Source organism: Prionailurus bengalensis, chromosome B2, assembly GCF_016509475.1.
Source record: "Prionailurus bengalensis isolate Pbe53 chromosome B2, Fcat_Pben_1.1_paternal_pri, whole genome shotgun sequence".
NCBI classification, from domain to species: Eukaryota; Metazoa; Chordata; class Mammalia; order Carnivora; family Felidae; genus Prionailurus; species Prionailurus bengalensis.
In genome coordinates, this window is record NC_057349.1 from 105,137,824 (window position 1) to 105,282,002 (window position 144,179).

At 38.1% G+C, this 144,179-nt stretch overlaps 1 protein-coding gene, 1 long non-coding RNA gene and 1 pseudogene across 4 annotated transcripts in view; all 3 read left to right on the top strand.

The window, feature by feature from the left end:
- The window catches only part of LOC122489911, a 2,912-nt gene extending 1,889 nt beyond the window's left edge, over nt 1–1,023 (top strand). Inside the window, exon 3 of the long non-coding RNA XR_006299041.1 lies at nt 433–1,023. This is a non-coding gene — a long non-coding RNA (uncharacterized LOC122489911). The remainder of the gene's footprint in view (nt 1–432) is intronic.
- A 9,241-nt stretch (nt 1,024–10,264) lies between these two features.
- LOC122489910 lies at nt 10,265–20,849 on the top strand (annotated as a pseudogene).
- Nucleotides 20,850–38,929: 18,080 nt separating this feature from the next.
- Nucleotides 38,930–105,817, top strand: LOC122489909 (amine sulfotransferase-like). Of its 3 annotated transcripts, none has more exons than XM_043592183.1 (8): nt 38,930–39,040; nt 40,730–40,799; nt 82,196–82,351; nt 92,636–92,844; nt 93,486–93,609; nt 94,854–94,948; nt 96,949–97,132; nt 105,557–105,817. In XM_043592183.1, the coding sequence occupies exons 3-8, from the start codon at nt 82,210–82,212 to the stop codon at nt 105,676–105,678; spliced, it is 876 nt and encodes a 291-aa protein (XP_043448118.1). In that variant the 5' UTR covers nt 38,930–39,040; nt 40,730–40,799; nt 82,196–82,209; the 3' UTR covers nt 105,679–105,817. The 3 variants fall into 3 exon arrangements, with proteins under 3 accessions (XP_043448118.1, XP_043448119.1, XP_043448120.1); XM_043592184.1 differs by having other exon boundaries at nt 82,199–82,351; XM_043592185.1 differs by lacking the exon at nt 38,930–39,040 and adding an exon at nt 40,556–40,637.
- The last annotated feature ends 38,362 nt before the right edge of the window (nt 105,818–144,179 follow it).

A 144,179-nucleotide genomic window follows, 5' to 3' on the forward strand; every position in this document is an offset into this window, starting at 1 on the left:
AAATCTCCCCATGTTTCCCACTCCACCTTTTCCCCCTGCCTCACACAATGAAATTATAGGGAAGAAGTGTACTGCCTTGCTTGGACTGAATGTTTGTGTCCCCCAGAAATTCATATTGTGAAATTGTAGGGGATGATACTAGGAGATGGGATTTGGGGAGGTGATGATTGGGATTAGCGCCCTTATAAAAGAGGTCTTGAGCTCCATTGCTGCTTCTGCCATGTGAGGTCACAGGGAAGAGGCCACAAAGAAAGGGGATTCTGTCTAGACACGAATCTGCTGGTGTCATCATCTGGACTTCCCAGCCTCAGAACTGTGAGGAACAAGTGTCTGTCCTCACAAGCCACCCAGTGTATACTGTACTGTGATAACAGCCTGACTGGACTAAGACAAACACTCCTCCATCTTTTTTTTTTTTTTGACATTATTCAGCAAAAAATCGAATCCATGAGAAAACCAGCCATTTAGCAGTGCATGCGGCACTTCTGTCAGCAGCAGTTACACAAATGTTACCTGCATTGACATCTGTAGCAGCCAAACTGCCTCAAGTTAAAACAATTTGAAGCACAGCTCCCTGTGATCACGCGTGGGTTTTGTTGCTGGTGCATCGCAGTCCAACTTCTCCCTCTGCCCAGAGCACCTGCCTTCACTCCCTCACAGGTGTTGCTCCTCAGGGCACTTCCCAGTCCTCATGCAAATCTCAGTGTGTGTCCTGGGAGGACCCAAAGTAAAACACCTTATGAAATGATTTCAATTAAAGCAGCCTGGTGTCCAGTGGCAGAACAGCACTAGACCAGAACCGGCTGAGGGCAGAGTTTGGTGGGATGGGTGTTGACTAGGGCCCTTGGTGGCCCACACACCCCAAGGAGTGTGAGGGAATTGGGTCCGAGTGGGCCCTGGAAATATGTGGGAGTGTTTTCCCTTGTCACAATATGTCAGATGGGAAGAACCAGTTTTTTTCTCACAAGAAAAAAAACTGTTGCAGAAACAAAAGGTGTAAAAAGAAATAAACTGTAAATCTTATTTCCTGTACTAGCCTCTTGTTCAGGTTTCGTCTCCCATGCACTCTTTGGTATCTTCAGCTACTCGTGGGTTCTTTTTGTATTTGTCTCAAATTTATAGTTGTGTGAAAGATGGGCTGAAGGGGGTTTATGCCATCATCCGGAACAAGAACTAGAGTGATAGAGTTTTGATCTCTGGGTATTAAACGGGGCTTGGGCAAACTATGATGTGTATTAAGCTCCTCTGGAAACAATGGATCTCAGATGAAGTCACGACTTCCCTGGTAGGGTTCTCACTGTTCCAGTATTTGTAATACAGTTGTAGAGAAAAACAACCACCTGTTCCTTGGAACCTGGCCAATCTTAGGTTCATTGCTTACCATTTCCTTTATGCCTGCTCTTTCCAGATAACAATTGTACTGCATTTAAACCTCATCTCAGTCCCCCTTTGGGTAAAATTCCAGATAGAAAAGAGTCCTCATTTAACATCTGTCATTCAACTCTATGGAAATGAGAGTAATAGGGGTAAAATCAGCATCTTGGCAGTGTAAGTTGTTCATTTTTGTCTCCCCTTCAGTTTGCGTTTAACTGGACATCCATGACTGAATAAAAGTGCCTCTACAGAGCATACGGGGACATTAGAGATCATCCATGTGCATCCAAAGTGGGTGGATTGAGAACCAGAGAGGCTATGGGGCCAAAGGGCCAAGGGAGGTGCAGCAGCCAGAGCGGCAGTGCTGGAACCAGCAGAGGAGGCAGAGGAGGCGGAAAGCACAGGTGGTAAGTGAAGTCCTCCCGACTGCTCAGGTGCAGCTGGAGGGGCCTGTTGCTCTTCAGCAGCACCTGGGTTTCCCGGAAGAGAACTCTGCGACTGGGACAAAGGATGGAAAGGGAAGAAGGCAGAGAAAGAGAATTGAAGGAAGAAGTGTTTTGCTGTCTGCCTTGGTATTTCAGGAAGAGGTCTGGGACTTCTGAGACTCCTCCCACCCACCCTAGAGTCCTTGGGCACACCCAAAGACCCAAGGGCTAAGCCCACAATTCCCTTGCCGCTGTGCTACCAGATTTTTTTGTTTTTGTTTTTAATGTCAGCTCTATTTGGTGTGCTCCTAAATTTCGTGGAGAATCAGCTCCTTTAGGAGAAAGAAAATATTGTGCTATGTCATGAGATCTTCTGTGAAACAAAAATAAAGTTTCTGATTGCCAATCTGTTTAACTGTTACAGTCAATGTAAACAAAGCCTTTTCTACATGAGAAAGGTATTCAAGCCTTCAAGTGAGGTGAGAAAGGCACATTTCATCCACTGTGAAAAATCATAGTTATATGGTATCACACAGAAAAATGACAATTCTCCAGCATCCAAATTCAAAAAGACAAAGAATATTGTAATCTTACTGATATACATAGCAAAACAGCTTTTATGAATTAATTCAATGAGCACAAGAAAATTTAGAAGGCAATTTTGTCAACTCAGGCATAAAAAAAAATGAACAGAAGGAGTACTTTACTAAAGGGAATGAACGTATAAAAAAGAACCAAAAAATTTATGGAGCTTACATACTCAGTGAATGAGATGAAAAAAAAATGCATTAAGAAGCATTGGAAATATAGCAGGTCAGATGGAAGCAGGAATAAGCTATCTTGTGGACTGGAATTCAGAAATGATTCAAGTGATAGGAGGGGAACTAAGATTTCAAACAAGTGAAGAAACACTGTGTAAGTAATCAGCTATTAGAAAAGGCAATATAAGAATAATGATTATACCAGAAGGAGAAGAAAGAATGGGAGCAGACTCTGTGTAAAGAAATAATTGCTGAGATCTTCCCAAATGGGGAAGGAACTTAACACACAAGTCCACAGAGCTAATAGAACGCTTTATTATGTCAGTGCAAAAAGACTTTCTCAGTGGCAAATTATAATGAATGTCAATGAGTATCAATCAATGCTAAAGAATTCTTAAGGTAGGGGAAAAAAAGAATTAGCCCACAAAGGACCCTCCCCCAACTTAAGATATCAGCAGATTTCTCAGCAGGAACTCTATAGGCCAGTAGACAATAGAGTGACATACTCAAAGTATTGAAAGACAGAAATGTCAGACATGAATACTGTATCTGCCAAAGGTGTTCATTTGAACACCTGAAGGAAAATAAGGACTTCCCCAGACACACAGAAGATGTGGGAGTTTATTACCCCTACACTTGCCTTGAAAGAAATACAGAAAGAGCTTATCAAGATGAAATGAAAAGACACTAGTGGCATACAAAAAATAAAATCACACAAAACATGATAAAGGTGATATTAAGAGTCAAAATTAGAAAATTAACTCCAAGAATAGTCTGTTAATTAATTATAGAATAAATATTAAAGGAGTAGAGCATTAAAAATAACGATAGGGGTGCTGGGGTGACTCAATCAGTTAAGTGTCCAACTGCGCCTCAGGTCGTCATCCATGGTTCTTGAGTTCCAACCTCATATTGGGCTCCATGCTGACAGCTCAGACTGAACCTGGATTCTGTCTCTCTCTCTCAGATTCTGTCTCTCTCTTTCTCTCTCTCTGCCCTCCCAGCCCTGCTCACACTGTCTCTCTCTCTCAAAATAAATAAACATTAAAAAAAAATAACGATAGGTGCTACAATTGGGTAACAAATTCATGGCATAATAAAAGGCAATTTGTTAAATCAAAAACATAAAAGGGGAGAAGTAAAAGTGTGGAACCATTGTAGGTAAATGGATATGGTTTGGTAGCAGCAGAAAAAGACTAGCATTTTTATGCTAGCCTCAAAATAATCATAAAGCAAAATTCTAGATCTGACACAAATGAATATGAGCTGCTAGCAACAGAAAAAGGCCTAGCATGTTTTAGTAAGTCTCAAGGTAACCATTATAAAAGATCTAGAGCAGACACAAAACATTAAAAAAAGGAAGATTGAGCAAATCATGATAAAAACCACCAATTTAGAAAGGTATACAGTATGAAAAATAAACGATATAGATAGTAAATAACCCGAAAGTGAAAGATAAAGAGCACTACTAATCCTTACTTATTAATAATCACCCTAGTTATAAATGGATGAACTTACCAATCATAAGGCATACAGTGCCTGGATGGATCAAAAAACAAGACCATCTCCTACAGGAGACTTATATCAGCTCTAAAGACACACATAAGCTCAAAGTGAAGGGATAGGAAGATGACTTTCTAAGGAACTGAAAACCAAAAAAGGGTAGACACAGCCTGCCATTTTATAGCAAATGAAATAGATTTGAAGTAAAAAATGGTAACAAAAGATAAGAAGGTCATTATATAAAGATAAAAGGGTCAGTACAATGAGAATATATAAAAACCCAAAGTATTTTACTCCCAACATTCAAGCACTGAAATCTAATAAGCAAATACTAAGAGATATTAAGGGAGAAATGTATAGCAATCCAGCAACAGTAAAGAATTTACCCCACCATCAGCAATAGATACATTACCCAGACAAAAATCAACAAGGAAACATTGCAATGGAAAATACCTTAGGAGAAATGGACCTAAGAGACATCTATAGAACATTCCATCTGATATCTGTGAGGTGCACATTCATCTCATTATTCTGCATGGTAGATTATATAATGTGACACAAAACAAATCTTAGCAAATTTCAGATTATCTTCTCTATGTACGAAACTGATAATAGAAAGTGACAAGACCCACAAATATGTGCAAACTGAATAATGCATCTCTGAATAACCAATAGGTCAGAAATAAATCAAAAGGAAAGTAAAACATTATCTCAAAATAAGTGCAATGAAAATGCAACATATCAATTTTTTTAAAAAAAAACAACAACATATCAAATCTTGTGGGGTGCAGGAAAAAACATTCTGAATGGAAATTTAATAACAATAATCACATATCAAAGGTTAGAAAGGCATCAAATAAACTACTGAATTTTACAGCTTGAGGAACTAGAGAAGAACAAGTTAAGAGCAAAGTTAGCAGAAGGAAGGAAATAATAGAAATCAAAGATCAGAACAGAAATAAATGAAATGGAGTTCAGGAAAGCAATAAAAAGAAATAACAAAACTAAGATCTGGTTCCTTGAAAAGATCAACCAAATCGACAAAACTTGACTAGCTAAGACAAAAGAGAGATGACTCAAATAAAATTAGAAATAAAAGAGGAGGCATTACAGTTTACACTACATCAATATATAGGAGCATAGGAGACTACTGTGAACAATTGCATGCCAACAAGTAGTTATTTATAGTATCTTGAGGAACCTCCATACTGTTTTCCAGAGTGAATGCACAAGTAAGCATTTCCATCAACAGTATAAGACGGTTCCCTCTATCTGCATCCTTGCCAACATCTGTTGTTTCCTGTGGTGTTAATTTTAGTTATTATGACAGGTGTGAGGTGATATCTCATTGTAGTTATGATTTGTATTTCCCTGATTATGTGTGATGTTGAGCATACTTTTTATGCTACCCATCTGGATGTCTTCTTTGGAAAAATGTCTACTCATGTCTTCTGCCCATTTCTCAACTGGGTTATTTGTTCTTTGGGTGTTGAGTTTGATAAATTCTTTATAGATTTTGGATACTAACCCCTTATCAGATATGCCATTTGCAAATATCTTCTCCCATTCCGTAGACTGCCTTTAGTTTTGTTGATTCTTTCCTGCCAAAAACTCTGCCAAAGCTTTTATCTTGGTGAAGTCCAAATTGTTCATTTTTTCTTGTTTCTCTTGCCTCCAGGTATGTATTTAGTAAGAAGTTGCTAAAGTTGAGATTAAAAAGTTTGCTACGTGTGTTCTCCTCTAGAATTTTGATGATTTCCTGTCTCACATTTAGATCTTTCATTCATTTTAAATGTATTCTTGCGTATAGTGTGAGAAAATAGTTCATGAGATAAGATGGCAGAAAAGTAAGGGAGCCCAGGGCTTTTCTCATCCTTCGAACACAGCTAGATCAAACAACATCAAAGAATTTTGGATACCTAGGAAATCTGTATGAAGATTAACAAAACAATATGCAAAATTTCAGTGAGAGACTGCAGCAGGTACGTGGTATGGAGAAGTGAGTTTGGCAAGAGAAGAGGCCTGGTAGTGCAGAGGGTAGAGAACCATTTTTGTGATAGGAGAAAGAGAAAGGGGGAAAAGAGTAGTGCATCCAGCCTGTGTAAGAAAGCACTTCCCTTGGGGCGCCTGGGTGGCGCAGTCAGTTAAGCGTCCGACTTCAGCCAGGTCACGATCTCCCGGTCCGGGAGTTCGAGCCCCGCGTCAGGCTCTGGGCTGATGGCTCAGAGCCTGGAGCCTGTTTCCGATTCTGTGTCTCCCTCTCTCTCTGCCCCTCCCCCGTTCATGCTCTGTCTCTCTCTGTCCCAAAAATAAATTTAAAATGTTGAAAAAAAAAATTTTTTTTAAATAAAAAAAAAAAAAAAAGAAAGCACTTCCCTTAAAAACAGCTAGAGAGAGAGTGCAGGCAAACACAGAGGACTGAACAAAAACACTGTTCCCCAAAACCACTGATGGCGGAAAAAGGAGAGGATTTCCATAGTGCCTGTTTTCATAACCAGCAGAGCACAGAGTCTGAAGTTTCAGAGGTCAGTGCCTGGCAGTGCTGTGGCAAGGAAGCAGGCTAGAGCCCAGGGAGCTGGCAGCGTCGTCTGAAGATCTCCTGCGTCACATGGGGAGAAGCGGTTCTCCTGGTTGGAGTGCATTTAGTGGAGGTGCTACAGTTTTTCCTGGGGGAAAAGACTGAGTAGGCTCCATCCAGCCGCCACGTTCACCTGTATAGGAATAAAGACACTGGCTGAGGGTAGCAAACCCTGGTGCCAGCTGTGTGTTGAGATTTACCATAAATTCTGAGCTGCTGCTGCATCTGGCCTGGGACAGGTCTGCCCTGGCCACAGGAAGGTGAGTCCCTCCCCCAGAAAACCACTGCTGGTCAGAACCATGGGGGTCTTTGAAGCATGGGATTTTGAAACACAGCTGCGCCTGAGATGAAACTCTGGAGAGAGGTGCTACCTGGTAGGCAGACAGCTCAGACATAGACCTGGGGAAGGTGGGGAGCTGGCGAAAGGGAGGACACAGGACAGGTAATTGATCCCTCTTCTGTGAGGGCAGGAACTTCCCTCTCTGGAGAGTAGAGAATTTTACCTATAGCCCACCTGCACTGATTGACCCCACTGAGCTAAACACCACCCCCGAGTGGAGAACAAAGCCATTACCCCAAACTCCACCCCCCTGTGCCTACCAGGCACATCTCCACTAGAGAAAGTCAGCATGAGAATCAGAGCAGCAGGCCACACCCCAAGAAGACCAGCACAAATCACTTCCAAGAGCTACTCTTCGGACGATAGACTGCTGCAGTTTCAGCACTAGGGGAAACTAGATCTAGCTTCATTTGGGTTTTTGGTTTGTTCATTTGTTTCTGTTGTTGTTGCTTCTGTTTTCATTCTTGTTGCTTCTCTTTTGTTTCTTGCATACAGAAGGAGCAAAATATTTATTCTTTTTATTCCTGTTTTGTTGTATTTTATTATTTTTGAATTTGAATTTGAATTATTTAATTATTTATTTTTAAGTTTATTCATTTCATCTTGAAACAGAGAGGGTGAGAAGGGGAGAGGCAGAGAGAGGTAGAGAGAGAATCCCAAGCAAGCTCCATACTCTCAGCACAGAGCCAGATGAGGGCTCGATCCCACGAACTGTGAGATCATGACCTGAGCCCAAATCAAGAGCCAGACACTTAACTGAGCCACTCAAGTGCCCTTAACTTTTATATTTTTAATTTTTAATTTTTAATTTTTAATTTTTAATTTTTGTGTTTCTTTTCTCTTTTTTCTATCAAGCCTCTTTTAACAAGGAGACCAAAACACATCCAGGACCTAACTTCCAATTTTTTTCTTATGGATGATTTCAAATTACATAGCATTGTGGTCTGAAAATATGCATGGTATGATATCGATGTTTTGTACCTGTTGAGGGCTGATTTGTGACCCAGTATGCGATCTATTCTGCAGTCAAATGCTCTCCCCCTGAGCTATACCCCCTGTGATCTATTCTGAAGTATGTTCCATGTGTTCTCAAAAAAGAATGTATAGTCTGCTGCCTTAGGATAAAATGTTCTGAATATATCTATTAAGTCCATCTGGCCCAGTGTGTAATTCCAAGTCATTGCTTCCTTGTTGATTTTCTGTTTAGATGGTCTGTAAAGTTCCCTACTATTATTGGGTTGTTGTCGATGAGTTTCTTCATAATTGTTATTAATTGATTTATATATTTAGGTGCTCCCAAGGTCATGGCATAAATATTTACAATTGTTAGATCTTTTTGTTGGGTAGACCCCCTTTATTATCATATATTCATGTCTTGTTACAGTCTTCTGTTTAAAATCTAGTTTGTCTGATATAAGTATGGCTACTCGGCTTTCTTTTGATGTACATTAGCATGATAGATGGTTCTCCATTGCCTCACTTTCAATATGGAGGTGTATTTAGCTTTAAAATGAGTCTCTTGTAGGCAGCATATAGGTGGGTCTTGTTTATTTATCCATTCTAATACCTTATGCCTCTTGATGGAAGCATTTAGTCCGTTACATTCAGAGTGAATATTGAAAGTTATGAATTTAGTGCCATTGTGGTACTTGTAGAGTTGGTGGTTCCGGTGATGTTCTCTGTTACTTTTTAGTCCTTGTTGCTTTTGATCTTTCTTTCTCCACTCAAAGTGTCCACTTTAATATTTCTTGCAGGGCTGGTTTAGTGATCATTATCTCCTTTACTTTTTGTTTGTCTGGTAACTTTTCATCTATCTCTCTTTTTATTCTGAATCACAGTCTTGCTGGATATTCTTGACTCCATATTTTTCTAATTCAGCATGTTGAACATATCATGCCATTCCCTTCTGGCCTGCCAAGCTTCTGCGGACAGATCTGCTGTGAACCTGATTTGTCTTCCCTTTTAAGTTAAGGACTTTTTCCCTTGCCTTTACAGCATTCTTTCCTTGTCTGTGTATTTTGTGAATTTTACTATGATATATCTTGATTTTGGCCTGCTTTTGTTCATTTTGATGGGAATTCTCTGTGCCTCTTGGATTTGGATATCTCTTTCCTCCACCAGATTAGAGAAGTTTTCTGCTGTAATTTGTTTAAATAAACCTTCTGATCCTTTTCCTTTCTCTTATTCTTCTGCAACTACTATGATACAAATGTTATTATTATTTAAGGAGCTACTGAGTTCTCAGTCTACATTTGTGATCCAGTACCTTTCTTTTATTCTTTTTCTCAGCTTCATTATTTTCTATAGTTTGTTCTTCTGTGTCACTGATTTGTTCTTCTTCCTCATCCAACCTTGGTGTCATTGCAACATTCAGTTTTGCATCTCAATTATAGGATTTTTTTTTAATTTCAGTCTTACTAGTTTTTATTCTTTTATCTCTGCAGTAGGGATTCTCTAATGTCTTCTACGATTTTCTCAAGCCTAGCTGGTATCCTTATGATTCATGAATCTCCTTTGAAAACAGAGGTCATAATAGTGTGACCATCAAAATATGTTTAAAAATTGCTTGTTGCCCATTTTCTTATAATGATGCTCTGTCTGCACTTCCTGGAGTTGCTTTCCAATTGTGATTCTGAAGCTTTTATTTGTGAGATACTCCTGTGACTATCTATTTTGGGAAACAGAAAAAAAGGACACTTCAAAGTCATCTGGAACAACCTCCAAGTCAACTAAACCTCAGAGTTCAGAGTGTCAAAATAGATATTTCCATATGGCCAGTGACAGGTAATAATGACAGACAAAATATGTACATAAATGATGACTCACCGGGCTTGGTTTGCACTTTCTATGTATGACACATTATTTGAATGTTTTATTTCATACTTTACTTACTTGACTTTTCTTCATGCTTACCAGTATCCATTTTGTCATTATGGACAATTTAATTCCTCACAGCTATATCAAGAAAGCTTCTATAAACCTGCTAAAAGCTAAGACACTGTACTTGAGTTACAGGGGGAAAAAAAAGCCAAACTGATGGAGTGGTTGGAGACAAGTGTTTCTGAAGCCTATTCACTTTCAATTTGTACATTTATTTTTACTTTATTTATATATATACACACATTTATATGTATGATTTCTTACTAAAGGTGTCTTTTTTTTGTAATTACAAAAATCGTTTTTAACTAGTTTTCTTGTAGCTACATAAGTGGAACACACGCACATAAAACTAAGTCCCTGAACAACTGGTGCTTGGGAATTGGGCCAAACTCCACAGGTCTGGAGTCCAAGACGGTAGCTTTTAGAGACAGCGGGTTTTTAGTGTTTGTGAAGAAAACAAGAAATAAATTTCCTTTCTCAGTATATGGCCAACAACTGAAGATACATAAGGGAACACTCCACACATTTTACTAAATTTCTTTAAAATGATTTTGTCTGTCTTTTGCAGGTGACTTGTATATGGAAGACACAGACACATTTTTATTCAAATTGAAAGGGTATTATTTTGGTTGTGACACCCTTGATATTGGTTTTATAGAAAATTTAAGTGATTTTGAAATTAAGGAAGATGGTGTCTTCATAATCACATACTCCAAATCTGGTGAGTTCTGTATTATAATAGCTAATGTGATACTTTTATAATATGGTAACTCTGTATTTTTACTAGTATTATACATGGACATATGCAGTTAATCTATTGGATATTATAGAGTTAACTGAATTTAATATCCTATAATATAAGGTATCTTACAATGTAGCTGTAAGTTTTTGGTTTTGTTTTTGTTTTTGAAAGAGAGAGGATACAAGCAAGGGAAAGGTAGAGGAAAGGGAGAGATAATCTTAAGTGGGTTCCATGCTCAGCTGGGACGTCAATGTGGGGCCCAATATCACACTTGTGAGATCATCACCTGAGTCGAAATCAAGAGTTGGATGCTTGAACAACTGATACACCCAGACACTCTGCTGTGTTATTTTTGATTTGGACAAGGAAATGGAGAAAGTACTAAAGTAGAAATTGAAGACACCCTATTAAACACTGAGTTGCCGAAGTGGGCTGGGAAAGGATGCAGAAATATTTACCATTTAGGCAGATACTTTGGACATACAGTTGAAGCTGTATTTAATAACTAAGTACATGAGAAGGAAGAAAATTAGGTTACACTAATTTTCATGTTTAATAAACCTTAAATTATCTGGGTAATATTTTGTTGTAGCACTCAGATCAGACTAAAACATATATGTGTGTGTATATATACATGAATGTCTATTCAAGACCTTTGTCCATGTTTCAATTACACTTTAGTTAATTTTTCTATTTGTTGTCGGAGTTCTTGATATATTTTGAATATTAACCCCTTGTTTAATAAATGATTTACAAATACTTTCCCCATTTAGTATGTTGCCTTTTCATTTTGTTGATAGTTTTCTTTCCTGTACAAAAGCTTTTTAGTTTGATACTCCCCCACTTGCTCATTTTTGCTGTGTTGTATTCGTTTTCAGTGTCATATACCCATTCCCACAAAAACAAACAAAAAAACAAACAAAAAAACCACATTGCTAAGATAAATGTCTTTTACCTAAATTTTCTTCCAGGAGTTTTATCCTTCTGGGCCTTACACTCATGTGTTAATGTGTTTTGAGGTAGCTTTTATGTCTGTTGTAAGAGTGGTTCAGTTTCATTCTTTTGCATGTGCCTGTCCTATGTTGGGAAAATAGGACAAAGGAGCCATAAGTTCATTAACCATACATGGGTTGGTTACTTTTGGACTCTCTATTTTGTTCCATTGATCAATGTGTCTTTTTTTGTGCCAATACAATACTGTTTTGATTAGTGTAACTTGGTAGTATTATTTGAAGCCAAGAAGTCTGATGCATCAGGCTTTGTTTTATTTTCTCAAAACCACTTTGGATATTTGGGCTCTTTTATGCTTACAAATTTTAGGATTGTTTGTTTTATTTCTATGTCAGATGCCATTGTAACATTGATAGGGATTGTATTGAATATGTAGATTGCTTTATGTACTATGGGCATTTTAACAATGTTGTTTCTTCTAATCCATGAGCAGGGAATGTCTTATCATTTGTTTTTGGTTTCTTCAATGTTTTCTAGCAGTGTCTTCTACTTTTCAGTATACAAGTCTTTTACCTCCTTAAATAAATTTATTCTTGCATATTTTATACATTTGATGCTGTCATAAATTAGATGTTTCTTAATTTCTCTTTCTGATAGTTTACTTTTATTGTACAGAAATGCAACTTATATTTGTATACTGATTTCATATCCTGCAACTTAACAACTTAACTGAATTTATTTGTTAGTTCTAAAGTATTTTTGGTAGAGTCTTTAATGCTTTCTAAATATAATATCATTATCATCTACAAATAGACAGATTTATTTTTCCTTTCCAATTTGAAAACCTTTTATTTCTTTTTCTTGCCTAATTTCTCTGGCTAGGATTTCAAATAAAACTAGTGAGAATGGCCATCTTTATCTTGGTTGTGATTTTAGATGTAAACCTTTCAGTTGTTTGCCATTGGGTATGTTGGTAGCTCTGAGCTTGCCATAAATGGCATTTTTTAAGCTAATATATTTTTCTTCCATACCCATTTTGTTGAGACTTGTTATCATGAATGGATGTTCAGTTTTGTCAAATGCTTTTTCTGCATCTATAGAGATATAAATGTAGTGTTTATGCTTCATTTTGTTAATGTGTTATATAACATTGAAATGTGGGTGTTGAATAATTCCTGTATCCCAGTAATAATTAGTACTTGATAATGGTATATTATCCTATCAATGTATTATTGAATTCAATAGTTTGCTGATACTTTGAGGGTTTTTTTTTTTTACATCTATGTGCATCAAGAATAATGGCCTGTAATATTCCTTTCTTATAGTGTCTTTGTCTGATTTTTATCAGGGGAAAGGAGGCCTTGTAAAATGAGTTTGGAAATTTTCTCTCCTTTTCTATTTTTTTTTTTGGAAGAGGTTGTGAAGGATTGATATTAATTCTTTCTTTTTTATTAGAAAAAGTATTTTTAAATTTTTATCAGAGTAACACTTGTTTTCTTTTATTTTTCTATATAACAGACATGGTCTGCCTCAGGCCATTTGTACTCACAGATTCTTTTTCCTGTAAAATTCTTCCACCAGATATATGCATGGATTACTCCCTTCCTTCCTTTAGGTTCTTATTTACAAATTATATTCTAATGATAATATTTTAGGTGATTATATTTTAAAGTTCAGCTTCACTGGGAACTCCAAAGTTTTTTTTTTGTTTTTTGTTTGTTTGTTTGTTTGTTCTTTGTTTTTTACTGCTTTAATTTCTCTCCACAATATGGTACTTATCACCTTAAAACATACCACATATTTTCATATTTAATTTCTTTATTTATTACAAGGTGATAGTTAGAAAAATAGTATTGTATTTGCACAGGAAAAAATTGGCCTGGGTAGGAGAAAAGACCCAAAATACAACTCTATGTGTATAAGAGGACTCAATATATATAAATTTAAGCATAGTCTACTTATTAATGGGGAAAGGATAGTATATTTAATGTTGGGAAATCTGGATCACTATATAGGTATCCAGAATACACAACTGGATACCTAAGACCACATACAAGAGTCAAATCCAAGTGTATTTGAGATACTAACATTAAGGACAAAAGTATACAACTATTTTTATCAGAAGGAAAAGGAGAAGAAAAGAAAATCATTGTGACTTAGGAATGGTGAAGAGCTTCTTAAACAAATGTCCCAAAAAGAAAATGGAGGCAAAACATTTGATAAATTCAATTACCTGAAACTTAAGGATTTTGGATTTTGCTTCACTAAGAATTGCCTGGGCAAAGTGAATAGGTGAGAGAAAGAAAGAAAATATTTGCAATATCTACAATTGAAATATAATTAATATATACACTATATTAGGGCTACAAATCAAAAAGTAGGGGACAGGAATCTGAGTATAAAAAGAGGCAAATAAATGAGCTATTAATTTAAGGAAGAAAACTGCCCTCCACCAATACCATCAAAAAACACAAAGTTGGTAAACTATGATATGTTACTTTGCATCTATTAGACCAACAAAAATGAGAAAGGTGAGTAGCTCTGAATGCTGATAAGGAATGCACAGAAATTTTCATTCATTAGCATATTACCCCTGGGAGAGTAGATTGAAGCAATCATTCTCTGGAGAGTAGTGTGGCACTATCTGGACAACTGAAATACAGACATACCAGGAAATTCCTACCCTAAATATCAGTCCCCAACAAAATCTCATACAGGTGCACAGGGAACATGAATAGGGTGTTCACTGAAATGCTGTTTGGGGCAGGGTGTCCTTTGGAGAAAGTAGACAGGTCAGTGCATGAATGCATACCCTGAAACATACACAGCATCTGTAAGGTGCAATGGATCAGAGGTAGCAATAAATGAATGTTAAACCACAGTGCACAGCGACAAACAGAATAGAATGATGCACATGGATTGAAAATACAAACAGGCACAATATGTATTACATATGAACACATTACAGCAAAGAATGCACTTTAAACCTCAAAGCCTGCCTGTGTATGGTGGGGGAAGGGGTAGGAATGGAAGCAGGAAATAAGAATAAAAGGAATAAACAGATCAGGGAAGGCCTACAGTGAATCAGGGATGTTAATGTAGCATGAACTGAAGACAAAGTTTAGTATCTCATTATGCTAACACCTGACCACCAAGCAGGCCAAGAAAGAAAAAAAAGGAAAAAGGAAGGAAGGAAGGAAGGAAAAAAAAGAAAGAAAAAGAAAGAAAGAAAGAAGGAAAGAAAGAAGAAAGAAAGAGAGAGAGAGAAAGAAGGGGCAAAATGTGAAGGGTGGAATGGAGGACAAACTGAAAACAGATACTTGAATTTTTGAATCTCTGTAGAGGTTTTTGCATCATATTGTTGAATCTCTCAAGAACTGTGTTATGACTGATAATCCCTTGAATTATCACAGCTGCCCCCTGAAGCAGCTGTGATACCTTTGATACCTGTGATACCTGTGATACTTCAAGTGATACCTCTTGCAGAAGCAATATTTGGGAAAAGTGGAAGGATGTAAGAAACCCGTTTGGAGCTTTCTAACAATGAGTTTTCATTGAATTTGAGCTCCAGCTGTCATAACATGTAGGCACATGTGGTCTTGGTCTTCCCTGGTCAACACTGGAGGACTATAATCACCAACATTAAAGCATTTGGAGGACCAGATAAGGTGCATGCCACACAGCTGCCAGCAAGGAAAGTGTGCCCAACAATGATCTTGATGACCAGGTGCTGCTTAGCATGGGTGATTAAATGGTATTGGGATGGAAGGTTAAGATGGAAGGTTAGGATGGGAATTGATGAGGTGCCAGTGGGTTTTCTCATTTCAGAAGTTGTTTGACTCTTTCTGGGACATGTGACTTCTTGTTGGGCTACGTTTAAAGTATTGCCTGGATAGATCAGAAGCATGACCTTTATAGAAGTTGTGTTTTATCTTAATAATTCCATATACGAAGCATGGAAATGAAGTGTAAGGAATCTGGAGTAGGCAATCACACCCATGTATTCTGTGGCAAATGTCCACTCTAATAGGAATTAAGAGAAATAGTCATCATAAGAATTTGTCACATCCCATTCACGGTGAAAGGTCCAAGTTTATGCATCATCTTTCTCTTCCTATCTCCATGTAGGTGTCACAGGGCCTCCTTTAGGGATTTATAATAAACACAGTTTCCTTACGTGGACATCATGGGCACTGTAGGAAACATGGGGAAGAAGGGAAAGATGGAAAGTGACTCCTTCAGTGGAATATCTTTTTGTTTTTTTTCTTAGTCCAAGGAGTGGAGTTGCAGAAGGAAATCTGGAGGCAGGCATAGGAGTTAATTTAGAAGTCCCATGTATGAAGCAGAAGAAAGCATAGAAGAGTCAAAGAAAAATTTGTGGGACAAATGCTCATGGAGTTTCAAATGGAGAATCTCCTGAAAAGAAAAATAATGGCAATGTTATTTTGTCTTTTATTCATGTTGTATTTTTTTATACATTAAAAATCCATTCAGATGAAATTACCAGTATACTTATTTAATAACAAACTTTGATTTAAAAACTGATGGCACATCTATCTACATTTTGGAGAGATTTGTGCATCATTAAAACAACATTTTTGCTTTACAGGGACCATCTGGTTTCAGTAGATATTAAGCTTAATTTATTTTGAAGAACATCACAAAAGCACTGGGAATCTGGAAACAGTTGATCAAATCCCCTTCTTTGAGTACAATTTTCAAAAAATGGATTTGTTGAAAGGGCATCTCCTTGTCTCTTCTTTACCCACCTCCTACATTACTTGGTTCCTAGTGGAGAGGAAGAACAAAAAAAGCCAACGTAGGAAATAGACCATGGCTGCTGAAAGATAACTGCTCTTTTTCATTATTTCATTTTGTTTCATTAAATTGACACTGCATTCTTCCAGGTGTTAGCAAATGTGACATTTGACATACTTTAATTTTCAATAGCCATTTGTGTTCTTATCTTACAGTATCTGATTTTTACCTTGTTCCCTTTGTTTTCTGATTATATAGGTAATACAGCCATTAAAAAATGAAAGAGTATATAGGTGTGTATTTTATTTACTTTATAGAGTATAATGTAATATATACATGACATATTACATATCCTTTCAGTTTTTATTTGGCTACATTATTATGCATACATATCACACTAGCAATTCTTTCTTTGCTTTGTGTGTCATTTCAACTTCCTTTTCATATTTCCAGCTATTTTGATTGGGTACCATGGAGGTGTGCCTTGAAAGGTAATTGACAGCCACTAGGCCAATCATGAAGGGAGAGCCATTGCAGAAAAGGGGTAACCCAAAACACAAAGAAGCCTGAATGTATACATGACATGGTTAGGAAACTATAAAGATTAAATAACAGGCTTCATGCAATTGGAAGTTATTAGGATAAAAATATGACAAAATGAGAGCATGAAAAATAGTGAATACTTCTTTCTTTGCAAATTACTCATGTATACAGAAATCCTAAGGTCATTATGTGCTCATATTTTCACTTTTCAAAGAATATGACATTGGCAGTTACAAGTACCTTTGAGGGATTCATCAAATGTTTTCTAGAAATAAAATGTAAGTAAACTTACATAAAGCAAGTAATGCTTGCTGTCCTGAGGTGAGGGTTTTGCTTTTGTTTTTTTCTAAAGAGTGAGAATGGGAGAGAGGGATCAGGTAGTGGTAGAGGGAGAGGGAAACAGAGAATTTTAAGGGAGCTTCACACCCAGCCTGGAGCTAGATCTAAGTACCCTGAGATCATGACCTGAGCAGAAATCAAGAGTAGGATGCTTAACCAACTGAGCCACCCAGGTGCCCCTACCTTGGTGAGTTTTTAAGCTTATTGAATTTGGCTGAGGATACAAGAAGCTGAAGTAGAGTTGAATGGGGATGAGTAACCAACTTATCAAGCCAGGTGGTAGTGTTGTCTTGGAGGACCTTGTTATCCCATTGCTACAAATTATGCTTCCCTCTCAGGAGACTCTCAAGAATACAAAGTCATATCACCAGGAAATATTTACATTTAATCACGAAAGAGTGTTTCACAAGCTCAGTGAGAAGCATCACAGTTCAGATCACAGGTTTGGAGTTTTGCACTGCACATTGCAGGGGGCACCTCCCAGGAGCTTCAATTTGATAAAGTTTATTATTTTTCTTCTTTTTTATGGAATTTGTACTTATTTTTTGAAGTAATCTGTATACCCAACATGTGTGTCAAACTCACAACCCTGAGATCAAGGGTTGAATACTCTATCCACTGACACAACCCTGAGATCAAGGGTTGAATACTCTATCTACCCACCACATTCTTTTCTGAGAAGCCACTATAGCTGGTTGATCAGAAGCCAGTTCTGCTCAAGTAGACATGATGATCTGGAAGAGGAGAATTAATATTAGTCTCTAATGCACTGTGTAGAGCTGAAGTGACTCATCTGGGAGGCTGTATGTTCCATGCAGCTATGTGCTTGGGGAGACCATGAGGAGAAGGATGGAGAGGATTCCTTCCTCTGTTTTCCCTCTTGGTTTTTCTAACCCTATGGTAAAGTGATTTTCTGTCTATATGAAATGCATTTTTAAGAGACTAATTTCTCTTTGAGTTCATGTAATTATTTTCTGGTAGACGCTGGATGGTTCTCCCATAACCAGATGCTAGGAGAAATCTGGAATCCAGCAGGACACTTCCTTTTACTTCTTTGTTATTAAAAGTTCCTATATCTTCTAAGACTGTAGTAATTTTCAACATATTCAACATATTTACCTAATGGTGTGTCTGTTTTGGGTTTTTTTGTTGTTAATTTTCATATTTATTTATTTTTGAGAGAGAGAGAGAGAGAGAGAGACAGCGTGAGTGGGGGAGGGGCAGAGAGAGAGGGAGACACAGAATCCAAAGCAGGCTCTAAGCTCTAAGCTGTCAGCACAGAGCCCATGCTGGGCTCGAACCCACAAACTGCGAGACCGTGATCTGAACCAAACTCAGAGGCTCAACAGACTGAGCCACCCAGGTGCCCTATAATGTATCTGTTCTTCCCAAAGTGTTAGGAAGCCTTTGGTTTGACCACATCAAAGGTTGGTATGAGCACAAAAGCCTCTTCAACATTGAGTTTGTGATATAGTAGGTGAGGAAGGTGAAAAACATGACGTTAGTGACTTCACCAAAGCTGTAAGCCAGGTTAGCCAGATAAATTGATTGTTTAAGCCCAGAACAGCCAAAGGATGACATCAAATTTGAGTTCCCAGATTAAGTTTACCAGGAGATGTTTTCCAATATCATTTCTGTAGTTTTGTGTGGTTTTTTTTTTTTTACCAGCTTTTCATTTACAACTAATACTGGAACTTTCTTTTCAAAATTGTCTGTGTGTGAAAAATTGCCTGTGTATGTGTGCAGGCGTGCATATGTTTGATTGTTTTGAGTCAGATAATTAGTCTCCTTTATGGATCACTAAACCTCTTTTCTGTATTATTCATTCTCGTACCATTCTATGTTATGTTTACCACTTGGGGATGCCTCTCTTGGGACACTTAAATGTTGTTTGCATTGTGTATGGTTAAGCCTTGCAAGAAAAATTAAATGAAAATGACTGTGTATGATTAGGAAGAATTCAGTTCCCAGTAACAGGAAACTAAAACTTTTGTTTTTGTCTAAAATAAAAGAACTTCTACTGTCTATTGACTGAGTCCCAGAGGCAGCTATCCTGATGCTAGCTGTAGCAGTCAAGCATATATCCAGAACGTCCTAGAATTTTGTCTTCCCTACATATCACATTTGATGTGACAAAGGTGTCTCCATTGATAGTAGCAGGATGGTTGTTGTAGCTCCAAAGTCATGTCTTCAGATGAAAACCTATATATCAGAAAGAGCAGGAACAGAAACAAAAGTTTTTTTTTTTTACTACCTTTGTTCCCACCTTTTCTCGAAGAAAAATCACTCTTAGAAGTGTCTGTTTGAATTCCTCTTTCTGTTTCAATGCCAAAATTGGGTCACATGACCACCCTAGACTAATCACTTATAGAGGACAATGGGATTCCCATGAAGGTCTTGAATCGATCAGAATCATTACCATAAAGGGGCTGGGCACCGTTGCCAGAACACCCCCAGGGATCTCTTAGTGGAAAAGAAGAGAGAGCTGTAAGAAAGGCAAGACTAAGGGCTGCCACCTACTGAGTTTTTGTCAGTAGTTTCTGTTACATCTGCTTAAGGTCATAATACCAAGCCTAGACTCTCTTGTTGAGTCCACATCACTTACCTATGAGATATTCAAGTATCTAGCCAGGCTTGCACCTTCTTCACAATGTGGCCCCTCCATTGCCTCCAGCCTCATTTTCCATATTTCTCATCTGAGACCTGTTCCCATATAGCTCTGGGGAAACTCAGCTTCTGATACTCCTGTGACCTGACATCTCACACCTTTCATGGAACCACAATACTCGTTCTGTCCACACCACATACATTCAGGTTGTCTATCTAGAAAATTCTTGATTTTGCGCTAATTCCCAAAACAAATTTATCATCTTTGTTGAAATTTTCTCTGAATTCTGTTACACAATCACTCTCTGCCCATAATGGATCTTTGTCCTGAATTCCCAGCACTGATCCTTTATTGTGCCTCAGTTCACTTGTACCATCACACAGGGCAATACCTGACATAGAGTAGCTACTCCCCAAATACTTGCTGTTAGGACAGATAAAATGAAATATGAATGTTCCTAAAATAAACCCAAACGTTCTCTAAAACAGTGGACAAGTGAAGGGTTAATTTACCAAGAGGGAATAAATAAGTCACTTCTCATGGTCTAACTCCATTTTCTAAGCAGCCTAAGCACTTACAATTTTCACTCCCATAATGATATTTAGCTGCACCTTCTGTGTAAGTCTTCTTATAACGTGCATAATTTATCATACTCTGATTTTTTGCAGGATCTCAGAGGTTTATGTTAAAAGTCTGTAAATTTCTGGTGTAAGAACTGAGAGAAGAGACATGGATGCTGTACTGAGACAGGTCACATTTGAGAACATGAAGTATGACCCCTGGAAAATTATGACATTATACTGAGCACTGAAATTTAGGATACAAGTAAAGGTCATTCCCTTCACAAAGGTGAGGTTGAACAGTGAATGGCTGTCCTGCAGTATGTTACAAATGAACCAAACTATGGCTTCTAAGTTTCTTGGCTGATGTTCCTAACATGGAGCCCTCATGGCCCAGTGCCCTTCTTTAGACAAATGATTTTCCATGATTTCATCTTGGTGCAGTTCAAAAGACTATAATATTTGGTCCCTGAATGAATCTGATGAATAACCTAAAATCACAAGGCTTTCTCCATGGCCCCTGGAATTCTAACAACGCCTAATACAATGTCTGCCACAAAATGGATGTTCATTTAGTGTTAGACTGTTTCCCCCTGTTAGCATTGGCTCAGCACATGACGATGAAGTAATGGTGGGCTGTTGGCCATCACTGGCAGCTCTTTGTGATTTATCCTAAACATGCCCCAGGGCTGAATTAACAACACATAGTCACTGTTCTTTTGTTACTGGGCAGAACTATCATGGGTCCACAAGTAAACCAGAATCTTACATCACAAAATGTATAAGGATATCACATTTATCTCAGTATGTCCTACCTCTGGTGAGTGAGTTTTTGAATGAATGAATCCTCTATCTTAGTGACAAATTTGAGCATGTTAGAATATTTTTGTTATTTTATGCAATCTTTCTAAATTGTATTTTATGATATTCTAACTTAGTAGCTGGAAAATCTATAATACAGAATTATAGTCATAAATTTTGCTTTTTTTTTAATTAAAAAAAATTTTTTTAATGTTTATTTATTTTTGAGACAGAGAGAGACAGAGCATGAACGGGGGAGGGTCAGAGAGAGGGAGACACAGAATCTGAAATAGGCTCCAGGCTCTGAGCCATCAGCACAGAGCCCGACGCGGGGCTTGAACTCACGGACCGCGAGATCATGACCTGAGCCGAAGTCGGCCGCTCAACCGACTGAGCCACCCAGGCCCCCCATAAATTTTGCTTTTAATCATAGGGTTCTGTGCACCTCTATGTCAAGTAGCAATAATATTGACTTAGAGTTCTCTACATTAGTATCTCCTTCACTTGATCTCTTTGTATATCTTTACCAATTCAATTTAACAATATGAATCAGTGAATCACTGGTAACTTGGAGCCGACCTGAAGCGGGGATATACCCTTCCCTTACGCTCAGCACACCCTATCATGTTGTAGACGTTATGACCCTTGTCAAGTGCCACTTTTATTGCACAAGCAATTTGTTTTCTTCAAAAAAAGAAAATTTTCTGTGCGTATACATCTTTCACCCACCTGAAAATGAGAGACTCAAATGGCTAAGAAGACAAATAGGAGAAGCTCAATTTCCTTGTGGAAGTGATGCACATCCCCACCTGTTTCTTCTGCACAGACATGTATTTTTCTCTTACATGTAACAGAACGTTACTTGCACCGGCTTACCACTCCAGCACTGTTTGGGTTTGTGTCTTCAGTTTTGTTCTTATTTCAGTTTGTTTCATTTATTTGTTTACAGTTCAGTTATTTTACAATCGGTGTTCCTTTTTTTTTTTTTTTTTGGCCTCTCCTATCAGCCTCTATTTGTCATCACAACTCTGTGTCCCTAAGTTAAAGTAAGACCAATGTAACCTACAGTGGGTCAGATAGAATAATTACAGGTGAGCCATTCCTAACTTTATGAGCTTGGGCTATATTTAAAAAAACCTCTCTGACCATCCATGTCTTCATCAGTAAATACTTGCACAAAGACATCTGGTTTTTGGAATTTTTAAAGGACTTCTATAAACTATAATAGCCCATGTTAGCCTTGAAAAAAATGGTAAACAAGTTGCAGGAGTTTTCTTCTTTTCCAGGTGGCTGACAGCTGATGAATGGGACTAGTTATCTTAAATTACATCATAATTGCCATAATGAGTTTGTGTGCCCCTTGCCATAAGGTGGGACAGTGAAGGGCCATAGCCATGTGCAGGAGCAACTGGGGCCTAATGGGGCGAGGGGAGTGAAAGTCCAAAAAAAAAGTGTTGGTGTTTCTCCCAACACTGATGCATCACACCCCTCTTCCCAGAACCTTTGTTGAAGTAATTTCTTTGCTTTTCCTTCCAGGTGCTTTTGGAGACTAGAAAAATCAGATAACTGTTGAGCAGAATGAAAGGTTTGATAAGATTCTCCAAAGGGAGATGAAAGATTTTTCCCTTGAAGTTCATCTGAGATATGAATGTAGAACAGAATTCTCAGCAATGCAAGACTATTTTAAGAAAGCACTTTCAGAAGGAAATATATTGAGTTGTATACCTTCATCCTGGACAGTCATTGGCTCATTATTGAAAAACTTTAGTGATTAATAAACATTAATATGCCACCTTTACATCATTTGCTGTCTGTGGCCTGTTTTCCATTTTCTGAGATTCCTCAATTTCAGATAAGGAGAGGATTCCTCCTTTGTTTTGCAGTATTTTTATGTAATAGTTTTTAATTTATGTTTAGAAATTCCAAAGCTCTTGAGCAACAAAAATCTTAACATGTTATTGATTTGACTTCTTAAAATAAAAAACATTTTCATTTATAAAAAACTACATATGGTCTTTCTACATACTTTACATTTTAATTTTTAGGTATCTAATGAGTCAATCTTTCATTTTATGGCTTCTAGGATTTATGTCTAACTTAGAGCGAGAGTGTTGCTATCACAAGTATTTTCATGTATTCATTAACCATATCTGTATTTAGTATAAATATTTATCTTATGCTGTAAGACAACCACCGATTTTTTTTTTTTTTTTTTTTTTTAAATTTTTTTTTTTCAACGTTTATTTATTTTTGGGACAGAGAGAGACAGAGCATGAACGGGGGAGGGGCAGAGAGAGAGGGAGACACAGAATAGGAAACAGGCTCCAGGCTCTGAGCCATCAGCCCAGAGCCTGACGCGGGGCTCGAACTCACGGGCCGCGAGATCGTGACCTGGCTGAAGTCGGACGCTTAACCGACTGCGCCACCCAGGCGCCCCAACCACCGATTTTTCTTAATAGGTAACAAATAAGTAGGCCCAAGATTTCTTGGCCTGTGTCTTAAATAGCCATCATTTTCCTTCTGATTAAAATTATCTTGTTCCAAACAATTGTATACACATGAGTGGGCTTCTGTAAATGGCATATTTTCTGTTGGTATACTTTTCTTTTTCATTACCATGTCATAATTTCTAACATAAATTAATAAACTGTCAGGAAGACTTGTGTTGGAATTTTGGTATTATTTACTCTTAAAACGTCATTTAAAAACTGACATCACCACTAACCAAGTCTTCCCATTCAGATGTATTGTACATTCACCATTTATTTATGTTTTCTTTCGGGTCTTTGGTAAAGATACATGGTCCTTTTATAAGCTTTGCTCATTTCCTGTGAAGATTATCCTAAGCAGACCTAGATGGTATCTGTAGCTATTGAGAAGAGGATATTTTTGAGTTACATTTTCTAACTGCTGACTGCTGCTCATGGTTTTTTGCTGACTTCAGCATCATCTGGATTTTTTTGGTTGTAAGCCTGACTGAGTGAAAACAATGCAGTCAGTTTGAGCCTGTAGTATTTGGATGCTGCCATGATCAGATTCTGTAGACTCAGGGGTGTATCTCTGTGTGTTTGTGCCCAACTTGGGGGTGCTGGCTACCTCAATGTCTTTATTGCACTTTGCTCATTGCTCTCTTCATCTTTCTTAAGAAATGTCCACAGTTGCTTCCCTAAACAGTACTTTAAACAAGGATATAAAAAGCCCTGATTCTTGCATTGGGAGAGGATTTCTCACTCCCATGACCTGCCTTGTTCTACCACCTCTTGCCTTTCTGAATGCCTATCTCATAATTCCATAGCTGTGGGGTTAGTGAGTAATGTAGATCTTCAGAGAAAATTTCCTTTTGTCCTCCTTGCTCCTTATTTATTCTCAAGCAAGAGTTTGTGTGTGGTAGAGTGAAGGAAACCTTGTGCTTAAAAATATATTTGTATGACACCTTCTTTATACAAGATATTGACTTTAGAATTACATATGCATTATCTCCTTTATTATTAACAAAATCCTTATAAGGTTGGTGGCGTTTCATAACTGAAAAAATGAGATGTTGAGAATAAGTGAAATTTCCCTTGGGCAAATAGGTAGTGTTAGCACTCTTATTCAAACCTACTCTGTCTGACTCTGGAAATGAAAGATCCTTAATTCCTTTCTCTTAGCTCTTAGTTTCCAATTAGGGATTGAGCTTGATTGAAACGGAGTTTTCAGTTTAACATGACTCAAGTCTGTCTGGTTCATCCCATTCCAGTGAGAGACTGGGAGGTGTGTTTCTCCTTAGTCCTTAGAAATGGAAGTATTTAGCCCTTCTCTTCAGTGGTATGAATTTTAGTTCCTTATTCTCCTGCCCAAAGTTACAAAATGTGGCCTAAGCCCATAATTATCAAATGTGCCCAGAAAAGGAAACCTGCATACTTACCAAGAAAGGGCTCTTCCCTGTCGGGAATTTTAGTTTACCTAGTTCTTCCTGGTTCCAGAGATCTAAGGTGCTTAAACTATAATTGTACTTTAGTTGTTTTTTAAACTAATTTTAGCCAGGGGAGCATAGGCCTTTATGACCTACTCCATCCTACTTAGGAGAAGTCTCATCCAGTGTCTTCACAACGATTTGACCAGTTTGGGTGGTTTCCTGTCACTATTGACAAGTTGTTGTGGTTTACTGTTTCAGTTGTAGCTGAAATATCAACTTACACTTTGTGTTAGGAATTTCGCTCTTGGTACTTTCACCCTCAGATATATCTGCGGGGCAACATGGGTCTGACGTATATTAAGTAGTCTTGGTGCAAGACATTGTTGATGGCACAGGTGTGGTATCAATGATTCCCGATTCCTGGAAATACTGTGGTATTATAAACCATTCTGCTGAACCACTTAATCCTGCTGTGCTCCATTTCTCTTATTACCATAAAAGCTCTTTTACACATTATATTTTTGAACTATCATTGGGTCTAGGAAAAGAGATAAAATTACCAACTTCAATTCAGCAGTGGGCAAACTGAGGTTTCTCTAGGTAATCAGTGAACAATTTTCATTTTAGCTCAGCCGATCAACAGGCTGTTATTTCACAATATACAGTGATGTTTCTGTCTACATGAAGAACATATTTCTACTGCCTTTTTCAAGGATCCATCTCCAAATTTTCTTTTCTTTAATGATCATCCCTGAGTTCAGGCAAAAGTTTTATTTCAAATAAGATACACAACACTATAGTGCCAATTTTTTGGACATTCAGCATATGGAAAAAGCCTGGTTTGTGTGTGAAAATATAGATTTCAAGGCCTTACTGCATAGAACTTCAGATTTTGCAAGGTTTCAGGAAGGCCCAAAAGTCTTAGCTTTGTGGGCACCCTAGAACCACACTTCAAGTGATACTTATTTATGGTTTCCATGTATGTATCTGCATGGAAATGTGTGTGTGTGTGTGTGTGTGTGTGTGTGTGTTTCTGTCACTATGTCTCTATCTTTCTATGATATTATTACATGAGTTAATTTCTAAAAATTTAATCAGTGATCTGGTGACTTCTTCTCAAATTAATTTCCTTAGAATTTTCTCATCTTTTTATTTTGGATACTCTGAAATATGTTTTGATGCCCCCAGACTACAGAGGACAGTTATTAAGTTTAATTTAAGAACAGGTTGTTTTTATGGAATATGTGTTCTCTATACTGATACTGATTTCCTGAATAAGATTACATTTCTAACCCTAAAAAATATTTATGATGAAATATAATGTGCATTATAGTATCTGAACAGCAGCTAGATGCATGCAGTTTGAAAAGATAAATCAGTGTCACTGTCTGAGTGAAATAAAATCAACATTGTGGACCCAGAATGCCAAGAATTATTGTTATTTATTTTCCTTGATTGATGATTGCATTGGTGTTCACTTTATAGATTCATTGTGATGTACCTATATGGTTTGTGAACACTGACAATTTATTTTAGTTGATAATAAACAAATTAATTTTATTTTATTTATTTATTAAAAAAAATTTTTTTTTCAACGTTTATTTATTTTTGGGACAGAGAGAGACAGAGCACGAACGGGGGAGGGGCAGAGAGAGAGGGAGACACAGTATCGGAAACAGGCTCCAGGCTCTGAGCCATCAGCCCAGAGCCCGAAGCGGGGCTCGAACTCACGGACCGCGAGATCGTGACCTGGCTGAAGTCGGACGCTTAACCGACTGCGCCACCCAGGCGCCCCAACAAATTAATTTTAAAGAGGAGACAGAACATGAGAAGTGATAAAGGCCTCTTTATTCATATATATGAAATTCAGCTGTAAAATCCTAAAAATGTTCTATGCATCTATGGTGCCAGGGTCTGTGGCATATATGCACCAGGGTTTCCTGCCTACATTTCAGGAAACCTAGCAAGTCCATTCTCCACTGTCTCCACTAATGAGTCTAAGTGAGACAAGCATTACTTGGGTCCTGAGACAATCTGACGGGAACAAAGCATCACATCGGGTTATTTAAGATCCAGAGAATGTACCAGTACTCAGATTGTTCCTACCCATTGGGAATAATAAGTAAACAAAATATTCAATTGTCACCTTCCAACAAGATAAGATAACCTGAGGATATTGTGGTAACTGGTCAATTATTCATTTCTCCCATAATTGTGTTCTGCACAATTTTTCTTCAACATTTACCAAGAGTTGATGAACTCTTTTAGTATTTGAAGTGCTACATCTTCTCTGCCAACAGAGAACTCCACTCAAAAATCACAAAAATAGGTCAACACCACAACGTATCATAGTGAAACTTGCAAAACACAAAGATAAATAGAGAATTCTGAAAGCAGCTAGGTACAAAATGTCCTGAACCTACAAAGGTAAACACATAAGGTTAGCAGCAGACCTGTCACTGAATCTTGGCAGGACAGAAAGGACTGCCAGGAAACATTCAAAGTGCTAAGTAGGAAAAATATACAGACAAAAATTCTTTATTCAGCAAGGATGTCATTCAGGATAGAAGGAGGAATAAAGAGTTTCTCAGACAAATGAAAACTGAAGGAGTTCATAACTACTAAACTGGCCCTGCAAGAAATTTTAAGAGGGACTCTTTGAGTGGAGATAAAAGAAAAGACCAAAATAATAGAGGCTACAAAGGACCAGAGAACATTACCAGAAACCCCAGCTCTTCAGGTAACACAATAGCACTGAACTCATATCTTCAATAATCTCCCTGAAAGTAAATAAGTAAATGGAATAAATCCTTCTATCAAAGGACATAGGGTATCAGAATGGATTAAAAAAAAAAAACAAACAAGATCCATCTACATGCTCCCTATTAAAGACACCTGCAGATTGAAAGTGAGGGAATGGAGAACGATCCATTATGCTAATGGATATCATAAGAAAGTCAGAGTAGCATACCTATATCAGACATTCTAGACTTTAAAACAAAGATTGTAAGAAAAGATGAATAAGGGCATTTTATCATAATCAAGGGGTCTATCCATATTTATGCCCCAACCATGGCACCCAAATATATAAAACAATCACAAACATAAAGAAATTCATTGATAATAATACAATAATAGAAGAGGACTTTAACACCCCACTTACAGAAATGGACATATCATTTAAGCAGAAATTCAATAAGGAAACACAGGCTTTGAATAATACACTGGACTGGATGGACTTAACAGATATTCAGAACATTGCATCTTAAAGCACTGGAATACACACTGTTCTCAAGTGCACATGGAACATTCTCCAGAATAGATCACATACTGGGTCACAAATCAGCCCTCAACAAGTACAAAAAGATTGATATCATAATGCTATGACACTTATAATCACAAGAAAAAATTTGGAGCCCTGAAATACATGGAGATTAAAGAGCATCCTACTGAAGAATGATTATTTTAACCATGAAATTAAAGAAGAAATAAAAAACATATATGGAAGCCAATGAAAACAAAAACACGACAGTCTAAACCCTTTGGAATGTAGCAAAGGCAGTCCTAAGAAGGAAGTATATTGCAATTCAGGCCTATATCAAGAAGCACAAAACGTCCCAAATACACAACCTAACCTTACACCTAAAAATGTAAAGGAACAGTGAATAAAGTCCAAAGCCAGCAGAAGAAGGGGAATAATAAAGATTAGAATACAAATAAATGATATAGAAATGAACAACAACAGCAACAAACTGGAATAACAAATCAACAAAACTAAGAGCTGGTTATTTGAAATTAAGAACAAAATTGATAAAACTCGTAGCCAGAGTTATCAAAAAGAAAATCAAAAGGACCCAAATAAATAAAATCATGAATGAAAGGGGAGAGATCACAACCAACACCACTGAAATACAAATAATTATAAAAGAATGTTATGAAATATTATATACCAGTAAACTGGGCAACCTGGAAGAAATGGTCAAATTCCTAGAAACTCACAAACTACCAAAACTGCCATGACCTGACCTGAAATCGAGAGTCCCACAATTAACCAAATAAGCTACCCAGGAACCCTAATATTTACTTCTGTAAATATATTAATTGTATATGAGCTAGCTGTTTCCAGCTACATACTCAAGATGTGCCAGACTAAAGCACTACTTCTTACCACGTGGTCTATACTTCTTGTATCTAAATCCATCACTTCCCTGTGAGATGGACAATGGGGGTTCTATGTTTTACATTAAGCTTTGTCATGAATTGTAAAGTCCAAAATTTTCATAAAGCATTCTTCAGTAGATTATCATCAACTGAATCTGGTAGATTGTGTCATGAAAAAGTAAGTTGATTTAGAGGTATTTTCATGTTGAAAATTAAACTCTCCTAGTAAATATAACAGCTCTGATTGTACTTGTCTTTGTGTTTAAAAAAAAAGCACTGCTTTGATCTCTTTATTGATATTCGGTGATTTCTTTCAGATGGAAGTGCCCATTGCACTTGAGAATAGAGCCAACTGAAGTTTCTTCTTTTTATGAGATTGATAGTTATTCTTCAACACTGTATCCAATTAATTGATTTTAACTTCCTTTGAAGCGTATGGGAGGGAAATAGAAGAAAAGGAGCATCTCTTAAGAAGTCAAAGGTTTGTAAGAGAACTGCAGGCTATCATGCACATTTTTGTTAGTGAGAATCCAGAGCTGAAGTAGACTCTCTACCTGCATTTGGGGGTAAAAGTCAAGAGGGTAATTTACTTTCAAATCTTGACTTGATATAAGGACCATAGGAACAGTAACCAATGGTTTTATGTTCTGAGTTGCATATCAGATAAGCTCACTCTAAGTTCTTTTTTTGACAGCTTTGTGGAGGGACTATTTATATACCATAAAATTAACCCCTTTTAAGTGCATGACATACTAATGCTTAGTAATTTAGCATGCAACCATCACCACAATTCAGTTTTAGGACAAGTCTGTCAACTTCCCAAAGTCCCTTGTGTCCTTGAGCAGTTAATTTCTGTTTTTGTGCTCCAGACCCAGGCACACAATAAGCTACATTCTGCCTCCATTCATTTGTCTTCTCTGAACATTGAGGTTTATTCTTGTGGTAGCATTATATGTTTGCCATCTGCAGCTTGAAATAATGCCTCTACATTCTGTGTTACTTCATATTTTTGGTCCTGTAAGGATGTTTTAGGAAAAAAGTGGATAAATACTGATCAAAGGCAAATTCAATTAAAAGGTTACATGAACATTCCCTAGTTGAGGTAAAACCAGGAAGAATGATCAATAATATTTCTTATGAATGCAAAGGATGAGTTCATTGACTATACTGTCACAACTCCAAATATATGTGCCAAGAAGCAAAGAGATGCATTCTTGGAATCCAGGAAAAGGGAAAGTGTGCATTTTCAATATTTATGTGCTAGTCCATTGTTTGTTTTGCAACATAAAGTAGGTAAACCACCTCAAGTAGCTTGCATTGTTTGCCCTTTAGAGAACATACATATTGGGCGGCAAAGGTAGACATTGTACGAATATATATCAAAATGAGTCAGACACTTCCAGTGTAATTCCAGGGAGTAATTCCAGGGAGTAATTCCAGGGAGTAATTTTTAGAGACCATTGAGTTCTAGCACAGTAAGGAAAGTTTTCCACAATTGGTACAATGGAGTACTAGTCCATATAAATATGTAAAGGGGGTGATATTAGCTTGATGCTACTCTAGGATATGTCAGGGTAACAGGGTAACAGAGACATAGAATGTTGTCAAAAAGGTATATGTGAAGTTTACAGACTTTTGTTTCATATCACCTTGTCTGGGCAAAGCACGTGGGGGAAAAAAAGGCATGAGGTGCTTTGGGAATGCACAATTTAGGGCACCCTCCATTAACAAAAATGGAGAAATGCTGGAAAAGTTTCAAAGATATTGTAGAGGAAGTTGAAATTAAATTTTTTTTTAATTTTTTAACGTTTTTATTTATTTTTGAGACAGAGAGAGACAGAGCATGAACAGGGGAGGGACAGAGAGAGAGGGAGACACAGAATCAGAAGCAGGCTCCAGGCTCTGAGCCATCAGCCCAGAGCCTGACGCGGGGCTCAAACTCACGGACCGTGAGATCGTGACCTGAGCTGAAGTCGGACGCTCAACCGACTGAGCCACCCAGGCGCCCCGAAATTAAAAATTTAAATAACAGAAAGAAAGAAAAAGGAAAGATCAGTTGTATCTTAGAATTTGGATATTTCAGGTGGCTCAGTCCGGTAAGCGGTCAGCTTAAGCTTGGGTCATGATCTCACAGTTCGTGGGTTTCAGTCCCACGCTGGGCTCTGTGCTGACAACTCAGAGCCTGGAGCCTGCTTCCAATTCTGTGTCTCCCTCTCTCTGCTCCTCCCCTGCTAACCCTGTCTCTCTCTCTCAAAAATAAATAAATGTTAAAAACATCTTTTTTCATTTTGGATATTTCACTTATCATAGATTTTACCTTAATATAATTTTTCACTACTGGTTTTAAAATATTATTTATCTTTTTCTTATGGCATTTTAAAAAATGTTTATTTATTTTTGAGAGAGAGACAGAGAGAGTGAGGGAGGAGCAAAGAGAGAGGGAAACAGAATCCCAAGCAGGATGTCAGCACAGAGCCTGATGTGGGGCTGTAACTCAAGAACCGCAAGATCATGACCTGAGCTTAAACCAAGAATCAGAGGCTTAACTCAGTCATTCAGATGCCCCTAAAATATTATTTTTCTTAATAACTGAATTGGCTGCCTCCTTAAATTATGCACCCAAGCTTAATGCCTCACTCACTTACCATAGTCCCTGAGTTTCAAAAGGCTCTCATGGTTCACTGCCTCCATCCTAAGAATATTGGGGAGAAAGGCCTTGAAGTAGAACCATGTGGAGTTTTAGGTAAGGGCAGGCTTCTTTGTGTATATGAAGGTGCTCAGGGAACAAAGAGAAAGAAGTCATATTATGGCCCCAGCAGATAGTTACACTAAAGCAATTAAAGGCCTGGAAATTACTAGGATGTGACCTAGTGCCACATGTCCAAGATGTTAAATAATAGGTAACCAGTTGGGCCATACCAACCCAAACATATCTGAATGCTATATAATCACTAAAACAAAATGATTCATATCCAGATTTGGTGGTATCTTTAATAGATTGATTCTTGTGTTACTCTGACTCTTTAGAAAGTATGGATCTGGGATATTTTCCACCTATACACTTGGGATAATGTTTTTGAAAGAACTTTTTGATATGAATTTGGAAGTATCTTCTGACATTTAAATTTTGTTTTCAAAGGTCAGATAAATCCGTCTCTATTTGTGTAAAGGCCCTTAAAACATTAGGATCTATTACAAAAGGTGTTTGCTTTAAAAGGTAAATATTGATGCTAAGGCCCTGAACATAACATTCAAGGAAAGTGTTAGGCACATTCTCAAAGATATACATTACTTTCCAGCCTTTCCCTTGCTGTCATCAACTAATCTCATGAGATTCTTTTGAGATAGAAAGTATCCCTATTCCCATGTGGTTTTTATGAAAGGAGCTTGGGATTTCTCTCTGACATTGCTGCTCCTTTGATAATGAAACAGCACATGTGGAGGCAGCCCCAGAGCTTGAACACAAGTGGAAAAGTGAACATTTAATAATCGATACTTAATATTTTGGTTTACCACTGAATATTAATATCTTGTGTAATATGAAAATATATGAGAAGGTTCTGGCAGTAAGGGTGAGCCTATTTGGAATAATAGGCTCTCTTACTAAATGTTTCCAATCATTCAGTTAATCTCTGTGAATTTCCTCATCTATATGGTAGGGAATACAAAACTTTGTGAACGTGACAAATGTATTCAAAAAGGACAATAAACATGGTCAAATTGGTGCATTACCACTGAAGTTGTTCACAGGGCTTTGTCTACTAATCTCCCCATGTTTCCCACTCTACCTTTTCCCCTGCCGCACACTATGAAATTATAGGAGCAAGTGTATTCCATGGCCTGAATGTTTGTCTCCCCCCAGAAATTTATACACTGATTTCCTAACCCCCAAGGTGATGATGCTAGGAGGTGGGCTTTTGAGAGGTGATAATCGGGATTAGTGCCCTTACAAAAATGGCCTTGAGCTCCCTTGCCACTTCGGCCACATGAAGTCAAAGTGAGAAGACCATGAAGGAAAGGGATTCTTTCCAGACACGGATCTGCTGGTGTCATTATCTTGGACTTCTCAGCCTCAGAACTATGAGAAATAAATGTCTGCTGTTTATAGCCCACCCAGTCTGTGCAGCCTTGTGTTAACAGCCTGACTGGACTAAGACAAATACTCCTCCATCTTCCTTCTGCCATTATTTCATCAAAAATACTGACCCATGAAAAAAACAAAGCAGCTTTCAGTGCAGATTACACCTCCTTCATCTGCAGTTGCACAAATTTTATTTGCATTTGCATCTGTAGCGGCAAAACTGCTTCAAGTTAAAACAATTTGAAGGGCAGCCCAGCTCCTTAGTTCCCTGTGTGATCGCTTGTGGGTTTTGTTGCTATTGCATTGCAGTTCGACTTCTCCCTCTGCCCAGAGAACCTGTTTTCACTCTCTCACAGGCATTGTTTCTGAGGGCAGTTCTCAGCCCGCATGCAAATCTTAGTCTGTGTCCTGTCCTGGCAGAACCCAAAGTAAAATATTTATGAAATGATTTCAAGTAAAGCAGCTTGGGGACCCAATGAAAGAACAGCACTAGGGCAGAACTGGCTGAGGGCAGAGTTTGGTGGAATATGTGTGCAGCTGGGGCCCCTGGCTGCCCACCGACCCCAAGTGGTGCCAGGGAACTGGTTCTGGGTGGTGCCTGGAAATATGCAGGAACATTTTTCTTTGTCACAGTATATCAGGGTGGGAAGACACCAAGGATCCTAGACATTTTCTGTAATGATAGTTCCCCAACCCGAGAACATTTCTGAATCCTGCACAGATTTCTGATGTTACTGTAGATATTCATAGCTCTGAAAATTTGGGATAAGTATCTTGTTGTTTCCTTGATTCCATGTGGTGTAACAACTCAAAAACTTTTAGCCATTTTAATAACCACTTACATGCATTTACCATGTACTTGAAAAATGATTCTATCCTATTTTGTTGTGTTCAGAAATTTATCAAGACGCTTACAATTAAAAAAAATAACATTGCTGATAACAATGCTTTATATACATGAATTACAAAGGCAATGTGTCTCCTGTATGCATACATAGTAGTTGCATTTGTGGTGATTCTGCTCAGAGAGGCAAGACTTGGCTACTTATTATGCTTTGTAGTGGTATAATACCTGTTTGTTTCATATTTACATACACATTATTTTATTTTGTTACATATAATTCTTTATAATTAGGGAAATATTTTCGTTTTTTTAATCACGTGTAGTTTTTTTCATGTTGTCTCAGATTTTTATCTCAGGAATATAAAGGTATTACAATTATCTTAAGTAAAAAGGAAATCACAAGGCAGTACCTTAAATGCACTAGAATGTCTAAAATATTTTTAAAAATGCACCAAAATGTCTCAGTGTTGGTAAGCATGTGGAGCAAATGGAAATCTTTCACACTGCTCCTGGGAGTGTAAAATGGTCTGAGTACTTCGGAGCACTCAAATTTCTTGTAAAGTAAGACTCAAGAAATGTAAACAATGAAGTGAAAGATACACTTACTCTACGACCTAGTTCTTTTATTCCCAGGTATTATGCAAGAGATTAAAAACATGTATATCCAAAAATAATCCTGTACAAGAATACTCATAGCATCTTTATTTGTAATTGTCCCAAATAGGAAACCACTTAAGTGTCCATCAACTGGTAAAAGGACAAATTGTATTATGCTTATAGAAAAAAAAAATACTAGTCAGTATTAAAAAGGAATGAACCACTGGTACACAGAAAATATGAATGACTCTCAACCTACTATGTTTAACTGTAGATAATTTGAGTAAGAAAATCAAAGCAATACTTGCCTCTGACGGATGGGAGATTTACTTGACAGGTAACTTGCAAACTTTCTGGATTGAGGAAAATATATAAATTTCACAAAATCCATCATCTACACACTTAACATGCATGAATCTTTAGTATGCAAATTACTCCTCAATTTGAAGAAGGAGTGTTGTGAAAAAAGAGGGGAAATAAACAACCAAACAGGGGAGGGAAATTATGGAGCTGAGAACTGTTTTCCTAAGATACAGGAAGCTCCGCAAAGTCCTGTAAAGTATGAAGAAGCACTAAAGGAATCTACTGACAAGAAGAGACCTGGGGTGACAATAAGGAGGCTTCGGGGTCACAGAAACCTGAGACCTTAGGCAGAAGGAGATTCATGGTCACGAGCAGGAGTGGCCGATGTCGGGCAACAGACACCTGTACTGAACACTACACTGTTACGAGAGACGTGTTCGTGGAGGCCTGCAATGCCCAAGAAGGCCGATCAGGGGCTAGACTGGGAGAACCTTCCTCCACCGACATGTGGACACTTAGCTTCTGTGTCAGATGCCCTTTTGAGAAAGAGGAATAAGAGGGAAGATCTGCGGGAGGAAAGTAATAGCTCTAACAGTGATTTTAAATTATTTTTGCCTCAAGTTAGTGATTTCACACTGGAGGAGACAAGTGAATCTTAACCCATATGTTTATTTATTTATGTATTTTGATAGTGAAAAGGAGGATTGAAGGATAAGAAGAGACTGGTTATAGAAAACAGAAAATAATCCTTTTTTTCTTTTTGGCACATACGGCAGGGTCATGGAGTGGAAGCCTTTTACTGAGTGGTAGGAGAATAAAGTATGATAATGTAATTAATGACTTTTCCTACAATCATACTTTAGAAATATTAAGTGTTAGCGATATCCAACGGACATCAGGGTCTGTGCGGGAACAAGTGAGATTGATGCAGGCAGGGTCAGAGAACCCAGTGGAAGGTCCCACAGAACCAGCCCTTGACTTCATGCAGGATTGAATTCCAATGTGAACTAGAGAATGTGGAAGCAGAATTTCCTGAGTAGCATGAGTTACAGACGGAGAAAACAGTTGGAGTGCCTGGGGGACTCAGAAAGGAGAGGAGGATGAGTCTCCTCTTTCTTTGGGGTTAGGAGTTTATATTAGAAAAGGACATAGGGCTCACGTTCTTTCAGGAATTCAATCAATCGAAGGCGAGTGTCAGGTGAACCATAGGTATTGTTGCATAAAGTACCAAGGTCAGGAAGTTGTGGCCAGTGTCAGCTGAGGTTTGTTTGAAGTTGATGTACTAGAACGTGTTCAAGATCTGGCTCTTCCTGGGTGTTATTAGGTGTTTGGGGCCTAGTACAAAACTCAGAGAATGATAAACTTTTTCGCTTCCCCCTGGAAGTGGGAACATGGCTTGTTTGGCATATTCAGAGCAAAATACAGAAGATGAGTAAATGGGGTCTAACAGAAAAAAAACAGAGATGGAGGCTTTCTAAACTGAAGACCCTTCATTTCCCTACTTCATCTCCCTGCTATGAGATTTTTATCCTCCTCATTCTTATAGAGGGGGTTGGAGGTGAAGGCCTCATCTTCTGTAACTTCTTCAAGCTGAAAGGGGTTGTAGACTCTGTCTCTGTCTATTGGAGGTCATAAAAATCCCGACCCATCTGATTAAATGAAAGTCTCCGATTTATAAGTTGTCGGTCTTGGAAGAATATATGAAGCCTCCTCACAGGAATAGGATATTTAGATTTGGAAGCCGCGCAGCAACGATAGCATCCACAGCAAAGGAAGATTCCTGTTGTAATTATTATTTGTAAAAAACAAGCCAGTTGGAGTAGGAACAGAAACAAAGACAATATTTCCAGAAGGCTAATGGGCATGGAGTATTAAGAGGCCATATTTAGAATCAGTATATATATTGAACATTAACTCTTTACCTAATTATAGTGCTTAAATTAAAGCAGCCCAGCCTCTTGTGACAAAGTATGGGGAGGCAGTTTGACCTTGATCACATCCTACAGACTGACAAGAGCATATCAAGCTTTCCCTTTTTCTTCATGCATACAACTGCTTCTATCTGTAAATCATTCAGCCTCTGGATTATACAGAGGTTTATTCTTTCAAAGAGGCCTACTTGAGTAGACTTGTTTTATAATGTCCTTAAAGAGTGAACTAAAAGGCCTTTATTGTCTTTATCAAGCAGTAGAGTAGCTTGGTTCAAGTCTTGCCACACCCCAAGGGTTACATCAGGGGTGTCAAGGAGGATGGCCTGATATTTTCACAATCTCCCTCCAGTTAGCCAATGATGTCCTTTGGCCTCTAAAACTCATTGAACTTCATGTGGGGTCATTATATCCAGATGCTGTCCTAGAATAAATGTATTAGCTTCTTCAACTAGCAAGGCAGTTGTAGCTTTTACTTGCAAACATCCTGGCCACCCACCCTCTGCTACTGGGTCTAGCTGTTTGGAGAAGGAGACTACTTGACTGAGAACAGAGCCCAGCTTTTGGGCTAGGACACCCAAGTGATTCCTGTTCTATGCCCTATATATAGGGTAAAGTAACATTGACCAAGGCAACTTCTTACTAGATATGTTATTTTTTCCTGAGGCAAGGAAAAAAAGAGAGCAAAAATAAACTATTGGGACTTCATCAAGATAAAATTCTTCTGAACAGCCAAGGAAATAATCAACAAAATTCAAAGGTAACCTTCACAATGAGAGAAGATATTTGCAAATGACATACCTGATAAATGGTTAGTATCCAAAATATGTAAAGAATTTACACAACTCAACACTCAAAAACACAAATAATCCAGTTAGAAAAAGGGCAGAAGACAGGCATAGACTTTTTTCTAAACCTCACAGATGACCTACTGACACATGAAGAGTTGTTCAACATCACTCATCATCAGGGTAATGCAGATCAAAACTACAATGACATATCACCTCACATCAGTCAGAATGGCTAAAAATAACAACACAGGAATCAACACATGTTGTGAGGATGAAGAGAGAGGGAAACCCTTTTCCACTGTTGGTCGGAATGAAAAGTGGCAAAGCCACTGTGGAAATCAGTGCGGAGGTTCAGGAGAAAGTTAAAAATAGTACTACCCTATGATAGATCTATCACACTACTAGGTATTTATGCAAAGGAGACAAAAGTACTGATTGGAAGGGACAAATGCACCCTGCTATTTATAGCAGCATTATCAACAACAACCATCTATGAAAATAGTCCAATTGTCCATTGACTGATGAATGGATAAAGAATGTATGTATAGACATACAATAGAACACTACTCAGCCATAATAACGAATGAAATTTTGCCATTTGCAACCATGTAAATACAGCTAAAGAGCATAATGCTAAGCCACATAAGTCAATCAGAGAAAGACAAATACCAAATGATTTCACACATATATAGAGCTTATTTTTGTGTGTTTAGTTATTTTTCTGCACTCTCAGTGCAGAGCCAGACATGGAGCTTGAACTCACAAACAGTGAGATCATGCTCTGAGCTGAAAACAAGAGTTGGACACCTAACTGACTGAACCACCCAAGTGCCCTACATATGTAGAATTTAAGAAACAAAATAGATGAAAATAGAGGGATGAAAAGAGAGAGGCCAACTAGGACACAGACTCTTAAGTATAGAGAACAAACTGATGTTTACTGGAGGGGAGGTGTGCAAGGGAATGTGTTAACTGGGTGATGGGTATTAAAGCGTGCACTAACAGTGAGAGCACAGGGTGTTGTATGTAACCGATGAAACACTAAATTTTACATGTGAAACTCACATACACTGTATGTGAAACAACTGGAATTTATATAAAAACTTGGAAAAAACAAAGTTCTAGAACAAGAGCGGTACTTAAGGCTTGGTTGCAGCTGTCATCCCATTCTAATGGAGCCAAATTGTTCCCCTGCGTGTCTTTATAAAGGAGCCTAGCTGTGAGGCTAAACCCAGGGATCCAGATCCAGTGATGGCATACCATTCTAGAAGCATGTATAGATCCTTCTTCATGATGGCACCTTTCTTTATGGAATCCCTTCAGCTTCCTCACATCAAGAGGAATTTCTTTTCTTTAAATTGTTCCATATATTTTATGATGAAAAACAAGGGAAAAGAAGCACATTCCCTACTTATCTGAAAGGGTTGTGAAAGGGAGGAGTGATATTGATATGAATTTTATTCTGAATTATCATATGATACACATATATTATTACCATTTTTTAAAATGTAGTCCCTTTTGTCAAGCACAGTGTGTATTCCTCAGACAGTCTGTTCTAGTGAGTATGCATTATGTTAAATTTAAATATTTCTTTTGATCATGAAAGAACACTACAGCCCTCTTTCAACCTAATTGAGTAAATTAAGCTGCGCTTACTAGTGCCATCTGGAAATGAAAAATCTACTTCACTTTTAGCCACCATTACTGTTCTGCAATTGTGGCCGTCTCTGGGGACAGATGGGGCAAAAACAAAAACAAACAAAAAAACATAAAAATTTATCCCCTCTCTTCCTGACCACTTCCTCAACTTTTGTCTCCCCTACACAAAATGCCTGATTTGCTTACTCTTTGGTATCCTCAGTTAGTTTTGAGGCTTTTTTTTTTGTCCAGTGTTTTAAATGCTTTAAATATGGGCTTAAAGTGTTTAATGCCACCATACTGGAACCACAAATTGAATGAGAGTTGATTTATTTATCTTTTAAATTTTTAGTTATTTTTTTAAGTTTTTATTTTAATTCCAGTTAGATAACATATAGTGCTATATTAGTTTCAGGTGTACAATATGATAATTCAACACTTCCATACATCATCTGGTGATAAATGAGAGTTTAGACTCTAAGATGTTATGGAACTTTCAGCAATCATTTCTGTTATTGAGGAAGCATTAACAATAGAAGAGTAGCAGCATTTAAGATCAATAACACAAGTATATATAGAGGGAATTTGAATAGAACTTAGATATTTATCCTTTATGGCCATTCTATTTAACCACAAACTGACTGGATAGAGTGTGAACCCCTGAAAAAGAGAACACAAAACTGATTCTGAAGAGCCAACCCCAGGACCTCGCTCTCCCTCTGTGACATAGTGGTATGAAAAGTTTGCAAATGGTGGCCTATTTCAGGGGAATAATAACAGGAGGTGTTGAATGATATTTGGATATGTATCAGATTTGTGTCAAGCATACGATGGTAGAATTTGGGAAAGTGTCTAATGTTGCAAAATAAATCTATTTACTACTTACAGATGTGGGTTTCTTCCCTCCACTTCTCAACTGTTCACACTAAACCTATTCTCAATACCATTTCTTAAGAAACAACAGCAATATTTAAAGACCCCAAGAGTAGTACTAATGAAGTAGAAGCAACTGAGGCCATTGTGTTAGTGATTTATAGCCTTAAGAGTATCATGAGTGGGGCAGCAAGCAAATTCATCTTTGTTTTCTGATGTTACTGTAGACTTTGAACTCTACTCAGCAGCACTGAGTAGCACTGTAACTCTTTAGAATCTAACACCCATTTTTTTGTGGTAAAATCCTCAGGGCTTATCACCAGTTTGTTGTATGATATACTGGTCAGTTACCGACTCTGAGTGAGTTATTGATTATGGCAAGTCTGCTAATTGGTGAATCGTTGGATCTGTTCATGGAAACTTACCTTTGAACTGTTTCTCTCTCCATCCAGCAGCAACAATTATTCTTCTCACTGACATTGATACCAGAAGTTAACTCTTCTTTTTAACGAACTCCTTTTGGTGAGTAGTTTCAATCTTGATTGGGGGTGGACATTTTTTGGATTCTCTTTCTAGGTTCTTTGGCTGATATAGTAAAACAGATTAATAGGTGAAAAACAAGTTTAATTACCTGCGTATGGCAGCACCATAAGACAGGTAAAGTCAGAGACAGTCCTGCAAGGGGAATACAATTGAGCCTTGTATACCCCTAAAGAGAAGGGATAAAAGGGTTAGGAATTCAGAGGAGGAAGACAATTCACAGGAACATGTGAGGAGCACATACTGGCTGAACAGATGTGTGTCCTGCCATGCAGTTGAGTCTTACTGACATAAAAATATATCTCTGGTAATAACTTTCTTCTTGGTACAGACTCCCTATGAAAATTGTTTTAAGCTGTTAAGGAAAAGATGAAAAGCTTTCTGAGTTTCCTATGTCTGTGTTACTTCCTGCTCAAAACAACTACCTGCTAGAGCAATACATTTAGGGGTGATGTACTCTGCTCCCCTTCATGTCTCTGAACTGTATTCATTATGCAGTCTCAGGTTTTGATGATTTTTCTAAACGCTACGCTAGATATATAAAGATATCAGCTCATATACATGAAACAAAAATATTCTGTGTCTCTTTTTCTATGATTGTCAATCAACTTAGCCATAATATGGTTCCAAAATATTTATTTAGAGATTTAAGAACATAATGACACATAATGAATCATGACTCTAGTGTTTATACTAGGTTCTAATATAAGAGGAATGTAAAAGCTTAGAATTTATAGTATTATAATATCTGAATGACAGATTAGTTCAGTTTGGGTTCCCTTGTACCAGTTTTTCTGACCACACTAAATTTTTCCATAAGGTCTAAACACTTTACTTCCCTAGAAAGAGACCATTGATGGTATGTCCCTTTTTGTCTTCTTGTTTTGTTACTTTATTTCCTGGTAACACAGCAAAATTAGAGGAGAAAGCGTGTCCTGTTATTATTATGTTCACATCTCTACAGAAGATTCAGCAGCCGGAGACTCTTCTTCATCACATCTCCTTCCCTGGTCTCCCTTGTAAGCGAAATATTTTGGCCACAAAATTATTTTGATGTATTTTTCCCACTTTAAAGTATATTCACATCCTCCGTCCCATTTCCCAAGGGATTGTAATTGCAATGTCACTTCCTTTAGATATGAGAGCCCTTTCTCCTTGGCCACCTGGCCATAAAGGCAAATTCCCTTATTTTCAGTGTATTTCCTGGTACTCCTGCATATCAAGAATTAGGCACTGACAGATGTTTTAATCAACTTCGACTGAGTGTGTATCACCTTCATTCGAATTCCACACCTATTGTGTAATAGCTTCAACATTCTACACTGGGTAATGTTACATATGTCACATGCCACGGTTGCTTCCCATCCAATGTGCAGTCAGGTAGGGCTCAAATCAGGGCCTATGCATCCCCCTTGAAGCCTTCTCTACCCATTTGTCTACACCAAGGAACATGTATGCCATGTGATTCACGGAAGCCGCTGGACAGCATGACCATGATGAATCTCCAACCCAGATGCATTTTTTACAATATTTCTCCCCAGGAACACAAAATAGAAGATACTGTTTTTTTCTACCTTTGTGAAAAGATGATAAGGAACCAACATTCACTCCCCAACATTCCTGTATCTTTCACACAAGTCTTTCATAACTTTTTATCTCACCATTAGAAGTCCTGTATTTTCCACATTTTTATTAGCAATGATCATTCCCCCATCTAAACTTAAGAACCAAATACGTATTTTTATTACTTATTTTTTAAAGTTGACTTATTTATATTTAGACAGAGAGAGCATGAGCAGTGGATGGGGCAGATAGAGACAGGGAGAGAGAGGATCCCAACTCACACTGTCAGTTTACAGCCCAGCTTGACACTGGATCTCACGAACAGTGAGAACATGATCTGAGCTGAAATCTAGAGTCCCATGCTTAACCGGCCCAGCCACCCAGGCAACCCCGGGCATATGTATTTTTAAATGTATTCTAAACTGACCTCCCTATCTTTACTAACAGTTGATACTTAACTACCTGGTTGTTGATTAGATTTTCATGTGGGAATCACATAAATTCTGTTAGGCACTTAAAAATTTGTTGCACCTCACATCATATTTCTGGTTACATTTTAATAGCATCATGATGAAGTCATGCTTGTACAAAACATGTTTACTTGTTCTGATTGATTGTAATCAATGTTTGCTCTCTGATATTCCAAATGTCACCCTTTGGTCACTAGCAGTCCTCATTTTGATCTCTTTAAACCCTGAGTACCTCTTCTGATAGCAACATAATCTTGTTTACTTTATTAGAAGATCATAATGTTACAGGCTTGTTTTTACTTTTTTAAAACTTGGAACTGGTTGTACTAATGAGCCAGCTTCTTTATATGCAAGTTAATATTACAGCCCAATGTGGTATCAAGGTGTAAATTGGGTTTTTCCTCTTGAACACTGAGGATAGTTCCAAAGATACTCCTTAAATAACTCTTGTGACAGAAGAACTCATCTCCTGTCTCTTCCTCCACCCTTTGCTGTCTGTACCCCAACTTTCTTCTTTGTCTGTGAATTCATGTTGATGATTCCAACCAATTTTTACCTTTCAAAATTTCCTTTGTAAAGAGAGGCTAACAATTCTACGTATTCCAGTAAGAGTTGACTGTCAAAATATATTTTAAATATTATTTCCTTTTTTCTTCTTTTAAGCCATTTTTTTAAATGTTTATTTATTTATTTAAGATAGAGAAGATGAGCAGGGTAGGGACAGAGAGAGAGGGAGAGAGACTATTCCAGGCAGGAACCATGCTGTCACCTCAGACCCAACACTGAACTGTATTTTATGAACCTGAAGATCATCACCTGAGCTGAAATTATGAATGGGGTGCTTAAATGACTGAGCCACCCAGGCACCCCATCCCTTTTTCTATAATGATACTTGGCCCAGGCTTCCTGGAATTGTTTTCAAATTGTGCAATTCTGACGCTCTTATTTTGTCAGCTATTGCTATAACCAACTATTTGGGAAATATAAAAGGCTCACTTCAGAGTCATTTAGAAGAACTCCCAAGTCACTAAAACCCTGAGCTCTCAGTGTCAAAATGCATTTTTCCATATGTCTTGTGTCAGATAATAAAGAAAGACAAAATATATGCATAAATGAGACTCACAAGACTTGGTTTGCACGTTCTATATATGACACACTATTTATCTGTTTTCTTTCATACTTTTACTTTGTACCATTATCCATATTGTCATTACGGACAATTTAATTGCTCACATACAATTTCTCAGGCTTCCTGGAATACATTCGTGTCTGTTACCTCATGCTTGTACTACCCCAAAGATGTCACAAGTTGTACTCTAAAGATGCCACAAGTTAGAAAAAAAATTGAAATTAAACATTGCCAAAATTATTACAAACAGATGACTCCTACACAGAAATTATATAAAGGAAATATTCTATGAACCTACTAAGACCTAAGCCACTGTAGTTTCTTTACAAGGGTAAAAAAGCACACCTGAGGAAAGACTGGCTGGTCTGATAGTCAAGTGTTTTTGAAGCTTACATAAATGCGATTTATATATTTATTTTGTGGAGATATATATATATATATATATATATATATATATATGATTTCGGATTAAGAGCATTATTTTAAAAAATATTACAGTAATTACTCTTAAACTATTTTCCCCATGCACACATAAAACCAAGACCTAGTGCATAAATAGAGGTTCCTGGGCATTGGACCAAACTCAACATGACCAGAATCCAGGATAGTAGCTTTCAGAGCCATCAGGTTATCAGTGTTTGTATGTGCTAACAAGAAAAAATATATAAGGGCAGACCATATAAAATTCTACTAAATTTCCCTCAAACAATTTATCTGTATTTTGTGAGCAACTGAAATATGGAAAACATAGACACATTCCTATTCAAATTTAAAGGACATTATTTTGGACTTTGTGTGTGTGCGTGTGTGTGTGCGTGCACACACACACCAACAATCATTTATTTATTTATTTATTTAAATTTAAATCCAAGTTAGTTAACATATAGTGCAGTAATGGTTTAAGGAATGAATTTAGTGATTCATCACTTACATATAACACCCAGGGCTCATTCCAACAAGTGTCTTCCTTAATGCCCCTCACCCATTTAGCCCATCCCCTCACCCAACACCCTGCCAGCAACCTCAGTTTGTTCTCTGTTTAAGAGTCTCTAACAGTTTGTCTAACTCTCTGTTTTTATATTATTTTTCCTTCTGTTATGTTCATCTGTTTTGTACATTAAATTCCACATATAAGTCAAATCATACAATATTTCTCTTTCTCTGAATGACTTATTTTACTTCATGTAATACACTCTAATTCCATCCAAGTTGTTGCAAAAATGGCAAGATTTATTTCTTTTTCATAGGCAAGTAATATTCCATTGTGTGTGTGTGTGTGTTTGCACACATACATACCACTTCTTTTGGGTGTGTGTGTGTGTTATGACCATTTTTTTTAGTTTTTTAAAAAATAACATTTATTCCCATCACCCTCGGTTTTTAAGAGTCTCTTATGCTTTGGCTCTCTCCCACTCTAACCTCTTTTTTTTTTTTCCTTCCCCTTCTCCATGGATTTCTGTTACGTTACTCAGGATCCACATAAGAGTGAAAACATATGGTATCTGTCTTTCTCTGTATGGCTTATTTCACTTAGCATCACACTCTCCAGTTCCATCCACGTTGCTACAAAAGGCCATATTTCATTCTTTCTCATTGCCATGTAGTACTCCATTGTGTATATAAACCACAATTTCTTTATCCATTCATCAGTTGGTGGACATTTAGGCTCTTTCCATAATTTGGCTATTGTTGAGAGTGCTGCTATAAACATTGAGGTGCAAGTGCCCCTATGCATCAGAACTCCTGTATCCCTTGGGTAAATTCCTAGCAGTGCTAAGGCTGGGTCATAGGGTAGGTCTATTTTTAATTTTCTGAGGAACCTCCACACTGTTTTCCAGAGTGGCTGCACCAATTTGCATTCCCACCAACAGTGCAAGAGGGTTCCCGTTTCTCCACATCCTCTCCAGCATCTATAGTCTCCTGATTTGTTCATTTTGGCCACTCTGACTGGCGTGAGGTGATATCTGAGTGTGGTTTTGATTTGTATTTCCCTGATAAGCAGCGACGTTGAACATCTTTTCATGTGCCTGTTGGCCATCCGGATGTCTTCTTTAGAGAAGTGTCTATTCATGTTTTCTGCCCATTTCTTCACTGGGTTATTTGTTTTTCGGGTGTGGAGTTTGGTGAGCTCTTTATAGATTTTGGGTACTAGCCCTTTGTCCGATGTCATTTGCAAATATCTTTTCCCATTCCGTTGGTTGCCTTTTAGTTTTGTTGGTTGTGTCCTTTGCTGTGCAGAAGCTTTTTATCTTCATAAGGTCCCAGTAATTCATTTTTGCTTTTAATTCCCTTGCCTTTGGGGATGTGTCAAGTAAGAGATTGCTACGGCTGAGGTCAGAGAGGTCTTTTCCTGCTTTCTCCTCTAGGGTTGTGATGGTTTCCTGTCTCACATTCAGGTCCTTTATCCATTTTGAGCTTATTTTTGTGAATGGTGTGAGAAAGTGGTCTAGTTTCAACCTTCTGCATGTTGCTGTCCAGTTCTCCCAGCACCATTTGTTAAAGAGGCTGTCTTTTTTCCATTGGATGTTCTTTCCTGCTTTGTCAAAGATGAGTTGGCCATACGTTTGTGGGTCTAGTTCTGGGGTTTCTATTCTATTCCATTGGTCTATGTGTCTGTTTTTGTCCAATACCATGCTGTCTTGATGATGACAGCTTTGTAGTAGAGGTTAAAGTCTGGGATTGTGATGCCTCCTGCTTTGGTCTTCTTCAAAATTACTTTGGCTATTCGGGGCCTTTTGTGGTTCCATATGAATTTTAGGATTGCTTGTTCTAGTTTCAAGAAGAATGCTGGTGCAATTTTGATTGGGATTGCATTGAATGTGTAGATAGTTTTGGGTAGTATTGACATTTTGACAATATTTATTCTTCCAATCCATGAGCAGAGAATGTCTTTCCATTTCTTTAAATCTTCTTCAATTACCTTCATAAGCTTTCTATAGTTTTCAGCATACAGATCCTGTACATCTTTGGTTCGATGTATTCCTAGGTATTTTATGCTTCTTGGTGCAATTGTGAATGGAATCAGTTTCTTTATTTGTCTTTCTGTTGCTTCATTGTTAGTGTATAAGAATGCAACTGATTTCTGTACATTGATTTTGTATCCTGCAACTTTGCTGAATTCATGTATCAGTTCTAGCAGACTTTTGGTGGAGTCTATCGGATTTTCCATGTATAATATCATGTCATCTGCAAAAAGTGAAAGCTTGACTTCATCTTTGCCAATTTTGATGCCTTTGATTTCCTTTTGTTGTCTGATTGCTGATGCTAGAAATTCCAACACTATGTTAACAACAGTGGTGAGAGTGGGCATCCCTGTCGTGTTCCTGATCTCAGGGAAAAAGCTCTCAGTTTTTCCCCATTGAGGATGATGTTAGCTGTGGGCTTTTCATAAATGGCTTTTATGATGTTTAAGTATGTTCCTTCTATACCGACTTTCTCAAGGGTTTTTATTAAGAAAGCGTGCTGAATTTTGTCAAAGGCCTTTTCTGCATTGATTGACAGGATCATATGGTTCTTATCTTTTCTTTTATTAATGTGATGTATCACGTTGATTGATTTGCGAATGTTGAACCAGCCCTGCATCCCAGGAATGAATCCCACTTGATCATGGTGAATAATTCTTTTTATATGCTGTTGAATTCGATTTGCTAGTATCTTATTGAGAATTTTTGCATCCATATTCATCAGGGATATTGGCCTGTAGTTCTCTTTTTTTACTGGGTCTCTGTCTGGTTTAGGAATCAAAGTAATACTGGCTTCATAGAATGAGTCTGGAAGTTTTCCTTCCCTTTCTATTTCTTGGAATAGCTTGAGAAGAATAGGTATTATCTCTGCTTTAAACGTCTGGTAGAACTCCCCTGGGAAGCCATCTGGTCCTGGCCTCTTATTTGTTGGGAGATTTTTGATAACCGGTTCAATTTCTTCGCTGGTTATGGGTCTGTTCAAGCTTTCTATTTCCTCCTGATTGAGTTTTGGAAGAGTGTGGGTGTTCAGGAATTTGTCCATTTCTTCCAGGTTGCCCAATTTGTTAGCATATAATTTTTCATAGTATTCCCTGATAATTGTTTGTATCTCTGAGGGATTGGTTGTAATAATTCCATTTTCACTCATGATTTTATCTATTTGGGTCATCTCCCGTTTCTTTTTGAGAAGCCTGGCTAGAGGTTTGTCAATTTTGTTTGTTTTTTAAAAAAACCAACTCTTGGGGGTGCCTGGGTGGCGCAGTCGGTTAAGCGTCCGACTTCAGCCAGGTCACGATCTCGCAGTCCGTGAGTTCAAGCCCCGCGTCGGGCTCTGGGCTGATGGCTCAGAGCCTGGAGCCTGTTTCCGATTCTGTGTCTCCCTCTCTCTCTGCCCCTCCCCCGTTCAGGCTCTGTCTCTCTCTGTCCCAAAAATAAATAAACGTTGGAAAAAAAAATTAAAAAAAAAAACCCAACTCTTGGTTTTGTTGATCTGCTCTACAGTTTTTTAGATTCTATATTGTTTATTTCTGCTCTGATCTTTATTATTTCTCTTCTTCTGCTGGGTTTAGGCTGCCTTTGCTGTTCTGCTTCTATTTCCTTTAGGTGTGCTGTTAGATTTTGTATTTGGGATTTTTCTTGTTTCTTGAGATAGGCCTGGATTGCAATGTATTTTCCTCTCAGGACTGCCTTCGCTGCATCCCAAAGCGTTTGGATTGTTGTATTTTCATTTTCGTTTGTTTCCATATATTTTTTAATTTCTTCTCTAATTGCCTGGTTGACCCACTTATTCTTTAGTAGGGTGTTCTTTAACCTCCATGCTTTTGGAGGTTTTCCAGACTCTTTCCTGTGGTTGATTTCAAGCTTCATAGCATTGTGGTCTGAAAGTATGCATGGTATAATTTCAATTCTTGTAAACTTATGAAGGGCTGTTTTGTGACCCAGTATATGATCTATCTTGGAGAATGTTCCATGTGCACTCGAGAAGAAAGTATATTCTGTTGCTTTGGGATGCAGAGTTCTAAATATATCTGTCAAGTCCATCTGATCCAATGTCTCATTCAGGGCCCTTGTTTCTTTATTGACCGTGTGTCTAGATGATCTATCCATTTCTGTAAGTGGAGTGTTAAAGTCCCCTGCAATTACCACATTCTTATCAATAAGGTTGCTTATGTTTATGAGTAATTGTTTTATATATTTGGGGGCTCTGGTATTCGGTGCATGGACATTTATAACTGTTAGCTCTTCCTGATGGATAGACCCTGTAATGATTATATAATGCCCTTCTTCATCTCTTGTTACAGCCTTTAATTTAAAGTCTAGTTTGTCTGATATAAGTATGGCTACTCCAGCTTTCTTTTGGCTTCCAGTAGCATGATAAAGAGTTCTCCATCCCCCCACTCTCAATCTAAAGGTGTCCTCAGGTCTAAAGTGAGTCTCTTGTAGACAGCAAATAGATGGGTCTTGTTTTTTTTTATCCATTCTGATACCCTATGTCTTTTGGTTGGCACATTTAGTCCATTTACATTCAGTGTTATTATAGAAAGATATGGGTTTAGAGTCATTGTGATGTCTGTATGTTTTATGCTTGTAGCGATGTCTCTGGTACTTTGTCTCACAGGATTCCCCTTAGGATCTCTTGTAGGGCTGGTTTAGTGGTGACAAATTCCTTCAGTTTTTGTTTGTTTGGGAAGACCTTTATCTCTCCTTCTATTCTAAATGACAGACTTGCTGGATAAAGGATTCTCGGCTGCATATTTTTTCTGTTCATCACATTGAAGATCTCCTGCCATGGCTTTCTGGCCTGCCAAGTTTCAAAAGAGAGATCACTCACAAGTCTTATGGGTCTCCCTTTATATGTTAGGGCACGTTTATCCCTTGCTGCTTTCAGAATTTTCTCTTTATCCTTGTATTTTGCCAGTTTCACTATGATATGTCGTGCAGAAGATCGATTCAAGTTATGTCTGAAGGGAGTTCTCTGTGCCTCTTGGATTTCAGTGCCTTTTTCCTTCCCCAGTTCAGGGAAATTCTCAGCTATTATTTCTTCAAGTACACCTTCAGCACCTTTCCCTCTCTCTTCCTCCTCTGGGATACCAATTATGCATATATTATTATTTTTTTTTTAGTGTATCACTTAGTTCTCTAATTTTCCCCTCATACTCCTGGATTTTTTTATCTCTCTTTTTCTCAGCTTCCTCTTTTTCCATAATTTTATCTTCTAGTTCACCTATTCTCTCCTCTGCCTCTTCAATCCGAGCCGTGGTCGAATCTATTTTATTTTGCATGTCGTTTAAAGCGTTTTTTCAGCTTCTCCTGACTGTTCCTTAGTCCCTTGATCTCTGTAGCAAGAGATTCTCTGCTGTCCTTCTATACTGTTTTCAAGCCCAGTGATTAATTTTATGACTATTATTCTAAATTCACTTTCTGTTATATTATTTAAATCCTTTTTGATCAGTTCATTAGCTGTTGTTATTTCCTGGAGATACTTTTGAGGGGAATTCTTCCGTTTGGTCATTTTGGATAGTCCCTGGAGTGGTGTGGACCTGCAGGGCACTTCCCCTGTGCTGTGGTGTATAACTGGAGTTGGTGGGCGGGGCCGCAGTCCGACCTGATGTCTGCCCCCAGCCCACCGCTGGGGCCACAGTCAGACTGGTGTGTGCCTTCTCTTCCCCTCTCCTAGGGGCGGGATTCACTGTGGGGTGGCATGGCCCGTCTGGGCTACTTGCACACTGCCAGGCTTGTGGTGCTGGGGATCTGGCGTATTAGCTGGGGTGGGTAGGCAAGGTGCACGGGGGCAGGAGGGGCAGGCTTAGCTTGCTTCTCCTTAGGTGATCCACTTCAGGAGGTGTTATGCCCAGAATTCGTGATCCCCAAAGACCACTAGGGAGCCGAGTCTGATGCAAAAGCAAAAGAGCCTTTATTCGAGCTAGCTCGAGCTCAATCCCCTACCTGCACCGACGCAGCGGTGAGATAACAGGGAGAGAGAGCAAGTTTCAAAAGCACAAAGGTTTTATAGGGGTCTAGGGGCAGTTGGTGAGGTAACAGCTGTGGCCTCAGCCGATTGGCTGGGGAAGGGCTGGAGTCCTGTTACGCAGGTCGCTGGGAGTGTTTTGATCAGGAAGTTTGAATGGGTGAGCGGGAGGTTACTCAAGGGGAGGAGGCGCGGTCTGAGGTTTCTGCAATTTTCCCGGAAAAAGGGTCATGTCGGGGACATAGTCACTCAAGGTGGAGGACACAGAACAAGATGGAGTCGGCCGGCGTAGGCCCGCCCTTTAATTCCCCCCTTGTCATGTAGCTTTCGGACCCAATCATGGGACCGGCTGCATTTATGGTGACAAGGGGAACAGAGTTTGGAGGTTTACACAAAGTTCTGGGAAGCAAGTGTCCCTGGGGTGGTCTGGGAGGTCTGATTAAGTATTGTCCCCGAGCTGGTGTCTATGATCTGCCAGGTCATGTTTTGGGGGGCGTGGGAACTCCTGGCAGCATGAGCAATGACAAGCAGAGTTAACAGAGTTACCAATATTAGGTGGGTCAAATGCACTGTAGCTTCAGCTTGAGCGGGTTGTGTTGGTCCCAACTGATGGTCCAGCGCGTGACAAAGTCCTTCCAGATGGAGGAGGGGTCCGCTGGCCGAAAGTGGGTTGATGGACCCAGGTCGCGATGCCATCTACTTTGAGAGCGGTGGGGGTTGTCAACACCACGATGTAGGGTCCCTTCCAGCACGGCTCGAGGGTCTCTCGGTGGTGCCTCTTGACAGAGACCCAGTCTCCTGGCCTGTACTGATGAGGTGTCGGGGTCGGGCCAGCCTCGTGGATGGCACAGAGGCGCGGCCAAATGTCCTCGTGCGCCCTCTGGAGCCCTCTCAAGGAAAGAAAAAGTTCTTGATCTTTAAACTCAGCAATAAGTTCAGCTCGAAGGCTGGGAATAACAGGGGGTGGCCTGCCAAACATGATCTCGTAGGGAGTAAAACCCAGAGTGTAAGGAGTGTTTCTAACCCGGTAAAGGGCGTACGATAGGAGAGTCACCCAGTCCCTGCCAGTCTCCATGGTTAATTTGGTAAGGGTCTCTTTTAGGGTTCTATTCATTCTTTCTACCTGTCCTGAGCTCTGGGGCCTATAAGCACAATGTAATTTCCAGTTTGCCCCCACTGCCTTGGCTACTGCCTGTGTTACCTGTGAGATAAAAGCTGGTCCACTGCCTGATCCTACCATGGCAGGAAAACCATACCTGGGTAAGATGTCTTCTAGTAGCTTCTTAGCCACCGTCTGAGCTGTTTCATGCTTGGTTGCGTATGTCTCCACCCAGCCAGAGAAGGTGTCTGTAAATACTTTCCTGGTTTGACTTCAGTGAAGTCGACTTCCCATTGGGCTCCCGGTCTGGTGCCTTTGAGCCTGGTTTCTTTTGTATTTGATGTGGCTCTCGCATTGGTGAGTTGGCAGATCTTGCAGGCAGATACAACTTGCTCTATTTTGGTGTCCTGTTGGTGAATCTTGATTCCGGCATGTCAGATTAAGTCTTTTAATTTTCGGGCCCCCATATGAGTAGACCGATGCATGTGCTCTAATATTGAGACTCTGAGCTGGTCTGGCAGCACGAGCTCCTTGTTAGGTGTATACCACCATCCCTTTATCTCCTGGTCCATGGGGAGTTTCTTGATTCACTGTAACTTCTCCTGGGAGTATTTGGTCTGGTCTGGTAAAACTGGGTCTCCCGGATCTGGTAGTTGTATGGTCATGGTGGGGACTGAAGTAAGGGCTACTGCCTTGGCTGCCTGGTCAGCCTTTCGATTACCTCTAGCTACTGGGTTATCAGCTTTTTGGTGCCCTTGGCAGTGGATAATGGCTAGCTTGGCAGGAAGCCATAAGGCCGTGAGCAGGTTAAGTATCTCTTGCTTATTTTTTATAGTCCGTCCTTCTGCCATCAGTAACCCCCTCTCCTGATAAATTGCCCCATGAATATGAGCTGTGGCAAATGCATAACGGCTGTCTGTGTAGATGTTAAGCCATCTTCCAGCTCCCAGCATCAGCGCCTTGGTGAGGGCTATGAGCTCTGCCCGCTGGGCTGACGTTCCAGAGGGTAGAGCCTCTGCCCATACGGTGTCCGTTTTGGTGACCACCGCTGCACCCGCATACCTGTGTCCATCTCGCACAAAGCTGCTGCCATCAGTGAACCAAGTAGCCTCGGCATTGGGGAGGGGCTGGTCGGTCGGTCAGGTCCGTCTGGAATCCATGTACTTGTTCCAGGATTCCCACACAGTCATGTAGTGGAGCACCTAGGTCAGGGTCGGGCAGCAGGGTTGCAGGATTGAGGGCTGCACTGGGGTGGAACCGCACTCGTGGAGGGTTGAGTAGGAGGCTCTGGTAATGAGTCGCACGTGTGTTGCTCATCCATCTATCAGGAGGCTGTTTCAGGACCCCTTCAATGGCGTGTGGGGTCGTGATCCAGATCTCCTGTCCTAGGGTCAGTTTGTCTGCATCCTTGACTAGGAGTGCTGTCGCCGCAATAATTCTTAGGCATGGCAGCCAGCCGGCAGCCACTGGGTCTAGTTTCTTAGACAGGTAAGCCACTGGGCGGTTCCAGGGGCCTAAGGCTTGAGTTAGAACCCCTTTTGCTATTCCCTTATGTTCGTCTACAAAGAGGTGGAAGGGCTTCGTAATGTCTGGTAGGCCCAGGGCTGGGGCACTTAGAGGGCCTTTTTTAACTGACTAAAGGCAGTTTCTTCTTTTTCAGCCCATTTAAATGTTTTCCCCTCTTTGGTAGCTTCATATAGGGGCCTGGCGATCTCAGCAAAACCTGGAACCCAGAGGCGGCAGTAGCCGGCTGATCCTAGGAATTCCCTCACTTCTCTTCGGGAGGTGGGAGTAGGGATCTTTAGGACAGTTTCTTTTCTGGCATCTGATAACCGCTGCTGTCCACCCTCCAGGATAGATCCCAGGTAACTTACCCTCTCCCTGAATATCTGAGCCTTCTTCACGGATGCCCGGTAGCCTAAGGCCCCCAGGGTAGCCAGCAGGTCCTGGGTCCCTCGCTCACAGTCTTTGGCCGTGTCAGCAGCAATCAGGATGTCATCTACATACTGTAGAAGGGTGAGGCCAGGGTGCTCCCTTCTGTACTCACCCAGGTCCTCGTGTAGTGCCTCGTCGAAGATGGTGGGTGAATTTTTGAATCCCTGAGGTAGCCGTGTCCAGGTGAGTTGCCCACTGTAGCCCTCCTCCAGATCATGCCACTCGAAGGCGAACAAGGGTTGGCTCTGGGGTGCCAGTGGCAGACTGAAGAAGGCATCCTTTAAATCTAGTACAGTATACCAGACCCTGGAGGGCGCCAAGGAGCTCAAGAGAGTATATGGGTTGGGAACAGTTGGGTGTATGTCCGCGACCCTCTTATTTACTTCCCGGAGGTCTTGTACCGGTCGGTAGTCATTTGTGTGAAGCTTTTTGACCGGCAGTAGGGGGGTATTCCAGGCAGACTGGCAAGAAACTAGTACCCCTAGGCTTCGTAGTCTCCGGATGTGTGGCTGGATCCCCTTCCGGGCCTCCTGAGACATGGGGTATTGTTTGATCCTTACCGGACTCTCTCCTGGCTTGAGCTCTACCAGGACTGGGGTCCTGTGAGCGGCTAGTCCCATCTCCCCTGTCTCTGCCCAAACCAAAGGGAATTCTTGTAGCCATCAGTCTATATTATCCTCTCTCGGGAGCGCCTCCTGGTGGAGGCGGTATTCATCCTCCAGTTTCATGGTCAGGACCTGGATTGGGTGGCACTTGCCATCAGTGACCTAAGGCCCCCCTTGTCTGAAAGTTATCTGAGCTCCAATCTTGGTCAGTAAGTCCCGTCCTAACAGAGGGTAGGGGCATTCTGGTATTACCATAAAGGAGTGGGATACTCGGCCCGTTCCCAAATCTACTGTTCTTCAGGTAGTCCATGAATACTGGCTCATACCAGTTGCCCCTTGTACCCAGGACTTCTTGCTGGCTAGTTTTCCTTGTGGGGTGTGGAGGACCGAATGTTGTGCTCTGGTGTCGACAAGGAAGTCAACAGGGGTCCCCTCCACTTTAAGAGTTACCCTGGGTTCGGGGAGAGGGTCTGAACCCTGACTCCCCTAATCACTTAGTTCATCTAGCTCTAGGACTTTTACTCAATCAGTCTTGCTTCCCTTCCCGCCGGCCCTTTTTGGACAATCTCTGGCCCAATGCCCTATCTCCTTGCAGTATGCGCACTGATCCTTCTGCAGGCTCTGCTCCCCCCCCCCCCCCCCCCCTTGGTGGTTCCTTTACCTTTTCTTGCGTCGTCTGCCAGTGGCCGGAGACGGCGGTCTCATTCCTCAGGGAAGTCAGCAGTGGTAGCTATTAGTATTCTGGCCAGGTCTCGAGTCTGCTTACTGCTGGCAGCCACCATGGCATGAGCCTGCTTGTCCTCAGGAGGCTCCCGGTTGTTATATACCTTTTCGGCTACCACCAGTAAGTCCTGCAGACTTTTTTCTCCTAGTCTATCTATTTTCTGTAATTTTCTCCTAATGTCTATGGCCGATTGGTTTACAAAGGCCATGATAACAGCTGCCTTGCTTTCCGGAGCCTCTGGATCCATGGGGGTATAGGTACGGAATGCCTCCATGATCCGTTCTAAAATGGCAGCCGGAGATTCATCTTTCCCTGTTGTACATTTCCTACCTTGGCCAAATTGGTTGGTTTTCTAGCAGCCATTCGGAGACCCCCCATTACAGTCTGGCGGTAGACCCGGAGCCTCTCCTTACCTTCTGCCGTGTTGAAATCCCACTGGGACCGAGTTAAGGGGAAGGAGGCATCTATCTGAGCCTGGTTGGTGGTGGGATTCCCGTCTGCACCCGGAACTAGTTTTTGGGCCCCATTGAGGATTCTTTCTCTTTCTTCAGTCGTGAACAGGACCTGCAAAAGCTGCTGGCAATCGTCCCATGTGGGCTGATGGGTAAAAAGAACAGAGTCTAATAAATCAATAAGCCCTGCTGGTTTCTCGGAAAACTTAGGATTCTGAGCTTTCCAATTGTAGAGGTCACTAGTGGCGAAAGGCCAATAGTGATGGGGCTGATTCCCCTCCGCATCTGGGGGTCCGGTGGCTCGCAGGGGCAGAATAGTGGAGTTGGCAGCGGAGGCGGATTGCTCCCTCTGAGCCCTTTGTCTGGTAAAGGGCGGGCTTCCCACTGGAGCGTTTCCGCCTCCTGCTCTCGGAACAGTGTCTGCCTCCCCCGGAGGGGGAGTATGGTGTTCTTCCGGTCTCCTAGAGGGGTTATACGGGGGAGGAAAAATTAATTCTTCTTCAGTACCCCCCTGTAGGACAGGGTAGAGGGGTGCTGAAGGCTGGGTAAGACTTTTCTTGTTTTCCTTCTTTGTCCCCTGCAAAGCAAGAATGGGTTTGGTCCGGAGGGAGTGGGGCTAGGAAGGGCTTAAGCCAAGAGGGTGGGTAGAGGGGTTGTCTGAGTCTGTCCCATAACGTCCGTCCAGTAAGTCCACAGAACAAAACAGAGAAACACAGAAACAGAGGACCCCTAGAAAGTCTTCCAACTCCATGGAAGCAAAACTGAAAGCTAGCTTAGACCTTTGAGGGGATTCCACGTCCCTCCAAAACCGATGAGGGGATTCCACGTCCCTCCAAAGACAACGGCCTCACACCGACCAGCGGGAGCGACCTGCCTCGTCTCAGACCTTTGAGGGGATTCCACGTCCTCCAGAAGGGAGAATCGGAATGTCTTCTGAAACTCCCAGCCCGTGGTCCTCCTGTGCATCCACTTAGACCGCGTCGGGCACTACCAGAATTCCAGAAATGAGCTCACACAGAAAAGACAGAACAAACAGACAGACACTAACCGTGGCCAGTCAGGCTCTCTGGGTCGGGGGTCCCTCGGGGGTCTTGGGGATCCCAGAAGAGCCCCCAAATGTTATACCCAGAATTCGTGATCCCCAAAGACCACTAGGGAGCCGAGTCCGATGCAAAAGCAAAAGAGCCTTTATTCGACTAGCTCGAGCTCAATCCCCTACCTGCACCGACGCAGCGGTGAGATACCAGGGAGAGAGAGCGAGTTTCAAAAGCACAAAGGTTTTACAGGGGTCTAGGGGCAGTTGGTGAGGTAACGGCTGTGGCCTCGGCCGATTGGCTGGGGAAGGGTCGTGACCTCGGCCGATTGGCTGGGGAAGGGTCGGAGTCCTGTTACACAGGTCGCTGGGTGTGTTTTGATCAGGAAGTTTGAATGGGTGAGTGGGAGGTTACTCAAGGGGAGGAGGCACGGTCTGAGGTTTCTGCAATTTTCCCGGAAAAAGGGTCATGTCGGGGGCATAGTCACTCAAGGTGGAGGACACAGAACAAGATGGAGTCATAGGCCCGCCCTTTCAGAGGGGCCCTGTGGCAGCGGGAGGGAGTCAGACCCGCTGTCGGAGGGGTGGCTCCGCAGAAGCACAGCGTTGGGTGTTTGCACGGAGCAAGCAAGTTCCCTGGCAGGAACTGGTTCCCTTTGGGATTTTGGCTGGGGGATGGGCGAGGGAGATGGCGCTGGCGAGCGCCTTTGTTCCCCACCAAACTGAGCTCTGTCGTCCGGGGCTCAGCAACTCTCCCTCCCTTCGTCTTCCAGCCTTCCCGCTTTCCGAGCAGAGCTGTTAACTTATGACCTCCCAGATGCTAAGTCCCGCTTGCTGTCGGAACACACTCCGTCTGGCCCCTCCGCTTTTGCAAGCCAGACTCAGGGGCTCTGCTTGGCCGGTGGGCCGCCTCTCCGCCCCAGCTCCCTCCCGCCAGTCCGTGGAGCGCGCACCGCCTCGCCGCCCTTCCTACCCTCTTCTGTGGGCCTCTCATCTGCGTTTGGCTCCGGAGACTCCGCTCTGCTAATCCTCTGGCGGTTTTCTGGGTTACTTAGGCAGGTGTAGGTGGAATCTAAGTGATCAGCAGGACGCGCGGTGAGCCCAGCGTCCTCCTATGCCGCCATCTTCCGATGATCCCCATACCACTTCTTCTTTATCCATTCATCGGTTAATTGACATTGGGCTCTTTCCATAATTTAGCTATTGATAGTGCTGTGCCTATCAGGTGCATGTGCCCCTTTGAATCACTTTATCTTTTGGATAAATACCTTGTAGTGCAATTGCTGGGTCAAAGGGTAGTTCTATTTTTAATTGTTTGAGGAAACTCCACGCTGTTTTCCAGAGTGGCTGCACCAGTTTGCATAGTCACTGGCAGTATGAAAGGGAAAACCCTTTCTCCACATCCTCACCAACATCTGTTGTTTCCGGAGTAGTGAATTTTAGCCATTCTGACTGGTGCCATTATGGTTTTGATATGTAGTACCATGATGGTGAATGATGTTGAGCATCTTCTCATGTGTCTGTTAGCCATCTGGATGTCTTCCTTGGAAAAGTGTTTATTCATGTCTTCTGCCCATTTCTTCACTGGTTTTATTTTTTAGGGGGTCTTGAGTTTGATGAGTTCTTTATAGATTTTGGATACTAACCCTTTATCTGATATGTCATTTGAAAATGCCTTCTCCTATTCTTGCCTTTTAGTTTTGCTGATTGTTTCCTTTGCTCTGCAGAAGCTATTTTACCTTGATGAGGTTCCAGTCATTCATTTTTACTTTTGTTTCCCTTGCCTCTGGAGACACATCAAGTAAGAAGTTTCTGTGGCCAAAGTTAAAGAGGTTGTTGCCTGTTTTCTCCTCTAGGATTTTGATGGCTTCCTGTCTAATGTTTAGGTCTTTCACTTGTTTTGAGTTTATTTATGTGTATGGTGTAAGAAAGTGTCCAGGTTGGTTCTTCTTCATGTTGCTGTCCAGTTTTCTCAACACCATTAGCTGAAAAGGCTGTATTTTTTCCATTAGATATTCTTTCCTGCTAGTCAAATATTAGTTGGCCATAGATTTTTGGATCCATTTCTCTCTTCTGTTCCATTGATCTATGTGTCTGTTTTTGTGCCATTACCATACTGTTTTGATGACTACAGCTTTGTAATACAGCTTGAAGTCTGGAATTGTGATGCCTCCAGCTTTGGTTTTCTCTTTCAACATTACTTTGGTTATTCAGGATCTTTTCTGGTTCCATACAAATCTTAGAATTGTTTTTTCTGGCTCCGTGAAGAACAGTGGTGATATTTTGATAGAGGTTTCATTGAATATGTAGATTGCTTTGGGTAGTATTGACATTTCAACAATATTTGTTCTTCCAATCCATGAGTATGGAACATTTTTCCATCTTTTGTGTCTTCTTCAATTTCTTTCATAAACTTTCTATACTTTTCAGTGTATAAATTTTTCATCTCTTTGCCAATTTTATTCCTAGGTACTTTATGGTTTTTGGTGCACTTGTAAATGAGATTGAGTCCTTTATTTCTCTTTCTGCTGCTTCATTATTGGTGTATAGAAATTCAACCCACTTCTGTACATTGATTTTATATCCTGCGACTTTGCAGAATTCATGTATCAATTCTAGCAGTTTTTTGGTGGAGTCTTTTGGGTTTTCCACATTGAGTATCATGGTGTCTGCAAAGAGTGAAAGTTTGACTTCCTCCTTGTCAATTTTGATGTCTTTTATTTCTTTGTGTTGTCTTATTGCTGAGTCTAGGACTTCCAACACTATGTTGACAAACAGTGGTGAGAGTAGGCATCCTTGTCATGTTGCTGATGTTAGGGAGAAAGCTCTGTTTTTTCTGGTTGAGGATGATATTAGTGGTGGGTATTTCATATATGGTTTTTATGATTTTCAGGTATTATTATCCTATCCCTAGTTTCTTGAGTGTTTTTATCAGGAGAGGTTGCTATATTTTATTAAATGCTTTTTCTGCATCTATTGAGAAGATCACGCTGTCCTTATCTTTTTTTTTTATTAATGTGATGTATTACATTGATTGATTTGTGGATAGTGAGCCAGGCCTGCATCACAGGAATAAATCCCAGGTGGTCATGGTGATTAATTCTTCTAAAGTATCGTTGGATCTGCTTTGCTAGTATCTTGTTGAGACTTTTTGGATCTATGATCACGAGGGAAATTGGTCTATAGTTCTCTTTTTTGTGGGGTCTTTGGTTTTGGAATCAAGGTAATGCTGGCCTCATAGAATGAGTTTGGAAGTTTTTCTTCCATTTCTATTTTTGGAACAGCTTCAAAGAATAGTGTTAACTGTTCTTTACTTATTTCATAGAGTTCCCCTGGAAAGTCATCCTGCCCTGGACTCTTGTTTTTGGGAGATTTTTGATTACTGATTCAATTTCTTTACTGGTTATGGGTCTTTTCATGTTCTCTTATTCCTCCTATTTCAGTTTTTTAGTTTATATGTTTCTAGGAATATCTCCATTTCTTCCAGATTGCCCAATTTGTTGGCATATAATTGCTCATAATATTCTCTTATTATTGTTTCTATTTCTGTAGTGTTGATTGTCATCTCTCCTCTGTCTTTTGTGATTTTATTTATTTGGGTATTTTCCTTTTCTTGTTGATTGATCTTACTAAGGGTTTATCAATTTTGTGAATTCTTTCAAAGAACTACCTCCTGATTTTGTTCATCTATTGCTGTTGTTGTGGTTGCTGTTGTTGTTGTTGTTTGGTATTGTTTATTTCTGTTCTAATCTTTATTTTTTCCCTTCTCCTGCTGGTTTGGGGCTTAATTTGCTATTCTTTTTCCAGCTCTTTAGGTGTGAAGTTAGATTGTGTATTTGGGACCTTTCTTCCTTCCTTAGGAAGGCTTAGATTGCTATATACTTCCCTCTTATGACTACCTCTTCTACTTCCCAAAGGTTTTGGGCTGTCAGTTTTTCCTTTTCATTGACATACATGTACTGTTTTAATTTCTTTGTTAACCTATTCATTCTTCAGTAGGATATTCTTTTTTTTTTAATTTTTTTTTTCAACGTTTTTATTTATTTTTTTGGGACAGAAAGAGACAGAGCATGAACGGGGGAGGGGCAGAGAGAGAGGGAGACACAGAACCGGAAGCAGGCTCCAGGCTCTGAGCCATCAGCCCAGAGCCCGACGCGGGGCTCGAACTCACGGACCGCGAGATCGTGACCTGGCTGAAGTCGGACGCTTAACCGACTGCGCCACCCAGGCACCCCCAGTAGGATATTCTTTAATCTCAAAGTATTCATGGTCTTTCCATATGTTGTCTTGTGGTTCATTTCAAGTTTCATAGCGTTATGGTCTGAAAATATTCAAGTTATCATCTCAATCGTTTTTTACTCTTTGAGGGCTTATTTGTGTCTCAGTACGTGATTCTGGAGAATGTTCCATGTGCACTCAAGAGGAATATGTATTCTTCTGCTTTAGTAGGAAATGTTCTGAATGTATCTGTTAAGCCCACCCGGTCCAGTGTATCATTCAAAGTCATTGTTTCCTTGTTGAGTTTCTGCTTGGATGATCTGTCCATTGCTATAAGGGGTGTTAAAGTCTCCTACTATTATGGTATTATTATCAATGAGTTTCTTTGTGCTTGTGATAATTGATTTATATATTTGGGTGGTTTCATGTTGGGCACATAAATATGTACAATTGTTAGATTTTCTTCATTGATAGATCTCTTAATTACAATATAATGCCCTTGCTCATCCTTTTTTATAGTCTCTATTTTAAAATCTAGTTTGCCTGATATAAGTATGACCACTTCAGATTTCTTTTGATGACCATTAGCACGATAGGTGGCTCTGCATCCCCTAACCTTCAATCTTTAGGTGTCTTTAGACCTAAAATGAGTCTCTTGTAAACAGCATATATATGGGTCTTGTTTTCTTATCCAATCTGATACCCTATGTCTTTTTTGATTGGAGCGTTTAGTCCACTGACATTTAGAGTGAATGCTGAAAGATATGATTTAGTGCCATTGTCTTGCCTGTAGTGTTGGTGTTTCTGGTGATGTTTTCTGGTTCTTTCTAGTCTATGTTCCTTTTGTTCTTTTTTGTTTTGTTTTGTCTTTTCTTTACCCAAAGACTCCCCTTTAAAATTTGTTGCTGGGCTGGTTTAGTAGTAACAAACTCCTTTAGTTTTTGTTTGTCTGGGACATTCTTTCTCTCTCCTTCTCTTTTGAATAACAGCCTTCTGAATGAAGAATTCTTGGCTGCATATTTTTATGATTTAACACGTTGAATATATTCTGCCACTCCTTTATAGCCTATAAAGTTTCTCTGGTTAGATATGCTGTGAACCCGATCTGTCTTCCATTATTGGTTAAGGACTTTTTTTTCCCCCTTTCTGCTTTCATAAGTCTTTCCTTGTCTCTTTATTATGTGAATTTGACTATGATATGCCTTGGTGATGGTCATTTTTTGTTGAATCTAATGAGAGTTCTTCATGTTTCTTGGATTTTGAAGTCTGTGTCCTTCCCTAGATTAGTAAAGTTTTCTGATATAATTTGCTCACATAACCTTCAGCCCCTTTTTCTCACTTTATCTTTTGGGACTCCTATTGTTCTTTTTAATAAATCACTGAGTTCTCTAAGTCTTGTATTGTGATTTTTTGCCTTTGTTTCCTTCCTTTCTTCTACTTCATTATTCTCCATAATTTTGTCTTCTATATCACTGATTCACTGCTCTGATTCATCCATCCCTGCCGTTGTGGCAACCATTCAAGACTGAATCTCTGTTATACCTTTGTAATTTCATCCTGACTAGATTTTATTTCTTTTTTTCTCTGCATAAAAGGATTTTATGGTTTTTTCAACTCCAGCTAGTATCCTTATAATCGTGGTTTTAAATTCTAGTTCAGATATCTTACTTATACATGTGTTGATTTAATCTCTAGCCATCATTTCTTCCTGTTCTTTCTTTTGGGGAGAATTCTTACCATTTTGGAGGAAGAAAAAAATTAATAAAATAAACATTAAAAATTAAAAACAAACAAAATTCAAATAAAGGAAGGTAGATACTAGGTGTGTTTTGGTCTGCATGTTGAAAGAAGCTTGATAAAATAAAGAAAAAAAAGGAAAGAAAATACAGACAAAAAGGTAAGAAAAAGATTAAAAATTAAAAAATATTTATATAATAAAATAGAATAAAATGAAATAATGAAAATATAGGATAAAAAATTTTAAAAATAAAAAATAAAATAAAAACAATGAAAGTAAAATTTTCTTTTTCTGTATCTGAGAAAGAGGAAGAAAAGAAAAAAAGAAAGAAAATAATTTAAGCAAAACAGTAGCAAAGAGAATGCACAAATAAATGAACCAGTTAACAGATGAAACCCAAATGAAGTTACATCTAGTTTCCCCTAGAATGGAAACTATGAAGCATTCTATTGTCCTTACGCTAAGCAGGTGGAGTGACTTCTGCTGGTCTTCTAGGGGATGTGATTTTAAACACAGCTGGACGGCGCCTGGTGTAATGGCTTCATTCTCCAGTAGGTGGTGCTATTTAGCTTATTGGGGTAGATCAGTGTGGCTCAATGAACATGTGCACATACATGTGCATGGGAGAGGTGGAAATGACTTCACCCAGCTCTCTAGTCTCTGGCACAGGATCTTCACGCTCTCACTGCCCTGTGATCAAGGACCCCTCCTTTGTCTCAGGCCTGTATCCACTCCCCACCTCTTTCCTGTCTGTGTCCAATCTGTCCACCTGCCAGGTGGCACCTCCCTCCAGAGTTTTATCTCAGATGTGGTTGTGTTTCAGAACCTCACACTTCAGAGACTCCTGCAGCTTGGACCTGCAATGACCCTCTGGAGGAGGGTCTCACTGAGCAATGGCACGTGCCAGCTTGCCCCAGAAAATGCTCGTGCAATCACGCAGTGGCAGAGGTTCAGAGATTATGGAAAATCACAACACACAGTCAGTGTCAGGTTTCACTGCACTCTGGCATCTTTGTCCCAATACCAGCAAACGTGGCTGCTCTCAAGGGTCTGCTGGACTTTTGCCTGTGGGGAGGCTGTATGGCCTCTACCAAATGAACTCCAAGCAGGGGAACCACTTCTCATGTGGCACTTGGACCGCACAGATTGCACTACCTGCCCCTGGGGATTTGCTGTACTTCCTCACCAGAGCACCATCAGGCACTGAGCTCTGGCACTTCAGACTCTGTGCTCCACTGTTTAAAAAATCCTGGTGGTATTGAAACCCTCTCTCTCGCTTTCAATGGTTTTAGGGAACAGGTTTCTTGTTCATTCCCCTGCAACTGTTTTCACTCTTTCTCTCTCTTTCTGTCCAGCTACTTTCGAGTGAGTGCTTTTCTTGCATGATCCTGATGTGCTACACTCTCCTCCTTTCTCTTTCTCTGTCCCCTCTTCACAAAAATAGCTCCCTGCCCTCATGACTTTTCTCTCCCCCAGTTCACCTCTCTGCACCATGTATCTGCCAACTTCTGTGGCTCATGTTATGCAGATTGTTGTGTTAATTCTCATATAAATTTCCTAGGTGTTCAAAATGGTTTGGTGGTGATCTAGCTGTGTTTCAGGGATGAGACAAGCTCAGGGTCTCCATGCTGCTCTGCTATGTTAACTCCTCCCCATTCTTTTGGACGTTTAGACCTTGAAATTGGCTTTTTAGATGATTTTGAAATTAGAGATAATAATGTTTTCATAGTCTCTTCGTACTTTTACCCTCAAATACATCTGCAGGTCAGTATGAATTCAAAATAAATTAAGTAGTCCTTGTTAAAGACTTCGTTGATGACACAGGTGTTGTACCAGTGATTCCCAATGACTTGGACATATGGTGTATAATAATTCATTCTTCTGAAACACTTACTCTGGATGCGATCCATTTATCCTATTAACATAAAACCTCCTTTATACTTTTTGTTATTGAACTATCATGTGTTCTAGGAACGGAGATGACTTATCAACTACAATTCATCAATAGGAAACCTGAGATCTTTGATAGGTAATCTGCAAACAATTTTCATAGTATCTCAGTGAATTAACAGGTTTAATTATTTCACAATATACAGAAATGCTTCTGTCTACATGAAGAAAGTATTTCTACTGCCTTTTACATAGATCTATCTGATTTACTTTACCCAAATGATCATCCCTGAGGTGAGGCACAGCATGTATTTCAAACACAAGACACATTCCTGGTGACAGCGTTTTTTGGACCTTCACTATATACAAATATCCTAGTTTGTGTGTGAAAATTTAGATTTTAGGCACCACTCCATAGAAATTTAGATTTTGCAGGCTTTCAGGAAGATCCAGAGATCTGAAATTTGTGGGTAGTCTGTAACCAAACTTTAAGTTATATTCATTGATGGCTTCTATGTATTGATTTTAGTAGTAATTGGGGTGTGTGTGTGTGTGTGTGTGTGTGTGTGTGACTATGTCTCTATCTTTCTATAAAATCATTCTCACAGTTTGAAAAAGGTAGCCAATGATCTGGTCAACAGTTTCTGAAATTAACTTCACTAGAACATTCTGATATTTTAATCTTGAATACTCTGAAATAGTTTTTGATAGCTCCAGATAATGGAGGAGTCTTAGAAAGTTTAATTTAAAAATGGTTGTTTTTATGGCATATGTGTTCTGTATATTTATACTGATTTCCAGAATCTGATTAGATTTCTGGCCATAAAAAATTTGTGTTTAAATATAATGTGCATCTTAGTATCTGAACAGTAGCTAAATATATACAGTTTTAAAAGAAACCAGTGGGATTCTCTAGGTGAAATAAATCAACATTGAAAATCCAGAATGCCAAAAATTATTGTTGTTAAATATTAATGGTTTCAAGGGCAACTGCCTTATAGATTAATTGTGATGCACATATATTGTTCATGAACATGGATAATTTATTTCACTTGAAAATAATCAAATTAATTTTAAAGACAAGAGAGAACATGTAGAGTGACAAAGGTGGATTTTTCTCATATACTGGAGGTTCAGCAGTAAAATCCTGAAACTCTCTGTCCATCTCTGCTGTTAGGGTCTGTGGCATTTCTGCACCAGGGTTTTCTGCCTGCCTTTCAGGAAATGGAGCAAGTGCATTCTCCACTGTTTGCTTTCATGAGTTCCTAAGTGAGACAAGCTGTATTGGGATCCTGAGACATTCTGATGGGAAGCCAAGCATTACTTTGGGTTAATAAGATTCAGAGAATCTACCAGTGCCCAGAATGTTCATACCTATTGGGAAGAATAAATGAACAAAAGATTCAGCTCTTGCCTTCTGACACTGTCAGACCATCTGAGGATATTGTGGTAAAGGGCCAATTAGTTGTTTCCTACTACAGAATTTTTCTTAATTTACCAAGAGTTGACTAACTCTCTTAATTTTTTAAAAATGTTTATTTCTTTTGAGAGAGAATGAGCAAGCAGGGGAGGGGCAGAGAGAGAGAGAGAATCCCAAGCAGGATGAAGGTTGTCAGTGCAGAGCCCAATGAAGGGCTCAATTCAAAGAACAGCAAGATCATGACCTGAGCTGAATTAAAAATTGGTTGCTTAACCGAGTCACCCAGGCATCCTTGACTCTCTTTCTTCTTATTCTTCTTCTTTTTTTAAATGTTTATTTATTTTCGAGAGACAGAGCATGAGCGGGGGAGGGGCAGAGAGAGAGGGAGACACAAAATCTGAAGCAGGCTCCAGGCCTTGAGCCGAGCATCCCTGACTCTTTTAATGTGTGCAGTGCTAAAACCTTTTTCTCAACAAATTCCTTGACTCATCATTAAAAAAATTAGAGTGACAGAAATTCACTTTAAGATTTCTTTAGACATATTAATTAAGAGCTAGCTGTTTCTAACTACATAGTCAATACATGACAGGCTCAAGCACTACTTTCCACAAGCTCTGTCTTGCTTGTATCTAAATCCATAACTTCCTTGCGATATGCTCAATGAATATTCTCCTGTTTTACATTAAGCTTTCCCATGAATTGTAAAGTCCAAGTTTCTTGCAAAGATTTCTTTGGTAGATTATCATCAACTGAATCCCGTAGATTGTGTAATGAAAAAAGCAAGTTTATTCAGAGATATTTTCATGGAAAAATTTACATTCTTCATCTCAGTCTAGTAAATAGGACAGCTCTGACTCCACTTGTCTTTGTATTTTAACAAAGAAAGGCTCTGATTTCTCTATTGATATTCGGTGGCAACTTTTAGATGGAAGTGGTCATTGCACTTGAGAATAGAGCCAATTAAAGTTTTCTTCTTCTTTTCATGAAATTGTTACTTATTCTCAATCACTGTATTCAATTAATTATTTTTAACTTCCTTTGTAGCATATGAGAGGGACGTATAGAAGAAAAGGAGCATCTCTTATGAAATCAAATGTTTGTAATAGATCTGCAGTTTATCATGCAATTTTCTCAGTTAGTCAGAATCTTGAGCTGAAGTAGAGTCTCTTATCATTCTACTTGACATGGATTTGGGGTAAAAGACAAGAGTTAAAGTAATTTATTCCATATCATGATCTGATATAGAGACTATAGGAGCAGTAACCAATGGCTTTAACGTTCTGAATAGCATATCAAATAAGCTTTCCATAAGCTCTTTTTTTGACAGCTTTGTTGAGGGATTATTTATATACCATAAAATTAACCCATTTTAGGTGTATGACCTACAAATACTTAATAAAGTTCTGCAGCCATCAACAGAATTCAGTTTTAGAACAAGTCAATCAACTTTCTAAGGTCCCTTGTGCCCTTTGCCACTTAATGTCTATTCCCATGCTCCAGACCTAGTCACACACTAAGCTATATTCAACCTTTACTCATTTTTCTTTGTCTGAACATAGAGGTTAATTTTTTGTGTGGCATGTATTAACTGTGGTTCATTTTTATTCCTGAATAGTAATTCATCACGTGGTTAGACCTCATTTTGCTTATTCACCAGTTGTTGGACATTTGAATTGTCTTCACTTTTGGCTACTGTGAATAATACTGCTATGAACATTCATGGATAAGTCTTTGAGGGAACACAGGTTTTCATTGTTTTTCAGTACACACCAAAAAGTGGAAATGCAAAATTGCTTTCCAAGGACTGTACCTTTACATCAGCACCATTTGAAAGGATTCCCATTTTTCTAAGTCCTCACTAATGCTAGTTATTTTCAGTCTGTTTGACATAGCCATTCAGGAGGGTATGAAGTGATATGTCATTTTGCTGGAGAAAGTTCAAAAATATTGCAGATGGATACCAAATCAGAATTTCAAATAATAGCAATGTGCAGAAGCATATTGTCATCTGAGTCAAAAGCAATATCAGTGATTGTTAAAATTTGGATATTTTAATTAATATGGATTTTATTTAACTAATTTTTATTTTTTTAACTATTGCATTAAAATGTATTTATTTTGATTGATGAGATTTAAAGGTGCCTCTTTAACTATTGTGTCAGATGTTGGTGCCCTAATCACCTCTGTATAGTCCTTGAGACTTACTTCAAAAGGCTTTCGGGGGTTCTTGTCATCCATCCCCCAAAACAATATATATTTGCCATCTGCAGCTTCGACTGACACCTCTAGATTTTGCATTCCTTCATATTTTTGTGCCATAAGTATACATTAGGAAAAAAGTGGATAAACACTGATCTAAGGCAAACTCAGTTAAAAGGTTACATTAACATTTCCTAGTCAAAGTATAATCAGGAAGAGTGATCAATAATATCTCTTACGGATGCAAAGGATTAGTTCATTTATTGTACTGCCACAAACTCCAAAGTTACATGTGCCAAGAAGCAAAGAGATGCATTCTTGGATTCCAGGAGAATGGAGTGTGTGGGTTTCAATATTCATGTGCTAGCCCATTATTTATGTCACAACAGAGAGTAGGTATACTACCTCAAGTAGATCACCGTGTTTGTCTTTCAGAAATATACATACCAGGCAGCAAAGGTAGACATTATAGGATTGTATATCAAAATGTCAAAATGACACACACACTTCCAGAAATGTAGGGAATAATTTTAGAGAGACCACTGAGTTCTTACTTGGTAAGGAAAAATTTTCACTAATGACACAAGGAGTACGTGTTTATACAAATATGTAAATGGGAATGACATTACCTTGGTGCTATGTCAGGGTAGCAGAGATACAGAGGGCTGCCAGAAAGATACATGTGAAGTTATAGGCTTTTCTTTCATGTCACCTTTTCTGGGCAAAGCACTTCATAAAAAGGGGGGGAGGGTAAGGTGGCTTGGGAATGCATGATGTGCATTCATGAGAGCTTCGAGAAGATTGTAGAGGGATTTGAAAGAAAAATTTTAAATAACAGTGGTGCGCAGAGCCATCTTCAAATCAGAGGTAAAAGGGTAAAAAGGATAAATTGGTAATATTTTTAAATTTAGACATTTCATTTAATATAGATTCTACCCTATAAATTTTGTTACCACTGCATTAAAATATTATTTATCTTAATAGCTGAATTGGGTGCCTCCTCAAATTTTGCAGCCAAGATCAGTGCCTCCCTCGCCTTACCTTAGTCCTTAGTAGGTCCAAAAGGCTTTCAGGGTTCTCTGGCCTTCATCCTAAGAATACTAAGGAGAAAAGCCTGTAGATGGAACCATGTGGAGCTTTATTTAAGGGGGGATTCTTTGTATAAATGAATGTGCTAAGGAAATGAGAAGGAAGCCATATTATTGCCCCAAGAGATAGTTAAGCTTAAAGCAATTAAAGGCCCAGAAATAACTTAGAATGTAGCCTATTACCACTTCACAAAATGTGCCAGTGCTCTGCACAACACTGTGGACCATACCAACCCAAATATATATAAACACAGGATATAATTATTAAAATAAAATAATTTATACTCTAGATTGGGTGGTGTCTTTAATAGGTTGATTCTTGTGGAAGTCAATCTTTTCAGAAAGTATGGATATTGTATATTTTCCACCTATATAGTTAGGGTGATGAACTTCTTGATATGAATTTGGAAGTATCTTCTGATATTTAAACTTTGTTTTCAAAGTCAGGCAGATCTATCTCTATTTATCTAAAGGCCCTTACAACATTAGGATCTGTTACTAGAGGTATTTGCTTTAAAAGGTAAATATTGATGGTAAGGCCCTGAACATGACCTTAAAGGAAAGTGTTTGGTACATTCTCAAAGATATACATTAGTGTCTGTCCTTTTCCTTGCTATTAGTAACTAATTTATGGGATTATTTTGAGATAGAAAATACCCCTATCCCCATGTAGTTTTTATGAAAGGAGATTGTGATTTCTCTGACATTGCTGTTCCTTTGATAATGAAAAGACACACACATTGAGCCAGCCCCAGAGAGCTTGAACACAAGGGGAAAAAGTGAAGAGTTAATATTTCATACTTAATATTTTGATCCACCACTGAAAGTTAATGCCTTGCATAAAATGAAAATATAAGAGATGCTCTGGTGGAAAGGTGAGAACTAAAATAATTGGCTCTCCTACTAACTGGGAGCTTTCAATCATTCACTTAATCTCTGATCCTCAATTTCCTCATCTGTAAGGTGGGTATCAGAATACTTCCTGAACATGAAAAGTTTATTCAAAAGGAAAATTAATAAACACAGTCAAGTTGGTGAGTTACCACTGAATTTATTCACAAGGCTTTGTCTACAAATTTCCCCTTCTTTCCTGATTGACATCCCCACCGCCACACACACACAATGAAATTATACAGGACAAGTGTACTGCCATGGGCTGAATATTTGTGTCCCCCCGAAACTCGTACAATGAAATCCTAACCCCCAAGGTGATGATGCTAGGAGGTGACTTATGGGGAGGTGATGATTGGGATTAGGGCTCTTATAAAAGCAGACTTGAGCTCCCTTGCTGCTTCTGCCATGTGAGGTCACAGTGAGAAGACCACGAAGGAAGGGGATTCTCTCTAGGTACGAATCGGCCAGTGTAATTATCTTGGACTTCCCAGCCTCAGAACTGTGAGAAATAATTGTCTCTTGTTATAAGCCACCCAGTCTGTGCAGTCTTGTGACAGCAGCCTGATTGGAATAAGACAAATACTGCTCCACTTCCTTGTGCCATTGAATCCATGAGAAAACAAAACATTTAGCAGTGCAGGTGACATCCCTTTCAGCTGCCATTGCACAAATGTTGCTTGTGTTTATATCTGTGGTAGCAAAACTGCCTCAAGTTAAAACACTTTGAAGGGCATCCCAGCTCCTTATTCCCTGTTTGATCACTTGTGGATTTTCTTGCTATTGCATTGCAGTTCAAATTTTACCTGGGCCCAGAGCACCTGCCTTCACTGCCTCACGGGTGGTGTTCCTGAGGGCACTTCCCATTCTGCATGCAAATCTCAGTCTGTTTCCTGAGATAACTCAAAGTAAAACATTTTATGAAATGATTTCAATTAAAACACTCTGAGGAAGGATTTAAGATAGTGGAGTAGTATGGAGACCCTTAGGTTGACTCCTCCCAGAAAGGCAGCTTGATCAGCACCAAACCATTTTGAGTACCTAGGAAATATATCTGAGGAATAACACAACAATCTTCATAACTTGAGCCATGGAACTTGGCAGGTACCAGGTGCAGTGAGTTGAAATGGGGGAGAGAAGAGCCGTAGAGAGAGGGAGCCACTTTCACACAGAAAGAAGAGAAGAAGAGAAAGGGGGACAGAGTGGTGCATTGTACCTTCACTTGTGGGGTTTTTGTATTTGTCCCAAATTTATAGATGTGTGAAAGATGGGCTGAAGGGGGTTTATGCCATCATCCTGGAACCAGAAGTAGAGTGATAGAGTTTTGATCCTAGGATATTAAATGGGGTTTGGGCAACTATCATATCCTTTAAGCTCTTCTCGAATGAATTGATCTCAGATAAATCATGGCCTCCCTGTAAAGTTATCACTGTTCCAGTATGAGTAATATTTTCGTAGCTATAAATAAGCACCTATAATTGTTCTTTGGAATCTGGCCATTCTTAGGTTCTTTGCCTACCTTGTCCTTTATGCCTGCTTTTTCCTACCTCATCTCTACCTCAGGGATGCATGGGTGGCTCAGTCAGTTGAGCAGTGGACTTTGGCTCAGGTCATGATCTTACTGTTCGTGAGTTCAAGTCCTGCATGGGGCTCTGAGCTGACAGTGTGGAACCTTTTTGAGATTCTCTCTCTCTCTCTCTCTCTCTCTCTCCCCATCTGTCTGCCTCTCCCCCAGGCGTGCTTTCTCTCTCAAAATAAATAAATAAACGTTAAAAATAAATGAATAAGTAAATAATTAATAAACCTCATCTCAGTCCCCCTTTAGGTAAAATTCCAAAAAGAAAAGCCTCCTTGTTTAACATTTTTCATTCAACCATATTGAAATTAGAGTAGTAGGGGTGGCATCAGTATCTTGGCAGCGGAAGTTGTTCTTTTTTTCTCCCCTTCAATATATGTCTAATTGGACAACCATGAATAAATGAAAGTACCTCTACCCGGCATGCAAGGAGACTGAGAGATCCATCCAGGTGCATCCAAAGTGGGTGGATTGAGAACCAGAGAGGCTATGGGGCCAAGGGAGGTGCAGCAGCCAGAGCGGCAGTGCTGGAACCGGCAGAGGAGGCAGAGGAGGCGGAAAGCACAGGTGGTAAGTGAAGTCCTCCCGACTGCTCAGGTGCAGCTAGAGGGGCCTGTTGCTCTTCAGCAGCACCTGGGTTTCCCGGAAGAGAACTCTGCGACTGGGACAAAGGATGGAAAGGGAAGAAGGCAGAGAAAGAGAATTGACGGAAGATGTGTTCTGCTGTCTGCCTTGGTATTTCAGGAAGAAGTTTGGGACCTCTGAGATACCTTCCACCCATCCCAGTGTCCTTGGGCACACCCAGATTGTGGGTGCTAAGCTCCACAATCCCTTGGAAACAGAAGTAAAGTTTCTCATTGCCAATCTGTTTAACTGTTACAATCAAAGTAAACAAAGCCCTTCCTACATAAGAATGGTGTTCAAACTTCAGGTGAGATGGCAAAGGCATATTTCACCCACTATGAAAAATATACTAATAGGGTATCACACAGAAAAAAAGGACAATTCTCCAGCAACCAAATTCAAAAACAAAGAATATTGTGATCTTATTGACATATAATTTGAAACTTTTTTTAATGAATAAATCAATGAGCTACAAGAAAACTTAGAAGGCTGTTAAGTGAACTCAGGCATAAAATTAATGAACTGAGGTACTTTACCAAAGAGACTGAAACTATAAAAAAAGAACCAAACAATTTCTGGAGTTGAGGGACTCAGTAAATGAGATGAAAATCCATCAGGAAGTATTGGAAATATAACAGGTGAGATGGAAGAGAAAATAAGTTATCTGGAACATATGAATTTAGAAATGATTAAAGTGGAAGAGGAGAGAGAACTAAGATTTCAAACAAAAGAAGAAACCCTATGTGATGTATTAGAAAAGCCAATAGAAGAATAATGCATATATCAGAAGGAGAAGAGACTAAAGGGGCAGAGTTTATTTAAAGAAATAATTTGCTGAGAGTTTCCCAATCCTGGGGAGGGAGTAATATACAAGTTCACAGAGCTAATGGAACACTTTATTATCTTAGTGCAAAATGACAGTCTCAAAGACACATTATAATGAATATCTTTATTAAGATAAAGAACTTTAGGGGCAATGGGAAAAAATAATTAGCCCACAATGGATATCTCCCCCTCAGGCTATCAGCAGATTTCTCAGCAGGAAGTCTGAAAGCCAGGAAATAATGGAGTGACATATTCAAAGTATTATAAAATAAACAAGCCAGTCATGAATACTCTATCCACCAAAGGTGTTCAGATATGAAGGAAAATAAGGGATTTCCCAGACAAACAGAAGCTGGGGGAGTTCACCACCTATAGACCTACCTTGCAAGAAATGCAGAAAGAACTCTTCCAGCTGAAATGCAAAGGCACTAGTGACACACAAAAAATGAAATCACACAAAACTCTGATAAAAGTGATACAGACAGTAAAAAATTGGAAGATTAACTTTGTTTAAGAATAATTTGTAAAACAATTATAGAATAAAAGTTAAAAGGAGAGAGCATTCGAAATAATGATAGACACTACAATTGGTTAGTGAATTCATTGCATCATAAGAGGCAATTTGTGACATCAAAGACGTTAAAGAGGAGGAGGGAAAGGGTGGAACCATCATAGGTAAATAAATATGAATTGTTATGGGGCGCCTGGGTGGCGCAGTCGGTTAAGCATCCGACTTCAGCCAGGTCACAATCTCGCAGTCCGTGAGTTCGAGCCCCGCGTCAGGCTCTGGGCTGATGGCTCGGAGCCTGCTTCCGATTCTGTGTCTCCCTCTCTCTCTGCCCCTCCCCCATTCATGCTCTGTCTCTCTCTGTCCCAAAAATAAATAAAAACGTTGAAAAAAAAATTAAAAAAAAATATGAATTGTTAGCAAAAGAAAAAAAACTAGTAAGTTTTATGTAAGGCTCAAGACAATCATGAAGCAAAAATCTAGAGCATGCAGAAAACATTAAAAAAAAAAAGAAAGGAAGAAAAGCTAAGGGGTGCCTGGGTGGTTCAGCAGGTTAAGCATCTGACTCGGTTTTGACTCACAGTTTTTGAGTTCAAGCCCCTCATTAGATTCTGCACTGATAGCACTGGAGCCTGGTTGGGATTCTCTAGTTGTCTCTCTGCTCCCTCCCGTGCTCGTTCTCTCTCTCTCTCTCTCTCCCTCTCTCTCTCTCCCTCTCTCAAAATAAATAAAGAAATTTTAAAAAGAAAAAAAGGAAGACTAAGCAAGTAATGAGAAAAACCACCAAGGTACAAAGGTAGATAGAAAGAGAATAAAAAAGAACCAATATAGATAGAAAATAACCAGAAAGCAAAAGGTAAAAGAACACTACTAATCCTTACATATTAATAATTACCCTAAATGTAAATGGATGAACTTACTAATCATACAGCACACAGTGGCTGGTTGGATGAAAAACAAACCCAACTACATGTTGCCTAAAGGAGCTTTATATATCAGCTCTAAAGACATACATAATTTCAAAATGAAAGGATGGAAGATGATTTGCCAAGCAAAACACACAAAAAAAAACCCAAAAAACAAACAAAAAAAAAAGAAAGTAGGTACAATACATATATCTTATATCTTATATATCAAAAGGAATGGATTTCAAGTTGAAAGTGGCTGGGGCACCTGGGTAGCTCTGTCAGTTACATGTCCCACTCTTGATGTTGGCTCAGGTCATGATCTCTTGATCTTGAGATCAAGCCCCTCATCAGGCTCCATGCTGACAGTGTGAAACCTGCTTAGGATTCTCTCTCTCTCTCTCTCCCTCTCTCTGTGCCCCTTCCCCACTAGTGCACTCATTCTCTTTCTCAAAATAAATAAATCAACATTTAAAAAAAAAGTAGTAGCAGGGAAGCCTGAGTGTCTCAGTCAGTTAAATGTCAGACCCTTAGTTTCAGCTCAGATCATAATCATACAAGGTTTAGGCCCATGCCATGCTCTGCATTTGTGGCACTGAGCCTGCCAGGGACTCTCTGTCTCTCTCTCTCTCTCTCTCTCTCTCTCTCTCTCAAAATAAATAAATACATATTTTTTAAATGTGGTAGTAACAAGAGACAAGAAGGTCATTATACACTGGTAAAGAGGTCAGTACATCAAGAATATATAAAAACCACAAGTATTTGTACTACCAACTTTTAAGCACTGAATCTAATAAGCAAATACTTACCGATATTAAGGGAGAATTGTACAGCAATCCAGTAGTAGTAGGAAACTTCATTACTCCACTATCAGCAGTAGATACCTTATCCAGACAGAAAATCAAAAGGAAACATTGAAATGGAACCATACCTTAGAAGAAATGAACTTAAGAGACATCTATGGAACATTCCATCCAATATCTGCAAAGTACACATTCATTTCATTATTCTACAGCGTAGGTTATAAAATAGGACAAAAAAAATCATAGAAAATTTCAGACTATCTTCTCTATGTATGAAACTGACAATAAGAAAGTTAAAAGATCCACAAATATGTGGAAACTGAACAGCACACTTCTGAGTAATGAATGAACCAAAAATAAACCAAAAGGAAAGTAAAACATTACCTCAAAACATATTAAATGGAAATAAAACACATGAAACTTCTTTTTAAACAACATATCAAATCTTATGGGACGCAGAAAAAACTGTTCTGAATGGAAATTTAATAACAACACATATCAAAAAATTAGTAAGACATCAAATAGACTAATTTTACAGCTTGGAGAACAAGAAGTTAAGCCCAAAGTTAGAAGAAGGAAGGAAATAATAAAGACCAGAGACCAGAGCAGAGATAAATAAAATGTGTATAAGGAAAACAATAAAAAGAAAAAACAACACTAAGCTCTGGTTCTTAAAAGATCAACCAAATTTCAAAACTTTAGCTAGACTAGCTGAGAACAAAAGAGAGATGCATCAAATAAAATTAATGATGAGAAGAAGACATTTCAGTAGACACTACAGCAATAGATAGGAGTATAAGAGACTACTATAAACAATTGTATGCCTGCAAATTACAAAGCCTAGAAGGAATGGATGCATTTCTAGACACACATCACCTACCAAGACTGAATCAAGAAAAAATAAAAATATGAACAGACAAATGAAGAGTAACGACGTTGAATCAGTAATCAACCCAATAATAATAATAATAATAATAATAATAAAACAGGAGCAGATGGCTATACAAGTAAATTCCACCAAACATGTTAAGCAACAACAGCGATTTGCCATAAACTCTTGCATAATATCAAAGAAGAGGGCATTCTTCCTGTCTAATTTTGTGAAGCCCGTGTCACCCTCATACCAAAACCGGATAAGGACACTTCAAGAAGAGAAAACTATAAACCAATATCTCTAATGGAAAAATTCTCAAGAAAAAAGCAAACCAAATTCAAGAACGCATTAACATATTATACACTTGGACCAAATGGGATTTATCTCTGGGATGCAAGTTTTCTTCAACACACATAACTCAATAAAGGTAATATGTCAGTAAAATCAAACACCATGATTATCTCACTAGACACAGAAAATGCAACTGCTAACACACAGCATCCTTTCATGATAAAAGCCCTTAATAGATTAAGTAGAAAAGGGTTGTATCTAGAATACTAAGAACTATATACATGACAGCCACAGCTAATATCGTATTCAATAGTGAAAGGTTGAAAGTTTTTCCTCTAACATCAGGGGCAAGACATGAATGCCCACTTTCACCTCGCCAGTGATACTAGACATCCCACCTCAAGTAATTAGGGAAGGCATGGAAATAAAAGGCATCCAAATCAGAAAGGCATAAAATAGTCACTCTTTGCAGAAGATATGATTTTATATATAGAAAATCCCAAAGAGTCAATTATAAAATTGTTGACACTAGTCAACAATCTGAGTAAAACTGCAGGATACAAATCAATATATAGAAATCAATTTCATTTCTTCATAGAAATAATGAAACATCTGAAAAAGAAATAAAGAAAAGTATTTCATTCATACTAGGCATCAAAAACAAACAAAAAATCTTAGTAACTTTCACTAGGGAAGCGAAAGACCTTTACAGTGAAAACTACAAGACTTTGCTGAAAGAAATCAAAGACATAAGCAAACAGAAAGACAGCTCATGTTTGTGGATTCAAAGAATTAATTTCATTAAATATCCATACTACCCAAAGCTATTGCACCCCAGTTCAACTTCTCCCTCTGCCCAGAAAACTTGCCTTCACTCCATCATGTGTTATCCCTGAAGGCACTTCCTGGTCTGCATGCAAATCTCAGTCTGTTTCCTGTAAGATCAAAAGCAACACACAGATGCTCATTCTCACCTCTCCTATGGTACTAGAAGTCTTAACTAGAGTCATTAGTCAAGATGTAGAAATTAAAGGCATCCAAGTCATAAAAGCAGAAGTTAAATAGTCACTCTTTGCAGAAGATAGGATTTTATAAAGAGAACACCCTAAAGAATCAATCATAAAAGTGTTGAGACTAATCAACAATCAGTAAAATTACAGGATACAAAATCAATATACAGAAATCAGTTTAATTCCTTTACAGTAAAAATAAAACATTTGAAAAATAAAGAAATAAGGAAAAATATCTCATTCATAATAGTATCAAAAACAATAAAATCTTAGTAAATTTAACCAGGGAAATAAAAGACCTGTACAATGAAAAGTACAAGACTTTGCTGAAAGAAATCAAAGAAGACATAAACAAATGGAAAGACATCTTGTGTTTCTGGATAAGAATTAATTTCATTAAAGGTCCATACTACCCACAGGCAGCTACATTTTCAACGTAATATTCATCAAAATAGCAAAAACATGTGTTACAGAAATAAACAATCCTAAAATTTATGTTTCAATGTTTAACTGTGATATGTATAGTTTAGACCTATTCATGTTTATCTTACTTATTAGTGGAGCTTCATGGATGTGTAAATTACTATTTTTCATCAAACTTGAGAAGTTCTTGGCCGCAATTACTCCGAAGATTTTTTTTCTGCTCTTTTTCTCTCCTTCTGTTACATATGTTGATATGCTTGATATATTCTACAGTTCCCTGAGGCTATGTTCAGTTTTCATTCTTTGTTTTTCTGTTCATTTCATTCTTTTCTCTATTGATCTGTCCTCATGTTCCGTGATTCTTTTTTTATCTGTCAGGTCAAACTTGTAGTTTAGATCTAGTGACTCACAAATGAATGTATTTTTTTATAGCTGTTTTCTTTGCTAATCCAGCATGTGGGTCCATTCAGAGACAGTTTTTATTAATTGCTCTTTTTTTTTTACTGAATATGTGTTACACTTTCCTATTTTTTGGAACATGGTACTTTTTGTGGAAAATGGAAATTTTTTGATAATACATTCTCTGGATTTTGATCTTGTTCAAGAAGTGGTTGTTCTGCTTTTTTGCATTGTTTTATTATTTATTTATTTATTTATTTATTTATTTATTTATTTATTTTGTATAGTGATTTACTAGAGTGAATTCTTATGAATTAGAATGTTTATCCTTTATGTCTATTCTGTTTAAACCACAAACTTACTGGACAGAGTGCGGAGCCCATGAAAAACAGGTCACAAAACTGTACTTGAAGAGCGAACCCCAGGACCCATCATTCCCCCTGATACAGTGCTATGAAGTCCTTGCCAACAGTGACTAAACTGAGGAGGATAATGGCAGATAACTGGTGATTGGTGCTTATCATGAGTATTACACTTGTGTCAAGCATATAGTAGAATTGGAGAAAGTGTGGGGCGCGTAGGTGGCTCAGTCGGTTAAGCCCCCGACTTCAGCTCAGGTCATGATCTCGTGGTTCGTGAGTCTGAGCCCCGCACTGGCCTCTGTGCTGACAGCTCAGAACCTGGAGCCTGCTTCAGATTCTGTCTCCCTCTCTCTCTGCTCCTCCCCCACTCACACTCTGTCTCTTTCCCAAAAATAAATATTTAAAAAATAAAAAAAAAAAAAAAAAAAGAATTGGGGAAAGTGCCTAATCCTTCAAAGCTTTGTATTTACTCCTTGTAGATATGGATTTCTCCTCTCAACTTCTCAGTTGTTCACATACACGTATTCTCATTTCTGTTTGATAAGAAACAACACAAAGACTTAAGACACCAATAGTAGTGCCATTGATGTAGAAACAACCTAATAATTATACTCCTTATCTATGGGCATTAGAGAATCATGAGTGGGACAACAAATAAATACATCCCTATTTTCTGGTATAATTCAAAAGCAGAGACTTTGATCCCTGCCCAATAGCTCTGAATAGCACCCAGCTGCTTGAACCATTTACCATCCATTATTTGTGGGAAATGTATCAATGATTTTTACTAGATTATTGGATGATCTACTGCTCAATATCAGCCTAATCCCTCCCTCTCAATGAGTTCCTGATTATGGGAGCTCTGCTAACTGTTGAATCATTAAATCTCCTCCTGGAAAATTTAGTCTTTATCTGTGTCCTTCTCCATCAGCAGCAACAGAATTATTCCTCCCACTAGCTTTTATTTCAGAAGTTAACTCTTCATTTCGAAGAACTAGTATAGTGAATTTATTTATTCTTTACTGAGAGTGAAAATCTTTTCCTTTCTCCATTCTAGGTTCTTTGGATGGTCTAATAAATAAAATGACATAAAACAGATTAACAGGAGACAAATTTAATTATATACGTATGGGAGCCCCACAAAGGCATACAGAGTCCAAAACAATATGACAATTGAGGCTTATACACCATCCTAAGAAGAATGAGGTTAAAGGGTAGGGTATTCAAAAAGGGGGAAGACAATTCACAGGAAGTTGAGAAGAGCTCACTTTTGGTTAACAGATGTTTGTCCTGCCATGTGGTTGGAGTTTTTCAGAAATAAAAAGTTATATGTGGGAGTAGCTCTCTTCATGGTAAAGGCACCCTCATCTAGATTCTTTTAAGAACTTAGGAAAATATAAAAAAGATTCTGTGTCTGCTCATTCTTAATTGCCTTCAGCTAAAAAAATTCATATGCAAAATTGGTACTTTTAGAGGTGACATAGTATGCTTCCTTTCACCTGTCTGAACTGTACAAATCAAAAAAAATTTTCTAATGTTTATTTATTTTTGAGAGAGACAGAGCATGAAAGGGGGAGGGGCAGAGAGAGAGGGAGACATAGAATCTGAAGCAGGCTCCAGGCTCTGAGCTGTCAACCCAGAGCCCAACGCGGGGCTCGGACCCACGAACTATCAGATCATGACCTGGGCTGAAGTTGGATGCTTAGCTGACTGAGCCACCCAGGCACCCCTGAACTGTACTATTTATGCAGTTTCAGATATTTGGCAATGTTCTAAACACTAGGCTAATTGTATGTAAGCTATCAGTTCTTATGTATGAAACAAAAATATACTGCAACTCTTTGCTTAGACTTTCAATAAACTGAACCATTATATAATTTTAAATATTTATTTAGAGATTTAGGAACATATACTAAAAGAAAGATATAATTTGCCATGATAGTAATTATACTAGGATCTAATAAAAGTAGAATATAAGATGATATAATTATATTTATTTTATGAAATGATCAAGATGTTACAGGCTCATAGTTCTAGTTTTGGTCCCAAGATATGGAATTGACTACTCTTAGGGAGCCACTGCTTCTTAACACTGGGGGTTAATATTAGAACCAATGGGTATGGAGGTATAAATTGGGTTGTTTATTTAAACACAAGAGGGCAAAGAAGAGATGCCTTAAATAACTCTAGTGACAGAATAACTTATCTCCTCTCTGTTCCTCCATCCTTGCCTGTCTGGTCCCCGACTTCCTTCCTTGGATGTGAATTCATGTTGATGATTGCAACTAACTTGCAGCTTTCATAAGTCTCCTTTGTAAATAGACACTATCAATCCCAGTTTTTCCAGTAACAGTGTGACTATAAAAATACATTTCTAAACAATCACTTATTTCCCTTTTTCCTTTAATGACTTGGCCCAGGCTTCCTGGAATTGCTTTTGAGTTGTGTGAGTCTGAAGTTCTTCTTTTGTCAGCCTTCCAATGACCAACTGTTATGGGAAATAGAAAAAAGTACACTTCAGAGTCATCTGGAAGAACCCCCAAGTCAACTAAAACCTCAGAGTTCATAAGTATCAAAATAAGATTTTCTCATAAGGCTACTGACCGATAATAATGAAAGGCAAAGTATATCCATCAATGATGAGTCACAAAGTTTAATTTTCACTATCTACATATGATCCATAATTTGAATGTTTTCTTTCATACTTTGTGCCGTTGTTCACATGGTCATTATTGACAATTTAACTGCTCACACGCAATTTATCAGGTATCCTGGAATACATTCATGTCTGTTAGCTCATACTTGTACCTTCTCAATTACTCTAAACAAGTTGCAAGTTAGGAAATAAAACAAAGTTTAAATTACAAGTTACCAAAAACCTTATGAATAGATAACTCATACCCAGAAAGTATATAAAGAAAACTTCTATAAACATGCTAAAAGCTAAAATATTGTACTTCAGTTCCAGGGATGAAAAACACAGCTGTATATGGAATGGCAAGAGACAAATGTTTCTAAAGCCTATTCAAGTTTGTATATTCATTTTTACTGTTTATATAGATATACATATATATTATGTATGATTTCTGATTAAAAGCATTTTTTTGCAATTACATAATTAGTTTTTAATTATTTTTCCTGTGGTTACAAAAATGGAGCACACACACATAAAACTAAGACCCATCCCATGAACAACTGGCTCCTGGCATTGGACCAAACTCCACACATCTCAAATCCAGGATAGTAGCTTTGAGAGCCTGCTGGTTATCAGTGTTTGTGGAGAAAACAAGAAATCAATTTCTTCTCTTAGTATATGCCCAACAACTGAAGATACAGAAGGGAAGATAACATAAAATTTTACTAAATTTCTTTCAAATATTTTTTTCTGTCTTAGCAGGCAACTGAAATATGGAAGACATAGACTCATTTTTATTCAAATTTAAAGGATATTATTTTCTCCGCCCAGGACTTGATATAGGCTTTCTAGAAACATTAAATGATTTTGAAATCAGAGAAGATGATGTCTTCATAGTCACATACCCCAAATCTGGTGAGTTCTGTATTCTAATAGCTAATGTAAGAATAAAATGATAACTTTTTATAATATGGTAACTCAGTCTTTTTACCAATATTATATAGAGACATATACACTTAATCTATTAGATAGTATAGAGTTAAATGAATTTTGTATCCTATGAAATAATGTCTTTTATAGTGTAGCTATAACTTTTTTTTTTTGTCAAGGAAATGGAAAAAATGTTGAAGTAGATAAATTGAAGATGGCCTGTCAAACACTAAATGCTGAAGTGGGCTGGAAAACAATGCAGGAATATTTACCATTTAGGTAGCTGCTTCAGACATCATCAAGATAAAAAAAACTTCTGCACAGTGAAGGAAACAATCAGCAAAACTAAAAGGCAACCAACAGAATGGGAGAAGATATTTGCAAATGACATATCAGATAAAGGGTTAGTATCCAAAATCTATAAAGAATTTATCAAACTCAACACCCAAAAAAACAAATAATCTAGTGAAGAGATGGGCAAAAGACATGAATAGACACTTCTCCAAAGAAGACATCCAGATGGCCAACTGACACATGATAAGATGCTCAATATCACTCATCATCAGGGAAATACAAATCAAAACCACAATGAGGTACCACCTCACACAGGTCAAAATGGCTAACATTAACAACTCAGAAAACAACAGTTGCTGGCAAGGATGCGGAGAAAGAGGATCTCTTTTGCACTGCTGGTAGGAATGCAAACTGGTGCAGCCACTCTGGAAAACAGTATGGAGGATCCTCAAAAAATTGAAAATAGAACTACCCTATGACCCAGCAATAGCACTACTAGGTATTTATCCAAGGGATACAGGTATGCTGTTTCGAAGGGGCACATGCACCCCCATGTTTATAGCAGCACTATCAACAATAGCCAAAGTATGGAAAGAACCCAAATGTCCACTGATGGATAAATGGATAAAGAAGATGTGGTATATATATACAATGGAGTATTACTCGGCAATCAAAAAGAATGAAATCTTGGGGCACCTGGGTGGCTCAGTCGGTTAAGCATCCGACTTAGCCCAGGTCACGATCTCGCGGTCCGTGAGTTCGAGCCCCGCGTCAGGCTCTGGGTTGATGGCTCAGAGCCTGGAGCCTGTTTCCGATTCTGTGTCTCCCTCTCTCTCTGCCCCTCCCCCGTTCATGCTCTGTCTCTCTCTGTCTCAAAAATAAATAAACATTAAAAAAAATTTTTAAAAGAATGAAATCTTGCCATTTGCAACTATGTGGGTGGAACTAGAGGGTATTATGCTAAGAGAAATTAGTCAGTCAGAGAAAGACAAATATCATGTGATTTCACTCATATGAGGACTTAAACACACAGAACAGATGAACACAAGGGAAGGGAAGCAAAAGTAATATAAAAATAGGATGGGGGACAAACCATAAGAGACTTTTTTTAAATTTTTTAAACACTTATTTCTTTTTCTTTTTCTTTTTTTTAATATATGAAATTTATTGTCAAATTGGTTTCCATACAACACCCAGTGCTCATCCCAAAAGATGCCCTCTTCAATGCCCATCACCTACCCTCCCCTCCCTCCCACCCCCCCCATCAACCCTCAGTTTGTTTTCAGTTTTTAAGAGTCCATAAGAGACTCTTAAATATGGAGAACAAACAGAAGATTGCTGGAGGGGTTGTTGGAGGGGGGATGGGCGAAATGGGTAAGGGGCATTAAGGAGTCTACCCCTGAAATCATTGTTGCACTATAAGCTAACTAACTTGGATGTAAATTAAATAAATAAAAATATTTTAAAAAGTAATGTTGGGAAATATGGATCACTATATGCAGAAAATACAGCTGTATCCCTAACACCACATAAAGGAGTGAACCCCAAGTGTACTAAGACAGTAATATTAAAGATAAAACTATATAATGATTTATATTATAAAAACAGAAGAAAATCACTGTGACTTAGGAATGGTAAAAAAAACTTATTAAACAAATGTCCAAAGAAGAAAATACAGGTTTCTTTCTGGGGTTAAGGTCCTGGAATAGTAGGAGGACCCATGGTTGCCTCATTTTTTTAACACAGCTAGATAAATATCAAATTATTCTGAATACCAAGGAAATTGTTCTGAGGACTGAGTGAACAAATTGCACAAATGGGGAGAAAAGAGGCCACATCATGTAAGGTAGGAGATGTGGAGACACGATTTGGGCAAGAAAAGTACTGCTGCTACTGCAAATGGGAGGGAACCCTGATCAGGGAGAGAGAGAGAGAGAGAGAGAGGAGGGAGAAGGGCAGGGTGCAGGGCATTGCACAAGAAAACACTTCCCCAAAGCCACTGACAGGCAAAATGAGATGAGCTGATTATCACAAGTTTTTATAAGGTGCGAAGCTCAAAGTCTAAACTTGCAGAAGTCCTCATCATCACCAGAGTGGATCCTGGTAGGTGTAGAAGTACTCCTGTGGAGAAGAAAAGCAGAGGCCCAGAAGAGGGAAAGCTTGGTGTGAGGATCCCCCAGATTTTACTGGGAGAGACAGTTACCCTTAATGGAGTACATTTGAGAGGCGGTGCTGCCTTTCAGGAGACAAAAGAGCCTGCAGGTGTGATTGCATTGCTCTTTCACTAAAATGTAAGCAGGGACAGTTGTTGAGGATGGCTTTTTGATGTGCTTTACCATACACTCCAAGCCCCTGTGGCTTTGTGAAACTGCCCTTCTGGAACAAACCAGCACCAGCCCCGTGTGAGACCCTCCCCCAGAGGATCAGCAGGGATCCACACTGCACCTGGTACCTAAAATTTAGAGCTTTAAAACCCAGTCCCTGCATGAAATAAAACACACAGCACTGCACTGCTGGGTGGGCAGATGGCTGAGACGTAGACAGGATGAAGGCAGAGATTTGAGGGATGTCTGGGACAATGAAGGGAGATAGCTTGCTCTTCTGCGAGGGCTTCTGGAACAGCTTTGGGCATGAATTTCCCTCTCCAGGGAGGATAGAGCTAGCTGACTCAATTTTTATCCCCACTCATCAGCACAGACAGACTACAATGAGCAGCACAGCACCTGCAGTGGAAGCTTGAGCTGCTTACACAAAGATCAACTGCCTGAAGCCTGCAGGTGCTTTTGTATGAGGGCAAGTGTGCCTGAGAGCCAGAGTGGCAGCAGACCTCTTCCCCAGAAGACCAGCACAAATCCCCATATGCACCAAATCTACCCATTATAGAGTGCTGCAAAGCTTCAGATCTAGTGGAAATTGGAGCTAGCCTCTTTTAACAAGCAGACCAAAACATATCTACTTAAAACTCTCTACACACTGGACAAGATCGAAACACTCACACTTCAGGTAAACTGAAATTCTGCAGATGAATGACCTGAGGGAAAGAGCAGTCAAAATACAATAGCAGAGTGCACACAGTATACAGCAGAAACATTTCTTGAAATGCCAGTCCTTGGTCACTATATGACCTCTTATTTACAAAACAATTACTCTCAGGAGCAAGAAAGATAACTGGCTTTTCTAAGTTACAGAAGACAGATACCTAGACAAAATGCCAAGACAGAGGAATTCATCTCAAAAGAAAGAACAAGTGAAAGTCATGGCGGCCAAAGATCTAATCGAAACAGATATAAATAATATGGCTGATCCAGAATTTAAAACAATAATCATAAGAATACTGGGCTTGAGAAAAGTATAGAAAGCACCAGGGAGTCCCTTACTGCAGAGATAAAAGACCTACAAACTGGTCAAGCTGAAATATAAACTGCTATAACCAAGATGTGAAACTGATTGGATGTAATGACCATAGGAAGGAAGAAGCAGAGGAATTAATATGTGATATAGAAGATAATTATGGAAAATAATGAAGCTGAGAAGAAGAGGAAAAGGAAAATATTGGATTATAAATGTAGACATAAGAAACCCAGGGACTCTACAATGTGTAAGGAGTCTCAGAAGAAGAAGAAGAAGAAGAAGAAGAAGAAGAAGAAGAAGAGAGAAAAGGGGGCAGAAGTTTTATTTGAGCAAATTATAGCTGAAACTTCCCTAATCTAGACAAGGAAACAGACATCCAAATCCAGGAGGCATAGAGAACTTCCAGAAAAATCAACAAAAGCAGCCCAACACCAAGACATATCATACTAAAATTTGCAAAATACAATGATAAGAAAGCAATCCTAAAAGAAACAAGGGAAAAGAAATCCCTATCTTACAAAGATAAATAAGGATAGCAGCAGACTTATCCACAGAAATTTGGCAGGCCAGAAGGGAGTGGCATGATATAGTCAAAGTGCTGAATGGGAAAAAATATGCAGCCAAGAATACTCTATTCAGCAAGGTTATCATTCAGAATAGAAAGAGAGATAAAGAGTTTCCCAACAAAATCTCAAAGAGTTCATGACCACTAAACCAGCTCTGCAAGAAATATTAAAGGTGACTCTTTGAGTAATTAAGAAAGACCAAAAACAACAAAGACTGAAAGGAACAGAGAAAATCTCCAGAAAAAACAAGTAATAAAATGGATGAAATTCGTATCTATTAATAATCACTCTAAATTTAAATTGACTAAGTCCTCCAATCAAAAGAAATAGGGTGTTCGAATGGGTAAAAACAAAACAAAACAAAACAAAACAAAACAAAACAAACAAGACCTATCTATATGCTGCCTACAAGAGACTCATTTAAGACCTAGAGACATCTGCAGATGAAAGTGGGGGGAAGGAAAACCATTTATCATGCAAGCCAATGTCAAAAGAAAGCCAGAGTAGCAATATTTATATCAGAAAAACGAGATTTTCAACCAAGACTGTAACAAGAGACAAAGAAGGGTTCTAGGTCCCAATTAAGAAGTCTATCCAATGAGGACATCTAACAATTTTAAATATTGATGCCTCCAACTTGAGAGCACCCAAGTATACAAAACAATGAATAACAAGCGTAAAGGAACTCATTGATAATAATACAATAATGGTAGGGGGTTTTAATACCCTACTTATATCAATGGACATATCATCTATGCAGAAAATCAAGAAGGAAACAATGGCTTTGAATGACATACTGGGCTGGAGGGATTTAACAGACATATTCAGAACATTTCATCCTAAAGAAGTAGAGTACACATTCTTTTCAAGTGCAAGTGGGACAATCTCCAGAATAGATCACATACTAGATCACAAATCAGTCTTCAACAAGTACAAAAAGATTGAGATCATAATATGCATAATATCAGACAATACTATGAAACTTGAGGCCAACCACAAGAAAAAATTTGGAAAGACCTCAAATTCATTGAGGTTAAAGGTAATCCTACTAAAGCATTAATGGGTCAGCCAGTACATTAAAGAAGAAATTGGAAAAAAATACATGGAAGCCAATGAAAATGAAAACACAAAGGACTAAATTTGGGGTGCAGCAAAAGCATACATAAGAAGGGATATATAACAAGAACCTCAATATATAAATACATCCAGCAACCATGAAAAATCTCAAATATTCAACCTAAGTTTATACCTAATGGAGCTGGAAAAAGGACAAGAAATAAAGCCTAAAACTATCAGAAGAGGGGAAATAATAAAGATTAGAGTAGAAATATATGATATAGAAAGAAACAAATATTTGAAATTCAATGAATGTGATATACTACACAAAATAAAATAAAAAATAAGAACAATATGATCCTCTCAGTAGATGCAGGAAAAAGTATTTTACCAAGTACAACATCCATTCATGATAAAAACCTACAACAAAGTAGGGATCGAGGGAACATACTCAACATCATAAAGGGCATATATAAAAGACCCAGAGCTAACAACATCCTCAATGGGAAGAAACTGAGAGCTTTACTGCTATGGTCAAGAAGAAGACAGGGATGCCCACTGTCACACTTGTTATGTGCCATAGTACTAGAAGTCCTAGCCTCAGCAATCAGACAGCAGACAGAAATAAAATATATTCAACTTGCCAAGAGAGTGGTCAAACTTTCACTATTCACCAATGGCATGATACTGTATGTAGAAAACACAAAACTCTTCACCAAAAATTTTCTAGAACTGATACATAAATTCAGGAAAGTCGCAAGATAGAAAATCAACATAGAAATAAGTTTCACTTCTTTACAACAAAAATGAGTCAGCAGAAAGAGAAATCAGCATTACACTTACAAAGGCATAAAAACTCATAAGGTACCTAGGAATAACCTAACCAAATATCTATATTCTAAAAATTTTAGAACACTTCTGAAAGAAATTTAAGACAACATAAAGAAATGGAAATATATTCCACGCTCATGGATTGAAAGAACAAATATTGTTAAAATGTCTTTACTACCTAATTTACTTTACTACTTCAATTCCTCTCAAAATAACACCAGCATTTTTCACAGAGCTACAGCAAACTTAAAAACATACAAAAAATTTGTATGGAACCACAAAATTTCCTGAAGAGTCAAAGCAATTTTGAAAAAGAGAAACAAAGCTGGAGACATCACAGTTACAGACATCAAGTTATATTACAAAGCTGTAATGATCAAGGTAGTATGGTACTGGCAGAAGAACACACAGAGAGATCAGTGAAGCAGAATAGAAAACCCAGAAATGGACCCACAACTATATGGTCAATCTTTGACAAAGCAGGAAAGAATATCCAGTGTAAAAAAAAAATACTGACTCTTTATCAAATGGTTTTGGGAAAACTGGAAAGAAACAAGCAGATAAATGAAACTGGACCACTTTCTTATACCATACACAAAAATGAACTCAAAATGCATCAAAGACTTAAATATGAGACAGGACCATCAAAATCCTAGAGGACAACACAGGCAACAACCTCTTTGACCTCAGCAGTAGCAACTTCCTACCCCACACATCGGCAGAGGCAAGGAGAACAAAAGCAAATGTGAACTATTGGGACTTCATCAAAATAAAAACTTCTGCATAGTGAAGGAAACAAACAACAAAACTAACAGGCAGCCTATGGAATGGGAGAAGGTATTTGCAAATGACATATCTGATAAAGGGTTAGTATCCAAAATCTATAAAGAACTTACCAAACTCAACACTTAAAAAAAAACAAATAATCCAGTGAGGAAAGTAGCAGAAGACAGGAATATATTTTTTTCCAAAAACATCCAGATGGCTAACAGACACATGAAAAGATACTCAATATTAATCATCATCAGTGAAATATAAATCAAAACCACAGTGAGATACCACCTGACACCTGCTAGATTGGCTAAAATTCACAGTGCAGGAAACAATAGATGGTGGACAAAGATGCAGAGAAAGAGGAACCCTCTTACACTGTTGGTGGGTATGCAAACTGGTGTAGCCACTGTGGAAACAATATGGAGTTTCCTGAAAAAGTTAAAAATAGAACTACCCTATGACCCAGCAATTGTACTACTAGTATTTACCCAAAGGATACAAAAATACTGATTCAAAGGGGCACATGCATGCCAATGTTTATACTAGCATTTTCAACAATAGCCAAATTACGGAAAGAGCCAAATGCTCATAGACTGATGAACGGATAAAGAAGATGTGTTTTATACATACAATGGAGTATTACTCAACCATCGAAAAGAATGAAATCTTGCCATTTGCCACAATGTGGTTGGAGCTAGAGTGTATTATGCTAAGTGAAATAAGCCAGTCGGAGAGAGACAAATACCATATGATTTCATTCACACATGGAATTTAGTAAATAAAACAGATGAGCACATGGCGGGGGTGAGAATAGAGGAAAATGAACCACAAGAGACACTTAATGATAGAGAACAAACTGAGGATTTATGGAGGGAGGTGTGTGGGAAACGGGGTAGAAGGGTGATGGGCATTAAAAAGGGCACTTGTGGTGATGAACACTGGCTGTTATTTGTAATTGATAAATCAATAACTTCTACTCCTGAAACCAATATTACTCTATGTTAAAAGATTAGAATTGAAATAAAAAACTTGAAACAAAAAATAAAATACAGGCAAAACTTTAAACTTTAATAAATTCAATTACATCAAAGTTAAGCAGTTTGGGTTTTGCTTCACTAAGAATCATTTGGGCAAAGTTAATAGGTGACAGAAAGAATATACATGCTATGTCTACAATGAAAAAAATATTTTTTATCTACCATATATTGGAACTACAAATCAAGTGTGGGGCAGCAATCTGAGAATAAAAAGAGTCAAAGAAATAATCTGAAAATTTACAGAAGAAAACCACCCTCCGCCAATACCAAAAAAACCCCAAGTTGGTAGACAATGATATATTACTTTACATCTACTAGACTGACAAAAATTAGAAAATGAGTAAATCTTAACATGGCAAGGAGTGCAGAGAGATGTATATGCATAAGCATTTTACCCCTGGGAGAATAGTTTAAAGCAGCCATTCTTTGGAAAGCAGTATGGCACTACCTGGACAACTAAAATACACCTATAACAGGCAATTCCTCTCCTGAATATTTGTCCCTATGAAAATCTCATACAGGTACATAGTGAACACGAATGAGGATATACATGGCAGTGTTGTTTGGGTTGGGGTGTCCATTGGTGGAAAATGGATAGGTCAGTGCAGGAATGCACACCCAGAAACATAGACAGCATCTATTAAGCACATTGGATCAGATGTAGCATGTAAATGAACATTAAACCACAGCACACAGTGGCAAACAGAAAGAAATGATGCACATGGATAGGAAATAGAAACACATACAACAATACACGTTCCACAAGAACACTTTCCAATGAGGAATGCACTTTAAACCCCAACACCTGCTTTTCTGTGGTGGGGGTAGTAGTAGGAATTGAAACAGCAAGTGAGAATAAATGGACAAACAGAGAGGGAGGGCCTTTGGTGAATCAGTGTTATTAATATAGCATGAACTGAAGAAGATAATTCGTATCTCATTACACTAACGCCTGACTATCAAATAGGCCAAGAAAAATAAAGAAAGGAAGGAAAGGAGGGAAGTGGGGAGAGAGAGACAGAGAGAGAGGGAGGGAGAGAGGAAGAGAGAGGGGGGATTGGGAAAAGTGTAAAAGGGAGAGTGGCAGAAGAAGCTGAAAACAGATATCTGAATTTTTGAATCTCTGCAGAGATTTTTACATCATATTGTTTGAATCCCTGCAGAACTGTGCCATGATTGAAAACCTGTCAGCCCTCCTGAATCTGTGATTCCTCCTGCAGAAGCAGTATCTTTTATCTGGGAAAGCAAAAGGATGAAAGAAACCTTCCAGAGCCTTATAACAAGTTTTCATGAATTTGAACTCATTGAGTTACCAGCTGAGGTAACATGCAGGCACACGTGGTCATGGTCTTCCCTGTGCAACACTGGAGGACTAAAACCACCAATATTAAGATAATGAGATGACCAGATAAGTTGCACCCCACCTGCACCTGCTAGCAAGGCTTCTGCACCCAAAACTGATCTTGCTCACCAGGTGCTGCTGCTTAGCATGGGTGATTGGATGGTCTTAGGAAGGAAGGCTAGGATGGGAATTGATGAGGGGCCAGTGGGTTTTCTCATTTCAGAAGTTGATTGGAACCTTTCTGGGACTTACGATTTTTAGTTGGGTACGTTTTTTTTAAGAACATTGCCTGGATATATCTGAACCATGACCTTTATAGAGGGTATGTTTTAATCTTATACCCTTAATCTTAATCTTTATATGAATCATGTAAATTAAGTGTAAGAAATCTAAAGCAGGCAATTACACGCAAATATCCTGAGACAAATGTCCTCTTTAATTAGAATTAAGAGAAGTAGTCATCAGAAAAATGTGTCACATCCTACATACAGTGAAAGGCCCAACTTTAGGCATCATCCTTCCCTTCCTGTCTCCATGTGGGTCACAGGGCTTTCCTTAGGGATTTATAATGAACACTATTTCCTTAGGTGGACATCATGTGCACAGTAGGAAACATGGGGAAGGGGAGAAAAATGGAAAGTGACTCCTTCAGTGAAATTCCTTTTTTTTCTTTTTGTTTATATTACCTAAAGTCCTATGAGTGGGCTTGTGGAAGGAAATCTAGAGGCAGACATAGAAGGTAATTTAAAAGTCCCATATATGAAGCAGAAGAAAGCACAGAAGATTCAAAGAATCAATTAGTGCGACAAACTCCCACAGAGTTTCAAATGTAGCATCCCCTTAAAAGGAAAAATAAAGAAAATGTTTGTTTTCTTTTACTCATACTGCATTTTTAATATATTAAAAATTCCATTCTGACCAAATTACCATTATACATGTTATAATAACAAACTCTTATTAAAATACTGATGGTACTTCTATCTGTACATCATTGAAAACAAAAATAATTGTTTTACAGGAACCATCTGGTTTCAGCAGATATTAAACTTGATTTATTTTGATGAACATCGAAAAAGCACTGGGAATCTGGAGACAGTTTTTCGAGTTCCCTATTTTGAGTACCCCAGTCAAAACACGGATTTTGTTAAAAGACCATCTCCTCGTCTCTTCACTACCCACCTCCCATACTATTTGGTTCCAAGTGGCCTGAAGAACAAAAAAGCCAAAGTAAGAAAGAGACTATGGCTGTTGAAAGACAACTGCTCTTTTTCTTTATTTCATTTCCTTTCATTACACTGACACTGCATTCATCAAGCTGAAGCAAATGTGGCATTTGACATGCTTTTATTTTCAATAGCCATTTTGTTCTTATCGTGGAGAATCTGATTTTTACCTTGTACCCTTTTCCTGATCACATATGTAATACAGCCATTAAAATGAAAGAGTGTATATCTGTGCATTTAATTAACTTTATAATGTAAATTATAATATAATACACATTTTAGATTATATATCCTTCCATTTTTTTAATTAGCTTACTTACTAGGTGCACTTACAATACTAGCAATTCCTTCACTGCTCTCAGTGTCCTCACCACTACCTTTTCATACTTCCACCTATTTTGGTTGGGCACCATGGATAGAGGTGTGTCTGGCGGAGTAATTGAGAGCCGCAGGCCAATCATGGAGGGAGACGCAATGTAGAGAAGGGGAAACCCAAAATACAAAGAACACTGAATGTCTACAAGACATAGTTAGGAAATTATAAAGTTAAAAAAAAAAACATACTTCACCCAATTGGAAGGTATTCGGGTAAAAATATGATGTAATGAAAGCAACAGAAATAATGACTACTTCCTTTCTTTGCAGATTATTTATGTATACAGAAACCCTAAGGACGTTATGTGCTCATATTTTCACTTTTCAAAGAAGATGCCATTACCTGCTGCAAGCACCTTTGAGGAATTCATGACACTATTTCTAGAAGGAAAAGGTAAATAAACTTATATAAAGCAAGTAATAAGTTTGCTGTCCTGGAGTGAGGTTTAAGCTTAGTGAATATGACAGAGGGTAAAAAAGAAGCTGAAGTAGAGCTGAATGAGGGTGAGTAATCAATGTATTAAGCCATTGGTAGGGTTGTCCTAGATGACCATGCCCTGCCATTGTTACAAATTATGCTGCCCCTGGCTTCTCTCAGTAGACTGTCAAGATTACAAAGTCGTATCACAAAGGAATATTTACATTTAGCTATGAAAACAGTGGTTCATAAGCACAGGGGTTTCTGTTCTAGCTCAGTGAGAAGAATCTCAGTTCAGATCACAGGTTTGGAGCTTTGCACTGCATATTGCAAATGGCTGCTGCCAGGAGCTTCTATTTGATAAAGTTCTATTCCATATTTCTTTCTTTTTTATTAAATTTTTATATATTTATTTATCTGTAAATGTTTATTTTTGAGAGAGAGTGAGAGAGAAAGGAAGTGCACGCTAGTGGGGGAGGGGCAGAGAGAGGGAGACAGAGGATCTGAAGTCTGCTCTGTGCTAACAGCAGAGAGCCCTATGCGGGGCTCCAACTCAAAAACCATGAGATCATGACCTGAACCAAAGTCAGATGCTTAACCAACTGAGCCACTCAGGCACCACTTTTATTTATTTTTAAAGTAATCTCTACACCCAACATGGGACTCCAACTCACAACCCTGAAATCAAGAGTTGTATACTCTATCCACTAAGCAAGCCAGGACCCCACCCCCCGCACTTCCTTTTGTGAGGAGGCACCACTGTAGCTGGTTGAGCAGGAGCCAGTCCTCTGAAGTAGAGGTGATGATCTGGAACAGGAGAGCTATGTTTAGTGTCAAATGTACTGTGCAGAGCAGAAGTGACTCCTCAGGGATCCCACATGTTCCATGTAGCCAGGAAAAAGTTCTATGTGCTTGGGAAGACCAGGAGGAGTGAGAAGGAGAGGATTCTTTCCTCCATTTTCCTCCTTGGTTTTTCTAACCACATGCTATGTTGATTTTGTGTCTATTTTAAGAGACTAATTTCTCCTCGAGTTCATGTAATTGTTTTCTGGTAGAAGCTTGATGGTTCTCCCATAACCAGGTGCTAGGGGAAATCAGGACTCTAGCAGCACACTTCCTTTTCCTTCTTTGTTACTAAAGACTCCTGCATCTCCTAAGACTATAACTCATTTTCAGCGTGTTCAACACATTTACTTAATGACTATCTATTCTTCTCGCAGTGCTGGGAAGCCTTTGGTTTGACCACATCAAAGGTTGGCATGAGCACAAAAGCCTCTTCAACATCGAGTTCATGATGTATGAGGAGTTTAAAAAGGTGAGAAAAGTGACATTAGTAACTTCACAGAATCTGTAAGGCAGCCTGGCTGAACGTATTGATTGCTCATGCCCAGAACACCCAAAGGGCGATATCAAATTTGAGATCCCAGATGAAGTGGACCAGGAGACATTTTTCCAGTATCACTTCTGTACTTTGTTTGCCAGGTTTTCATTTACAGCTAATACTGGAAGTTTCTTTTCAAAAATCGTCTGTGTGTGAGGAATTGTATGTGTATGTATATGATATGCATACGTTTGATTATTTAGAGTCAGACTATTGGTCTCTCTTTCATGGATTGTGAAATCTATTTTCTGCACTATTCATTCTAATAACATTCTAAATGTTATGTTCATCATTCTTGGGTGCATCTCTTGGGAAACTTTAATCTTGTCTGCATTGTGTATGATTAAAAATTCCCAGAAAAATTAAATGAAAATGCCTCCATATGATTAGACATAATTCAGCACCCAGTACAGCCAACTCTAATTGGCTTAAAATGTAGGAACTTCTGTTGTTTATTGACTGAATCCCAGAGGAAGGCTACCCTTATGCTGAGTGTTACTGCTAAGCAGTCAAGAATGTTCCGGCATTATCTGTCTTTCTTTTGTATCATATTTGGTGTGGCAAGGATGTCTCCCATCATGGTAGCAAGGCAGTTGTAGTTGTGTCCTCAGATGATAACATGTAAGGCAGAAAGAGAGGGAACTGGGATAAAGGGGCCTTCTTGCCCTGCTCTATTTCTACTTTTTCTCTAGGAGGAAAATCATACTAACTTCTCTTTGACTTCCTCTTTCTTTTTTAAAAAAGTTTATTTTGAGAAAGAGAGTAAGAGAGCATAAACAGTGCAGGGGCATAGAGAGAGGGAGGGAGGGAAAGAGAGAGAGAGAGAATCCCAAGCAGGCTCAGATCAGTCAGTGTAGAGCCGGAGGCAGGGCTCAATTCCATGACCCATGAGATCATGACTTGAGCTGAAATCAATAGTCAGGCTCATAACCAACTGAGCCACCCAGGAGCCCCTTGACATCCTCCTTCTGTTTCAATGCCAAAATTGGGTCATATGACCAATGAGAATAATCTCTTGTAGAGACAATAGAATTGCTTTGAGGATCATGGATCAACTAGAATCATTACTGAATCAGGACTGGGCACTAATACCAGAACATCACCAGGTGAACTCTTAGCAGGGAAGAAGAGAAAGAGCTGAGAGGCAAGTTCTCCTAAGGACGTCTCCATCCTGAGTATTTGTCACTGGTCTGTTACACCTGCCCCAGAGCATGATACTAAGCCTAGACTTTCTTGTTGAGTCCATATCACCTACCAAATAGAGATTCAGTGTCTGGCTCGCCTTGAAACCTTCCTCACGATATGATCCCACTATTGGTTCCACCCTCATCTCCAATATTCTCATCCAAAGCCAGTTTCCACTGGCTCTACGGAAATTGAACTTCTAACTGTCCTGTGACCTGTTATCTCACAACTTCTACGCAACCACAATGTTGCAGATATTCTTTCATTTCTCTAGACTCCATATCTTTAGTTTGTCTACCTAGAAAATTCCCATTTTTGCTTTAATTCCCAGAACAAATTTCTTGTCTTTGTTGAAATATTCTGAGTTCTGTTACACAATTAGTCTTTCCCAAAGGTCCTCGTACTGAATTCCTAGGATTCATCCCCAGTTGTGTCTCTGTTCACTCGCACCATCTCACAGGGCAGTGTCTGTCATTTAGTAGCTACTCCCCAAATACTTGCCGGTAACACAGATAAAACAAAATACGAGTGTTCTCAAAATGAACCCAAATGTGCTCTCAAACAGTGGACAAGTGATGGATTAATTTATCAAGAAGGAATAAGCAAGTCACATCTCAAGGAACAGCTCCACTTTCTAAGCAACCTAAGCACCTACGATGTTCACTCCCATAATGATATTTATCTATGACACTTGTATTAGTCTTCTTTGTGATAACATGCATGATTTATCATACTGTGATTTATTTCAGGATCTCAGAGGTTCTATGTTAAAAGTCTGCAAATTTCTGGGGAAAGAATTAAGTGATGAGGACATGGATACTGTGGTGGGCCAGGCCATGTTTGAGAACATGAAGTTAGACCCACGGGCAAATTATGACAATATACTAAAGGACCAATTTGGGATACAAGAAAAAGGTCATTTCCTTCGCAAAGGTGAAGTTGAACAGTGAATGTCTGTATTGTACTGTGTCACAAATGAACCAAGTGTAGCTTCTAAGCTTCCTGGCTCACTTTTCTAACATGGACCCTTATGGCCCAGTTCCCGTCACTAGACAAATGATTTTCCATGATTTCTTCTTGTTGCTCTTCAAGAGACTATATAATGTAAGTGAATGTATCTGATGAATAGCCTAAAATCAAAAGGCCTTCTCCATGGCCCCTGGAAATCTACCAATGCCAGTACAATGTCTGCCACAAAATGGTTGTTCATTTACTGTTAGATTGTTTCCTTCCATTAGCATGGGATCGGCACATGATGATGAGGCAATGCTGGGGCTGTTGGCCAACAATGACTGCCCTTCCATTTCTGTGATTTATCCCTGAGTCTCCCCAGGGCTGAATTAACAACATGCATTCACTGATCTTTTGTTATTGCACAGGACTATCATGTGTCCTCTAGTAAACCTCATAAAAATGTGTAAGTTTCTCTCATTTATTATAATATCTCATACCTCTGATGAGTGAGTTTTTAAGTGAATGACTCCTTCCTGTAACTGATAAATTTCACCATGTTTTAATATTTTCGTTACTTGTATAATCATTCTAAGTTATATTTATGATCTTCTATCTTAGTACATGGAACATCTATAATGCAGAACTATAGACATAAATTTTGCACTTAATCATAGGGTTCCATGCCTCTTTTTCAAGTAGTAATAAATATTGGCTTTGATTTCTCTCAGTATTTCCGTCACCTGGTCTCTTCATATATCTTTACCTGCTCAATTAAAAAATGTGAAGCACTGGTAACTCGGAGCCAACCTAAAGTGGAGACATTCCCTTCCTGTTATGCTCAGAACACCCTGTCTTGTAGTAGACCACATCCCTTCTCAGCTGCCATCATCATTGCACTTGAAGTTTGTTTTCCCTTGAAAAAATAAATTTTTCTGTGTTTATACATCTTTAACTTACCTGAAAATGAGAGACTCAAATAGCTAAGAAGACAAGGAGGAGGAGTCAATTTTCCTTGTGGAAGTAAAGCACATTCCCATATGTTTCTTCTACATAGACATGTACTTTTCTCTTACATTTTATCTAAAGGAACATCATTTGCACTAACTTTACCACTCCTACATGGTTTTCCTTTGTGTTTTCAGTTTTGTTAGTATTTCAGTTTGTTTCAGTCATTTGTTTATTTCAGAGTGCTTTTACAATCAGTGTTTCTTGTCTTGCCTTTCCTTCTATCACCACATTTGTCATCACATCTCTGTGTCTATAACTTTTTTAAATATAATTTATTATCAAGTCAGCTAACATACATTGTATACAGTGTACTTTTTGTTTCGGTGATAGATTCCCGTGATTCTTCGCTTACATACAACACCCAGTGTTCATTCCAACAGGTGAGATGCCCATCACCTATTTTCCCCTCTCCCCTGCGCCCCCCCACCTACCCATCAACCCTCACCTTTGTCTCTGTATTTAAGAGTCTCTTATGGGTTTGCCTCCCTCTGTGTTTGAAGTTATTTTTTCCCATTGCCTTCCCCCACGGTCTTCTGTTAAGTTTCTCTCAAGTTCCACATATGAGTGAAAACATATGATATGTCTTTCTCTGACTGACTTATTTCACTTAGCATAATGCCCTCCAGTTCCATCCACGTTGTTACAAATGACCAGATTTCATTCTTTCTCATTGCCAAGTAGTATTCCATTATATATATAAACCACATCTTCTTTATCCATTCATCAGTTGATGGACTCTTTCCATAATTCCATTCATCAGTTTTCGGCTCTTTCCATAATTTGGCTATTGTTGAAGGCACTGCTATAAACATTGACCCTTTCAAACAGCATACTTATATCCCTTGGATAAATACCTAGTAGTGCTATTGCTGGGTCATAGGGTAGTTCTATTTTTAATTCTTTGAGGAACCTCCACACTGTTTTCCAGAGCGACTGCACAAGTTTGCATTCCCACCAACAGTTCAAGTGGGTTCCTGTTTCTCCACATCCTCACCAATATATGTTGTTTCCTGAATTGTTAATTTTAGCCACTCTGACTGGTGTGAGGTGGTATCTCAATGTGGTTTGATTTGTATTTCCCTGATGATGAGTGACATGGAGCATCTTTTCATGTGTCTGTTGGCCATCTGGATGTATTTTTTGAATAGACACTGGAAAAGTGTCTATTCATGTCTTCTGCCCATTTCTTCACTGGATTATTTGTTTTTCAGGTTTTGAGTTTGCTAAGTTCTTTATAGACTTTGGATACTAACCCTTTATCAGATATGTCATTTGCAAATATCTTCTTCCATTCCATCAGATGCCTTTTAGTTTTGTTTTGTTGATTGTTTCCTTTGCAGTGCAGAAGCTTTTTATCTTGATGAGGTCCCAATCGTTCATTTTTGCTTTTATTTCTCTTGCCTTTGGAGACGTGTCAAACAAGAAATAGCTGCAGGTGAGGTCAAAGAGGTTGTTGCCTGTTTTCTCCTCCAGGGTTTTGATGGTTTCCTGTCTCACATTCAGGTCTTTCATCCATTTGGAGTTTATTTTTGTGTATGGTGTAAGAAAGTGGTCCAGTTCATTCTTTGGCATGTTGCTGTCCAGTTCTCCCAGCACCATTTGCTAAAGAGACTATCTTTTTTCCATTGGATACACTTTCCTGCTTTGTTAAACATTAGTTGGCCATACATTTGTGGGTCCAATTCTGGGTTCTATATTCTATTCCATTGATCTACGTGTCTGTTTTTGTGCCAGTACCATACTGTCCTGTTGATTACAGCTTTGTTGTAGAGTCAGGGGTTTTGATGCTTCTCGCTTTGGTTTTCTTTTTCAACATTCCTTTGGCTATTCTGGGTCTTTTGTGGGTCCATATAAATTTCAGGATTGTTTGCTCTAGATTTCAGAAAAATGCCAGTGCAATTTTGATTGGGATTGCATTGAATGTGTAGATTGTTTTGGGTAGTGTTGCCATTTTAACAATATTTGTTCTTCTAATCCATAAGCAAGGAATGTTTTTCCATTTCTTTGTGTCTTCTTCAATTTCTTTCATAAGTTTTCTATAGTTCTCATCATACAGCTCTTTTACATCTTTGGTTAGGTTTACTCCTAGATATTTTATGGTTCTCAGTGCAGTTGTAAATGGGATCAATTTCTTGATTTCTCTTTCTGTTACTTGTTTATTGGTGTATAAAAACGCAACCAATTAATATACATTGATTTTGTATCCTGCGACTTTGCTGAATTCATGTATCAGTTCTAGCAACTTTTTGGTGGAGTCTTTCGTGTTTTCCATGTACAGTATCATATCGTCTGTAAAAAGTGAAAGTTTGACTTCTTCTTTGCCAATTTTGATGCCTTTTATTTCATTTTGTTGTCTGATTGCTGAGGCTAGGACTTCCAACACTATGTTAAACAACAGTGGTGAGAGTGGATAGCCCCGTCATGTTCCTGATCTCAGAAATTAACTAACTTTGCTAGTTAAGGGTCTGTTCAAATTTTCTATATCTTCCCATTTGAGTATTGGTAGTGTGTGGGTGTCTAGAAAATTGTCCATTTCTTCCAGGTTGTCCAGTTTTTTGGCATATAATTTTTCATAGTATTCTCAAATTGTTTTATTTCTATGGTGTTGGTTGTGATCTCTCTTCTTTCATTCATGATTTTATCTATTTGGGTCCTCTCTCTTTTCTAATTAGAAGTCTGGCTAGGCAGTTATCAATTTTGTTCATTTTTTCAAAAACAAACAGCTCTTAGATTCATTGATCTGTTCTATTCCTTTTTTGGATTCTATACTTTTTATTTCTGCTCTAATCTTTATTGTTTCTCTTCTTATGCTGGTTTTGGGGTTTCTTTGCTCTTCTGCTTCTAGTTCCTTTAAGTGTGCAATTAGGTTATGTATTTAGGACCTTTCTTGCTTCTTGAGATAGGCCTGGGTTGCAATGTATTTTCCCCTTAGGACTGCCTTTGCTGCATCCCAAAGGGTTTGGACTGTCATGTTTTCATTTTAATTTGCTTCCATATATTTTTTAATTTCTTCTCTAATTGCCTGGTTGATCCATTCATTCTTTAGTAGGATGTTCTTTAACCTCCATGCATTTGGAAGCTTTCTAAATTTTTTTTGTGGTTGATTTCAAGTTTAATAGCATTGGGATCTGAAAATATGCATGGTATGATCTCAATTCTTATATATTTATTGAGAGCTCTTTTGTGACCCAGTATGTGATCTACCTTGAAGAACATTCCATGTGCACTCGAAAAGAATGTGTATATTGCTGCTTTTGGATGAAAAGTTCTGAATATATCTGTCAAGTCCATCCAGTCCAGTGTGTCATTCAAGGCAATTGTATCTTTATTGATTTTCTGCCTAGATGATCTGTCTATTGTTGTAAGTGGAGTGTTAAAGTCCTCTGCAATTACCATATTCTTACCAATAAGATTGCTTTTGTTTGGTATTAATTATTTATGTATTTGGGTGTATCAAGTTGGGGGGATAAACATTTACAATTGTTAGCTCTTCTTGATGGATAGACCCATAATTATGATATAATGTCCTTCTTCAACTCACGTTACAACCTTTAGTTTAAAATCTAGTTTGTCTGATGTAAGTATGGCTACTCCATCTTTCTCTGGACTTCCAGTAGCATGATAGATGGTTCTCTAACCCCTCACTTTCAATCTGAAAGTGTCCTCAGTTCTAAAATGAGTCTCTTGTAGGTGACATACAGATGGATCTTGGGTTTTTTGTCCATTCTGATACCTTATGTCTTCTGAGTGGAGCATTTAGTCCATTTTCATTCAGACTTATTATTGAAAGATATGGATTTAGGGTCATTGTGTTGTCTGTAGGTTCCATGCTTGTGGTGATGTCTCTGGTCCTTTGTAGTCTTCACAGCATTTCACTCACAGAGTCCCCCTTAGGATTTCTTGCAGGGCTGGTTTAGTTCATGAGCTCCTTCAGTTTTTGTTTGTATGGGAAAGGCTTTATCGCACAAACATTCTTGACTGCATACTTTTTGTATTAAGCACATTGAATATTTCCTGCCACTCCCTTCTGGCCTGCCAAGTTTCAGTGGTGAGGTCTGCTACTATCCTTATGTTTCTACCCTTGTAGATGAAGGCCCATTTGTCCCTAGCTGCTTTCAGAATTCTCTCTTTATCTTTGTATTCTGCCAGTTTCACTATGATATGCCTTGCAGAAAACCAATTCTTGTTAAATCTGAAGGGAGTTCTGTGCTTCCTGAATTTGGATGTCTGCCTCCTTACCCAAATGAGGGAAGTTCACAGCTATAATTTGTTCAAGTAAACCTTCTGCCCCTTTCTCTCTCTTTTCCTCTTCCAGAACTCTTATGATATGGATATTATTTTATGTTTCATTGAATCCCTTAGTTCTCTAATTCTCCCTTGTGGTCTAGTATTTTCTTATCTCTCTTTCCCCAGCTTCATTGTTTCCCATAATTTTATCTTCTATTTCACTTAATCTCCCCTCTACTTCCTCCCTCCTTGATTTCACTGCATCTAATTTATTTTGCACTTCATTTACAGCATTTCTTAATTCATCATGACTATTCCTTAGTTCTTTGATCTCTGCAGCAATAGATTCTCTGCTGTCTTTTATGCTTTTTACAAGTCCAGCAATAATCTTATGACTATTATTCTAAATTCTTGCTCAGATATATTGTTTGCATCCATTTAGCAATTCTCTAGTGTCATTTCTTCCTGGAATTTCTTTTGAGGAGAATTCTTCTGTTTTGTCATTTTGGCTAGTTTTCTGTCCCATATGTGTTTTAATAGTATGTCCTGCACTTGTGAGCACTTTTATATTAAAAAGGGGTCATACACTGTCCAGGGCCTGGCCCTTCAGGAGGTGTTTTTTGGAGTATGTTTCTTGCTCTCTGTTGTCACTTTGGTTGCTTTATCTCCCTACTTGTAGTGATGTTTTGGACCCTCCACCAGGTGTGCTTTGATTTGTTCATTGAAGTAACTCTGGAAAAAATTTTAAAAAGGGTGGAGGTGGTGGAAGAAACCTTATCCCATACAAAGAGAGAAATGACAGGGGTGGGGAAAAAGGAAAGGAAAAAAAAATTGACTGGGCAGAGAATCAGAGAAACTATACAGCCTAACCCAGAGAGAGAGAGAGAGACAGAGAGAGAGGAAAATAATGAAGAAGGAGATACAGAAGATGTATAAAAAGAATAGATTAAAAATGTCTGCATGAGGCATCTGGGTGGCTCAGTCAGTTAAGCATCCTACAATGGCTCCGGTCATGATCTCGGGGTTTTTGGTTTCGAGCCCCATGTCGAATTCTGTGCCGACAGCTCAGAGCCTGGAGCCTGCCTCAGATTCTGTGTCTCTCTCCCTCTTTGCCCCTCCCCTGCTTGTGCTCTGTCTCTCTCTGTCTCTCAACAATAAATAAATGTTAAAAATTTTTAAAAAGAATTTCTGATTAAACAAACCAACAACCAGAATAACCAGAATAGACAAGGGAAGGAATAAGAGAAAGAAAAGGAATAAGAAAAAAAATTACACACACACACACACACACACACAAAATAAGAATTGACCAAGAACCAATTCAGAAAATGCAAAACGCTGGACCTATATCTGCCAGTGCCTTGGGGCTGGTGGCTGTGCTGGTCTGGAGGAGGGGCGGTATGATTCCCTCCGGTGTCAATCTTGCTCCAGTAGATACATAGTTACCAGGTGTAGAGGGGCATGGTTTCCTATAGGCAGGTCCTGCCTCCACTGTGGGCTCCTTGTCCGTTTCCTGAAGCCCCACCTTGTTGGTGAGGGGGAGATAAATGGGATACCCCAGCCTCTCCCCACCAGACTGGGAGTCCCAAACCACTCTTTTCAGGCTATCCTCACAGTGCCCTGCCGGTGCAAGTGGGTCAGTTCGTTCAATGTCTTAAAGGATCCTTCTCTGCACAGCCTGGTTCCGGGGAAGTGCCACTCCGTCAAGCCAGCCAACAAAGGGCTTCTGACTCCTCACATTGCCACATGGGCACAAGCCACTGGTTTGCCCTGCTCCAGTCTTCTGTGCCTCCCAGGCGCTAGACTGGGATTCAAACCCCCATGTCTTAAAGGATCTCACTTCCTGCGTCCCGGTCCCAGGGTAGGGTCACTCCACCAGCCAGCTGACAAAGGGTCTCTGACCGGCAGGCACCTGCAGGCTCTTTTGTCCTTGGAGGCTATATGACTTCTTCCCACAGCACTATAGGGAGAGGATAGCTCTCTCCAACTGCACCTGTCAGCTCGAGAGCTGGGGCTGGCTCCACTTCTCCTCAGGTGCTTGAGCAGGACAGTAGGCTCCAGTCCAGACAAAGCTCCGCAATCTTAGAATGAGGTAGGAATTGGTTCTTTTTCCTTTTTTTCCATTCCCCGGTCTGTGGTTTTGGGTTTTTTTTAATATTTTTTTAATGTTTATTTTTGAAGGAGAGAGAGACAGAGTGTGAGTGGAGGAAGGGCAGAGAGAGAGGGAGACACAGAATTAGAAGCAGGATCCAGGCTCTGAGCTGTCAGCACAGAGACCGACGCGGGGCTCGAATTCACAACAGCGAGATCATGACCTGAGCCGAAGTCAGATGCTTAACCGACTGAGCCACCCAGGGGCCCCCTGGTCTGTGGTTTTTCTCTTGTCCAAATTCATTCCTACACTTCCACAGTTTCTCTTTCTCTTCCTTTTGTCTCTCCACTGAAGGGGATCCCTCCCTCTGTGCCTACGCCCCCCCCCATTTTATCTCTCCCAATTTGCAATCACACACCTATGGCCTGCCAAGTTGTCCCCGTGGGCCTCTGGAGATGCTTCTGTCACTCTGTAGCCTGGATTCCTGGGATTCCCAGTCTTCTGGCCTCAATACTGCCATGTTTGAGGGAGGAGGGAACTTTGGGTCCCCCTACTTCTCTGCCATCTTGACTCCTCCTGTGTCTATAAGTTTAATGTAAAACTTTAATAAGCCTTCTGTGGGTACAGATGGAAGAGTTACAGGTGAGCCATTCAAAACTGTAAGAACTTGGGCTATATTTTAAAAATTCTCTGAGCATCCATGTCCTTGTCAGTAAATATTTGCCCAGGGACATCTGATTTTTGAAACCTTTAAAGGACTCCTGTGAACTCTAATAGCCCATGCTAGCCTGGAACAAAATGGTAAAGTAGTTGCATGAGTTTTCTCCTTTTCCAGGTGGCTGACAGCTAAGGAGTTGGGCTAGCTATCTTAAATCACATCATATTTACTGTGATGAGTTTGTGTGCCCTCTTGCCATCAGGTGGGAGAGGAAGGGCATGCTCATGTGCAGGAGCAACTGGGGCCTTAGCGGGGAGGAAAATGGAAGTGTAAACAATGGTGTTTCTCCCAACACTAGGGCATCATGCCCCCTCATCCCAGAGTCTTCGTTGAAACAGTTTGTTTGCTTTTCCTCCAGGTACCATTGGAGACTGGAAAAATTACATGACTGTTGAGCAGAATGAAAGGTTTGACAAGGTTTTCCAAAAGAATATGAAAGATTTTCCCTTAAAGTTCATCTGGGATATGAATGAGGAATAGAATTCTAGGTGATGCACAACTATTTTCAGAAATCACCTTCAGAAGGAAATATATTGAATTTTACATTTTCATCTTTGACTGTCATGGGCTTATTACTGAAAACTCTCAATGATTAATAAATATTAATATGTTGTCTTTACATCATTTTCCATCTGTGGCCTGTTTTCCATTTGCTGAATTCCTCAGTTTGTGATCAGGAGAGGATTCCTCTCTTTGTTTTGGTGTATAATTATGGGGTTGATTTTATTCTACATTCAGCAATTCCAAAGCTCTTGAGCAACAAAGGAGGTCTTAATGTATGATTGATTTGAAATCATAAAATAGAAGCCTTGTCACTTATAAAAAAACGATTTGTGGTTTTTCTTCATATTTTAGAATTTAATTTTTAGGTGGTCAGATGAGTCAACATTTCATTTTATGGTTTCTATGTTTTGTTTCTAACAGAGTGTTCCTGTCACAAGTATGTTCATGTATTCATAAATCCTATTTTTATTTAATCTGAACATTTGTCTTGTGTTGTAAGACACAAAATCATTTAATGAATAGCCATCATTTTCCTACTGATTAAAATGGACATTATCTTGTTCTAAAGAATTGTCTGCCCATGAGTTGATTTACATAAAATGAGGTATTTTCTGTTGATATACTTTTCTTTTTCATAACCATGCCATAACTTCTAACATAAACTGTCATGATGAGTTTTGTTAGAATTTTGTTAAGTATTGCTTTACTCTTAAAAAAATCATTTGAAAACTGACATCGACACTAATTGAGTCTTCCCATTCAGAGATTTTATACACTCACCATTTATTTGTGGTTTTTTTTTTTCTGGTCATTTAGTGAAGGTACATGGTCCTTAAATAAACCTTGCTCATTTCTTATAAAGTTTATCCTAATCAGGTACAGATGGTATTTGTAGCTATTGGGAGGAGGAATTTTTTTCTTTTTTCTTTTTAGAGAAAGAGAGAGCAAGAGTAGGGGAGAGGGGTGGGGGTGGGGCAAGAGAGGGAGAGGGAGGGAGAGTGAGGGGGAGAGAGACAGAGAGAGAGAACCTTAAGCAGGCTCCATGCTCAGCAGGGAGCCTGATGCAGAGCTCAATCTCACAAATCTGGAATCATGACCTGAGCCAAAATCAAGAGTCAGATTTTCAATGGACTGAGCCACCCAGCTGCCCCAGGGAACCACTTTAAATTTTGCACCAGATGTAAGTGTCTTGATCACCTTATCATAGTCCTTAGGAGTTCCATAATGCTTTCAGAGTTTCTTGGCCTCCATTCCCCAAAACATTAGGTATTTGCCATCTGGAGCTTTTAATAATGCTTCCAGAGTCTGCATTACTTCATAATTTTGTGCCACCAATCATGCCTTAAGAAAAAAGTGTATAAATGCTGATGTAAGGCAAATCCAATTAAAAGGTTACATGAACATTTCCTAATTCAGGGAAAACCAGCAACAGTAATCAATAATATCTTATGAATGACAAGGATGAATTCTTTTTTTTATTTTTATTTATTTTTAATTTTTTTTTCAATGTTTATTTATTTTTGGGACAGAGAGAAGCAGAGCATGAACGGGGGAGGGGCAGAGAGAGAGGGAGACACAGAATCGGAAACAGGCTCCAGGCTCTGAGCCATCAGCCCAGAGCCCGACGTGGGGCTCGAACTCACGGACCACGAGATCGTGACCTGGCTGAAGTCAGACGCTTAACCGACTGCGCCACCCAGGCGCCCCAAGGATGAGTTCTTGATTGTACTGTCACAAACTCCAAAGATATATGTACCGAGAAGCAAAAGGATGCATTCCAGGAGAAAAGAGATCGTGGACTTTCAATATCTATGTGCTAGCACATTATTTGTGTTATGGAGGTGCAGACAGGAAGTCGGTAAACTACTTCAAGTAGCTTACCGTGTTTGTCTTTCAGAGAATATACGTGTTAGGCAGCAAAGGTAGGCATTTTATAATGATATATCAAAATGAGTCACACTTCTAGTAGGAAGTGACTTCAGGGAGACCAATGAGTTCTAAAGTGCTGGGAAAAGTTTTTCATAAATGACACAAGGAGTACAAGTTCATATAAATATGTACATGGGTATAATGTCAGCTTGTTTGCTGCTCTAGGACCTGTGTCAAGGTAACAGACAGAATACTGCCAAAAAGGTATGCTGTGAAGTTTATAGGCTTTTGTTCAAGTCATGTTTGTTGGGCAAGCCACTTGGAAAGAAAAGGTAAGGGGGGGCTTCTTTGCATAAATGAAGGTGCTCAGGGGACAAGCAGAATGAAGCCATATTATTGCCCCTAGCAGACAATTAGAGACCTGGAAATTGCTACACTGTGAGCTACTTCCACATGCTCAAGACATTAATCAACGGTTATTGGTTGGACCATACCAGTTCAAACATGTCTAAATGTGATATAATCAGTAAAATAAAATGAATTACACTCCAAATTGGTGGTATCTTTAATAGGTTGATTCTTATGGAACTCAGACTGTCTAGATAGTATGGATCTGGAACGTTTTCAGATGTTCTAGACAGCTGTACCTTTTGGATAATGTTTTCTAAAAGAACTTCTTGATACAATTTGGATGGACCCCCTTCAGCAACAGCTGCACAAATGTTGCCTGCATTTACATCTGTAGCAAGCAAAATTGCTTCAAGTTAAAACAATTCTTTTTTTTTTTCAAGTTTAAAAATTTTTGATTTTATTCATTTTTAAGAGAGAGAGACAGAGTACGAGTGGGAGAGGGGCAGAGAGAGAGAGGGAGACACAGAATCTGAGCAGGCTCCAGGCTCTGAGCTGACAGCACAGAACCTGACATGGGGCTCAAACTCACCAACGGTGAAATCATGACCTGAGCCGGTCGGAAGCTTAACCAACTGAGCCATCCAGGTGCCCTTCAAGTTAAAACAATTCTGAAGGGCAGCCCACTTGTTTCCATTTGGGTCTGTAATGAATAATACTGCTATGAACATTTATGTACAAGTCTTTGAGAAGACATATGTTTGTATTTCTTTTGGGTCGATTCCTAGAGGTGGAAATGCCAAACTGCTTTTCAAGGAGACTACCTTTACATCTCCACCATTTGTGAGGATCCCTATTTCTCTATACTCTTGCTAATGCTTGTTGTTATCTGGCTTTTTTATTACAGCTATTCTAGGGTGTATGAAGTAGTATATCATTGTTGTTTTACTTTTCATTTCCGTAATAACAAAATGCTGTTGATCATCTTCTCATATGCTTATTAGTCACTTGGCAAGTATATCTTGCCAAAATATCTATTCAACATTTTGCCCATTTTATTTATTTGTTTGTTTGTTTTGGAGAGCTTGAGCAGGGAAGGGACAGAGAGTGAGCGACAAAGAGAATCTTAAGCAGGTTCCATGCCCAGGATGAAGCCTGAGGTGGGGCTCAATGTCATGACCAACTGTGAGATTATGACCTGAGCCAAAATCAAGTTGGACACTTAACACACTGAGCCACCCAGGGGGCCCCATTTTTCCCATTTTTAAAAAAGTGTTGCTTATCTCCTTATTATCAAGTGTAAGAGTTCTTTACATAGTTTGGATACTTTTATTGGTAATTCACAAGTATTTTCTTAGTCTGTACCTTATCTTTCGATTTTAAAATGATGTCTTTTGAAGTGGTAAAGTTTTGAAATTTGATGAAGTCCAAATTATCAATTTTTTCATTTTATGACTTTGCCTTTTCTGTCGTCAGAAATTCTTGCCTTCCTAACAAGGTCAAGAAAATTATTTCCAACGTTTCTTTTACTAGTTTTCTCATGTAAGTTCTTGAATTAAGGTCTTCAATCTATTCTGAAGTAATTCCTGTGTTTGTGGAAAAGGTTGAAATTCATCTTTTTGATGTAGATATCTAAATATCCCAGATAATTTATTGAAAAGACCATCCTTTTTCTCACTGACTTACCTTGGCACCTTAGTGGAAAATAAATTGACCATAAATAAAAAGTTTGTTTCTAGAGGGATGCCTGATGACTCAATTGGTTAAGCATGCAAATCTTCATTTTGCCTCAGGTCATGATTTCATGGTTTGTGAGTTCAAGCCCCACATCACAGCACAGAGCCTGCTTGGTATTCTCTGTCTCCCTCTCCTTTTGCCCTTCCCTTGTTTGTGCTCTCGCTCTCCTCTCTCTCTCTCTCCCCCCCACTCTCATAAACAAACCAACAAACATTTTTTAAAAGTTTGTTTCTGGAGGGGGAGGAGCCAAGATCGTGGAACAGCATGGAAGCTTTTTGTGTGTCTCCCGTCCATGAAATACAGCCAGACCAACACTAAACCATCCTACACACCTAGAAAACTGATTGGAGGATTAACACAACAATCTGTACAACCTGAACCACAGAATTCAGCAGGTACGCGGCACGGAGAGCTGAACTTGGGGAGCGAGAAGCCGCGGAAAGGGAGGTGCTTTTGCGGGCGGAGAGAGAACAGAGATGGGGGTGGGGTGGAGAGAATACAAGAAAAGCACGCTTCCCCAAAAGCAGCTGGAGAGAAAGTGGAAACTTGGAAACAGCCACAGGGACTAAACTAAAAAGGGAGAAGGAAGAAAGGAGAGGGTTTAAATTCCATTAAGACTGTAAACAAGGGGAGTGCAAAGGCTGCAACCCTGCAGCTCAATACCTGGCGGTGCTCTGGTGGGAAGGGCGAATCCCCAGGAACAGAGTGGGGTCTGGGAGGTCCTCGGGCCACACGGGGAAAAGCAGTTCCACTGCTGGAAGGACATTTGGTAGAGACTGTTGAAGCCACCTGGTCCCAGCAGACCTCAGAGGCAGCCACATTCGCTGGTGCTGGGGCAAGATCGTTGAGGGTGAAGCCTGGTGCCAGATGTGTTTTGTGATTTTCCATAATCCCTGAGACGCTGCTGCTACACTGTCTCGCGAACATTTTCTGGGACAGGCTGGCACGTGGCCTCAGTCTCGGGGCACCAGCAGCAGCAGGGTCCAGCAGGAGTTCCTGGGTGCAGCCGATATTCAGCCACTGCTCATTCGGCCATTGCTCAGTGAGACCCTCCCGCAGAGGGGCGGAACGGGTCAAAGCCACAGCCCTTCAGAAGTAAGGGGCCGGGAAAACAGCCACATCTGAGACAAAACTTGGGAGAGAGGTACTGCCTGGAGCCTGGTCACGGAGAGTGAAAAAGCAGGGAGTGGACAGGAGCTGAAGACAGAGGACCGGCGCGCGATTGCTGATCCAGGAGAACAGACTGGGTGGCTGGGTGGCGCCATTTTTAACGGCTCCCACACCTGTGCATACACACCTATGAACACCGCAACAATCCACCCCAGTATGCTAGCAGCGCCATCTAGTGGAGAATGGAGCTGTTACACTGAGCCCCGCCCAACTGGGCCAACTTTGCTCTTCAAGAACACAAGCCTCACTGCTGACTTAATTTATGGAGTATAAAGAGCTACATAGACTGACTTCTAGGTGAAAACGAAGCAATTTCAGTCCTACTTCAATCTGTTAGCAGATTCATCTATTCAATGTTTTTCTTTTTTTTTTTTCCTTTTTCTCTTTTATAATTCTTTTTCTTGAATACAGAAAGGGAAAAAATTCATTTTTATTTTCAATTTTTATTAAAAATATCTCTAATTTTTATTACCATATTTTTTACTTTTGTGTAAATTTTTTCAAATTCTACTTTACTTACATCATTTTATTTTAGTCTACTTCAGTGTACTCACTTTTTCAAATTTTCAAACAATTTCCTTTTTTTCTTTCTCTTTTTGTCTCTTTTTCATTTCTTTTCTTTTTCTTGAATGCAGAAAGAGAAAAACTTCATTTTTACCTTCAATCTCTTTTAAAAATATTTTTATTTAATTTTTATTACTATAGTTTTTGCTTTTATGTAAATTTCTTCAAATTCTATCTTACTCCCATCATTTTATTTTAGTCTACTACAGTCTATTCACTTTTCCAAATTTTCAAACGATTTCTTTTTTATTTCTTTTTTCTTTTTATCTTTTTTCTCTTTTTTATTTCTTTTCTTTTTTCTTAAGTACAGAAAATTTTAAAAATCATATTTATTTTTAATTTATATTAAAAATATTTTTCTTTAATTTTTTCTACTATATTCTTTACTTTTGTGTATATTTTTTCAAATTCTATTTTACCCCAGTCATCTCATTTTAGTCTACTTCAGTGTATTCATTTTTTCAAATTCTCAAACGATTTCCTCCCCCCCCCTTTTTTTTCTTTAATCTGTCAAACCACTTTCAACACCCAGACCAAAACACACCTAGGATCTAGCAGCATCTATTATATTTGTGTGTGTGTGTTTTTAATTTTTAATTTTAATTTTTTTAAATTTTAATTGTTTTAATTTCAATTTTTCTACCTCATTAATTCCTTTTCTCCCTTCAAAATGACAAAACGAAGGAATTCACCCCAAAAGAAAGAGCACGAAGAAACGACAGCCAGGGATTTAACCAACACAGATACAAGCAAGATGTCTGAACCAGAATTTAGGATCATGATAATAAGAATACTAGCTGGAGTTGAAAATAGATTAGAATCCCTTTCTGCAGAGATAAAAGAAGTAAAAAATAGCCAGAATGAAATTAAAAATGCTGTAAGTGAGCTGCAATCACAATGGATGCAGTGGTGGCAAGGATGGATGAGGCAGGACAGAGAATCAGTGAAATAGAGGACAAACTTATCGAGAATAATAAAGTAGAAAAAAGAGGGAGATTAAGGCAAAAGAGCACGATTTAAGAATGAGAGAAATCAGTGACTCATTAAAAAGGAACAGCATCAGAATCATAGGGGTTCCAGAAGAGGAATAGAGAGAAATAGAGGTAGAAGGGTTATGTGAACAAATCATAGCGGAAAACTTCCCTAACCTGGGGAAAGACACAGATACCAAAATCCAGGAAGCACAGAGGATGCCCATTAGATTCAACAAAAACCGACCATCAAACAATGCATATCATAGTCAAATTCACAAAATACTCAGGCAAGGAGAGAATCATGAAATCAGCAAGAGAAAAAAAAAAAGTCCCTAACCTACAAAGGAAGACAGATCAGGTTTGCAGCACACCTATCCACAGAAAACTTGGCAGGCCAGAAAGGAGTGGTGGGATATATTCAGTGTGCTGAATCAGAAAAATATGCAGACAAGAATTCTTTATCCAACAAGGCTGTCATTCAAAATAGAAGGAGAGATAAAAAGTTTCCCAGAAAACAAAAATTAAAGGAGTTTGTGACCACTAAACCAGCCCTGCAGGAAATTTTAAGGGGAACTTTCTGAGGGGAGAATATGTATGTATATACATATATGTATGTATATACATACATATACATACATACATATACATACATATATGTATATGTATGTATGTATGTATATATTTTTTCATCTTTATATGAAATAGATTCATATTTATATGTGTGTGTATATATATATATATATATATATATATACATATATATATATATATATATATATACACACACACACACACCACCAGAAACTCCAACTCCACAAGCATCATAATGGCCATAAATTCATATCTTTCAGTACTCACTCTAAACGTCAATTAACTCAATGCTCCAATCAAAAGACATAGGGTAACAGAATGGATAAGAAAACAAGATCCATCTATATGCTGTTTACAAGAGACCCACTTTAGACCTAAAGACACCTTCAGATTGAAAATAAGGAGATGGAGAACAATCTATCATGCTAATGGTCAACAAAAGAAAGCCGGAGTAGCCATACTTACATCAGACAATTTAGACTTTAAAATAAAGACTATATCAAGAGATCCAAAGGTCATTATATCATAATTAAGGGGTCTATAGACCAAGAAGACCTAACAATTATAAATATTTATAAATAGTATAAATATTATATGTTTATATATAAATCAATTAATCACAAACTTAAAGAAACTCATCAATAGTAATACCATAATAGTAGGAGACTTCAACACCCCACTCACAGCAATGGACAGATCATCTAATCAAAAAATCAACAAGGAAACAATGGCTTTGAATGACACACTGGACCAGGTAGACTTAACAGATATATTCACAACATTTCATCCTAAAGCAGCAGAATATACATTTTTCTTCAGTGCACATGGAACGTTCTCCAGAATAGACCATATACTGGGACACAAATCAGCCCTAAGTAAGTTCAAAAAGATAGAGATCATACCATGCATATTTTCAGACCACAATGCTATGAAACTCGAAATCCACCACAAGAAAAAATTTGGAAAGGTAACAACTACTTGGAGACTGAAGAACATTCTACTAAGGAATGTATGGGCTAACCAAGCAGTTAAAGGGGAAATTAAAAAGTATATGGAAGTCAATGAAAATGATAACACCACAACCCCAAACCTCTGGGATACAGCAAAGGAGGTCATAAGAGGAAGGTATATAGCAATCCAGGCCTTCCTAAAGAAGGAAGAAAGATCTCAGAGACACAACCTAACCTTACGCCTTAAGGAGCTGGAAAAAGAATAGCAAATAAAACCCCAAACCAGCAGAAGACAGTAAATAATAAAGATTACACACAGAAATCAATGCTATTGAAATAAAAAAAAACAAACAGTAAAACAGATCAATGAAACCAGGAGGCAATTCTTTGAAAAAATTAACAAAATTGATAAACTTCTAGCTAGTCTGATCAAGAAGAAAAAGGAAGGGACCCAAATAAATAAAATGAAGAATGAAAGGGGAGATATCACAACCAACACAACAGAAATAAAAACAATAATAAGAGAATATTATGAGCAATTATATGCCAATAAAATGGGTAATCTGGAAGAAATAGAAAAATTCCTAGAAACATATACACTACCAAAACTGAAACAGGAAGAAATAGAAAATTTGAACAGACCCATAACGAGTAAGGAAATCAAATTAGTAATCAAAAATCTACCATAAAACAAGAGTCCAGGGCCAGATGGCTTTCCAGGGGAATTCTACCAAACATTTAAGGAAGAATTAACACCTATTCTCTTGAAGCTGTTCCAAAAAATAGAAATGGAAGGAAAACTTCCAAACTCTTTCTATGAAGCAATCATTACCTTGATTCCAAAACCAGACAGAGACCCCACTAAAAAGGAGAACTATAGACCAATTTTCCTGATGAGCATGGATGCAAAAATCCTCAACAAGATATTAGCCAACAGGATCCAACAATACATTAAAAAAATTATTCACTATGACCAAGTGGGATTTATACCTGGGATGCAGGGCTGGTTCAGTATCTGCAAAACAATTAACGTGATTCATCACATCAATAAAAGAAAAGACAAGAACCATATGATCCTCTCAATAGATGCAGAGAAATCATTTGACAAAATACAGCATGCTTTCTTCATAAAGACCCTCAAGGAAGTAGGGATAGAAGGATCATACCTTGAGATCATAAAAGCTATATATGAATGACCCAATGCTAATATCATCCTCAGTGGGGAAAAACTGAGAGCTTTCCCCCTAAGGTCAGGAACAAGACAGGGATGTGCACTCTTGCCACTGTAATTCAACTATAGTATTGGAAGTCTTAGCCTCTGCAATCAGACAACACAAAGAAATAAAAGGCATCCAAATCGGCCAGGAGGATGTCAAACTTTCACTCTTCGCAGATGACATGATACTCTATATGGAAAATATAAAATGGAATATATAAATGGAAATATATATATTTATATATATATAAAATAATAATATATAAATATAAATATTTATATATTATAATTATATATATTATATATAATTATTTTTATAAATACAAATAAATATAAAATATATATATATTTATATATATATAAAAATATATAAATGGAAAATATAAAAATATATGGAAAACCCAAAAGATTCCACCAAAAAACTGCTAGGACTGATTCATGAATTCAGCAAAGTCGCAGGATATAAAATCAATGCACAGAAACCGGTGGCATTCCTATACACCAACAATGAAACAACAGAAAGAGGAATCAAGGAATAGATCCCATTTACAGGTACACAAAAAACCACAAAATACCTAGGAATAAATCTAACCAAAGAGGTGAAAAATCTATACACTGAAAACTATAGAAAGCCTATGAAAGAAATTAAAGAAGACAAAAAAAATGGAAAAAGATGCCATGCTCCTGGATAGGAAAAACAAATATTGCTAAATTGTCAATACCCAAAGCAATCTACATATTCAATGCAACCCCTATCAAAGGAATACCAGCATTCTTCACAAGCTAGAACAAATAATCCTAAAATTTGTATGGAACCAGAAAAGCCAAAGACTTTTTGTATGGAACCTGAATAGCCAAAGCAATCTTGAAAAACAACCAAAGCAGGAAGTATCACAATTCCAGACTTCAAGCTATACTACAAAGCTTTAATCATTAAGACACTATGGTACAGGCACAAGAACAGACACTCAGATCAATGGAACAGAATAGAGAACCCAGAAATGGACCCACAAACATATGGCCAACTAACGTTTGACAAAGCAGGAAAGAATATCCAATGGAATAAAAACAGTCTCTCCAGCAAATGGTGCTGGGAAAATTGGACAGTGACATGCAGAAGAGTGAACCTGGACCACTTTCTTACACCAGACACAAAAATAAACTCAAAATGGATGAAAGACCTCAGGAAGAGGTAAGACAGGAAGTCATCAAAATCCTTAAGGAGAAAGCAGGCAAAAACCTCTTTGATCTTGGCCGCAGCAACTTCTTACTCAACACATCTCCGGAGGCAAGGGAAACAAAAGCAAAAATGAACTACTGGGACCTCATCAAAATAAAAAGCTTCTGCACAGAGAAGGAAACAATCAGCAAAACTAAAAGGCAACTGACAGAATGGGAGAAGATATTTGAAAATGACATATCAGATAAAGGGTTAGTATCTAAAATCTATAAAGAATTTATCAAACTCAACACCCAAAAAACAAATAATCCAGTGAAGAAATGGGTGAAAGACATGAACAGACACTTCTCCAAGGAAGACATCCAGGTGCCCAACTGACACATGAAAAAATGCTTAACATCACTCATCAGGGAAATACAAATCTAAACCACAATGATATACCATCTTGCACCTGTCAGAATGGCTAACATTAACAACTCAGGCAACAACAGATGTTGGCGAGGATGTGGAGAAAGAGGATCTCTTTTGCATTGTTGGTGGCAATGCAAGCTGGTCTGGAAAACAGTATGGAGGTTCCTCAAAAAACTAAAAATAGAACTACCCTATGACCCAGCAGTTGCACTATTAGGCATTTATCCATGGGATACAGGTGTGCTGTTTTGAAGGGACACATGCACCCCCATGTTTATAGCAGCACTATCAACAATAGCCACAGTATGCAAAGAGCCCAAATGTCTATCGATGGATGAATGGATAAAGAAGATGTGGTATATCTATACAATGAAGTATTACTTGGCAATCAAAAAGAATGAAATCTTGCCATTTGCAACTACATGGATGGAACGGGAGGATGTTATGCTAAGTGAAATTAGTCCGAGAAAGACAAAAATCATATGACTTCATTCATATGAGGACTTTAAGAGACAAAACAGATGAACATAAGGGAAGGGAAACAAAAATAATATAAAAACAGGAAGGGGAACAAAACAGAAGAGACTCATAAATATGGAGAACAAACTGAGGGTTGCTGGAGGGGTTGTGGGAGGGGGGATGAGCTAAATGGGTAAGGGGCATTAAGGAATCTACTCCTGAAATCATTGTTTCACTATATGCTAATTTGTATGTAAATTAAAAAAAATTAAAAACAAAAACAAAACAAAAACAAAACAAAAAGTTTGTTTCTGGAGTCTCAATTCTATTCCATTTACCTATATGTCTACCCTTATACCAGTACTATATACTGTCTTCATTACTGTACCTTTATGTTAAGTCTTGACATAAAGAAGGGTAAATCTTCCCATTTGTTGTTATTTTTGAAACCCTTTTGGCTACCCGGGCACTATGCATTTCCGTAAGTATGCAATACAGTGTTATTAACTACAGTAACCCATGATGCATATTAGATCCTCAGAACTTATTCATCTTATAACTGAAAATTTGTTCCCTTTGACCAGTGACTCATTTCTCCCACCCCTCAGCCTCTGGCAACCACTATTCTTCTCTTTGTCTCTATGAGTTACACTCCATTCCACATATTTGTGATACCATACAGTATTTGTCTTTCATTGCCTAGCTTATTTCACTTAGCATAATGCCTTCTAGTTTCATCCATGTTTTTGAAAAAGGTAGGATTTCCTTCTTTTATATGGCTGGATAATATTTCATAACAAATATACATATACCACATTTTCTAGATCCATTCATCTGCTGATGGACACTTAGGTTGTTTCCAATAACGTGTTCCTCATTTCCTTCTGAGCCCAATTTCAAATGATGAAGACACCATTAGTTTCTTCCCCTGGCCTGCTCTTCATCTCATTGTACAACATCTTATGAGATGTGGACAAATCAGGGTTCATTTACAGTTAATTTGTGGACTGGCCAAATTTTGAGAGTCCAAGACCTCAAAGAGATAGATATCAAGTCTTCTGTTACCTGAATGAGGGAGGGATGGTGACATGTCAAGTGGTCCAGTATATGAGGTAGAAAAAATGGATTAACAGAAGTATTGCTGGAATGTTCAGAAAAAGAGGTGGTGATATGCTATATCCAACAGATTTAACAAAGGAGAGAGTAAAAAATCAGCAAGTACTTTTGAATTAATCCTGTTAAGCCCACCATTCCAGTGATTATGAACACAAGGAGCCTGAAACCCAAATAATCCATGACTTCCACCTACATATTTATTGCATTAGTTTGCTAAGGCTGTCATGACAAAGTACCACAGACTTGGTGGCTTAAGCAATAGAAATTTATTTTCTCACAATTCTGGAGGTTAGAAGTCTAAGATCAAGGTGTTGGCAGTCTTGGTTTCTTGCGAGGTCTCTCTCTTTGGACTTATGGATGGCCATCTTCTCGTATTTGTCTTCACATGCCCTTCTCTCTGTGTGCTTCTCTGTCCTAATCTCTTCTTCTTGTACAGACCCAAGTCATATGAAATTAGGGCCCACTGGAATAACCTCATTTTAATTTAATTAGCTCTTGAAAGGCCCTATTTCCAAATATAGTCCTATTCTGAGATACTGAGAGTCAGCACTCCCACGTATTTTGTTTATAATTTATTTAGCCTGTTAATGGACACAGTTGGAAAAAGAAACTGGTACATGTGGAAATTAAAAATAGTGAAACACAAAAGAATATTGAATGTTTTAAAATAGCTAACATTTGGGGCACCTGGGTGGCTCAATTAGTTAACTGTCTGACTCTTGATTTCGGCTCAGGTCATGCTCTCACAGTTCCGTTAGTTCAAGCCCCATGTTGTGCTCTATGTTAACAGTGCAGAGCCTGCTTGGGATTCTCCCTCTCTCTCTGTCCCTCCCCTGCTCATGCTCTCTCTTTCTCTCTCAAAATAAATAAATAAATTTGAAATAACATCTTTCCCACATTTAATAAAATAAATAAAATAAAAATAAAATAAAATAGCCAACATTTAATGCTACCTTACCAAATTCTAGACACTGTTTCAAATGTTCAGTTGTGTTTTCTCATTTAATTTTTTAATGTCTACCATATGATATGGTGATATTCTTAGTATCCTTTGTATATTATATATTGCTGGTTAAGATGAGAAGTGAATTTAAGATAGCAGATTCCAAATTGCATGCTTAACACTTCCTTATAGTGCCTCTGCTTAAAAATATAATAATTTTAAACATAATTTTTATGTTTTAATTTTAAAATATAAATAAATTTTGGGGGTGCCTGGGTGCCTCATTCAGTTAAGCATCCAACTTTGGCCCAGGTCATGATCTCACTGTTCGTGGATTCGAGCCCCACGTCAGGCTCTGTGCTGACAGCTCAAAGCCTGGAGGCTGCTTCGGATTCTGTGTCCCCCCCCCCCCCCTCCTCTTTGCCCCTCCCCTGCTTGTGCTCTGTCTCACTCTGTCAAAAATAAATAAATGTTAAAATCTTTTTAAATAAAAATAAATTTTTAACTCTTTTAAGAGTTTCGGTCCATCGTATAACTGTTACATCAGAAATATGGGGGAAAGAACAATGGAAGTAATATCTAATGTTATCTAGTAATGATATCTAACAAGGTCTAAAGTTTATTAAGTGCTTCACATGTGCAGAACTAGATAATTTTCTAAGTGTATCTGCTCAACAATCCCATGAGATGGCTGGATTGTTTCCATTTGGTGCTTCAAATTGATTTTCTCCCATTCTCTACTCTGTTATTTACTTGGAGCTAGGCATTATATCAACTATATCAATGGGCGGCCTTGCCTTCTGGCTTCTGGTTTGATTCTATCAATGGTCTTTGAATGAAGGTTTGACGGATGTAGTGCTTACTCTTGGCTCCCTTCTGAGAATATCTCAGCCTGCTGTGGCCCTAGGCCCTGTCAAGAAGCCCTCTACACACAGCTGTCTGGGTTCTGTTTACAGATATTTCCTATTGTCCCACTTAGCTGTGGGGCACCCTTGAGATTTCCCTGATGGCAGCTCACATCAGCATGAAAGTCTCTTCATTAAACATTATTCAATTTGAGTGTGCCATCTAGTTCCTATGGGGGAAAGAATAATATATGCTATTATGATTCAATTTTAAAGGGGCATTATTTATAATTGTTTGAAGACCTTGGGGCTAAGAATAGGCATAAATGTGGCCCAAGGTCTAGTGACTTGCAGAACTGCAATTCAAACACAGCCCTAGTGCTTAACCATCATCCTGGAACAGTACAGAACACGTTGGAAACAGAGCTGAAGAATATATGATGGATTACATAAACTGTAATAATTCTTAAGCTTTTCAAGAGACGTGGACTGATATGGAATCTTTGTGGAAAGATGTTTTATAGATTTTTAATCTTGATTAGAAGACGATGATTGCAACAACTGAATTGTTTGTATATTTCTGATGAACAAGTATTTGCTGGTTGATCATTGTGTGCTAGACCCTGAGGTTATTTGGGAACATGAAACTAGTCTTTGCCTTGACAGAAACTAGAATCTGCACCCAAAATAATTTTGTAACCATTGAAATGAATATGAATTAGGTAAGTAAGTAAAAGAGAACAAGTGAAAAAAACTATGTCTGCTAATAACTAAGGTATCAAGTTGTGGAGTTGTTCCACTTTCTTGTTAGAAAATTTGGACATATGGGTTTGGGGATAGTACTGAGAACTGATTCCAAGAGCAGCCAGCTTTAGAATTGTGTACTTGGTCCTACAGTATACTTTAATTCTCAGCATATTATAATTTTGAAAATTAAGATTTAGATAGCTTAGATAACCTGCCATACAATTAGTAATTAATAGAACTGAGATTAAAGCAGGGCTGTTCTCCACATTAAGCTTAAGCGGTCCTTATCTATTACATAATCCCTAGTTCTGGACACACACAGATGACAGGGAGAACTTTAAACCCAATACCCTCAAGTTCTACTTCTTCCTTTGTCTTACACCCACTTCTTCCTGACCTGCTGATAGATGGGAAGAAAGGTAGCACCTCCAAATCTTCTTTGCATTTTAATATGCCTTTATACAAAAACATTTAGATTTAGCTAAAATAGTAATATAACTAATGAGAAGTTTTAGTAAGATGGCTAAAAATAAAAGATGCAAAATTAATTGATTACATGGGCATATGTCAGTTTGGGTTGTCTAAGCAGTGGCCCCTAAAAATTGGACAGAATTAGACACTCAAGAGATCTGCTGGGGATATATCTGTGAAGGATAAGAGGAGAGAGAGCAGGAGCAGGTGAGGAGTCCCTTCAGATAGTGATGCAATTCTGGTACCCGTGCAAAGAGAAAGGAAAAGAAGGCTAGGAAGGGCCTTAATCTTTTATGCAGCTCTGAGAAATTCTTGACAAAGCCAAAGGGAGAGCCAGAGACAAGATTTTCTATGAAAGAAACTCTATCTCAGGAAGAAATGGCCTGGAATGAATAGCACTTCGAGATGTAGTCATTTGCTTGAAGCAACCAGGGGAAAGCCTGACCTTAGGATGGAAGTGTAGCAGATCCAAAGCTGTAGAAATTGAAGGCCTTCAGCTGAGTACAATCTTCACAGTAGGTTCTCTTGAAGAACTGGAGAGGTGCACTTCCAGGGAGAGAGAGCAATACCAGTCAGAAATAGAAAAGGGGAAGAAAAAGCAAAAACTTACAAAACATGTGAAAATTGTAAGATACCTACATACGAAGTTTAACAATAATCATATGAAAACATTATGAAGAGCACTGGTAGTCTTCTGGCGGCCTTCTGGGTTATTTAGGCAGATGTGGGTGGAATCTAAGCGATCAGCAGGACGAGGTGAGCCCAGCATCCTCCTAGGCCTCCATCTTCCCTATAAAAAAGCTCAGAGAATTGGAAAAAAGAAAAACATAACTAAAAATGGTGAGAAGTACTTCTTGTGTAGAGAGAAATAAGATAAAAAAGGATGTTGGGGTGCCTGGCTGGATCAGTTGGAAGAGCATGTGACGCTCGATCTAGGGGTCATGAGTTCGAGCCCCACGTTGGGTGCAGAGATTACTTAAATAAATACATTTTTAAAGAGGATGTTAATTTTTTATATATATACATTTCACTTAATGACAACCAAAAGCCCAATAAGCTTTTTAGGAAACTAAATTTAAAGTAAACTTTAAAAAAATGTGTATGAGGCTATTCAAGGACATTTTCAAAAATAGTGATTATGAGTGTATGCAGAGAATAGGCAACTATCTTACTACATATTTAAAATACTATAAAACAAGTATAATTTAATGTAGCACTAATACATAAATAGGTGAAAGTGTAAAAATGAGTCTTAGGACATATATAAAAATAATATGTGATTTCAACTCATAGGAGGGTTATTCATAAAATGATTGAATACTTGATGTTGTGAAAGAAAATTAAACTGTATTATTATTATCAATTATGAAACTAATATTCCTGATAAACTGAAATCTAAAATTCAATCTACACTTGAAAAAACATAGCAGCAAAGGTAAGGAAATTAAATACGCTGTTTTTTGGTCTTAGGGTTAAGTTAGGCTTTTCTAAGCAAGACAGCAAATCCAGATGCCATAAATGAAAAGATTGATAGATATGATTATCTAAAATGTAAAATTTATGTACACAGAAAGATATCATAACTAACACAAAATTATATGTCATTAACCCACAGAGGTAATATACCACATTCCAGCATCCAGATCCCAGCTCTATACAAGAAACCCCAGGAGCCAGTGAGAGAAAAAAATGAGAAAAATTTGAAGAAAAAAAAATTAACATCACTTTAAAAGATACAAAGCATATATGTATTCTTAAGTCCCTCTTAAGCTTAAAATATGACCATCCAATTAATGAATGTTTTACATTCATTGGAAGAAAAATTGATCATCCCAGTTGAAACTGGAATTAATGGCCTAAAAGATATATATATATATATATATATATACACATATATATATATACACACACGTATATGTACCTATATATATATTCAAAATTCAGATATAAATGGACATCAAAAGATGAAGATTTGAGCCTTTTAAAATTTGAGAATAGGTCGAGGAAAGCTGCTGTGATATTAGTAATTCTAGAAGAAGCAGTATTAAAGAGTTTGGTTTCCATAGACACATCTAGTTGCTAAACAAGCTCACCACTTACCAGTTGTCTGACTGATTAGTTAATCTCTGTATGTCTCAGTTTTAATGGTGTTGCAAGATCTAACTCATCGGGTTGTTTTCAAATCAAAATATAATGAGTATTAGTTTCCTATTGCTGCATAACAAATGACCACATTTACAGTTTAAACCATCACTCACCTATTATCTTAGAGTTCTACAGATCAGAGGTCCAGCATAGCATGGCTTAGTTCTTTGCTGAGGGTCTCCTGGGCTGAAATCAAGATGTTGGCAGGACTGTGTTCTTTTTTGAAGGCTCTGAGGAAGAATCCACTTCCAAATTCATTCAGGTTTTCAGAAAAATTTAGATCCTTGTGATTGTAAGACTGGGATTCCTGTTTCCTTGACACATGGTCCCTTCCACCTTCAAGCCAGCAATGGCCTGTTGATTTCTTCTTGTGCTTCAACTCTCTCTGACTTTTTCCCTCTGCCTTCGTCTTTGGCCTTACAGGTTTATTGGATTACATTGGGCCCACCTGGAAAATCCAGGATTATCTAGTTTTCCAATTTTAAGGTCAACTGATTAGTTAACATTAATTACATCTTCAAAGTCCTTGTTGCCATGTTAAGGCCACACATACACAGTTGTGGTGAATAGGCCATGGAAATTTCTGGGGAGGGGGTTGTAATTTTGCTTACCACATTATGCATGTTTTAAGACAAATGCATAACACATGGCAAATGCTCATCAACCATATCTCCAGATTCCTCTAAATAGAGAATGGTATTTAGAAACAAGGTCTTGTTTTTAGGTGTGCTAATTGCTCTGACTTCTCATTGTTTTTTGGTCCCCCAGCAGAAAGAGGTAGGAAATATGACACGAAATAATTTGATGTCATATGATATGATGTGCTTCCAATTCCTTGAGCTCTTGAAAGATGTAAAAAGACAAGATGAATTGATTATTTGGAGTAAAGATAAGGAAAAGGCTATTGGGCAGGGATTTCCAAATCTTTTCTTCCATTTTGCCTTTAGTTAATACGTCAAACAGACTATTATTAGAATACAGTACCCCCTGAGAAGTCTCAGAAAACTATGAGTTCACTAAGCATTGGAAAGTTCCATGAAAACAAAAAGATTGGTAATATTCTTAGTTGTTAGATGTACCATATCATTGTTCAGTATGGAAATGAAACAATAATTCCTTTGCTCACAGATGAGGTACTGTCCATTTTAGTCTGGTGCCATTACAGAATGGTCTAGAGAGAAAGAACTAAACATCTCAAACATCTCAAAAGGCCCCTACAGCATTCAGTTCAATGAAAATTCATGTTACAAAATCAGAAATTCTTGGCTGAGCTATTCACTTTAATAAGCAGTTTACTCCCATTGATTCTACTTCTCAAGGCTATGTCATTCTCACAAAATGGATTGTCTTAATTTACAAAACATTGTGTGAAACATGAGATTAGCTGAACAAACTTAAGCTATCCACAAGTTGAACCCTATTTCCTTACAGTGAAGATTTAGACACTGAAAGGATTAAAATTCTCCCCTGGGATCAAATTCTGTGATTAGTGGAAGCCTGAGAATGATTATCAAAAAGCAGCTTGTTGGGACGCCTGGGTGGCTCAGTCGGTTGAGCGTCCGACTTCGGCTCAGGTCATGATCTCGCAGTCCGTGGGTTCAAGCCCCGCTTCGGGCTCTGTGCTGACAGCTCAGAGCCTGAGCCTGCTTCGAATTCTGTGTCTCCCTCTCTCTCTGCCCCTCCCCCACTCATGCTCTGTCTCTGTCTCTCTCTGTCAAAAACAAATAAACGTTAAAAAAAAAAGCAGCTTGCATAGGCAGGATGACTGAACAATGAGTAAAAGGTCTGATACAAATGCAAGTTATTATGGAATACAGAAAATATGGGCTGAACATTCTGTAATGTCTGCTAAAAAAAAATAACTGGAAGGGTGTATTTAGGATGGGCAACACTGGGCGTTTTGGAAAACGAAGTCAAGTAGTAAATTTATGAGGCCCTTGGAAACTTCCTTAGCCATAGCCAGTTTTACGTAGGATGGTGCAAATAAAGACCTGAAGAAACACATGAGATAGATCTGAGAGATTTCACTAATTTCTAAATTTCACCAATTTCACTAATTTCTAAAAGATTTCACCTCCATGCCCAAGAAAGTTGTTGCTTTAAAAAAAATAGTATTTGTTAAGTAAATATGACTACTGTTTATCTGTAGTTCTTTTTAGTATTGCCAACAGTTTTGACTTCCTTGTTTTTTCTGGAATAAACAGATAAGCTTTTCCTAATGTCAACAAAATCTTACCCAATATATTTATCCAAGTTGAGCTACCCTCTGACTCCATAGAACATGGTTCATTGACCAAGACAAATTCTGTAGGGAGTATTTCTTTCTCAACAACACATTAATCCCTATCATCCTTAAAATTATATCAGCGGTAGATTTTGCTTCATCAGTTGATCTGTAACAGTGAGCAGTAAAAGGGTAGACTTTAAGCCTCTTCCTCACCCTCTTTTCAGCATACAAATGTATTTTTTTCTCCTAACTTTTCTGTTTTCCTCCTTTTCTTTTGAACTTCAAAGCAAGAATAAGAGGGAGACACAAGTGTCCCTTTTCTTTAAACAATCACTTTCTTCATATTAATCAAGAAGATGCCAACAATATATGACTGACAAACCTGAGATCCTACATGAACCCACCCCACTCTTTTTCTCTTGTTTCTGTGACACAGCAGCTCTTATAATGTTTTCTGTCTCCTGAGACTGTGCAAGACAGGCAAAACACAGAAAATAAATAGCTTAAGAGAAGTCCCATTTAGAGTGTTTGTGCAGGCTGCCTGACACTTTTTCCTCTTTTTCAACCTCGAGTTTCTGCATTTTTTTTTTTTTTTGGTGGGGGGGAGTGTGTGTATAGCATTATGGGGTGCCAAGAGGAGTGTGAATAGTGACTCACAATTTCATCTTTGCCTTTCACTTCAACTATATTTCCTACGGATGGACTTCCCCATTTGTCCATTTTATAGATACAAATTCTCCCTACCACACAACAAAAGCTGAGTTCTCCAAGGTTTTTCCTGGAAAATTTGTGAAGCCAACGTCAAAAGAGCTCTCTATCTACCTCTATTGAAATTATTGTTTTTTTAATGTTTATTTATTTTGAGAGAGAGAGAGAAAGAGACAGAGAGAGAATGAGCAGGGGAGGGGCAGAGAGAGAGGGAGACACAGAATCTGAAGCAGGCGCCAGGCTCTGAGTCGTCAGCACAGAGCCCAAGGCGGGGCTCAAACTCACAGACCGTGAGATCATGACCTGAGCCAAAGTTAGACGCTTAACCGACTTAGCCACCCAGGCGCCCCAGAAATTATTCTTTGTGATTTATAGCTAGTCTATTCTATCCTTGATTCTCTTTAGTTGAGGTTACTTGAACTTCAACTAAAGTGAGGGACCTCTGGCAAGTCAGTAGGGACTTAATTGGATCTTTTAAGTAGTCAAGTAACATCCCACAAAGGCTTCTACAGAGGTTGAGGTAAAACATCCATTAAAACCAAAACAGTGCTTTATCACTATTTTGATTCTCACTTTTTGGTGGTAACGGAGGGGTTGTTAGAATGAATATTTCTAGGTCACACTCCCAAATTCTGATTCTACCAGTCTGGTGTAGGGCCTACAACTATAAACATTTACCCAGAACCCACATGATTCTAACACGAGTTATTTTCTACTCTTCCTCAGCAAAACTCTAACCTCTGACTTCCCTCTATTAATCAGGTGAGTTATATTGTTTATGAAGAAAGTAAATGTTGTTGCTTGACATGCAACTTAGAAAATCCATATTTGACAAGTTCATTTTCTTGGTGGCACAAAGATTTTTAAAAACTATCTAACTGAAATATATGCTGGTTCTAACCTAATATTATTAGAACTTCTGATATTCTCTCATCTATTTTTTTTTTAATTTTTTTTTCAATGTTTATTTATTTTTGGGACAGAGAGAGACAGAGCATGAATGGGGGAGGGGGCAGAGAGAGAGGGAGACACAGAATCGGAAACAGGCTCCAGGCTCTGAGCCATCAGCCCAGAGCCTGACGCGGGGCTCGAACTCACGGACCGCGAGATCGTGACCTGGCTGAAGTCGGACGCTTAACCGACTGCGCCACCCAGGTACCCCAAACACATTTAAGGTTTTTAATACGGTCAATGAGTTGCTAAACATGTGACATTTAAGTAGTACTTGGCACATATTGAACACTCAGTAAGGGTTAGTCATTATTTTAAAATACTAAGGAGCTGAAAAGAGTTTTATCGGTTTTTACTTGTAGGTGACTAATTATGGACGACACAGAAAAGTATTTATTAAAATTTAAAAACTGTTATTCTGCACGTTCTGCAACTAACATTAACATACTAGAAACTCTAGAAGATTTTGGAATTAGAGACGACAATGTTTTCATAGTTGCATATCCAAAATCTGGTACGTTTGAGGAGGGGGCCACCTGTTAAATCTTCATTCTGGTTTGGTAATACACATGTACAACTGTCCCCTTTTCCAGACATTGACAGAAGCCCAACCTGCTTTTAGGATCAGAAAAGAGGATACATCTAAAATCTCTATGATGCTGGGTTATTTGGGATACATATATTCTCATTTCTTTTTTTTTTTTTTTAAAGACTAAAAATTCTTTTTAGTCTTTATTTTTGAGAGAGAGAGACACAGAGCACGAGCAGAGGAGGGGCAGAGAGAGAAGGAGACACAGAATCCGAAGCAAGCTCCAGGCTTTGAGCTGTCAGCACAGAGCCTGAGGCAGGGCTCAAACCCACGAACTGTAAGATCATGACCTGAGCTGAAGTCAGAAGCTTAACCAGTTGAGCCACCCAGGTGCCCCACATATTTTGTCACTTCTGGATGGCACATACGGAGAAAGCAAATATTGAGCCAACAGCAGATTGGTAAATGCTGACCTGTTGGCTTGGTCTGAGAATGGAAGAAAATGGATTTTAAAAATATCGTAGGATTTTTGTTAGCAGCATATCTCATGCAGAACTAATCCCTAGGATACTTTTCAATTACTCTAATTGCTTTGTATTTCTCTACCATAATGAAATAATTTGAAGCTAAAATAGTTTTAAAATCTTTTATTCCAAAAAAAGCTTATTTTTTAAGTTGGGCTTTTTTGAATATAGGATGATTGTTGTTCTTGAAGCAATGTTGTATAGAGTGGTTAATGTTGCTCAAAGATATGCTGGAGTCTAAAGTCAATACAAAAAAAGAATTATTCCTGATTTTCATGAAAATGCTTCAGTTTCTCCTTTTTGCTATCTACTTTGAAATTCATGACCTTGTTTACTTTCTCTAAATGAGTAAGCACATGCCTCATCCCTGGATCCTTCCACTCTGCAAAACACACAACTGATGGTTTTTTTTTTTTTTTTTCCCTCCATTAGTCTTTGGTGCCATTTCAGTTTGCTTAGTTATGGGTCAAGCCCTGCCATCCATAAGAGTTTTCCCCTTATATTTAATGCAGCCCAAGTGTTTGGGACACCTCACACCAATCCTCAGTCCAGCCTGTTAGGTTCTTACTCATTTTCGAGGAGAGATTATTGAGCCTTCCCAGGATCCACCATAAATTATATCAAATCTGTCATGCAGACAAATCAGTTGAGTAGTGACATTTGCAAGATTCTTGGTATCTCGGACCCGTTTTTAGAACATTGATGTTACATTCAGGAACATAGTTGCAAAATCCCTAAACCAAATACAAGCAAAACAAATTCAACGATGTTAAAAAAAAAATACACTGTGACCAAAATGGGTTTTTCCCAAGAGCCAAGATTGTTCTAAAAATGTATTAATGTAGTTCATTCACATTACTAGAGTACAGGAGAAAGCTTGAATTGTCATCTCAATAAATGCAGAGCATTCACTCAAAATATTTCAGCCATCCATTCACAATGGAAACTATTAGCAAACTGGGGCGAAAAGGGAACTTAATTTAACTTGATAAACAGAATGCACCAAAAGCTCCACAAATGCACCACAAACATCATATGCAATAGTGAAAATTAAAATATTGCATTTAAAATCAGGAACAAGACAAAAATGTCTGCTGTCACTACTCTTCTTCAGCATTGTACGGGAAGACCTGTATTGCTCAATAAGAAAAAAAAAAGTGAAAAGGGACTTGGGCTCTTCATTTGTCTATATTTCTAGAAAATGAAGTTCTAAGAAAGGAGACTAAGGAAGCCACAGAGGGAGGGAGCCACAGAGGGAGCCACAGAAAACTGAAAAAAGGGAATTTACACGAAATACAGAAAACAGAGGAGTGCCTGGGTGTCTGAGTCAGTTCAGCCTCCAACTTCGGCTCAGGTCATGGTCTCATGGCTCCTGGGTTCCAGCTCTGTGCTGACAGCTCAGAGCCTGGAGCCTGCTTCCAATTCTATGTCTCTGTCTCTCTCTGCCCCTCCCCTGCTCATACTCTGTCTCTCTCAAAAACAAATGAAGCTTAAAATTTTTTTTAAAAAAACAGAAAGAAAACAGAGAAGTAGCTGAAGGATTAATCTGATCACCACTATCATGGAATCAGAAAAACCACAGTTCTTCAGAGTATGGAAAAGGAACTAAGAGCCCTTGGTTTTATCTTTATTAATTTTAATATAAAATGCAGAAAACCCATAAAACTTGAACAAATTCCTTGGTGTATTAAGAGTGGTTAATAGAAATAAAAAGCACCAAACAATTTTTAGATGGATAGCGTTACTATTAACATTTATTTTTAAAAATCAATTCAGAGTTGAAAACAGGATTATTTATTTTTACAGGTTCCATCTGGACTCAGCAAATATTAAGCTTAATTGATTTTGAAGGACATCGTAACAAAACTGAAATTGTGTCCACAATTGAGAGAGTCCCCTTCTTTGAATACAGAATGAAGCCAGACGACTTTGTCAAGAGACCATCCCTTTGCCTCTTCATTTCCCACATCCCATATTATTTAGCACCAAAAGGTCTCAAGAACAAAAAAACAACATATGTCACAGAAATAGTTAAGGACCTTTTTGCACAAATACTTTCTTCAAATATTGTTTAAATATTTCTTCAAATGTTGTTGTCCAGCCCCACTCATTCATATCCTTTAAAATGTGATTATTATAAACTTTACGACCTTGTTTTGCACATTAAAAATATATGGAATTATAGGTATACACATAAATTGGATCACAACACACATTGTTTTCAGTGTAACTATATAATGTATAGCAAAATTTTTTTATGTCAGCACATAAAATTCTATTCATTTTTAGTGGCCTAGTAGGATTTTATTTTATAGCTATATAATCCTGAATGTGTATTGATGGACAGGTAGGTTGCAGCAAATGTGTATTACATTGAAATAAACATTCTTAGAGATCTTTTTTCTGCACTTTTTTGATCTGGAAAAATGTTTCCCTAAAAATGGAGTTTTCAGATTAAAGTGTTTCAATATTTTAAGTGATTACCAAATATTTAGATATTATCTACTTGCCTTCTATAATCTGTCAATTTATACTTCATCAAATAGTATGTAAGAATGATTTTTTCTTCACATGCTCACCAGTGATTGAAATTACCGATCTTTGCTAATGTGCTAGATTAAAAAAAAAAAGACAAAAACAAAACCACCCAAAACAAACCAAAAAAACCCCTCATTCCTGTCTAATTTGCAGTCCTTTTGATTTTAATAAACTGAAACATCTTTTAAATATTTCTAGGCTTTGAAATAGTCTTTATATTCTCTACCTGTGGGAACAGAACACCACAATGACCGCAGGTGCATATATTCGCTCAGGCTCCAAGATCTTTGAGAAAACTCAAGATACTGAAGTTAAAAATTAATTACCTGAAAGGACTTGAGTGAATTACCTTGGGAAATGTGTTCTGTTCTTTAGTGGGCAGATAGGGATGTTTTGCTTAAAGGAAGCCAGCTGTATATAGCACAGTGCATTCACTCTCTTCTTTGTCTTTCCTTCTATCATAAAGATTCTTATCAAAACATATGTATCTGCAAGACAGCTCTCGTACGCAAGATATGTATGATAGCTGAATCAGATGTACATTGTTGACATGTTTTGGTAAGTTTCGGTTGTTAACCATTGCTAATCTGTTTTTCCTGAAAACATACATGAGAAGACGCTCAATAAACCTCAGTACCTTGGGTTGTTGGCTCAGGGGTCCCCTGTGCCTTGCTATACTGTCGTCTCTTTCTCTCAGTTCCTTCGCCGCCCCAGGTCTATGGCCCAATCAGGTCGACATCTATCCATTTGTCTTTAGCTTGTCTTTTATTTACTGCTTTGTAGAAGTATTTTGGGGGGACAAATATTTTAGCAATTAATAGTTTACCTTTAAAAATTGTTAAATGCTTTTAATTTTGTGTTAACTATCTATTCATAGTTCCTTCATAGCTCTGGCTCTCGTGTCTTGCTTAAAAGAACACTTCCCCACCACAAAGATTATATATATACTCTCCAAGTTTTTCTAATTTTATGTTTTTATTTTTTACATTTAATTGTAAATTATATCTAATACTGAATGTGATTTGAAATATAGCTATTGCATGGTATTTGCCAAGGGGTCAGCCAATTGACCCAACATAATTTGTTTAAGCATTTACTCTTTCCCTGCTGTTTTGAAGTCTACACTTTTATATACTAAGATTCCATAGTCTCTCTCTCTGATTCTGTGTTGTTTATTCCAAAAATTGATACATCTGTTTAATGTCACAGTTCTTCATTGTTTTAAATCTTGTAACTGATAAAGCAAATCCTACCAAGTTTACCATCCACCGAATGTGCTATGTTGTTCTTTGTATGCTTCTTATGCATTTTTTTCTCTGAATTAGCAGGGTTTTTTGTTCACTTTTTTATGGCTATCATGAACTGAAAGTTTTTCTTACTAGTGTCTTTTCTATTTGTTTATTGCTGTTATAAAGAAAGAGGCTTTGGTTTTGTCACTCTGTTGTATTTGGCTCCCTTAATCTCTCTAACTAGTTTTATGAATTTTCCCTTTATACTCTGAATATAATTCATTTTAAAATAATAATCCCTTTTATTTTTATTTTCCAATATTTACCCTTTTTTTTTTCTATTTCAATAGTTAATATCTGCAGTACAAGCCAGAATAATAGAGGTGATAAGAAATCTTCTCTTGTCCTTAATTGTTTAGCATTTTTATTATCTTGTCTTGTTTTGTTTTGCCATTGATTTGAGGGGGCATATAATGCTGGGAATTTTTTTTAATTCTTACTTTACTTGGGAGTTTTATCTTCGTTTTTGCTTTATGCAGAAAGGTTCTTTTCACATAAAATGCCTTTTTTGGGAAATTCTGAAGATTTCATGCTCCTCCATTTTAGTTTATAGTGAATTGAAATCCACCAATACTTTTTTTAATGTTTATTTATTTATTTTGTGAGAGAGAGAGAGCACGTGTGCAAGGAGAGAGGCAGAGAGAGAAGGGGAGAGTGAGAGAATTCTACCGTGAGTGGGAGAGAATCTTGACCATTGTGAGAGCATGACCTGAGCAGAAATCAAAAGTCAGATACTTAACTGACTGAGCCACCCAGGCACCCCAAAATCCACTAGTAATTTAATGACGTCTTATTTCAAAAAAGGCTTTAACTTTCCATGTTTGCTCTATCTTTATTTGATTTTAGTACCACTGAAATTCTAGTCTTGCAAAATATATTTGAAAGTTTTTGTATTTTTGGTAAGTTATCAAATAGTTTAAAAGATATAAATTAACTGAATGTTTAAAAGATTTGAGTAAAGCCCATTATAAATATATCAATCTTGTCAGCTTTATAGTTCTACATTTTCCTTTTTCTTACCAGTTTATTTAATTTTTTTAATGTTTATTTATTTTTGACAGAGAGAGAGAGAGAGAGAGAGAGAGAGAGAGAGTGCAAGTGGGCAAAGAGCAGAGAGGGAAACACAGAATCTGAAGCAGATTCCAGGCTCTGAGCTGTCAGTACGGAGCCCAGTGCAGGGCTTGAACTCACAAACCCTGAGATCATGACCTGAGCTGAAGCTGGACACTTAACCAACTGAGCCACCCAGGTGCCCCATGTTATCATTTTATTTAAATTAGCTGCCTTCCCCCAAACCGGAATTATAATTTTGTTTTCAAAGCAAATTATCCACCGTTTCATCTAGATTTCAAAACATGGAAAAAAATTACAGTATATTCTGCCATGATCTGATAAATTTTTTCCAATTCTGTGATTACATCTTTTTCATTCATTAGTAAGGATGGAAAAATTTATATATTGCTTTTTTCACATTTTCAAGGTACCAGTGATTTTCTATTTTATTGTGGTTTTCCTCCAAAGAACTAGTTCTTTGTTAAGACATAACTTAATGTTTTCTACTTTTTGATTTCTGCTTTCATTTTAATTATTTCCTCATATTTCATTCATATTTTTCTTTCTTCTTTACTTAAATGAATAGCATTATCTATATCCAATGTTTATTTTTTCAAATATTGGCATTTAAAAATGATGGATATCTTTTTAATATAGCTAGAAATAAAATCTTGTTAATATATAGTCTATCATTTTAATTTTAATTTTCTAATTGGTCCAAGTGGTTTTGAAGACTTTTCCCCCTAAGTGTTTATATAATTTTCTTTTTTAACTTCTTCATTGTTGATTGTTAATATTATGGTTTTATCAATAGGTGGTGGTACCATAAGATTTCTAATTTTTGAAATTTATGGCGAATTATATGATCAATTTTTCAATATGTCCCATGACTATATGAGAAAATGGTGTATATTCTCCATGTGGGACGCTAACATACACATGTATAAAATAAATTTTGTTAGATAATTTTGTAAATTGATTTTGTTAATCATTTTATCTTTTTGTCTAAAGATAAGCGTGTATAAATCTCCCACTATAATTGTTGCTAAATCTGTGCCATTTAAGTTGTTCTATTCCATAACATTATTCTATACAAACATTCCTGTTCTGTTGTTCATCGCAAACAAATTATATGTTGTCCTGTTAAATCATTTCACTTTAAATATTACTTAACTTTATCTTGTCACTTGTGTTCTTTTTCCCTGGAGTTTTGCCCATGTGCCTTTGTTTGTTCTTAATTTTCAATATTATATTTCAAAGCTATATAATTTTACAAGCTGTGTAAGTAATTCTATTAGATCTATGTCTTCTCTTCATTTTATAATTAGGTTATTGAAATATTTTGTTATTCTAGCACATGCTGCTATGAACATTCTTAATCATGTTCCCTGGTGCAAATCTGCACAAGCTTTCCCAGAGTATACACCCAAGAATAGAATTGCAAACCCACAAAGTTCAAAAATGTTCAACTTCATAAGATGCTGCTATTTTTTTTTTAATACAAAGCTGTTATACCAGCTTATGACAAAGCTAGTAATTGTAACTGGTGAGTTCTTATTTTCCTCCTAGGAAACTTTTCTATCAGACTTTGATTTTTATCAATATGGTAATTATAAAACGGTTTCCCAAACTGATCTTAATTTGCATTTCCCTAATCAGTGATGTGATTAAGCACTTTTTGATAGGTTTGTTGACTATAATTTCTTATTCTGTGAAACAGTTGTGACATTTGCCCAGCTTGTAATTCATTGTTTATCTTTTTCTCGTCGATTGGTTTAAAACGTTTTTTTAATATTTATTTTTTTGAGAGAAAGACAAAGTGCGAGTGGGGGAGGGGCAGAGAGAGAGGGAGACACAGAACCCAGAATCTGAAGCTGGCTCCAGGCTCTGAGCTGTCAGCACAGAGCATGACTTGGGGCTTGAACTGATGAACCATGAGATCATGACCTGAGTTGAAATTGGACACTTAACCAATTGAGCCACCCATGCGCCCCTTATTGATTTGTTTTATATATATATTCTGGACACTAATCTATTATAGGTTATATGTGTTGCTTCTCTCATATTTTGTTGCTTTTGCCACTTTATGGTGTATTTTAACAGCATTCTTAAGTTTAATGCAGTCCAATTCATCAATTTTTATTTTAAATATATTTTTTTCCCATTTAGGAAATCTTTCTCTTTTCTAAGACCAGAAATACATTCTTTATTTTTTTAGATGTTAAAGTTTTACTTTCATATTTAAATTCTAATAATCTGTTTAAAATTTTTTAAAATATTTATTTATTTCTGAGAGAGAGAGAGAGACAGAGCATGAGCAGGGGAGGGGCAGAGAGAGAGAGGGAGACACAGAATCGGAAGCAGGCTCCAGGCTCTGAGCCATCAGCACAGAGCCCGACGCGGGGCTCGAACTCACAGACTGTGACATCATGACCTGAGCCAAAGTCGGACGCTCAATCAACTGAGCCACCCAGGAGCCCCAGTTAATTCTTAATTATGTAAAGATATTATTGAAATTTCTATAGAGTTTACTACTTTTAAAATATTGCTTCTTCATTTGTACCATTTATTATCTTCTGCAATTTCTCATTGCTCAACTAGATTGGATATAAAGCAATTCTCATGTTCTTAATAGTTTGCTGTCTCTAATGTCAATAATAATGTTTACAAAAGAAAATCTGAACGCTGAAGATGTCAAATTATTAATCTTCATTTAAAAATTGGCTTCAGACCATTTCAGACTTTCATGAACCAAAACTGTATCAATGGCTTTTCTGAGAACCCTCTGTGGTTTTGACTTCATTATTTGAAAATCTTTGGATCTCATTTTTTTCAATTTTAAAAATGAAGAACCAGTAACCTTGCAAGGTTATATGAAGAATTATATCATGATGGATGTACTTCGCCAAGATGGCATCTGGCATTTAGTAAAATATATTTAAAAATTCTAATCTTTTTATGTATTTTAGTTTTGGTTTTCCAAAACTTAAAGAACAGTTATAATTTGATGGTAGTGGCTGGTGGGAGTTTAACAGTTAAGGAAGTAGACTATATAAAACTATAATTACATTCCCAAGTTTGTTTCTTAGCTCATCCTTGTATAAGGAAAAGTGAAGTGTCAACCCTCCCCACCCCTCCACCCCCCGCCTCCACCCCAGAGAACTAACAGATAGTTAAGTTGCCTTGGAGAAGGAATTAAAGTGGGTTGGAGAAAATTTTGATCCTGAGAGTGTTACTTCTTCACCAAAGTGCTGTTCATGTTCTTATCCCACTAGGAACCATCGGAGACTGGAAATACCGCTTGACCGTGGAACAAAATGAAAAATCTTACAGAATATTCCAAAGCAAAATGAAGGATTTTCCCTTGAAGTGCATCTGGGAGATAACTGAGGAGTAGAATCAGTGCAAAATAATCATATAAAAATCTACTAACTAGAAGGATATTTTAAGACACATTAATTTGTGCTTCTCATACGAATGTTAGTTATAAAACTTTGTTGCTAAAAAAATATGAGTAAATTGTGCTGAGATTGGTTATTGTGATTTTGATGAACACTTTGAAATTTCAGAAATTAAAATGACTTGGGAAAAAAGGAAAAAACAGAATGCATGCAACATGGATTGCAAGTGTCTTGAGAGAGTTTCCTGTAGTGTGTATTTTTTCTTTATCTACAGTTACATTTAGGGTCAGCAAACTCACATATAAACGCTTGCATCATTTTAATAATTTATTAGATCACAAAATTTGCACTAAGGATCCAAGAATCAAAGTGGATTAATCATCAAATGGTTCAATCATTTAACTATTTGGATAAAACAATAATTGTATTCATAACATCTCACTCACTAAACTAAATATGTAAGATAAAATCATTTTACTAAAAAAATATAGGTGAATCTGTTTATAATTCTTAAATGGAGAAAAACTTTTGAAGCATAAAAGCAGTGGAAGAAATTTAAATAAAAATTCAGTAAATTTACATTCATAAACATTTCAAGGCACCACCACAACAATCAACAAAGGGAAACAACCCACTGTCTATGTACAATAAAATATGTAAGTAAATTGTGGCACTTCATATAAAGAAATACTATACTTCAATAAGGATATGTGAATTAAACTACATGAAAAATATATATGACTCTCAGAAATATAATAACATTCAGTGGAAAAACACTCATTGAATGATTATGTAAGATTTTAAAACAGGTAAAATTAACCTATGGTTTTAAAGAGTGGTTTTCTATGTGGGATGATATATTAGCTGGACAGGTAAATAAGAGAATACTTTGGATGTTGGGAATATCCTGTGTCCTGGTCTTAGTGCTGGTTCTCTAGATGTGGTCATTGGGTAAATATTCATTGGGCTGTGAGTGTATAATTTATAAACGTTTCCGTGTTTCTGTCATATTTTAGTGAAATTTGTGAACCAATTCACATATATTAGAAATTTCTGTTAGATACAATCAAAAAAGCTTGCAATTGATTGAAAACAGAAAACATTAATTCATGATTAGCAAAAATTTAAAAATCAGCAAATGCTCGGGGCGCCTGGGTGGCTCAGTCAGTTGGGCAGCCGACTTCGGCTCAGGTCATGATCTCGCGGTCCGTGAGTTCCAGCCCCGCGTCAGGCTCTGTGCTGACAGCTCAGAGCCTGGAGCCTGTTTCAGATTCTGTGTCTCCCTCTCTCTGACCCTCCCCCGTTCATGCTCTGTTTCTCTCTGTCTCAAAAATAAATAAACATTAAAAAAAAAATCAGCAAATGCTCAATGTTACAGCAGAGTGGAATAGACATTCTCATATATTTTCATGGAAACACAAATGAGTTCAAATCTTCTCTATAGCAATTTTGAAACAGAATTGAAAGTATTAAAACTAGTCAAACCAGATGATCCTCTTATTTCATTTCTAGGAAACTTCTGAACTCCTATTCAATTAACTCAATTTTCTATACTTTACATTTTACCTTCACTACATTTTTTTTCTTTTTTCAACCAACATATTTTTCCATGTTCATGCAATTGACTTTTTTTCCTGGAAAGAACATCTATTTACACCTTTGTGGTGAACTTATAACTGAGGTTTTCTCTCCTTTTTGAAACTCTTTCTCTTGGCATTTTGGTCAAGCACTTTGTTGCAAATAAGAATAATCTACGTCTAACAAGTTTATGGAAAATAGGGTAATTCATTACAACGATTCATAGAATACAGAAAAAGAGTTTTCTTGAATTTCATGAAGAAACTTCCAAGAAGCATGAAGCAGTCAAGGATTCATATATCTTTCCAACTTTCTAAAAAATTCTTTCTGCCTTAGAGTTTCATGGTCTCTCATCTCTGCATTCTTCATTTAAAGGACACATTTTTCTCTTCTTCCATCTTTGCAGATTGGTTTTGCTTCAGCGTGACAGCAGTCATACTCTAGGTTCAAATGACCTCAGTTCAAACAACAAAGATATGTTAGTGTTGTTGACTTCAAACTAAAAATTCAGGAAGAAAAACTGAATGGTGTATGTCACTTAACTTCCCTTAGGAGTCAACCTGTGGTCAAGGCAAAATACTGACAGAGTACAAACATAGCACCTAGAATTCTGTAGCATCCTTCAGTAGATAAGATAGAAAAATACACACACACACACATGAACACACACACACACATTATGGCTTGAATTATGTCCCCCCCCCCCCCAAAAAAAAGATATGTTGAAGTCCTAATCTCCATTACCTCAAAATGTGACATTATTTGGAAATAGGGAAATTGTAGATGTAATTAGTTATATTCAGATACTGGAATAGGATGAGTCCTTAATTCAATAAAATTGGTGGCCTTATAAAAAGAGGAGAAACACAGGGTGAAGACGACCATGTGATAACAGAGGCAGGGTTTGGAATGGTGTATCAATAAGCTAAAGAATGGCAAAGACTGTTGGCAAACAATAGAACCCAGGAGAAGCAAGGAAGTATTCTCTTCTATGGGTTTCAGAGGAAAATCTTGATTTTGTACTTAAGGCCTCCAGAACTGTGAGGCAATAAATTTCAGTTGTTTTAAGCCACCTGCATGTTGGTATTTTGTGACAGCAGCTCTAGGAATCTAGTATAACACTCTATAACTCAAATAAATCATTGCTACTTTATACCACAGCCATCAGGCAGGTTCTGAAACCAAACCAAAGAAGTCAGTAGGTTGGCATCATGCTGATTACCTCTGACACATGGGATAAACATCCAAATACACGTCACCAATCACTGTAATAATAACTGGAGATATAAGTCCATTCTCACCACTCCCACTCAAAATAGTGCTGAAAAGCCTACCAAGTACAATGAAGCAAGGAAAAGAAATAAAAGGCATAGGAAATTCAGAAACAAAATCATACTCATTTGCAAATGGCATGATGGTTTATGTAGAAAATCATAAGATATTAACCAATCATAAAATATTAACCAAAAAAAACCCTACCAGAACTAATAAAGGAGTTTAGCCAAGTTGCAAAACGAAAGTTACCAAGACAGAAAAATCAATCATATTTTTATAGGCTGATAATGAAAAATTGAAAACAAATTAAAAACATAATGCCATATATAATTACTCCCAAAGAAGAAAATATTTAGGTGCACATCTATCAAAATGTGTACAGGGTCTACATGCTGATGACTCAAAAATTATAATGACAGAAACAAAAGAAAACCAAATTAAATGGGTGACACACCATTTTTATTGATAGTAAGACTCATCAATGATGTCCATTCTCGCCAAATTAAACTATAGGTTTCTCCCACCAAAAATCCAAATAGGATTCTTTGTAGCCAAACAAAAGCAAAGTCTCCATTTCAAACTTACTGTATAGCAACAGCTAATCAGGACAGCATGGTATTGGCAAAAGAATAGACACAAAGACAAGTGGAACAGAATAGAGATTCCATAAAGAGAGCTACGTAAGTACACAGCTGAATTTTGACAAAGGCACAAAAGCAATTCCATGGAAGAAGGATAGATTTTTCCAACAGATGGCATGGTAATAATTGGGCATTCATGAACAAAAACAATGACACCTAAATCTAACAACCCACCCCTCCCTCCCAAAAAAAACACCCCAAAATGCATAGTGGATTTAAATATAAAACATAAACCTATAATACTTTTAGAAGAAAGCATAGGAAAAAATATTCATTACCTAAATGTATGCAAAGAGTTTTTAGACATGACACCAAAGCCATGATCCATAAAAGAAAGGTATGCTAAATTAAACTTAGCAAAATTAAAACACACACACACACACACACATGCTTTTGCACTACAAAAGACCTTGTTAAGAGATGAAAAGAGGGGCACTTGTGTGGCTCAGTTAGTTGAGTGTCTGACTCTTGATTTCAGCTCAGGTCACAATCTAACAGTTCATGGCTTCAAGCCCAGCATTGGGCTCCATGCCAACAGCACAGAGCTTGCTTGGGATTCTCTCTCTCCCTTTCTCTGCCCCTGTCTCTCTTGCGTGGGCTCTCTCTCTCTCAAAATAAATAAATATACATTTAAAAAGAGAGAGAGATGAAAGAAAAGCCAAACTGGATGTATCCCAAATGTCCTTAAACAGGTGAATAGATTAAAAAAATAACATAATATATCCATACAATGGAATTCCACTCAGGAATAAAAAAGCATGAACAAAGCACAATAACTTGGATGGATTTCAAGGTCATTATACGAAGTGAAGAAAGCCAAATTCAAAAGATTACACACATTAGGATTCTATTTTTATGACTTTCTTAAAATGATGAAATTATAGTGATAAAGAACAGATCAGTCTTATCCAGGTGTTAAAAGTTGGGAGGTGGGTGTGAATACTAAGAGGCAACACAAAAAAGTTACTTTGTGGCAATGGGACAGTTTTATATCTTGATTGTGCTGATGGTTAAATTAATCTACATATGATAAAGTTTCATAGAATTATAGTCACCTCACTCTCCTCAAAATGAGTATGTGTAAAAACTGGTAAAATTCAAATAATGTCTGCATTTGAGTTAATAGTATTATACTAATATCAACTTCCTCTTTTGATTATGTACTATGGTTAGGTAAGATATCATCATCATTGGGGAAACTTGTTGAAGGGAGCACCAGAATTTTTGTATTTTTTTTTGCACCTTTTTGTGAGTATTAAACTATTTCCAAATAAAAATTATAAATATTATAGAATAGCCAACAAGAAGAACAAAGCTGGAGAATTCATCCTAGCTAGTTATCAAGATCTATTTTTAAGCTTTTTATTTTTATTTATTTTTATTTTGTTATTTTTTATCGTGAATACTTTTTTATTTTAACATACAGTGTTAGATTCAGGCGTACAATACAGTGATGCAATAATTCCAAAAACAAGGGGTGCCTAGGGGGCTCAGTCGATTAAGTGTCTGACTCTTGATTTCAGCTCAGGTCATGATCTCCCAGTTTCATGAGTTCGAGCCCCAAGTCAAGCTCTGCACTGACAGCATGGACCCTGCTTGGGATTCTCCTTCTCTCTCTGTCCCTCCCCCCTTGTGTGCCTCAGGGTTCATGAGTTCGAGCCTGGCATAGAGCTCCATGCTGACAGTGCAGAGCCTGCTTGGGATTCTGTCTCTCTCCCTCTCTCTGCCCCTCCTGCACACACACACACACACACACACACACACACACACACACACTCTGTCTCTCTCTCTCTCTCTCTCTCTCTCTCTCTGTCTCAAAATAAATAAACTTTAAAAAATAACAATTTCAGAAGCAAAACAAAACAATTTTATACATTACTCAATGCTTATCATAATCAGCACATTCTGTTTTTCTTTATGGGAATTTTTAAAATTAATTATCTTTTAAATTCCAGTATAATTAATGTATAGTGTTATATTAGTTGCAGGTGTACAATATAGTGTTTCAATAATTCTACACATTACTCAGTGCTCAAGTAAGTGTACTCTTTAATTCTCTTCGCCTATTTTCCCCCTTTCCCCACCAACCTCCCCTCTGGTAACCATCAGTTTGTTTCTTACAGGTAAGAGTCTGTTTTATCATTTGTCTCTTTTTTCCTTTGTTCACTTGCTTTGTTTCTTAAATAAACTTTTTATTTTAATTTTTTTCAGTCTGAGTGAATTTTTATTTCTATGTGGTTATATAGTCAAGTAACATTTATTTTCTGTTTGTCATGTTTTTTAAAGCATAAGGGGTTATATAATGTTTGAGAATCTTTGGTTGAAAGAAAATAGAAGAGTATAAATATAGTAAAAAACTCAGTAATGGTAGCCAAGCCTGAGGTAATAATTTTTCTTTAAGTCAGCCATATTCCTGTAGCTTTTGTTAAATAAAGCAGAATCATGCTAATAAGTTCAGATACTTATGTGAATAAACTGTAATATAGTAACTGACAGATATTATGACAGAGTGGTAATAAGAATAGAGAGGAATTATAGAAATATTAGGGAGAGTATAATACTAATTTACATTATAGCTTTAAAAACCTGGTAATTGTGCAAATATATCCTATTCTTGTGTTTAGGAAGATGTGATAGGCATTTGATTCTTCCTCAGTTCAAGCTCCCAAAACTTCATTGGGCTTTCTTGTTTGTTTCATCCTCATTCTTTAACATTTAATTAATGTTAAAGAAAATTGTTTCTATGCTTAAAGTAGGTGATGTCTCATAGGATTTCTGGCTTTGTTTGGTTTTGTTTTTCTCTTTAGAGGGCCTGCTTTCTGTTGTTGTTAGGTGTAGGAATACTCCTTCCCCTGGAAAATACACATTCCGGATGTCAGAGGAAAGGAAATTTAGTCCAGTAGCACAACTTACAAGTTAAAGAACATGAGCTTTAGCTACCATCGTTCAGACCAAGTTCGGTTGTTGATGATTACAATGTTGTTATAGATAGCCTGTTATCCACAGATGTCAATATACTTTTTATTGAAAAAAATTTTAATGTTTATTTCATTTCTGAGAGAAAGAGAGACAGAGAATGAACGAAGGAGGGGCAAAGAGAGAGGGAGACACAGAATCTGAAGCAGCCTCCAGGCTCCAGGCTCTGAACTGTCAGCACAGAGCCCAACGCGGGGCTCAAACTCAAGAATTGTGAGATCATGACCTGAGCCAAAGTCAGACACTTAACCGACTGAGCCATCCAGGTGCCCCAGTAAACTTTTTGTTTTTAAATAAGACACCTACAGAAATTTTTCAAAGATAGTACAAAGAGTTCCAATGTTTCTTCTTTTTCTCAGAGTAAGAAACCCATACCTATAATTCACTTGCTTATTTGTTCAACTCTAGTATACACATAAAATAGTTTAAGAATTATTATATCATACATCTATGAGAAAAAATTTACCAACTGGAGTACAATTTTTTTTTGGCATTCTTTTTGTCTTTAGTCTTACAGTACTTAGACAAAATATTGGCTTCTAAAGTTATTTAGATCAGAGCCTTTTCCCCCATCCCACTCAGTGGTGTTATGTCACACATCTCTAATAGATTAATTTGTCAAGCTCAATCCCATCTCAGATTCCTTTGACATCATGGCCGATTTTGAAATTTGCATCCATTAAAAGTCACTCTTTGTTACGGAATGGATTCACAGTGCTACATCTCCTCCAACTCAGGACCTGCTATGGCCTAAAATAACTGCCCGTTGATCTGGCTTATGTGTGTGGCTGACCCAGGTCTGACTGCAGGCTCCTTCTACACTGCGGTCCTTTTCATTCTCTGTTCTACAGCCACCTCGTCTCCTGTCAATTTCGACGGTACCACACTCCTTCTGACCACTACGCCTTTCACCCAGGTCTGTACTCTCTGCAAGAAATTTTCTCTGACTTATTACAGTCACCCAGTTACAATGTTATTGTTTCCTTTACCTTTTTATATTACATTTAGTGCAGTCCATAGTTTTATATGTACTCGTGTTTTTTATTTGGCA

Bases quoted from the DNA above. Each gene is read 5' to 3' on its own strand.
- LOC122489909 (XM_043592183.1), top strand. From the start codon at position 82,210: ATGGAAGACATAGACTCATTTTTATTCAAATTTAAAGGATATTATTTT. The intron at 93,610-94,853 runs GTAAATAAACTT...TTCTTCTCGCAG, and splicing joins ACTATTTCTAGAAGGAAAAG to TGCTGGGAAGCCTTTGGTTT. The intron at 94,949-96,948 runs GTGAGAAAAGTG...GATTTATTTCAG, and splicing joins TGTATGAGGAGTTTAAAAAG to GATCTCAGAGGTTCTATGTT.